Source organism: Corvus hawaiiensis, chromosome 1 (genome assembly GCF_020740725.1).
Source record: "Corvus hawaiiensis isolate bCorHaw1 chromosome 1, bCorHaw1.pri.cur, whole genome shotgun sequence".
In the NCBI taxonomy this organism is placed as follows: domain Eukaryota; kingdom Metazoa; phylum Chordata; class Aves; order Passeriformes; family Corvidae; genus Corvus; species Corvus hawaiiensis.
Genome location: NC_063213.1, coordinates 72,985,408 through 73,129,586, shown reverse-complemented (window position 1 = coordinate 73,129,586; position 144,179 = coordinate 72,985,408). Strand labels below are relative to the sequence as shown.

At 40.3% G+C, this 144,179-nt stretch overlaps 1 protein-coding gene across 4 annotated transcripts; it reads left to right on the top strand.

Annotated features, from left to right (window-relative positions):
• Positions 1–38,310: 38,310 nt before the first annotated feature.
• CDH6 (cadherin 6) lies at positions 38,311–142,586 on the top strand. 4 transcript variants are annotated; one of them, XM_048311036.1, is made up of 12 exons: positions 38,311–38,692; positions 90,924–91,279; positions 112,684–112,978; positions 114,407–114,526; positions 116,491–116,658; positions 118,183–118,370; positions 119,811–120,064; positions 125,775–125,911; positions 130,363–130,484; positions 131,287–131,404; positions 131,492–131,743; positions 135,386–142,586. In XM_048311036.1, the coding sequence occupies exons 2-12, from the start codon at positions 91,052–91,054 to the stop codon at positions 135,874–135,876; spliced, it is 2,373 nt and encodes a 790-aa protein (XP_048166993.1). In that variant the 5' UTR covers positions 38,311–38,692; positions 90,924–91,051; the 3' UTR covers positions 135,877–142,586. The 4 variants fall into 4 exon arrangements, with proteins under 4 accessions (XP_048166993.1, XP_048167002.1, XP_048167010.1 ...); XM_048311045.1 differs by lacking the exon at positions 38,311–38,692 and adding an exon at positions 38,906–38,979; XM_048311053.1 differs by lacking the exon at positions 38,311–38,692 and adding an exon at positions 39,002–39,054.
• The last annotated feature ends 1,593 nt before the right edge of the window (positions 142,587–144,179 follow it).

Below are 144,179 nucleotides of genomic sequence, written 5' to 3'. Positions count from 1 at the left end.
GGGGGATTCTTCCTATCTACTTTGGACATCAATGTCTGCCTACTAACTGAGCTGTTGGACACACTCCTCTGACTTGCAGAGCATGCCTAAATGGGATGTTTAGATTAGACACCTAATTTCCAGACAAGTGAAGCTAGCAAACCTAACCCCATGCTGCAGCCTATCTGCACCATAGCTAAAGTCAACTTCAAGGTTGTTTTTTTATGGAAGCCTGAGCTGGGAACTGAACTGAGCTGGGGTACATTTGGGATCTGGAGCCACTGCAGCAGAGGTTTCATTGTGCATTTCTTGCCTGGGGACCTCTGTGGGGATCCTGGCCAGCCTGCATGGGGATTGCAGCTACAGTCCCTGTGCTGATCCAACAGCTGGGAAGATGCAGGCTCCCTCCTCAGCCTCTGCTCCCAGCTGCTTCAGCACGATCCTTCTCACTGCTCCTCAGGATGAGAGAGCATGCTAAATATTTTTTTTTCTTTTTTTTTTAATTAAGGAAGAAAGGGAAGAGAAAGAGGAAGGAATATTTTTCAAGTTACTAGGGAAGTTACTTGGGAATTGAGGAAGAAGACGCAGCACAGGGAGGGCACAGGACCCCAGGGGAAGGAGTAAAGAAAAGAAAAGAAGAAAGGGGTGAAGAAGGAGTTCCTTGGCAGTGCTGAGACATTCAACTGGCTTGGCTACATGACCTGAGCACACCTGAGTTCTCCACTACCCTGCAAGGCCTGTTACTGGTACTGAAACAAGCTGGTTCCAAAGGAAACTCAAGTATGCCTCAACGCAATGCAGTTAGTCCTGTCAGGTATGGATAGATACCAAGAAGACTGGGTTGATCTAAGATACCTAATGGAAACCTTAAATTTTGGTATTGGACCAATGTTTGGCACACTGCTCTAACCCCCTGTTCTCTCTTGGCAGTGCTACTGAGCAGCCAGGACACAGTTCTGCCTTAGGAATGGGCTGGGGAACAGGATAGGTCAAGCAAGTTAAAGCACTGTTGAGCCTCATGTGTTGCAATGTGCACAGGATAACTCTGAGGATGGAATCAGGATGTTCCATCTCTTAATAATGAGAAGGAAAATCACTGGGCACTGCCTCATCCAGTCAGCTAATTATCATATCCAAGTTTATTCAGCATCCTTGGTCTACCCATAGCTAGGGATTTTGAAAAAGAATGCCTCTCATGAACTGTGTATACAAGAAACCAGTGTGACAGACAGATAAATCCAGAGCAAAGTATGTTTGCTGCCTGTAGGGCACAATGACAGGAGAAAATTATAGCCTGTATTGGGTTTTGCTGGAATATAAAATGCACATAAAATCTTTTTATGCCCTCATGCTCCAGTTTGCTCTGCCTGACTGACAAGGTGCACCAACATATTGGTATCAGTTTACACATCTTTTTGCAGAGAGGAATCCAATGCCACATGGCGTGTGTTCCCTGCCAAGGCACTTTCCCACCACACCTGCAGTGCTGCAGCCCAGATAGCAACCACTGACTGACTACCTCTAAAAGGCTGTTCTGTGATCATTCCTTCCCCTTCATTGACACACTGACACGTGCTGCAGCGACTATTACCTAGCATTGTACAAAACCACAGTGCAAAAGGTTACATATACTGCACTGCAGGCACAATTTGCATCCAGCCTTTGAAACTTCCCTTCTTTCCTCTTGCTTGAGGTAGAAAACAGGGCATTACAGTGCTGAATGAACAAAGGCTGAGAGTCTGTTATGAGCTTCAGGGAAGTCAGGGTGCCAAACTTACCACCTTGGCAAAGTGGCAGTAAGTCAGAATATTTATGATAAGAATAATGAGGGAGAAGAGAGGAAAAACTGCTAAGGAATCACTTTTGTTCAATCCTGGTTCCTGAAGTTTGCAGTTCTCCTGGTATAAGCCACATGGGCAAGTGGGGAGTCATGGTCTCACTGGAGGCTGTATTGCATGGTCTCCCTCAGTGTTACTGCTCAGGACCCACTGCTCCACATCCTGAACTTAAGGGGACAGTGTGGGACACAAGCTCAAAAACCATCCAGGGCAAATTCTTCAGGGACTGGTATAGGAGTTCTTACAAACCCTGAAAACTTTTTCTGCAGCAGCAGTCAGAGGCCATGGTGGAGCACCTTGGATAGCTTGAGGCAGGGAACATCCCACCCCATTATAAGTACTTGGTCCACCTTCCTCCTGTGCGACATTTGGCCATACTTTCCAGGGCAATCCACATGGGAACCAGCGAGCAGGTTATTTTCTGGCAGAGCTCCCAAGTTCTGTGTAACTCAAATGACATTTTTCAAGGATACTAGTGAGCAGATCAGGCTGGGTTTTTTTTGGTTTGACCTGTCCCCTTGTCTAGTAATAATATATTAGTGATTATACATGACACTTACATAACATTCTCCATCTGAACTGCTTCACTGCCCTGCAGAAAAAAAGGAATAATCTCTGTCCCTACATTACTAAGGGGGAAAGTATGGCACTCTTAGGAAAGATGTGCTGACTGTGGTGACAGAGCACAGCTCGTGAGTACACCAAGCAACAGGACTCACACCCAGTCCTGAGACTCAACTCTGCGCTTCTCCCCTTCCATCTTGCATCCAAAATCCTCCTCACAATCAGCCTTTCCTCAACTCCTCTCTTATTTTGTCTTCCCAGTAAAATTTTCCCACATTTATATTACTGTTACTTAGTTATCTAATGCTTTCTTCCTGAATCACACAGTTCCCAGCCAGTACACATCAACCCTTCATTAACTTTTCTCCACAGGATTGAGGCAGTCATTCGCTGATGCTCAAGACAGAGAAAAAAATGACTGACAATGCACAAGGCAGCAGGGGCTGGATGTACCTACCTGCCTGGCTGGACCTTCCTCACTTTAAGCTGCTCTGAAAAACACAGACAGAAAAAATGAGTATGGGGAGCAGTAAAAAAAAAAAAAAGAGAGAGAGAGAAAAATAAGAATCATTTAACATGTCCCTGATTGACCCACCGTGGAAACCTTGCAGTCCTGCACATGAATAAAATTTCTGTTTGGTAGAATGACAGGATGACAGAAGTCCCAACATGCAAGTTCACAGGGCAGTGAAGAAAGTATGAGTTTCCCCACTAACAAAGGTCAGCATGCAGCATATTTCCATAGCATATGACCGAAGCCCAGCTGTACAATGTTCCTTCTACAAAAATAGTTCACAAGTCAAAGCATAGTAACATCTTAGTACAGATCCCACTGAAACAAGCACTGACTTGGGTGCCTGAAGTATGAATATTACTCTCGGCAGCCAAATAATTTCGCTTATTACCAGGCATAGTGAAAGCTGTCAGAATTTCACCTTTTCTTTTCTTATACTGGAGAAAAATAAGTACCAGACATACTCTCTGCAGGTTCTTTTGCAAAGAATCCTTTAAGTATAGCTTCAGATTTTGTTTGGATATAGACAGAACTGTGCTTTGGAAAATCAGCACAGAAAAGACTTTTTAGGTGTTTTCTTCATCTCAGAATAGTCTGCACGATGAGATTTCTGTCAAAGGGGCTGTCTTGGGGAGACAACTGTACAGTTCAGGTTCCCTTGAACTCACAGCAGATCAGCCAGTGTGTTCAGCTAACTTGTTATTCAGTTTTTATTTGCAAAGGACAGCATCTGGTACTTAATCTCCAGAGTAGAAGGAACCATTTACACAGATCTGAGATCACTTTGTGACAGGTGCCAAAGAGTCATTTCCAAAGTCTTTTGAGCTGACCATATGCTACATCTTTCCCAAGCTGGAATAAAGGCATTCAGCCACCATAATATTCATTAGCATCATAGGATAAATAGATAAATTAGTGATGAAATCACACTAAATATATGGTCTGTATATTTATGTCTCAAACAAACTAAGCAAAAACTGCATGCAATCTAATTACAATGACAAAACGATGGTTCAGGGTTTGATTCCAGAAACGTGTAAAGATCAAGCTGAATATTTAGTTTTGCAGTGCAATACATCAAAAATAAATGGTGCACCACCATACCCCTTCTTTACCACAGCCTGTGTTCAATATATTACCACTCAAACAAGCCTGAAACCATATTTATAGAAAATTCTTTACCAAGATGTGACTAAAACATGGGAAGAGAATGGGAATAATTCTCTGAATAATCAGTGTAAATAATAATAAGATCAGCAAATTATTCAATAATCAAAGTGTTTTTCAGTCTGATTTCAACTAAGTTCATGTCCCAAGACTGAACTACCAGAAGGAGAGGAACAGGAGTCTGGTTGCTAAAGTTTTACTTGTGGGAAGTGATGAGTAGGATCATAAAAAACCAGTAATGAGATTTTCCTCATCATCATTTTTGTGGAAAAATTCTGAACTGAGCTGAGGGACAGAAATTTTGCAGGCCTCCATTTTCCCTAAGTCTGACCTCAGAAATCCGTATTCCTTAATAGAGGGAGAAAAAAAGGAAAACATCCACATGTTGTTCTCCTGGTTGTGAAAATCCCTCAATGCTATACATCTGGGCAGTTGTTTCTATCACTTTTTCAGAGCCACTGCTTGGGATAGGAAACTTTTGTACATTTCTCAGAGGATCTGGAGAAAAGGGGAAAGGATTGAGGGGTCTCCTGGGCAAGAAAGAAAAATATTGCGTCTCATGATTGATGCTACACAAATGCCATTTCACACACTTTGTAATCTCTAGTTCTTATTCCAAAGGCTCATGTAAACTTCAGGAATCCTTTCTACCACAGGTGGCCAGTGACAATGGGATGGAGAGGATAAGGAGTAGTTCAGAGTAACCAAGCAAGCAATTTATCCAGAGTCATTCCCTGCAAAAAGGCTTTTCAGGATCTGGACTGTGTAACTAGCATAAGCCTAGCACTGATGGGTTCATCCATCGTTAATTTCCAGCCATTTGGGAATAGGTGATTATTTGGCAGTAAGATGTGATCTGAGAGAGGTGGTATTAAAATGTGGAGAGAGCTGCTATTCTTGCACTGCAGCAGTGATCTAATACAATGGCAGAGCAGTGTGACTGGTAAAATTCACAGGGGAACAGACTTCTTCCCAGGGCTCAAATTATCAGCACATTTTCATTGCTGCCTCCAGAGAGAGACATGTAATGCTGTCAGGTGCTCTTTGAGTTGGGAGTTCTTAAAAAGAGATGGAAGTGCATGCATTAAGGAAACCAATATTTACACAAGGACATTTCTCCCATGAAATACAAATGCTGGAATTCTGCTGGTTACAATCCTTATTTTGAGATTTTACATGAGGGCAATAAACTGAAGAGGATGCAATGCTCCCTTCCCACTCACCATTTTGATTATCATATATGAATTTTAAAGGGGTTGGGTAAAATCCAATCAAAGCTGCATTTATAGATGTTTGTACTTTATACTACTGTCCTTGGTACACACTCATCCTTAGTCCAAGCAAAATAACTCCAATTCAAGCTACAGTTCCTGAAAAGGAATGTGACTTTAATGAAATAAAAGGCTCATCATGACAAGTCCAGGTTGAGAATAACACCCTATCCTGTTGCTATTACAGACAGAGACAGAAATATATCAAAGTCGCCTCGGCACTTGAAAGAGAATGGCAAATAAAAGGGACATGTCCAAGCAGTGCTGATGGCAGGTGTCGGAAAGCGAACATCAGCAGGATCAAATAGGAGATCTTTTCTCTGTTGCTTCTTGAAAAGGAATAAAAACCCCAAGACCCACAGAATTTTATTAAATAGAAAGGAAAATTAGATTAAGGCTACACTAAAGGAAGAGCCTGGGGTTCCTACAGCATGGGCTTGCAGAGCTTGGCTTACTCGCCTCCCAGGACACAGAACAAAGGCAGAGTATTTGGCATCATGTCTTTGCTACCATGTCCTCATGGACTGCCTGAACCAGCTTCTGGGTGGGCTGAGAGAGATGTGAAAGCAGTTCAAGGTGCGTGAGGAACTTTTTACTCCCCTCACCTCAATACAAGCCTTTTGTGATGCCTCACTGAAGAGGAGCAGATATACGTACCAAGGACAGTAAGAGCTCCCATCAGCTGCACCAGATTGGGCTCTCAGAACACTCACATGCTGTGATGTCAGGCACAGTGCTCCAGCCTCTGTTCTGGAGGGAGACGATTCAGCTTCCATAGTTAATGAGCTAAACCAGGGCTCAGGAAAACTGTTTTCATCTGTCATCTCTCCTGCATGTGTCCCACCTGACTTCAGTCACATCCCTGATGTCGCACGTATGTCACAGGATAACTGGGCTGGCACCACCTGCAGCTGAAACCCTCGGTGTGCTCACTGCATTGAGCCAGGACCAGAAGCAATTAATTCACACAGCGCTAGGTGAAATGACCAGCTTGGTTCTGAGCCAGCTTGGAAATCCCTGCACTGTTCTCCACTGATCCATAGAGATATGCCTGCACTTCTCTGACGGGTCATCAAGCCGGTACCATTTATTATACTCATTAATATTGCCAAGTTGCGTATCCTCCTATGAGTCCCTGGACTCAGCTGCTTCCTAACTTTAGCCTGTTTAACTTGTTTGGCAGAAATTTTACTTGCCCAGTATCTGTGCAGTTATTTATATCTTTTCCTGCAAGACTCCAGGCAATGCTTTTCAGTCATTTCCAAGAAAAAAAGCTAATGAGAAAATGCATTATCCTCTTCATGACAATCCTTTCTTTGGAATTCTCTCCTGAAACTGAGCATTAGGCAAAGACCAGAAATTTGTCTTGGGAGAAAAAGGAATAAATCAGGGTTGTGCCTATATGAAAATTAGTCCAAATGTAGCCAAGTTAAAAGTCTTTGAATAATTGGTGTTTGTGCACATCTATGATAGGCTGCTTTGATTTTAGCAGTTGAATTCCCCAAAGAATCCTCACAGGATATGCTGGAGATTTTCACAACTTCTGTGCTTGAAGGAAGCATTGCCTGTACTACTAAGGAGAGAAAAAGGGAGTGTGTTCAAGCCAAGGGTCATAGATACCTATGACCCTGTAATGACTGCTTTGATTCAGATACACAGGATTGTCTTTCCTGTGCTGTTGGTGCCCCTACTGCTGGCATCCAAGCAGCCTGGGGAATAGAGCTGACCTATCAGGAGGTGTGGGAAAAGAGAGAGAAAGGATACAGATCTGACACAGAGTTTGTACGGGATGCAAGGGAATACAGAAGTGAAGAAAGGTGCTAGGAAGAGATCAAATAAGAGGAGGACTTTATGGTGAGTGGTACAAAGGACACCTAATTGCATATGGTATTACCATGTTCATTTTATAAGCATAGAAATGATACAAATGCTTACCCCATATATAGAAGGTTTAAATCCTTAAAATAAATTTAAAATTTATTTAAAAGTTTAAATCCTTAAAATAAATTTAAATCCATTAAATTTCTTAATGTTTGAAAAACATGGGTTTAATTAAAAAAAAAATGTATATATATAGTATCATTTTGTGTATACATTGTCCCAAATTTATCTAAAAATAACTAAACAAAAGAAAAGACAATAAAACTTGCACAGACATAACTTTCATTATTTGGTGCCTTCCTAAAACACATGCAGGTCATCAGCAGAGTTGAAAGCTTTCCTGCCAGCACACAGATTTTGCCACTGAGCTAATGGAGTGCTGTTTGCATTAATAGATTGCTGTCCTCTTTGAGGGCACATGCTGAAGGGGATGTGACACCCCATTCTGGCAGATGGTTCCAGGCAGAGCAGCAACATTCAGGGATCAAGATATCTGCTCAGATCTGTTCATGAGCTACCTGGCTCAGAAAGTGCCAATGCATCTCAGACACATCTACTGCTACTCATAAGCCTGGGGTTTTTCCTCATTAAGCCAATCCACAGAAGCCCGATCTTGCCTTTTTCCTGCCCTTGGCTCCTAGGCCAATCAGGTACTTGAGTGGGTTCTCACGCCCCCTTACACCTGCTTGCCCACCAATCTTCATCTCACTGGATGCACAGCCTCTGATTTCTAGACCCAGATCTGTTGTTCTTATATCCATATATCTCATATCCAGCCTCCCCATTCCCAGTCTATTCACAATTCTTCATCCCCCAGCACCATATGCGCTCTCTATGAGGCCTCCCAGTTCTATCCCCCTTGTCTTGATCTTGTAAATCACCCGTTTCCTTCACTCTCTCAGTTAGATCTGTCCCCTCTTCTGTCTCACCTTCTTATCTCAGCCCCACCAGGACAGTGTCCTGCCCTCCCAACCCATGCAGTTTTGTCTTCTTCCCACATGCCCAGGCCTTGTTCACTATCCCCAGTCATCACCCCTTCACAGCAAGGACAGATTTCAGTGTCCTGCCAAAAAGAAGGTGATGTCATGCCTGACACAAAGGCTAAAATACCCTTAGGGAATTTCAGAGCTTTGAGACTTTGAGCCTCCTAAAACTGCTTTAGCACAGTCTAAACAAAAGGTTTCTAGCAAGTTCCTTTCTCCAAAGGAGTATCTTCAAAGACATTTCAATGCTACAAAAATTTGGCCTCTTATTAAAGGACGATAAACAGAAATCATTGCAATGTTCAGTCACTGTTGCTAAATGACAGACATGGGACAGGGTTGGTCAACCCTAAAATCAACTAATGTCATCAAACACACATTCACTAAAAGCAACTGCAAATAGAGTTATAGACTGTAAGATAAACTGTACTGAAGTCAATATGAAAAACAAGCAACTAGTTTTTCATTTTAAATGCCTTTTGAATTTCCTAGGTCAAGGAGCTTGAAGTCCAGACATTTATGTACAGCTAATCCATTCAGTGAACTGCAATAGTTATTAACTCGGTGTGATTCATGTAATTCATGTAATTTAGCTGACCAGTCATCATTTAGCACCATCATAACACTGCAAATAGCTGTATATTAAAATCATCATCAACAACAAAATAAACAAACAAAAAAACCTTACCAAAAAACCCCTTCAATTCAGGGCTGGATGAAAAACTGCAGCTGGAAAATTATAATCTTGCAACAAAAAAACCTTTTCACAAAAGAAAAAAAATGACTAAATATGCAATTTCTTACAAATGAGTCACTCAGATCCATTATTAATTCGACTAACTTTGGCTACTTAGTGGTTTTGATTGCTTTTGATATTGTTTATTTTATGATGTCTTAATTATTGTTGTTTATTTATTACAGTAATTGCATTTTAATTGTCTTTAGAGCAGCACCCTGACTATCTTGGCAGGGAGTCACTAAATAAATAAAAAGCATTATTATTATAAACATAATTGATGGTAATAGTTTTTCACTGTTATTGTTAGCAATGCATAAAGGAAAAAAAATATATATATAGTCTGTAAGAGAGAAACAGTAATCAGAACCTCAAGGTTATATATCCAACTCTGCTACTGATTGTATCTGTGACTTTGAAAAGTCACTTAGACTCCCTCTTATCTCAATTTATTCATCTGTGAAAGGATTATCATAACACTGTCCAATCTCCCAGGATTAGCGTAAGAATTAGCTAATGTCTTTAAAGCATTTTGATCTCCTCAAATGAAAAGTGAAAAAAAGCTTTAGTCTTTAGATTGTTAGTGGTAGAACAGAAAAACGGGTATAATCTACTGAACTGGAAAGTTACTCTAGTATTAATATTTTTAATGTATAATTGGTGCATTATATTGTCCATACACTTAGAAATAAATCATTCTACTATTATCTACTACTAATAAAGGCAAGAACGCATTCCAGAAGGAAAACAAAAATGGCTTCCAAAGTTTCTAATCTGAAAAAAAAGAGGGAAGCAGTGCTTTGTGATACATAAAATGGTTTTTCCTCACTATTTCTACAACCAGAGCCTTTTATTTAAAAAAGAAAAAAAAAAAAAGAAGACAATCCAAACCAAAACACACAATACTTTTTTTCTTAGGATATCCAAAGACAAAAGTTGTTTATATTGATTCACAGAAGCAGAATGAGAAAAAAAATAAAGGGCAAATGCTGCACACCATACCTCAGAGATCAAATCTAAGCTCTAAAAACAGAGCCACGCTCAAACTTATTAGAAAACTTTGACAAGTTGCGCGGGAGATGGAGATGTAAAGTTTTTATTGAAATTTTTTTAAGTTTGAGATATTTGGATTTCATTTAAACCAAGTAATATTGTTCTAGGCTCTGAATCATTACGCTTGGCTTTCACTGAATTAACCGGCTTGGGTTTTTTCAAGTAGCTTGTTAGAAACTTCTAAAATTTAGTGAAAGGAGCAGAAAGAAACACTTCAGGCAACAGTAGCCTACCCACTTGCTGGGTCTCTTGCCTGAGATGACCAGTCTACTTTCTCCATATTCTCACCCAAATTCTTACGTGCCTTTTTACTATTGTAATTAACAGACAGTTCTGCGGAAATGCAGTAAAATGTCAAACAAAATGTATTCACTTTTGCTATGAAAAGGTTCACTTGACTTCACCAAGCTCCATTTTTCTTCTCGCTGTAGAGGGCTATACCCAAAGATGTGATTTGTCCATGAGGGGTTTCTTGGTCCAGAAAGTGCTGACCTGTCTTTCACAGCTGCATGGTTTGAGTTATCCTCCCCGCAATGATCTTTGCCTTGCCATGCTTCACTCGCACACATCAATACTGATGCCTGTTGACAGTCAAATCCCTGTTCATACTCCTATTAATTAAAAATTTATACAGCTGATAATTTGTTAACACTGAGAATATTGCAGCTATTATTAATGATATTTGGTTTCCCATCCTTTTCTCCCACCAGTGCTATTTGCAATGTTATTGATGACTGCAACAGGACGTCATCGAAACACTTACCAAATGAAATTCTGTTTTTTAGTAGACTGTCTTACTTGTGGCAAAAAATTACCTAAAATCTGTAAAGAATAAATTTATACTTAGACTGGGAACAAGAAATGAATACACATACAGCATCTCCAGTGCAAAGATTTAATGTTATTTATGTTTCATGTTGGGACACCTGTGTTTGGCAGATATCACAATCACAGTCAATTTTGTACAGCGAGCTTAGTCACTGTAAGATCATGACAAAATTTTTAGAGAGGGTTCAGAATACCTCAGGTGAGCCAGATAAGCCTTATATGCCAGATGTGTCAAGCCCTAGGTACCTGTCAGGGTCAATCAAAACTGCAGCAGCAAAGCACCTCTGAAAGTCAGACCCCAGATTATTTGAGCTGGGTGTTCAAAAACCCAGGGACCCAAAATCGATGACAGTTTTCAGCAACTTGCCTGAGGTAATGGAGCAAAACCTTGGCAGAGGTAGGACTGCATCCCAGTCCATTGCTGCTTGAATTGCTGCTGTAGGTACTGTGACATCTTCTCTCCTAAGAAAAGCCATGCTCAATGTGTCAAGCTTCTCCACCAAATCCAGTGTCAGAACACTCTGCACACACAGGAACAGGGATCTCACCTCACCTAATCCCTGCATTTGACTCCTATTAATTTTCAACAACAGCTTGAATGTGTTAGGATTCAGGGCCAGCCAAAGGGATGTGCTACATGCAGCTGCCTAGGGTCTCATGACCACCTTGGTTTCAATCTGTCAGCATCCTTTCTGGACAGCATCCATGGACCTCTGGCTCACCTCTCATTGCAAGATGAAATGAAAAACTCAGTTCTCCAAGATCCTAAAATCATAGCATCCACATCAGCTTTCTTAATGTTTTCATGATGCGAGTGCACTTATTTTCCAGGCACAGTCTGTAACCACATCTTGATATCCATGAGCTGCTGAAACTTCATACCCTCAAAAAATGGGCCTCCCAGTCAACCCCTTCACCAAAACCTCCTTCCATCTCAGTTGCTTACCTAAGTCTCCCCAGGTCTTTTCTCAGTCTATAGACACCCAAAGAGTTCTGCAGGGCAAGTTAAATTTGCAGTACATTGACCTCCTTTCTCCACATTCTTAAACTTATGATTAATTCATTGTGTTTTATACTTTCTCTTCTTTCACAGAAGGATGAAATACCTCAGGTTACTTTACAATTACCATGGCACAAGGGTATACATACAAAAATGTTACCATGGAGCTGCTGAAACACTGCAAATTCACAGCTTCACTTCCTCTGTAGAAACTTATTTGGGTGTCCCTACCCACAGCTTATTTGCACAAGTTCTCAGAGAGACCTGAGTCTGGCACCAAGAGAATCAAACCTCCCTATGGTGAATGGGAGTTGCATATGTTGGAGTCTGTGGGGCTCTTCTTGTCTGTGAATAGCTGCCATTAACATTTATGGGGGGTATGCATATTGAGGAAAGAAGAGAATGGGCACCCACTGAGAAGAGAGCAGACTCCAGCAATTCTATTCTTATCACATTGTGTGCTTTAGTCTTCACTAATCTCAGCAAAGTATCCTCATGCAAGTCTTCTGAAGTTTGTTTTTTTCTTTTTATCTCCATAGAAATTGTATTTTTTTTTTAATAAGAAAGGTGACGAACAGTTAGCTTATGCTCCAGTAAATCCACAGAGTGAAATTATCTCATTTAAATATCTATTCAACTCTCAAAACAAATATCAAAGTTCAGACTTTGCAGATACATTCTTTGCCAGAATAAGTAGGAAACTCTCCTTTATACCTGTTCAGGCTACTTCAGGGTCTGCCTATTCCCTCATATATACACCTGTGTTCTCTTGTAAACATTTTAACTTGTCAAACGAAGGTTTCTTCCTTTGTCATAGGGCCAAGAGACTTTCACAATATGAGCAGTTTCTCAAAACCTCCGCAGCACTACAGCCAACAGCAGAGTTTCACCACAGGGAGGATAAGCACAGGCTAGGCAGTGACAGGATTTTTACTCTTGCCTGCTCTGAGCAAGATTAAAATGCCAGCAGCTAGTCCCAGTTAGCCCCTCTAACTGTTGTTATCACCCAGAGAGGTGAATCAGTGCTGTGCAAACGCTAGGAAATCTAATGAAAAATGTTAGTGCCAGCAGAAGCACAGAGGCTTAACTGAAGTACTGATAGAGAATACTTTGGACAGCAAAAACTGATAGTTGCGTACAGAGAGAAAAAGACTTCAGAGCTTGCCTTTTCTTCTTCAAAAGCATGCATGAAAATTTTCATTTAGCTAAGACTTAAATTAAGGTTTTGATTTTTAAAAGTTTTACAGTTCTCTCTAGTCTGCAACCAAGGAATGCTGGTGTGACTACATCAACATCAAATGAAAAAGCAAATAGTTTCTTCTCTCTACTTCACATTCACAATGATGAAAAAAACCCTGCCTGAACTAGAGCAGACTTTTTCCCTTTTAATTCAGAAATCCCATGTTCCTTCCCTATAATACCAACTATCAAATGGAAAAACATTAGTATCTCCTCAGATTTAGCTGACATTTGAATTCTTACAAACTTGGGAAACGTGTAAATGCGCAAGATTACTGTCTGCTAGAAGTCTGCTTCCTATGAGGTTACACCAGAAGGTCTCAGCACCACAGAACAAGCAGTGACTGATGTAGGACAAAGGACAAGCTTGGACTTCAGACACTCTGCTTGCATATTCTTCCCCCAAAATAAGTTACTGAAAATGAGGTCCAGGAGCTTACTGTAAGTAACAGAGATTCAATCTGGCAGGACAATACCAGTTTCTCATTTGTGTGGCCCCTTGGAAGAAGCCTTCGGAAGAAGATGCAGGAGAGCATTCCCTGCCAAAGAACAGCTCCATAAAGATCATTTTGAGCAACGACTTGCAACTCAAACACACACAGTTTGGTTAGGTGGCTTATTTAATGAGAAGACATCCAGCACACAGAAATGCTTCTGATGATGCAGGTGTTGCAAGGTATTGTGGATAAGTTAACTACACTTGTGCTATTGGGTCATTAAATCTTATTCGTTCTTCAGAGATCCTTTCAGCCTACCAGTCAGTGCTACGGAAATGAGAATGAAAAGCTCTTAGGGCACAGCACTACCCTGCTCAGCAGAACAGGTGATGATGCCTAAAGCTATGACTGAGCAAAAGAGAACTAAGTTTTGGAAGGAACATTTGGTACAGTCTCCTCATTAGCAATATTTAGTCTCTTGACAGAGTTGAGAGATAAATATATTTTCTTGTATTTTAGAATGTTAAGTGTATCACAAAACACAGAACTTTAGCTTTATAGGTGAAAATCCGTAACTGCTAGTTCCCTGACCTGCTGTTCCCTCTAGATGAGGAAAAGTTCAAAAGGGTCTTTGTATCCAGGTAATAGGAATATTGCAACCAATTAGGGACATAAACAACTTGATCAAGCAACTTTCTCCAGCCTGTGATAAACAATGATTTTGTGTCACCATAAGTGTTCTCTATTGTCCTGGTGCTTTGCCTGTTTCTCTTTTTATGAGTGCTGTCAGTGGCTGCTGTAATCTTGCAAACCAACCAGGTGCCTATGCCAAATGACACCACCTTTCTTCCAAGTGTCTCATTTCCCTTCAAAATGCAGGCTTTTCCCCCAACCTACCACAGTCCTGATAGATGCTTTTCTTTATGAAGTTCCCACAAGGATTGTAGGTTACTGCATTTTCCCGTTTCTGTACTACGCAGTTTAGCATGCAGAGCAGCACAAAACTGGCACCTCACTGTAACTGAGAACAGCTCCAGGACCTTTTTTTCAGCAACCAAGGCCTTAACCAGTAAGTGGCAAATAGAAGTTGCCATGCAGAGGGAACTGTAATTAGACCCAAAACAGACTGGTAGCACTGACAGAGACAGATGACCTTGAGATGGATAGGTGATCAATAGATAGATAGTCTGGTTCTTTTGTTTTTAAATCATTATTGATAGTACATCTTAAATTAATCCATCATTCTGTAAATCTTCAACTCTTTTAGAACAAAAGCATTCTGGAAGTTTTTTGGTTTGTGTTTTTTTTTTTTTTTTTACTAACACATACACTAAGCAGCAACTGAAAGGCAGGAAAAATCAAGTTCAGAGCAAACTACTTGTACTCAAACATTTGTAATTAAGCATGATAACTAATTACAGAAATACCTGGAATAGCTCCTGATTCACTCTCACATCAGAGGTTTCCTAATCAATTTGAAATAACTAGACACTGCTACAGAAAATAAGCAAGATCACAGCACTTGCTAATGAGTCTCAAAAATGGATTTCACTGCATGAAAATCTTCATTGTCAGGAGAAAGCCTGTGTTCCCTGAATCTTTAGGGTCATTTCCATTTGCATGCAACTGGAGAAAAGTCCTTTGTTCTTTTCTTCCTTCTCATATCCTCTACAACTCCACAGTTTTTTTCCCCCTCTCCCTCTGTGAGTTGGTGTTTTGTATCAGTGTGCTACACTAACTGCTAAAAATACACCAGAATAAGACCCTTTGTGCTGAAATAGCTTCAATCCACTTCAATTATTACCTAATTTCTCTATGTTGCTCTGATTACCATGAATATAAATTGGAAGATGTGTGATTTCTGGAAAATTATATGGCAGAAGATGCAATAGCATAACTCTGAAGCACATGCCAGGGTAGCGTATTATGTTATGAACAATATCACTTAAACATTTGTAAAACGTAAAGCTTTTCTGAGCTCTTCTCCTTCCCCTGAGACTTGAACTCTTGTTGAACAAGCTGTTCAAAGCTCACCACTCTGATAAAAACCTACCCCAACAAAAGAGTGACAGTGACTCTTTTTTTCATTATTTTTATTATTATTATTAAATCACTGTTTCAGTTTGCCAGTTGCTTGGTCTTCCTGCAATAAAAAATCCCAACAGGTATCCATTTGACCTACTTGTCCCTAACCCAGCAATGTTTGGAGCAAGATGAAATCTGATGATAATGAACTTTTCTTGAAAAAGGAATTGCAAACTATGTCCCAGACCCTGCAATCAATTATTCATGTGAGCAACTTTGAACTCAGCAGGAGTACCCACAGGCATAAACCTTCTTACAGGGGAACAGTTGGCAGGATCAAGACCCACCTCAGGAGGAAGACACACAACACAACATATGAACCCTTTGTGACTCTTTTTATTTTATTATTTTTTCCCCTTTTTGTCCTTGTTATTGTTCAATTTCATTTGCTAGTATATTTCCCACTTCCAGCTGGGAGTAGAAGTGAAGATGCCAAAATAAGAAGACAAAAGCTGTTGTTATGCTCAGCTGGAAGAGAAAGTTCTAGAAATCTCTCAAAAAAAAAAAATAGGCATAGAGATTTTTCAGACCAATTTTTAACTCCCCAAGGGCACCATGATAGTTCAAAGAAATATTGTAAAATTTGTAATGGAAAGCAAGGGAGGAAAGGCAAGTTACTGGTGCATTACAATTATCCTGCCTAACTTCCCTCACCATAATCTTTCTTCATCAAGACCCAGATGCTGCTGCAGAGCCCTCTAGATGCAGAAAGACCCAAGTCCATGTGCCATGTAGCCCTTAGGCCTACACCAACAAGAGGAAAGACATCTCTTATGGTCCTTCTCCCAAAGAAAAGGGGCTCAAACATCCCTGGGCACTGAAGATGCCTTAGAAAAACTCTCTGCTTTAAAACAAGCACTTCCTTGTCTTGGAGCTCAAGGGACTCAGAGAGGGGATGAGATGACTGGCTGTCAACAAAACAAAGCTTAAATGCATAAGAGCTGTTTCTCTACACCTGAATCTCTTACTCCCAAATGCAGAAACTTGGACTTAAAAAGTAAATTACTGAGTCAGAGGAATTAATAGCTCACTTTCAGGTTGAAGCTAATAAGGGGGAAAATCCAAAGAAATGAAGACTTTGTAGGACAAGGTTACAGAACAAATGAAGAACAGGTAATATTAGGATTGTAGGTGTTCGGGAGCAGTAGCAAGCATAAGACATCTCAAGCTTGAAGCCCTTGAAGCAGACATTGCAATTAATGCCACTGAAGGGGAGGCAGGAAAGCACCAGTAAGCCTCTGTAACATGATTAATCCAGGATAACTATTACTAACATACTTAAGTGCATGACTGTATAAGAATTGCTCAGAAGAGCTGGAGTATGTGGAAAACTAGAAAGGGAAGACATACTCCTGTACAGAAGTGTTCTAAGGGTGTTGAAAAGCAAATACACACTATTCATGGCACTAGCCACATGTTTTTACAAGCTATGAAATGCCTCATGAAATGCCTAAGTACTCTATTGAAGCTGTGTGATAGCCACTAACAGTTTCCAGTATTCAGCTCTGTCAAAATCCTCTGCTAAACAAATTCTGTTCTTCATGCTGTCTTTGGGTAAATAAGCAAGAGGATTCCAGCTGAGATTAAGGTACGGGATACAGGTGTTTTGCATGGTCTGAGACTACAGCCAGGATACCATCCTGTTCAAATGTCCACACTACAGGGGGATGACAACAAATTGACAAAAGCTATGAGAAGAGCTGCTTGGATGTTTATATTCACTGAAACACATGCCCTATGGTGCCTTATGACAAGGGCATGGGGATATGGGTTGGTCAAAAGCAGGGGAGAACTATCTTGAGTTCTCTTTATAAATGTCTCTTCATTACCTAAGCTAAGCAAACAAAAGCAGAAGAAAAGTCAAAGTCTGAAAGTCAGAACTAGACAAAATTCAAGCAAGCCATAAGGCAGAAATTTTTAACAATAAGGATAATTAACTACCAAAGTGTTAGAAGTATTATGGAGTGGAATTTCCATCACTGGAAGTGTTTCATAGTAAGGGTGGGATGCCTCTTTTTTCTGACAAGCTCAGATGACAAGTCAATTAGGAGATTCCTGTGGCCTGCATGATTACTGAGGTCAGAAGAAGGGGCTCACAATAGTGTTTCTTGTGGCTGTGCATTTTGCATGCTGAATGCAAGAAAAAACTCCTCCTGTAAAAGTCCACAGTGTATAGCTGAATGCAATCTGTAACTCTGGGTTTGTTTTCCTTTCATCCATTGTTTTCCTTTCATCTGCTGAGCATGTCCTAAAGACTGCCAGTGGTTAGGCTTTATATGGTGTTTAACAGCACCATTCCCACCATGTCCTAATTATCAGAGCTTTAGAAAATATGAAGGAGATCAGTCATTCCCACCAGTATATAGAAGCTTTGAACAGAAGAGTACTCACACCTGCACATTATTCTCATTTTAGCTCTTGTGCTGGATCGAAGTAAAAAGAAACACTCCAAATTGCTCTGCGTCTTTGGGGCTGCAGTATCAACGGGTGTCTTTGGGATCACAAATCGTTCCTTGGTCACAGAGAAATTAACTCAAAAATTAGCTCAAAGATTTTTGGCCCTATATGAGCCAAATAGAGCCATAGTCCTGACAAGCAAACCCTGTAGACACAAGGAGACTTACACATTCCACTAGCAGAAAGAAAACCTTTATACTTTGGGGTCTCATTTCAACCTCTGAGAAGAGGTTATCTTCTGACATATGACTAGGTAACTGAAATTGCAAATGATGCAGCAATGAAGGTAAGTTCAAAATCAAACTTTGAGAACAACATTGTGACTATCTCATATTTGGGAGGTGAGTCTCCCAGGCAGTCAGGGGAGCTAAAGTCCTGCTGGTCATGGCCTTTGTGACTTTCAGCATTGATAAATGAGGGACTATTGAAATAAATAATTTTGCATCCCTGAAAACTGTAGTATCCTAAGATATTGCAAATGCTTATATGACAGAAATATAGCATACTCTCCAGTAGCAGGAAAAAAAAAATCTTCATAAAGGCTAATAAAAAGTTGGCATCTGTATGTGAAACATTTAAATTTATACCAAGATCAGGCCAAAACAGTATGAACAGAAAACCCTGAATCAAATGAGGTAATAGCTTAGAAAGCATGCTAGAAAATTAATATATTACATTTCATTTTGCCTCAGCCAAAAATTATAGAAAGCATGGAAAAGCAGATACATAAACTCATAGTACATAGACTAAAACAAAAACCTATGTTCAGCTTTGGTTAAGTCCTTCATGGTGATCCATATAAAAAGCCCGAAAGGAACACCTGAGAGCATGACTGCATTTCACAGAAACAGACCTAACTGTGAGAAAAATGGTAAGTCCCAAAGCAGCAATGGCTTTCCAGTGGAGTTTTATTTAAAGTCTAAGTAAATAACCCACAGGCTCTCCGATGAGCTCAATGAGGCCAAATGAGCAGTATCTCACCTCTGACCAAGCAAGAGGTAACAATAAGTGTTACTCAGGCTAAGGAAAAGATCCTGCTGATTCTGCATGCTGGAAGCCCATTTCATTGATAAATTATGACATGATCACTCTTGCCAGAGCCTCAGTCATCAGTTAGAAGAAGTTATGACTCAAATTATTCACGTAAATCAGGTCAGATTCATTTCATGTCAGGTTTGGACAGACCATCCCAGGCCATTCATTGAAACAAGTACAATTTCAGAGCTCTCACAAGAGCCTTTGGGAGCGTTTTTTGCTAGATTCTTTCCTTAGATTTGGCTGTGATGTTCCCATAATTTCTTAACGGCATACAGTTTGGTGACTAGTGTCGATTAAAGTGGATTAGGCTGCTTCACACCCGGTCCTCCTGCCTGTGTGCTTCCTTGCCTCATTACAAAGGCAGGACCACTTCATCCCAGCTGGCTGAGTCAGCACTGGTACCACTAAAATGAGCAGCTGTGGGGATTGGAGAGTGCAATGTAGAGTTAAAACTGACCATATAAAATGACAGCAGCAACAGACTGCTTATTTGGACCCAGCACAGACTCAATTCTTGAGCTCAAAAAGCTCAGTGCCCAAACTGTTGAACAGTTTGGCTTCTTGCCTGGATATGGGATTAAAAACAACAAGACTTTGGTGGGATTTCTAATAGTTGTTTTGACTGCCAGGTGAATTTATATATCTAGGAATTACGATTTCTGGAAATTTAAAACAAATGCTTCAGTTATCATACCAATCACAGATAAATGAGCTCTATCTCCATAAAATTTCATAAAATCCTACTTCAGTGAAATTGTTGCCCAGACAGATCACATATTCAAGCAACTCCATTGCTATGCTCCACAAACCACACAAACCAAAGCAGCTTTTTCTATTATAGTGTGGTACTGTTTTCAAATCTGTTTTCCAAAGTGCTCCTGCTCTGTGGATATTCATCTCTCCAAGAGCTTGTTCTTAGCATGACTTTTGAACTCATTGGCCAAATTTAGACAAGCTGAACAAAAGGGCAGAGGCTGTAACAGTCTTACATTCCTGTGAGTTTGATGAAAAGAGATGACAGAGTAAGAAGATCCTACTACTGAATGGATCACTGAAAGGCTGACGTAATCATAAGATACAATTCTCCAACCTCAAATCACCCACTTCTAAGGAAGAAGGTTTGCCTCCAATGCTCATGGGCTACCTTCCTTCTAGAAGAGGGAAATGTCCATATATCTGTTTTAAAGAGACTGTACCTACCAGATGAGAAACAGTAGCAAAGATTCTCAGATCTGAGGTAGCATTATGATGCCTTCGTAACTAGCTCAAAACATAGCCTTCTGAACTACTTTTAATAAAAGAAAAAAACCCTACAAGGCAAAAGCTTTGGAATTTTGTAGATGCCAAACATTATGGTGAGTGTTGGGCCCTGACACTGCTCACTGCACGACAAGGACTTGGTCCACTGAAGTCCTTCCCACTGGCATTAGCAGGTCTCCAGGTATGGCTTGACACTGCAGCTTCACCCATGGCTTCAGCACAGTGTGGAGATACTTAATCGAGTTTCCACCCAATTAGCGTGAGTACCAGGCACAATAAACTTAACACAGCAACATGGAGGTCAGTGTAGGTTATTCATCCACACTGAATTGACTCCAACCCACACGAGTACTTTCATGATAATTTGTCAGAGGTAGTCAGTGCAGCAGAACCAGTAGACTAGAAGTCCTGAATAAACTCTGAATATAAACCCACATGCTTTCATTCTCTCTCTCTCTCATCCATTATCTCTAATCCCAGAGTTTGTCAATACTGAGGTGCACGACTGCAGCACATGTACCCCCACATGGGCCAGCCTGCACATAATGAGCTAGGATAATCTAGACCAGCTTCAGCAAAGCATGCTTCCCACCTGCTCTGGGACTGGAATACTCGGGTGGAAACACTCTGTATCAAACATATCTGCAAACACTCAAAACCTGTACACCTGTAGCAGTGTTGCAGACACACCAGTGGTGCATCCTAACCTCCAGCGTCACCGCCAGACTACCCACTGCATCCTTCTATCTGTGTCACCTGCTCTTTTTCCCTTTCCCTTTCAACTGCTAACTGGTTCTGCATTTGAAATCACTGGGAACAATGAGAATCCAAGCACAATATGAACATATTTCACCTTTTCTCCTTTTTAATATATTAGTAGCATAATATTTTAGTACCCAATATCTGCTTGTTTTGCAGTACTTGAACACACAATGTAGGGAAAAAGCACAAAACCAGAAAGGAAATTGCTCCTTGGCTGAAAGTCCAGCAGTTTGTGAATCACTAAAAACTGACAGAAGTATTGAAGCAGCACAGTTTGCATGGAATAATTTCACAGAATCACAGAATGGGTCAAGTTGGAAGGGACCACAGGAGGTCATCTGGTCCATCCTCTCTGCTCAAGCAGGGTCATCCCAGAGCACATGGCACAGGATTGTGTCATGATGTGTCTTGAATATCTCCAGTGAGGGAGACACCAAAACGTCTCTGCGCAATCTGTTCAGTGCACGGTCACCCACACATTAAAGAAGTTCTGCTTATGTTCAGGTGGAATTTCCTGTGCATCCGTTTTCAGTCACCCCATTGACTGTTTGCCTGTGGCTGGGCACCCCTAAGAAGAACCTGAACACCGTCCCTTCCGATACTAATAGACATTGATGAGATTTCTTCTCACTTGTTTCTTCTCAAGACTGAACAGGTGCAGCTCTCCCAGCCTTCCCTCATAAGAGAGATGGTCCAGCCCCTTAATCATCTTTGTCACCCTTCACTGGACCTGCTCCAAGAGCTCCACGTCTCTCCTGTCCTGAGGAGCCCAGAACTGCACACAGCTCTCCAGATGTGGCCTCACCAGGGCTGAGAAGAGGGGCAGGATCACCTCCCTCGACCTTCTGGCAATGCCCTTCATAATGCACCCCAGGATACCTTTGGCCTTCTTGGCCACAAGGACACACTGCTGGCTCATGGACAGCTTGTTGCCCACCAGGACCCCCAGGTCCTTCTCTGCACAGCTGCTTTCCAGCAGGTCAGCCCCCAGCCTGTCCTGGTGCTTGGGGTTATTCTTCCCCAGGTGTAGGACCCTGCATTTGCCTTTGTTGAATTTCAGAAGGTTCCACTCACTCATATCCATCTCTCCAACCTGTCAAGGTCCTTCTGAAGGGCTGCATAGCCCTCTGGGGTATCAGCCATTCTTCCCAGCTTTGTGTCATCATTGAACTTGCTTATGTGGAAGCAGCTTCTCTCATTAGAGGAGTGCTCGCAAACTTGTATCACACCTATACAATTTCCTTTAACTTTTTCTTTTCTTCTGATTTTGTCCCTACTACTGTAGCTTATGGAAGAGTTTGTTTTAAATACCTCTAGTGTGAAAAAATGGGAGGGAATCCATATGAGCAAGACATTTCAAGATGCTCTACCTACATCTTTTACTGAAGAAGTCACTCTAAAATCAAAATGCTCTGTAGGCTTTAAACCTAATTCTGATTAGAACATAAACTAAGACAAACAACTTTCTAAAACAGAGGAAAACTGGTAACAATTTGAACCTTTCTAGGGGCAGTTACTAAAATAAATAGTTCCGTGGCAGAAGTGTTGCACACCTTCAGTAAGTCCCACTTCAAAGCAGAATATGAACTTTTTCTGATGAAGTTATAGTGAACTGAGAAAATTCATAATACCTCTAAAGTGCTCAGATATTATGATGATATTACCCATGCAAATAATTAAATATATAGATTAATTTTCTTTTTCGCAATTGAGATCCCTGTTTAACTCACAATTCTTTTTACTTCAGTCAACAACTTTTAAACCACTTCACTTTCAGTAGTCTCTTATCCTTAAAATTTCCAATTAAATTTATGGTTGGAAATTATAGAGCGGTATAAAAAAGAAAAGATTGTATTTTTCAGCTCACTCTATGGTAAAATTCAACTGGCAGCCTACAGCCTGATTCCTCAGAGATCCTTGGACAGGGGAACAGGGGAAGCATTTCTCTATTTCTTGTGAATAGGCGAAAGCAGAAAGATAATGGCATATGCTGGAGTACTTTGCTCTGCACTCTTTGGGCAGATGCCACTCCTGCCACAGAGGCATTACTCATTCATTTTCCTACTGTGGAGCAGCACAGTCAGCTGGAAAGGGATCTGGTGGACCTTGCTGCCACTCCACGTCTCTGCAGGAGTATGCAAAACTGCATATTCTTGACAATAAATATAGCTGTTTAAATGTGCAACTTCACCCTTTGTTCATACACCTTGACTACTGATAATGGCCTGAACTGGAACTCATAAGGGCCCATGGAACTGGAGAAGTCTTGGCATTTGTTTAAACTTTGTTGCAAGACCAAAAAGCCATTGATACGCAAGCAGTGGCAGGGCAGGAGTGAAAACATAGAGTTGTCCTGGCAAATGACAGAAACATTTCTTAAGTGATCGTCTTTCAGGGGCAGTGTTTTGGAATAGGTTATGTTGCATAACTGCAGACTGTTTGTGCTTGGTTAAATAGGAGAGTAACCAAATCAAACAATCACAGAATGATAGAATGGTGGAAGCTGAAGGGACCTCTGGAGGTCATCTGCTCCAAGTCTCCTCCTGAAGCAGGATCACCTAGAGACAGTTGTCCAGGGCCATGTCCACAGTACTACTGGTGTGGTCTCACAAGCACTGAATAAATGGGAAGGATCACATCCCTCTACACGCTGGCAATACTTAGCTGACTGTAGCCCAGGATAACATTAGCCTTCTTAGCTACTAGGACAAGTTGCTGGATCACGCTCAACTTGGTCTTCAGCAAAACCTCCACGTCTTTTTCTGCAAAGCTGCCTGCCAGCTGGGTGGCACCCAGCGTATATTGGTGCATGGACTTGTTCCTCCCCAGGTCCAGGAATTTAAACTTCCCCTTGTTGAACTCCGTGAGATTTCTGTCAGCCCATTTTTCCAGCCTGTCAAGGTCCCTCTGGCTGGCAGCATGACCCCCTGACCTATCAGTCACTCTTGCACTCATTCATACCAATATCAGAAAAACACATTGGTACACTTGAACTTTGTTTTAATTCATAGGTGGAGATAAGAGAAAGCAAACTGAAACACTGTACAGGTAGACTCTCCTGAGCATATTATGGGGCAGAGTCAAAAATGGGATTGGTGGTAACTGATGCAAGTGATAATCTTTCAAACTATAATAAAAACTGGTAATAAAGGAAGGAGGGTGATTATTTTTCAAAGCAAGTTAGGGTTTGGGTTGCGTTTTCTTGTTTGTTTGTTTTTTGGGTTTTTTTAGATTTAAAGACATCTATATAATATCAGTGGGAATTAATGGATACATAGCAGGGAGATGGATTTGCACCTTATTAGTGAGTCTGTTCCGGAAAATGCACATATTTCTGCAAGCAGAATGTGGTAAGGTAATACGGAAAGACAGAAGGAAAAGGATTTTATTCTTCACTACAAAGTAGTCATGACAAGCTTTTGTTTACTGTGATTACAAAGCCAATAATATAAAAAAGTGCCTTGCAGCCCAAGAACACCTTGGTGACAACAATAGATCATGGGCATGGATAGGTAGCAATGTACATAGTAACAGGGGATAAAGCACTGAGAAGGAAAGAAAAAGGATGTTGTCTACTTCCCAACTTTCTAGTCATCCAAATAAACAATTAGAAAATATCACATTTGTGTTTCTCAGCTTTTGCCTGCTCCACACCATTTCTTTCATCCCACTTCTTGGATAACTCAGTGTTTGAAAATGAAGTCTAAAAACTCAATGAGTTTCTCCTGATTAAAGGACCATGAGGATCCAACTTCAAACCTTCACGCAAACAAAATAAACGGAGTCACTGTGTGAGGCAACTGCCACCATACTGGGCTTATGATTCTGGCAGCTACTTTCAATATTAAGGAGCAGGAAACAGGATGACAGAGGCCTTTCTCTACATACCAGACAGATACTTTGAGCATTTTGTTAACATTCAGAAGAGTTTCTCTGTGGTCTCAGAGGAGAGAACAAACAAGAATAATACCATTTCTGTTTCAACTTCATCAGTTGATGATGATGACAGGGAAACAGGAAAGGAAGAGTGACCTTACCTGCTCTGCCTTCTGCTCATCAGCAGTACAAAGGCCTGGAAAGGCAGAGGGAAGTATAACACGAGAAATTCACATAACTACAGTCAGATCTAAAGAAAAAAAGAGGTATCTTTTTAGCCTGTGTCTCATCAGGCAAACTTTTATTAAGTACTATTCATACACTGTATCTGAATTGTAGTATGCTAAAACACATCAGCAAATATGAGTACAGTTATTATTCCAATTAATTTCTGTGCCTCCCCTGAAAGATATTAATTTGAGATCTAATTAAAAAAATGGATAAACAATTCTTTTGTTGAAAGGATGATGAACAAGACTGGTACAAAGTTGATTAAAATAAGTAGAAATTGCTGCTTTCTAATGTGGGATTTTGGCTAATTCAGTGGGACACTGAACACCCATTTTAAAATCTTTTTAGCCTCAAGCAGGAGACATGAGAGGGAAAATCCCCTGCAGGGGGTAATGCAATGTGACCTCATTGGGACATTCCTACAGAGATGATAACAGAACATTTTGATCATGACAGGGCACCCTGCAAATGTACTAGTTAGCTAGGATTTGCTAAAAATTTTATGTGTGTGGCTTTTTTTGTTACAGAAGTGCCAATATTACATGCAGTTGTTATTGCAATACTAGTGTGAGAATCATATATTTACCTGATCTCTATAATATGAGAACCAGTCACAAAATTAAAGGGGATAAAAGCCTACCTGGAATCCTGGCATTGATTTTAAATGAAGAAGTAAGAGTTTACCACCCAAATGCCACTGAAAAGTACAAGCAGTTTGGCATCCAAATCTAAATGTTGTCTAAATCTGACTAGGCTAAATGTTTACGTGCAGTTACATGCTCTTTTAATTGAAGAGAAACTGGAAGAGTCATAGATGAGCCTGAATCACAAATTAAATACCACAGGGCTAATTAGCTCCATCTAGAGCTTTTGTTTTACTGTAAACAAACATCTTTTAGCCTGCTCTATTTTAAGATGAAGACTGTACAGTGAGAAGTGGCTGTTCCTAAGATACTCATACCTCTGGGAGCAGTACTGCAAAATATGCTCTGTATTCTTCAACTCTGACACAGAGGGATTGCCAGAGAGCTCAAACAGAGTGGCTGGGGCAGCACAGTTACCCGCTCTGCCTCTCACTTCATGCTGCAGCCTTACCCTCCCTGATGAGCCACAGCAATTGTTTATCTGACTGCCCTGTAAACCAGATCACTCAAATGCTTGGGGTTAAAACTAACCCTGAGAAGTCACAGGAAAATAACTTCAGTGACCTAGCTCACTGGTTCAGCTCTCATTGAGCTGCGTCAGCAGAGCTGGGGGAGTTGGGACGGTGAACTGCAATGCAGTCTTCAGCATTTCCCAAGCATCCTTCCCAAATATAACATGTAATTACACCCTCCTCAGCCTCTGCAGCCCTAGAAGCTGGACTTTTCTTACTAAAAATCCCAAAAATAACAAGGCCATGCTTTGGCAATATAGTACATTTGGCTTCAGAGTTCTTCACAGATCGTGGATGTAATGTATTAATTCACTTTGCCAGTGGTGACAGGTGAATTTTTACCAGTTGGCTGTATCAGCAGTTGTCTGTTGCCCTATAGCCAGCATGAAGCCACTGTACCAACACATCATCATTCATTACTGCGAATCTATGCTCTGTTCAACGACCAAAGAAAAAGCAACTGTGAGCCTGTTCTTGATCCAGGCCAGATGCCTGTTTTGCAGCAACCCAGTCCACAGATCCACTGCTTGGGAGTGCGGAATTACAGGCTAGGCAGGGCTGGTGTGAAGCCTGTGCCTTACACCTGGCTTGCCTCAGCTCTGTGCCAGCAGGATGGGCCCACGCGAGGAAGCCCAGCAGCTCTCACCCAGTACCACGTCAGCTCGGCCGCAGGAGCTCTCAGTACTGCTGTGGCAATAGATACGGTGTCGTGCAAGCTTGGGAAATTGTTTTCATCCAGCTCTAAGAGAGTTTTCCTTTAAAAATTTGCCCGCTGTGTAAGAGAGTGAAAGCAGTGATGGATTGCTTTCTACCTGGCAGCTGACACAGTCGGCAAAGGCCAACTGGAAAGGCCTTCTCGAGGAGGGAGAGCTGATGTGCCATTCCAAAAGCTGTACTGGAAGGGGAACTTTTCCATAAAAGGTAATGCCGCAACTCAGAGATTTTGCAGGGAGATGTTGCAATGTGTCTAGGGCAGCTTCTGCAACAATCAGTTCCCAGTTCCAAATCAATCCTGGTAACAAGCACAGCTTAGGTTCAGATAACTGGTGCAGAAATAGCAGGACAAACCCCCACCTCACCCTTTGGTCATCTTGTGACACAAATACACTTGGTGAGATTACTTTGCACTTTCAGAAGCAATATTCACCTCCTTAACAGGTATGGAGCCTTTGTACATCCGTTGTACAGCCTTTGTCACTTTGCATGTCAAGATTTTGGATCCTTGAATAGAGCTCACCTATCTTTTCACTATAATATTTCTGATCTTTTTTTTTTTCCTGTTGATTATGCCCCTATTCCTTTGCAGATTCCAGAGAGGAGAAATGTCTAGCCAGGTTTTCTCTTGCAAACTACCCAAGAAAAGAAATGGAAGTATCTTGTAAATTCCAAACCAAGCCAGCATAAGCTAGTGAGTGCAAAGGACGGAAAGAACCATAATGTTCTGGAGATAAAATGCAAGGGTAAGAAAGGATTCTCTGTGTGTTCTTGCCTCCTTATGTGCATTAGAGATTCATTGCAGCCTTTAATTGCTGGTGCGGGTAGATAAAACAGAAGGGTTGAAGAAGAGAGCCAAGGAAAAAAATAATGGAAACCTGACCAGTGACAGGAGCTGATTACTGTTGGCAGACTGTATAGGTTTCAAATTCATGCTGTGACTTAGGAAATAAGTCCTGGCTGGGATGCATTTTTCTGGAATATCCCTAAGGAATATCTATCAGTGATTCATCTAAGCAGCCACTGGATATCATTACCACTCTACCAAAAATGAGGATAAAATAACAATCTGGAAGAAATGAAAGAAACAAGTGCCCCAGATTTTCTCTCCAGCTGTAGCAAAGAGATCACAAGGGTGGGTAAAGAAAGGAGGGGGGAGGGAGGAAAGGGCTGAACTTTTCATCTGCATGTCCTCAGTTTGCCTTTAAGCTGTGCACATCTAGTTTACTCTTGTCAGAAGCTACCACCACTGTACTTTGTAGCTCTCAAAGAAAGAGATAATTGCCTTTTTTACCAGTCACATGCTTACTAATACAGAACTTTATTTCTTTTTCCCCAGCCCTACACAGTAGGACCTCCATCATTCAAAATAGCATAAGCTTCACTAGAGATGTTAATGCACCATCCAGAGCAAATACAATGCACAGGCTTTGACAGGTTCACATTTTGAAGTCCCTTTTGAACTCACAGTTTCTCTCTTTTTTGTCAGATGTACAGTGGCCAATTATAAATTATGGCTCTTTCCTAAGGCCCCATCCCAACAGCTCCTATGGGTTATGTTCCTACTGGGTGTGCGTTACATTAGGCTGATTTTATGTCTCCAAATCGTTCTTCGGCATTTTCCCTGATGTGGTGTTTACCTAATACATAACTAATCATATGGGAGAAAATAAAAGGGGAAATTAATGCTAGTAAGAAAGAGCCTTATAAACTCTTCTTTCTTTTTCCTTTTTTTTTTTTTTTTTCATCAAGGACATGCCAAGAAACCTATTTTTATCCAGAGCATCAGATACTCAGCTGGACCTCTAACAACAGTTCACTAATTTACATCAGATTCCCCATAGGGTCTATTTGATTTGCAAGTTTAAGTAGAAGATTGTTACTGAAATCACTGTTCTTATATATAAATACATAGTTGATCCAAAGAGAATGTAAATATCTATCACGAACCAAATTCACCCTAGATTCTCTGAAACTTGCAGGAATTAACTGCAAGAATTACACTTTAGAGCTTTTAAAACAAGAGATAATTGCCTCTTTTTTCTGTCATGGGTTTACTAATACAGAACTTTAGTTTTTCCCAATCCTCCACAGTGGGACTTCCATAAGTCAAAGTAATGTAAACTGTGTGAGAGATGCTAATGTTAAGCACTACAAAAATATTCAGATAGGCTATACAGTATTTCAAGTGTGAAACAAAGCCTGTGGGTTCAGGAAATATTTCCTCATCCAGTTCAAGGAGAACACGTAAACAGGATTTTTTAACTCTTCAGAGTCTGCAGCGGAGCTTTACTGTAGTGCTAATCCCCATAGTACCTCAAGCCCTGGTTCAACAAAGATGTAAGGTGAACACTCCAGATTTGGGTGGACTACTCAGGTGCCCAAAGTTTAGTCTGTTTCTATTAACTTGCAGAGCTACAACCTAGGTCAATAAACTAGGATTTCCAACAGGAATCCCAAAGCAGCTTCTGTCTTCCCCTGCATTACCATGGGTCCTTGCTAGTATACTTATTTTCATTCAGCTACGACATGGTCTTTTCCTACAGAACTCCACCTACTTCACTCTAATTCCTGCTAAAATTTTTTCTTCCCTAATAGAAGGCCAGTTGAACAAAAGAGGATCTATATTAGAAATATGGATCTATATTAGATCTATATTTCTATCTAAATAGAAAGAGGATCTAGTAGAGGATGTTTAGCTTTTTCCTTTTCAGTATACTACCTATTAACGGGATCTAGGTGTATCCCACAGTGTTGCAGTTCCTGAAATAGCTACAGGAAAAAGAGACAGTGAAATGCAGAAGGCAGTGTGTTAATTCTCTTGTGAATTACTATCACAGTTTGCTACTAATTGAGAAAGTAAATAAAAAAAGTCCTGACAATATGTTCTTTCCTAGTGGGGACTATTCTCATTAAATGCAAAATAAAAGGTTGCCGCTTCTCTTTCTGACTGGAAATCCTTAACAGAGGAGAGAATGCTTCTCTTCATTCGAGGAAAAATGACCCAAAATTATATTAATACCAGGCTGAGTAGCCAGCTGCATTATGCAGTTTCAATATTTCCTTTGCCTTTCATAGCAATTATTAGGGAGCTGCCTCATCCTTAGGGACATTACTTCTAATGTCATACACAGGGTAGTTGTGCAACTCCATTTGAAGGGAATATAAAAAATTCTGCCAAGAGTTTGGCTCCTGGTTTCTACAAGTTCCTTGAAAGTGCCAGGGCTTGAGGATGCAGGCTGCAGGATGAGTGAGAAACCAAGTAAGCAGTCCTGGAGGATTAGGATGAGGGGTTACAAGTTACCAGCATGGAAGCAGATGAGGTGGAAATCTTAAAAACGTTGCAGCCTTCTAAGAAAAGTATATGAATTTACAGACACTGCATGGGCATTTGTACATTTTCAGCTGCTATCACACCTTCATTTGAAATTTAGAGATCTGCTTAAATTCAAAATACCCCTGCCTTCTTAAGATGCAGACTGAGATTAGTGTCACTGTCCTACAGTAACAAAAGTTTTACAGCCACAAGAGATAGGGACAAGAAAGTTATGAAAATGTTCTGGTCACTGGACTTCATAAACTGGAATCACAAAGTTCACTTGGTGGCTTCAAAGAAAGGCATAAAGAGCTGCAATTTCCACTGTTTAGATGAAGGCTTTTGTGATGAAGCAGATAAGAGGAATTCCAAAAAGAAGGAAGTGGGAAAAAAAGACCTGTTGTAGAGAAGAATAAAGTAGCCCATGTGAAACATCATCAAAAACTTTGCTAGGCCCCTGCCTTCAGCCAAACATCAGGAGCAGCAAATTATGTTCTTAGATAAAGGAAGTAGAATACAAAGAACTCACGAAGATGTGGTGCAAAGGGTGTTTGTTTCTTCTGGGATGACAATATCAGTTGTCAAGTAGAAAGGCAGCAGCAGATTCACTGATTAGCTCAAGTAAATGCTAATAAGAAACTCTAGGTCACTTCAAATTCTGTATATAGCTAGAGAACGATCTTTCACAAGTGTCCTGGGGATTTTTCATCATTTTTATTACTATGCTGCTACACAATTTCTGCTGAAAAGGGAATGTATCTCTTAATGTGTAATATGACACTACATTTTTTCCAGTGACACAGTCATTTGAAAAGTTTCCCCCAACCACCACCCTCCTGCACACACAGAGAGGTGCAGTGGTTCACAATACTCTCAGATTTACCACTGTAACAGGTGACTCAAACGGTCCAAGTTAAAAAACTAACTTTGTCAAGAGTAATTTGTGACCATATTGATTTCTGTGACCAGGTTACAGCACATACCATTGATGGTTTGATGACAAAACTGGAGAGGGGTGAGCAGGGGCAGAGGCAGGAATGACGAGCCCATAGGTAGAGGGAGAAATGACTTAAACTGCTTTTTTAAGAAAAATGCCATATGCATGTGCAGCCTTAGTGTAAGGGAGGTTTGTGCGTGTGTGCGTGGCTGGGCGTGTGTGCGTTGCAGAATTCAGCACTGGTGTAACCCCACAGGTCACCGCAGCCACGCAAGGAACATACTTGGGACGATATGAATCAAAAAGTGGAGGAGAGGGGGGAAAGCAAAGCACCACTTTTTAGAAAACTACTCGAAAATTATCTACTATTAATTGTGTAAATAACCTAGCCTAACAGTGTATGTGTCAACATTGGTATCAGGAAAGATGAAGATTTGGAATAAGTCCTAAGCCTGAAAAGGAGGAACTGATCAGCCTGGGGGGAGTGACCTGTGGTTCTCAGCAATACTTATCTGAGAACTGAAAAAGATATGTCTGCATATCTTTCTTTAAAACCTTTGGTAGGAACCAGCCATGACAGGCACTCTGAATAAGGGGATAAAAGAGTGGTGTGAGCTGGAGCAGAGTAGGAGCCAGGTATGGATTTTATCCCCAGATTTAACTGAACCACTGCATGAAACTTAACTCACTTCATCTATTCATTTACCTTTTCAGCATTTGCCTTTCATCTCTATTTAGGTGACAAATCCTTTGGGCCAGGAAATCTGCAAACGGATGTGTGCATGTGTGCACTACTGAAAAATACACTGTGATTTTGATGTATTAATTATTTGCATGACTTTTTTAGTGTTTTTTCTCCCATTGCACTAGATATGTGCAAGCTGAGGTAGAAAAGAGAGTTATTTCTCCACAGGTTATTAAAATACAAAGTATGTTCATGTCAGACTCACAAGCAAGTTATTACTGCACAGTGAGTAGCCTACATCATCTGAGGCATAGTACCTGTTCACAGAGGCACTCTTAGTCATGAACAAATGGAAGATAATTCTTTTAACCCAGTCCACACTGAAAAGGGATTGAGAAAATCAAATTACATGGTGTTCTCTACCATCTGCGAGTACATACAGACAGTCACTGTGGCTCAGGCAGTGACAAGGAACTGGTTAAACCATGGTAACTTACACAGAAAGTCTGAGCCCTTAGAGAAGAGAGAATCAATGGATGCAAACAGACAGGGGACTGGTAGGAACATTAGCTTCACACAAATAAGGAATAGGTTTCGTGGCCAAAGTGGGGCTTTGTGACAACAAATGCAATCATGTAGAAGAGCTCTACAGGTTACACAATAAATTAAAAGGATTTTTTAACAGAAAATTAAGTACTTCTTGAAAAATGTGTATATGTATCTTGTAAAATATTCCCAAAGCATCCAAAGCTTTGACAGATATGGAAAAATGCATTGCCTTCTAATTTTGCTACAATAACATTGCATGTGGAAAGAGGTAGTAGCTCCAGATTCTGACTAGTGCCCTGACTAACAACTCCTACAACAGCAGCATCAGATTATCACTGATAACCTTTCTTATTGGTTCCAGGGAAGTTATCAAGATTCTGACTGCAGCTGGATGACAGAGTGAAATTTGATCGTGAACTGATTTTATTGTATAATGATTATTCAGCTAGAGGCATAGAATGTGATTTTTCATTTGCTGCAGTCCCATGCATGCAGATGTGTGCTGGCTCCTCATTTATCCTAATGATGTAAGCTTTAGTTTTTAAAGACCATACTGGTTGAAGTGTAGTTGATCTTCATGGTGTGTTGCATGGAAGCAGCCTCTGTCCTTTCAGGCCTTTTCTAGGGCAAGTTGAAGTGCTGGTTGCTTGCAGGAATGCTGATTAGTGCAATTATAACTTCAGGTACCTGTTGAGGCAATGAAACTCCCGAGGCATTAGCTGCTATTTACCCATCTTATTTGTTACGCTGACATTTTTATGCTTCTGTCAGGAATGATCAATCCAACATATTGGGAATGCAAAAGGTGAAGGATGCTGTTATATTATTTTTAACAGCAGAGTTTCTTGGTAGTTTGCCATGAGTGAGGGGTGAAGCCTGAAATACAAAGGTTTGGTTCAGCTGAACATATTTAAACTATCTGTGTGTGAAACTTACCTGCCATCCTTCAGCTTGTTACTTTCACAAAACAATTCTGTAATTACTGACTCCAAAAGCAACATAACAACAGCTGTTCTTGCGATATTTTAATACCACTGGAATTAGGAGAGCTAAGAAATTCAGGAGTATATGACAGTTTTGAAAATATCTATTTCAGTATGAGTTCAATCCAAAATGAGATTGTTTTTGCTATCCCTAGGCAAAAAAGGCATGGACTAAACACTGAAGGAAAAACTGGTGAGGAACCATGATGGTCAGGATTATTCACCTCAGATCTAAAGCTATTTCTTAAAGAAAATCTGTGTTTCTTTGAAACAGTTTACATGTACCCAGAGAAGCAGAGGAATAGATAGCATGGTAGTTGACTGGAAAATCAAATTTACAGAATAGTTTTGAAAATAAATTTTCATCTTCAACCTAGACAAGAAGACCGAAGTTCCAGTTTGCTCAGAGGAACTGCATGATTAATGAATAATTACAACTATTTCAAGATAAACCAAAAATGTTATTACTATTTTCTAATTACCATCATTCCCTGGCTTTCACCACTGAAATGGGGAAAGACAGACATTCAAGAAACCATGAAACCTCAGGAATTTGCAGTACCAGGTTCCCTACTTGGGAATCAGCTGAGAGGTTCAGGCAGCAAGCTAAGAAAAAACAGGAAAGTTTCATTATGTTTCCACAAAATCAGCAAGCTCTGATTCACATTTTGTTTTCTTTGTTAATGTAACATTATCTCGCAGTGGGAATCTTTTTCATCCGAAAATATCTACGGGATAGGCAGAAATGGAGTAGTTCCTCATGTGGCTTATGAAGGAACAAATCAAACCATCTGCTGCTTTTCTTCATCACTTCTAGAAGGGGCTAAAACATGTAACAAACTCCAATTAGAACAAGGTATTCAGGTTCATTAGAATAATCTCCTTCTACAGTTTTGGAGGCCTCACTGGAAGAAGAACATTGACAAAAAACAAAACTATTCAGAGACTGAGAACAAATATGCTACGCAGGGCTGCATGCAATCACTGGGATCCATTGGGCAAACCATCACTCTTCCAGTGGCCAAGCAGACCAGGAGGAACTGACAGAAGATGGGAAACTGGTTTGTGCTACGTTTCTTAGCTATTTGCATCAAACTAGGACTAGGAAAACACCAGGGCTGTTTCAGTGCTATGAGAAGCACATCTTGCTTGAAGAATGCTAAAATGTAACGTTATGTCAGTCCTTAAAATCACCTGGCTAATCCTTGATCACTGCACATAGATTTACAGGACTGGGCTTAAAGACTTGAAAGATGTGGCATTCAATCTTGAGAAAGCAAGGCTCCCTGCCCCTAGGAAAAAAAAAACAGAAAAGAGTGAAGAGAAATTCTCTTAGACTGAGGTTTCCCCTTTATAAATTCAGAGTAAGGTCCCTCTTCATTTTTTTGAAGAGGCTCGGCAAACTGAAGTGTGGAGTTACGAAGTGAGACATTCAGATTGTTTCATAGATACTGCAGCTTGTAGTGAACCATAAGTGGCTGTTTAGTCTTTAAACCCCACATAGACATCTTCTATTGTATTTCACCTAAATAGCTTAGAGAACATCATCATATATTCCTAGCTCACACTGTATTTCATTTTTGTGCTGGTGACTGAGATTCATGGGCATTTTGGTCACAGTCTGCAGGGTTTGGATATTCCACAGAGACTGCAGAGGCAGAAGTTGCCACTTGGGATCTTCATTCTGGCTAATTCATTGTCAGTTCACGGGCAGGAATGCTTGCTTAAGAGAAGAGCCACAGACAAGATAGGTGTCAGATGGTATGTTTTACCTGGAGTACCCATTCTCATTTCTAAATATGAGATTGGTTCAAGAGCTGCAAAAAATGTTTGTCCCCTTTTCAGTCTTGGAGTCTTAGATTTGCAAACATTGAGTTGTTCTTTGAACCTTCTTATATTCTCCACCTCATGGCAGGGAAGTTGTTTTCAGCCAAAGCTGATCTTGATCAATTTTCACAATCCTAGCTGAGCCTCACTCAGCTAATGTATCAGGTATACAAGACTCCTCATTGGTTAATGATGTGATCTAATCTGGTAATTCTATTATCATTATAGCTGTCAATAGAAGAGGGCTGAGGAAGAAAGGCACCATCCTGACAATATCTCTCAAAAATGAAAGAAGTTTTCTTCACACAGCTATGGACTTCAATTTGTGAACCACAAATTCATATAATTGATTAGAAGATAAATATCTTACACACATGTTATGGAGAACACAACAGTTCCTGCACTAACATTTCCTTTTTAACAAAAACACAGAAGTCCTCCTTCGATATTAATCTGAATAATAACTCTGGCTGAAAAAATAAAATAAAATAAAATAAAATAAAATAAATAACTAAAGCAGCCTTATTAAAGCTAACCAGAATATGACACATCTAGGAATGAATAATGCCCAAGGAGACCTCAGGGTTAGAGTGGGCAGTGAATCGACAATGCAATATGGCAGGGAATAAGAAAGCCTGCAAATGTGGTCTGTCATAAAGAGAGATAGACTGTGTCCACAAAGCTCCCATGGGAATGCTCTGCAAATACTCACTGAGTTCCTGACCTGTCATTGCTGAAAAAAAAAAGAAAATAATGAGGGAACTAGGGGAAGTTCAAAGAAGAGCAACCAGAATGATCTGCAGGCTGGAAAAACTCAGCTGTGGAAAGACTAAAATGGCCAGATAATGGCAGTGGTACATCTCTAAGTGGGTTTTCCAGGTGATTTGCTTAAGTAGAGTTCACAAATATATGCAAAGCAGAATCCAGCTTCTTTACACTGCTTTGCCTTTTGTAGGTATCATACAGAGTCCTTAAAAGAAGAATTCTGCCAACACAGTGACTGTGCGGAATAGCTTGAAGGCTTTCTTAAGGAGCCTGTTGTCCACAAAAATCTGATTTGTTACCTGGTGTACAACAAGACAATAATTACACACTCAAGAGAGACATTGATTCTTTATTTCACAGTTGTACAAGCCTGGGTGCTTGGTGGTATTCCACAAATCAAGCACACCAACAATCAAATTTTTACTATTTATACATTTCAGCAAACAAATGAATTCGTGTTCATTGGCTACAAGTTACATAGTTCTCTATTAATTAGTATCCTATCTTCTGTTGGTTAATGATTCTCTTGGTTCTCATGCCAATTAATCTGCATGCTCAATCTTTCTTTTCTTTTGAGTTGTTGGATTTCTTGGGTCGATGGTCCGTGAGTCGGCACTCATGATCTCTCCCTGCCAGAATTACCTTTTACCCAGTTGGAGCTGATTTCAGCACAATTGCTGAGTTAGCTTTATTAGTTTATTCCTTACCTTGTCTCCCAGTTGTCCTTGTGGCCTACAAATTCTGCATTCTTTGTGTCCACTATCAATGGATATCCTTTTTCCCAAGCTCTGGTAACCTTCCCCTAGGTCAGAGATCACTGTAGCACGTCAGGCCCTAAACCTTAACAAGGCAATTCTACCAACAAGTAATTTGTTTTTCTAACACCTGGACATCACTTAGAGAGTGCTTGTTAGATGTGTTTCATGGATTAAATCTCCCTTCTTGTTGATTAGTCTTGAGAGCACACAAAGATCAAACTTTAAAGAACAACCTTCCTTAAGAAAATTTTACATTGTCCACATTTTACAAGCCCAGCACCAGTTTCAGCTATGCTTGGACATGGTGCTGCAGCACTGTAGAAATTACAGCACAAGCAGCAAGATTGCTACCTGAATTCCTGGTGCTCAGGGTATTTAAATCATACTAAAGCCTTGAAATAGTTCAGAAACAGGACACAAAGATGGCTTAGAGCCAGCACAGACCCATCCTTAAGACATACAGCATGCAAAAATTGTGAAATTGTGGGTAGGAGCAAGGGAAGAAAAAGGAATAGAAGAAGAAAGAAAAACAAGATGACTTTAGATTTACTAGCAGTGAAAAAAATCATAAAGGTCAAACATAAGACTGTGGAGATGTGAGAGGCAAACGGCAGAAAGCTTCACTTCTTGCAACATTTGCCATGAATCTTAAGGGGACACACTGTGCAGCTGGAGTGGACTCTTGTCAGGTAAATAATAAACTGGCAGGCAATTTCCATCTTGTGATTTAATATTTAGGTTAAGAAAACCTAAAGCCTTATTTCAGGCTGTATTTAGGGGCTTGTGGAGGGGAGAGGTTGTACAAAATGCATGCGTGCAGAGAGGCTCCACGAGTCCCACAGCAAAAGCTGAGATTTCAGACCGTTCTGCATTAACATTACGGAGAACCTCCTCAGTGGGGAGCCTTCTGGGAGCAGAGGGACCAAGCAAAGGCAGGCACCTGGAAAATCCCCCTCCGCTGCTTTCCATTCACATAGAAACCACCACATGCGATCACCCCCACGAAGTGCCATCTCCATTAAAAATTCACCGAAATATCTTGATTCATCAAGTCCAGGAACTTCCTGGGAAGTGTGGGAAAAGACCAGCAGGGCATCTCAGGCGTCGAGAGAAGGACTTAAGACCAGCTCGGAGGATGAGAAGCCGCACAGCACAAACACACAATTCAAACAGAGGAACATGCTTCTGCCTCCTCTTTATCCCCCCTCCCCCGATTTTATTCCGCTTTAGCTATCGCTACCAAACGATTGGGAAGAAGCTGGCTCCTCTCCACCTCAAGCACGGAGCTGCTCTCTCGGGGGGAAGGGGGGCTCCCTGGCACAGCCCTCCCCCTCTGCCCTCCCACCGCATTCAGTTGCAAATCCCTGCCCGCCCGGAGGAATCGGCTCCGCGCCCGCTCCGCGCCCCCCCGGCCCCAGTGCGGCAGCTCCGGCGGCCCCGGCAGCCGCAGCGCCGGCGCCAAGGGTGCGGGTGCGCGTATGTGCGGGTGTGTGTGCGCGCCTGCCAGGGAGCCAAGCGGAGAGGGAGGAGGAGTTTGGCTTTTTTTTTTTTTTTTTCCCCCCCCCTCCCCCTCCTCCTTTTTTTTTTTTTTTTTTTATTAATCAGGAGCAGTGAATGGAAACCAATCAGATAGAGAGCCCCCTCGGCTCGGGCTGCCTGCATGCCGGAGTTAAAAAGTGCTGCTGGCCGAGCGGGAGCCCTAGTGCGAGGCGGGGAGGCTGAGCGGCGGGAGAAGGGGCCGGGGAGCTGCGCTGCCGCGCCGCCGACCCGGGCGAGGCTCGGCCGCGTCGTCCCTGCGTGCCGGTAAGGAGATGCGGCTCTGCACCTCTGGAGGGGCAAGTTGTAGCTCTCGTCAGCCAGCTGCCTTCTGCCTTTTTTTTTTTTCTCTCTTATTCTTTTTGCCGTGTTTATTGGGAATGCTAATTAAGGGGGGCGGGGGGCGGACGGACGGGGGGGACAGCACTTATTTTGCAAAGTTGGCAGCTGTCTTGCGGAGGGCTCTGCCCCCGCCGCCGCGCCGGGGTGACCCCCCCGGGGCTCCGCGCCCTGCCCGATGCTCAGGGACGTGTGGGACCACGTTTGCTGGCGCTGTAAGTCAGGCGAAGGGATGCGGCGTTTTCCTGGGATTGTCATAGCCAGCAAGACATTTCGGGCGAGGAGAGGTGGTGAGAGCGGGCGAAGGGTCGTGTGTGCTTGGAAGAGAATAACAGTAATAATAAGTTATAACAACAACAAAATGATGAATAACTAGAAAATAATAATTTTAAAAGTCTGTCTCGGTTTCTTGATACTGCCTAGCTGCTGTGAAATGAATACAGGGCAAAACCCTTCGGATCATGAGCGAAATCCGAGGCAAAGTGCAGAACTGAATGTAGAGCACAGTTGAAATGAGGCGCTCCCTCAGTGAAAAGAAGGGGGCAGAGCGGGCAGATCTGGGGACGTTACAGGAATTGACAAATGTGAAGTCTTTTATTTGATAAAAGAACGGGCTGGGGAGTGCTGGAGGAGGTGGAAATAAGAGGGTAGGCGTACAGGCATTTTTACAGGAAAGAAGTTGGATAATTGCAGAAAGCAAGCACTGAATTTGGTGGTGTAGTAAATGTTTTAAGGAGCTGGTAACATACTTTCTGTGTCAGCTAGGTTGAACTATTTATGTATTCATATGTATATAACACCTACTTAGATGCACACGCGAGGAAGACAGTTTGCATACTACATCTCTGTATTCTTATGCAAAAGGTTGAGTCAAGAGGTAAGCAATAGCAGTAGAGGTCAGTGGCTGTGGAAAGGAGTCCTGTCACTGCTGCAATAAAATCCATATTTTACGGAGAGTTAAATGCAGTACTTTTTAAGTGCAAGTGGATGGTCACCTAAGTAACTCCTGATGACATTCAAGGTTCGAGAAGTTTAACGACCGAAATTACTCCCAGCACGATGGCACAGCTACTACTTTTATACAAATCAAGAAGATAGGGCACCTTTTTCCTTTTACTTGTGTGTGGTGTGGGATTTTAAAGTTCTGTTAGCACTGCATGAGAGATTGAGTAGTACAAGTTACTTACGGAGTGTAAGGTCAGTCCTTTCTCCAAATTTACTCTTCTTCTAGAACAGCTGGAATAGAGTATGGTTGTTGTCTGTTCAGGAATCTGTGAGGATGGAATGTACATCCTACGTGGGTACCTCATGAGCTACACGCATGAACATTTGTGCAAGGAGAACATTACAATCAAGAGCAAGGTTATTTCCATTCCCTTTTGTCACAGGACTGTGTGTAGTAGCATTCTGGAAATGACATAATTCCAAGGGAATAAAATTGCTTGATCGTGGAGACCTCTTTGGTTTTAATCAAAATAGGCATAGCTCTCCCAGTCAAGATAAAGGCTTATCTCATGTATTTGCTGGGCTGAAATGTCTGTTATGCAGACAGTTCTGTGCAAAAGTACTTGCATGTTACTTAAAACATTCCATAAAATTGATTAACATCTGTTCCTGAGCAATATAATGCTATGGGTAATGGTGCATCCCTATTCATTTCTTTTTTTCTAATTCCTGTTTAAAGGCAATAAGTTTGCATGTCACAGGAGAGTCGGGTAGGGCTTGGAGGCTTGTGATCACGATTAAGTAGATTCCTTTATCATGGATATATACAGTTTTAAAGGCCTGGCAGCAATGACACAATTGGATAGCTCCTTTAAAGAGCCCAAACATGCTAATAAAGACTGCAAGGCTGAATCTCTTTTTCCTCTTCTCTCAGATGTTATCTGACACAGCACCAGTAAATATATAATCTCATATGCTTCTGGCTTTCAGCTGCACCATAATCTTTCTGGACATATTTCTAGTGGTTTGCAGTTGACTTTTGAGCTGGGGGAGGGAAGAGGAAAGCAGCCAGTCTTTTCAGAATAACGTAATCAGAGCAGCAATACTTTTTTTTCCCTTTTTTATTTCCCAGAGAAAATGGCATTGATTCAGTCCTGTTGTAGCTCTCTGCAATTATCCTTTGCAGCCATTTAAGTAACTGGGGTCCCCGTAGGGACTTATTAGTCCCTCTAGGTATTTTAGTTTTCACACCAGTTCACAGCTCTTGCATATCTCCATGCCAGCACTCTAAAGATTACATTTATAGACATGGTCATCATTTTCTAACCAAGTTGTTCAGCTAGAAATGTGCATCTTTACTTCTGACTCTTCTCTCCCTCCCTCCCTCCCTCCCTCCCTCTGTCCCTTCTTTCCTTGCACAGCTCTTCCATGCACACAGTAACCTGCCGCTCAAGGCAGCCTTCCCTTTCATAAAGTTTGCATTTTGCCATCTGCTGTTTCAATAATATTTAGTTGAGAGACTTCCTTCAAAGCAAAACATACACATGTTAAAAAATGTGGGGTTTTTTTTCCCTTGCTTTCTGCAGAAGATCTCAAAAGTAATGTGAACTTGATAGAAGTTATGAATATGCCTGTACTCTCACCAGCTGAGATCTTTCACTAAATGAGCAACCCTCTTCTCAAGGGCACACTGGGTTTCTCTGGGCAGGAGCCTTCCTCCAGACCACTGTCCCCTCAAGTGTGCTACATCGTCTTTTCTTTGACTGAAGAAGTTTTCAGCATGCTGATATGCTGCTTATTAATAGAATCCTGCAGTATTTTGGGGTTTGGAAGGAACCACCATTGGGTTTTCTGGTGGATGCCTGTGTGCTATGTGGTGGTCAAGCAACATTTATCTGTTGTTAAATGAAATGGTGGTCCCTGTCTCATGCTTAACTGAATTTTTCAGTGTGTCACCTGCCCTTTGCTGACTACTTCTAAATTATGTTACCTTTCTAGTGCAGTCTTGCACTAGATGGCTCAAGATGTGCAGGAAATTACTTATGGATCTCCTTGGAAATGGTGGCTAATTACTAAAATGAAAGGTAGCTGAAATCTATAAAAAAGAGTGGGTAGAATGCACTGGAAACAGCAGGCCCCACTGTGATGGTGCCTCATCTTACATAATGGTTGCAATTCCTCTAGTGGCTCTGCTGCAATTATACCAGAATGAAGTAGAATTGGTTTTCAGTATCTTTTGATTATCATAAGTGTGCGGGAAGGGCTTTGCCTTGGAAGCTGGGTGTTAGGGAGACTTCTTCATTAACCCTTTGAAGACTTAGATAGCTGCAGTAACTGTTCCTATGTCTTCAAAAGCTTTGCGTCATTTGGAGTTTACTTATTTTTTCCTTTTTCTTTTTCCTGTATAATTTCTTGGGTTCATAGCTCTTAGAAACAGGGCTGATAAACTCAGTTGTGGTTATCCTGACTGCCATGGTGGGGCCAAATTCAGGATCTTTTCAGCATAAATCTTTAAAGTGAGTGCCCCATCCTGGGCACAAAGCAAAGAGTTCTGCAGCACACAGAGCGAATCTCTTCTGCTGACTCTGTGCAGGATTCAGTTTGCAGTATAAACACGATTCTCCAGTTTAAATGTGTTCTGCTTGAGATAAAAATCCAGTAGCAGCTGGTTTGCTCATGCTGCATGCTTAGTCATGGCAGACCTTTTCAAGGGGTCTGAAAAAACTATGCTGAGTGAGGAGAAAGGTATGGCATCTTGCATTGTTTCGTTTGGAATGGGGAGAGATGAGATGTAGACTGAACATTTAGTATTAAATCCAGCTGTTAGTTGTTTTTATTGTGTAACAAAAGGTACAGGGCAGATTATTAGTCCCTGTTTTAAAAAACACCCTTGGAGAATGCATAATTAATGCAAAACATCAGCAGAAAAAGTCATCCTCTCTGAGTTATGCTGTGAGTGATGCCGCAGTGGAATTAGGTGGGGAAAGGCTGTATAAAAGCATTTTTAAAGTTTGAATGTGAGTACTTCACACCCAGTTGGGCTTTCTATGCTGTAAATCTCAGCCTAAGAGTTGCTTTTTGGTTCTTCCCCAATGACTGGTTGTTATTGGCATCCATCCAGGCTCAGGTTCCTAAGTTTCTCTAGGGCACTGCTGTCTGTCCTAATCCTGATCACCCATCACCTACTTCCCCTCCCCATTTCAGGCAGGCTTATCCCTCTTTGTACCCACGACCATCTCCTTATTCCAGGTGGGGATGATTGCCACCGCTGTCTTCCACTTTATTTATTTTCCTGCCTGTGCATTTGGCACTGAAAGGCCCAAACAAGGACTGTAAATATTTGAGTTTATGCTTTTGTTTGTTTGTTAGAAAGACCATTACCAGAAGAAAATTAAGATAACTGAAGTTCAGGAGTGTTTATAGAGTGGTGTGAATTAATGTTACCGGTTGGTACATCCAGTCTTGTGGAGCTGCCTGCTCCTTGAGTATTTTTCTCTCTCAAAACAAACCATAAAGGATAGTTTCTTCTGCAGCTGCAACCCTCTTAGCAGCAGTGAGGAGCAATGCTGATGGGGAAGGGTGAGGGGAGCCTGTAAGCCCAGTCAGGATGGAAAAGGCTCATCTGGCATGGTGTCCTTCCTGAGTTAGTATGGTGGACCTCCAAAAAGAAGCTTTAAGCAAAGAAGTGATTGCTTAACTGTGATAGTGCCAGAGCACTTGATAGCACCATGCTGAAACATCCAAGATGCAGTGATACTGCATTATCTTTCCTCACACCCAGCCACAAGACACACTCTCCATACTCTCCTCTGCGCCCGGCTCATAGACAAAAGTGCATATACATTTCCGTCTGGTCTCATTCAGGAACACTGCCAGCCTTGCTATGTTTTAAGTAACCTGTTCAATAATGGCTTTATTCTGGCATTGTGGGCAAATATTTTATGGATTAATTAGCCTGCTTTGTCAGGATATGCATATATATTTATATATAGTCAGAAAATGCTTAATTCTAGCCAGCGTGACTATCAGATTTGATTTGCAACATAAATACCCATTGTAACCCCCCAGCTCTTCCCTAGTGACACACCGCAATGCACAGAAGAGAGCACTTTATGAATGAGATTCGTCCTGTACTATCTGGGTACCGTAATTCCTTTCAGCTAAACTAATTTCATTATCTTGCTGTAATGTTTACAGCTGCCTCTGAGATAATAGGTAGTGTATCTTTCCAGCATTCCCCCTTCTGCATCTAATCGCAGAGCCAGAGCAGGAGGACCTAGGAGAAGGGTCAGCAGGAATTGAAAATCAGCTCGGAAATTAAACACTAGTCAGGTTTCCCCAGGTAATGCAGGTGCGTGCCTGTCTGGTGGAAAGCAGAACCTCCTGCTCCCTCATTACAATTGGCAGCTAATAGCTTCTATAAGCACAAAGGCTGCTTGATCAACACAATCATTAGCATGTAGCTCTGCTTTGTTGTGAGGGTAACACCAAACTCAAAGAGAATACTTGCCTCTGATGGTAACTCCACTCAGCATTGAAGGTCATGGTGATCCAGACTTGCATGAGAGGCCATGGAGTGGTGAGAGAACCACTTGTGCCTGTGGGTCCCAGCTGGGGTGCTGACACTGTGTTGCACTGGGGCCAGACTTTGTACTGACAGTCTCACTGCAGGGAAAGCCCTGTCGCTTAGGAAGATATCCATGTGTCCTCCTCCCTCATCCCCTTAGATCCAATACCATAGCAAAAATAATTAAAAGTATGGTTGCTTTTAGTTTTGCCCTAAGGACTCAGGTAAAATCTGTTTCCTCACTGAATTGATTCTCTTTGAGTGCCTGGTGGTTTGTAACTTTAGGGTGTCATTAGTCTGGCAATCATTATTTGACAAAAGTATCTTCACAGACAAAAAGAAAATGATATAGCTTGAAGTAGTCTGAAAAAAAAAAAAAAAACCAAACCAACCAAGAACCCACAGATACTCAGTGGACATTTGGGAGTCTCGCTTCAAGTAAGGGACAAGGTATTGTTCATCGACATGAGGCCTTCATGCAAGACCTGTTCAAGTACTCCACAACTCCGCGTCTTCACTACACAGCCCCACTGTGAGGCTGGCCTGGATAATTGGCCATGTTTTACAGCAGGGGAAGTGAATCACCACGGAGGTGAGTGACTTGCCCAAGGTCACAGGAGGAGATCGTAACACAGCAGGGATGCTGAACCAGGATCTTACAGCAGGTACAGCTTGCAGTCAACCCTCCTGCCTCCCTCCTGCTCTCTTTAGTTGTTGGAACTGATCCAATAATGGATGGGGGGAAAAAGTCAGATTTGGGTCCCTTTTTTTCATCCAAAAGAAAGCCAATTATTTTTCTCAAGGACTCCTTGCATCTGCTTTGACACTCTCTCCCCAAAGGATTTTCTGGGTGTTTTTTGCTTGTTTGTTCAGCCATGTTTTCTGTGGAGGGGAAGGGGGAGGCTGGGTAGCTCCAGAGCTGTCTGAAACATGACTGAATGTCTTATTCCCAGGAGAAAGTAATCTGAGCTGTCCCCAAGCAAGGTGGCAGTGACCTTACTCTCTGCATTGGCCGAGTTGGACTGGCCACAGAATTTCTTTACCATTCCCTGCCTCATACATTCCCACCTACTTATGCCTGTGTGAGAGAAGGGGATAAAAAAAATCTCATAAAAGGCTGCCTATTCTGCATGCTGCTCCCTGTGGTTTGGGGCAGCCAGAGGTCATACCACACTATCTCTTGTTCACGTCCATGCCTGTATGAGTTCATTTCAAAGCACCCCTGCTTTGTAAACATCTAAGGAGTAGTGTTCCTAGCACATAGATATGAAGGTGAGTCAAAGGGAAGTTACTTGAATAAGGACATGGTGTACACCAATACCCCTGACACAGGTATTGATCTTAGTGTAAATAAAATAGAGGGAGAAGTAGAAAAAGATGCATAAAAAAGACACAGTAAATTTACAATTTATGTGGCCAGTTTAGATCGAAGTAGTACCAGGTCCTGAGCTCTGTGCCACCTAATATGACCTAATGCTTTTGGAGCTGGCCTGACAAACTGATCAAGCTCTACAAGAATTCAAGAGAACCTATTTCCTCACTTTCATAGTGTGAAGAGTGTTCTGGCAGATCACAGAGCAGGAATATATAGAGGTAGAATCTCTTTCAGGGAGCAAATTTCTTTTGTGAAATTCGTGCTCAATTTAGCTGCCAGGGCTGAAAGGGAAAAAGATGCAGAAGCAACTCTTAAGTCCACCAGCCAGATCCCTTTAAGCAATTCATGCTGTGCCAACCAGTTTTATAAAACCCTGTATTTCATCTAAACTCCATTTAAGTCTAAATAATATGAATGCCCTGCTATGGTATTTCCCTTCTCACTGCTGATAATTACCAAGTTATTTCTGCCATAAACAAAGCATGTTCTTCTCTCTCTCTGACTTATCTTGTCATACCTGGTCCCAGAGCAGTCTTTTAAAAGTACCAATAAACTGCACTGAAGTCCACAAGGCTGTTTGAATACTTAAGTACCATTCTGGATCAAGATGTCAGGATTTGTAATCCTGAAAGTGCTTACAACTTTGCAATTATTTTCACAGTGATCACAACATGACCACCAAATATTTGTATAATTTATATACCTAAATAATAGACTACGCAAAATGGGGATGGAAGGAAAACTTGTGTAAGGAAGAATCATCATTTCCCATTGAAGCCCCTTCAGCAATATAGCCCTGGATCATTTGTACAGCATGGGGAAGGATTCTCTGCTGTCTGACAGCTCCCATCAGCAGTTGCAGAGGGGATAGAGAGGACTGGACTGAGATTTTCACTTCCTGGCTCTTTCTGCTGGCATGTAATGGGAAGATCCTTCCTTTGTGCAAGTGTCACTGTGCATTGTATCTCTAAAATCAGTTCTTAGCTCAGATTCTTTCTCCTGGTGCCTGTGTCTTCAGGTCATCTGCACTTAAGAGGAAGCAGGGCATAAGCATCTGAAGAAAAAAGCTGGCCTGGTGTATCATATTTATTAATATTTACAGCCATCAGCACAATTCTGCAGACAATCTAATCTCAAGCATCTTTGAAATTCAGTGATTTTCAGAGCAGTGTTTCCCATCAGAAACAGAAGTGTGCACTCTGATTTATAGGAAGGATTTCTCTTCCTCTTAGGAAAAAAAAACAAATGCAACAAAACAACACAAAAACAGGCTCCCACTTTTCTCAGCAAATAATTTATATTGCTATTAAATGAAGTGTATTACCATATTGTAACATGTTAGAGTCTCTTGCAGGATTTCTGAAGCAGCTACTCATTAATCCACTGTAATTCATTTTGGATATCTCGGATATCTCAAAGCTACTTGATATCGGAGTTACTTTAAAGTATGACAGAGTTTTCCTTAGCAGCAGGTTGTAATTTCAACCAGGCTGGTAAATGTGAGGTCAGAGGCTGATTGCTGCAAATCTAGAAGGTTAAAATATGCTGCACATCCTTCTTCCCTGTTGCAATAACATCCTGAGTCCTGGATGAGCAAAAGTAAATGCTGGGATTATTCAGGAAGAACAGGTTTCATCCTCTTGGGCTGGTCATTTAATACTGTGTGTTTTGTGTTTATCACAAAAGTATTTATATTTGTCAAGCTGGCATTAAAACCAGCCTTCATGTGATGCAGACACCTCCGGCTCAGATTTAGTTTCGAGCCCTGACCCGAGCAAGTATCTGTTACGTCTCGTAGGCTGTGGGTCTCTACGGAGGGAGCTGCTGGAGCCATGGTGGTGCATGGGGGGGTTGCAGTGTTAACAACAGGCATCCTGACGTGGGCAGGCATCCCAGCACTAGAAGCAGCCAGAAAACTTACTCTGGAAGCTGAATTGAGCAAGGCAAGCACAGAGACTAGTGCATACAAATGACAGCAGCTTCAGTAGGTGTTTCACTGGGGCCAACTTGGTGCAATCCAAAACACCAGAGGTCTTTTGTTAAGTCCCAGAGTTAGTGTGGTTTGCTGCTGGTGATAGAAAAGTACCAGATTATGGCAGCTCTGGGAATGGTGGGGTCAGCATAAGGAGGACATGCTCAACCAGATGGTGTTCAAGTCCTATTCTTTACTTCCTTCAAAGGTGACATAGTGGAATGTTTGATACTTTTTTATATACACTACTGATGCTAGTGCAGAACTCATGGTTATCACAGCTTTATTTCCACGATATGTTGCATAAAGGGTAGTGAGGACATGCTTTCAGGTACCACCCAACTTTCCATATTCTCCTTCCCTTGCAGATTTCTCTTCTTCCATGGGAATGTTTCATGCTCATCTGTTGTTTTTTAAGGTAACAATTCTTTGCTCAGCCCCGTGCATATTTGAGTCATAGAATGTTTTAGGTTGGAAAAGACCACTAAGACCACCAAGTCCAAGAGTGAACCCAGCACTGTCAAGTCCATCACTGAACCATATCTCTAGGTGCCAAATTGCCTCAGGGAGGCCAAGGCACACCAGGAAGCCAAAAGTTCAGTAGACTTCAGTGTGTTTGAAGGAGGTCCTTGTCCTCACATGGTGGGTTCATCATAGGGCTGGATGACCTTGTTCCTGCAATTGCTGTTTTACAATTGACTTCCAGCTGCCCAAAACAAAGCAAAGAGACCAAGCAGGATTCATCTGCAAACTGGGATAGGATAAATTATCCCAGAATATTCTGAGTTGGAAGGAATCCATAAGGATCTTCAAGTCTAGCTCTTAAGTGAATGGCCCGTACAGGAATTGAACCCACAACCTTGGTGTTATTAGCACCGTGCTCCAACCAAATAATTGAACTGAGCCATTAGAAATAAGTTGCTAATGTAAGCAAGATTAACTTGATGAGCTGCCTGAAATGAGATATTAGAGATGATAGGGAAGAGAGAAAACTTTTCATTTAGATGGAAACAGGACTGATTAATTAAGCAGTAACGAACAGGGAACCTTGCCTTGAATTGATATGAGGCTTGCAGTGCTAATTTAACACAAAGTACAGCTCCCAATTTGTTATTAAATTAAAATGGCTTTTAAAATTGTTTACTTTTTTTTCCTTTTCTGCTTCTGTGTGGCAAAATGATTATTCTGGCTAGTTAGAGAAACCAATCAGAGCAGCAGAAAGTGTAGGTTGAAAGAGGGAAGATTGTTCTGTTGTGTAATTAAGAAATATACACTAATATCCATGACATCATGAATAAGCACTTCAAAGTAGTAAGTATGCTCTGCATAGCATATTAAATGAAACAATTAGTATGCTAGCAAGCTGCTCTGGACATACACTAAAAAGACATCACACTTCAGGAAATGACTGTTTCTTATTCTTTAGTCTAAAGATGTGCTCACCTGACTGACAAATAGTATTAAGAAATAATGAGGAAGAAACATTCTTCCTTTTTGTCCTTTCCCCTTTTCTCGCAATTTTCAAAGCAGTTTGAATTTGAGAGACTTTGCAGTTGCTCCATACAAGGGAACTTTTTCTACCCCAATCAAATTATATGATAGAAGTGTGAGACGTTGTGTGTGATAGACAAATCCTATGGAACAAGAGGGAAAACAACCTTGAAGAGACATTGCTTTTTTTAGTCTTAAACAAAATACATTCTTGACAGGAATGATTCCTTGTAATTTATTGTAGGATAGCTCAACAGTAGCAATTTGTCATGCGTAGTTATGTAATTTGATGGGTTCATTTCTTAAATGAATTATGGATTATGGATTACCTCTGTATATCAACAACAGAGCTGTATCTTTTATGTAAATATTCCCTCAACTTTTCCTTCCTCTTCCAATCCATTTTCCGTCATACAGAGATGACTTTTTTCCATCTAATCTTTCAACTAATAAGGTGTTTAATAATTTAGCAACCTAAAAAATGAGCATATTTCAAAGGAGTTAGTATCAATGGTAGTGTAAGAGCCTCAGGCTACAAAAAAGTGGATGAGGTTACCAAAGTTTTAGAGTCAGGATCCCAACTGTCTTTCTGCTTCAGGCAGCTATTTTATTAAAGTTGGTATTAAACAACACTGCCTAAGGTCTGATTAACAATTTATGACTTCCTAAGAAGGATTAACAGAAGCCTATCATTTTTATATTTAAATCTTGATTTGCATCTAAGTGAAACCATAGCCAGGTTTATATTTTCATTATTTATTATTTTTATTATTGCTGCCTATGAAATATTGCTTATGTGAATATTGCAGGCACCAATTTGTTGTGCTGATCTGTTGGTACCTCATCCCCTCACATGTGTCAGAGGGACAACTTGCTTCTTGCATCCTGTGATGGGCTTGATCCTGCAAAATGATGGCTTTTGTCTCATGCTGGACTCAGTTGTTCTTCACTATCCCTGAAGTCCACTGGGACAGAGGGTGATCTGCAGTTGGCAGTCAGGCTGAGATCTGCAAGACCAGGAGCTGAATGTTGTCCAGCTAACATTACTTTGGGGAGTAAAATCCAGATGTACAGGACCAAGGCTCGCCTGACATACCTTCCCAGAGGGGAATTTTCCTGTTTGACATTTACTTTGTGCAGCAAGTAGCAACCCTGTCCCAGTCTTTTATAAGCCTCCCAGTCCTGCTTATGAGGTTGCTTCTAGGCCACCTCTGCTAGGAGAGAAGCACAGGGTGATTCTGCTGCTGTGTTCTGGGATACAACAGAGCAGGAGCTGTTGCTTTTTGCTCTTACTGAGGCAGCCCATAAAGGAGCATGCTACCAGGTGGGAAAGGGGTGGGGAGTAGATACCAGTAAATCTGCTGGCCAAACATTGCTCACTCTCCTGTGTAAGAAATCAGGCCAAATACATGCAGCTTAGTGGAACAGAGTAGAATTTATTCTACTTCTAGCAAGGCTATTTTTGATTGCTTTTGTTTAAATGTTCAAACAGACAGTAATAACAATGGCCTGTTCTGTTACCTATTTTCAAGCTGTCCTAATTCCCCCCTTGACTATCCCCCCCAAGTTCAGCTGCTCTAGAAATTTGTGTGGCTTTTTTTCCCTTGTGTATTTCCATTCCTGATACTTGTCAGTGGATTTAACACTCATTTCACTAAGGGCTGAATGTGGTGGTCATAGTGTGTAGAGCTAAGGGAAAAGATTGCCAGAGAGGGGCTATGAGCTCCACTGACTCACAACAAGGGAGACATTATTTTGGTCTTCCTGCGATCCTCTCGTCACTAAGACAGTAAGGTTCTAAAGAAATGTTGATATTTAAGGATCTTCATTGCTTTATTTCAACTCTAAACATGTCTATGGCTTTCCTTTTAATCAATAGCATGGGTTTTGTCTTGGTCTTGAGGGCTTTTAAGTTTTAAAAGACTAGAGCCGTAATCTGAAAGCTGCTGGTTCTTCAAAGCAAAAGCTAGCATTACGACATTCAGAGAAAGATTTCTCATTTTCCTGGCTTTTCAGGATGTGCTAAACTGAGTTTTAGTTTTAGGGCTGCATTCACATTTCAATAATCTGCTGTTACAAAGACTCCAAGAACTGCAATCAGAGTATTTTCTGGTGATGCTTGCCTTCAGCCTGTGCTTGTGGGTCGTTATTGACTGGGATTTAAACAAGTGCTCAAAAGATTGTGCTGAATCAGGGAGCAGTACCTGTGAGGAATAAGCCCCTTCGATGCTGTATTAACAACATTCAAGGTTTCTAGCTTATTCTTCAGTTCTGACTAAAATTTTATCCAGTCATATTCTCAGTCAAAAGAGGACAAACGAGTATTATTCCATTGACTTCCAAGGAGCTGTAATGATAAATATGAGCTGAAAAGCCAGACCAAGGAAGCAGAAGAAAATGCATGAATAAATTATCAATAGTGGACATGCCCAGGAACTTAGAGCAGTCAGCTCCCCTCACTCTCTCTTCTTTCTCTCCTGTTAAAAAATCCTCAGCCATGTAGCCAGAGAGCAGGAGCAATATCATGGGACTTCTGTGGCCAGAGACACAGAAATCAACAGTGCAAGTGGATGGTTCATACCTAATCTGTGTGGTGAATTAGTTATCAAAACTATTCTACAGCAACACGTTTATTTGTATGACATTATTGTCCACGGGTCCTAATTGTGTGAAGCAGTGCTCTAACCTAATAGAGTCCCAGCTGGCAAGTATGTTCAGTGAAATCAGTCTTAGCTGCAGGATTATTTCACCAAAATATGGCTAACTTCACTGGAACTCATATTAGAAGACAGTGGTTAGAGTTCCACCCTGTAATAGATGTGTAAGTTAAATTCCATCAGCTACACTTCTGTCCAATTAAAGCACACTTATTAAAAAGGTATCTGAATACCTGCTGTATTATGATTCATTCTGTAGCCACTGGAATGGTTTTTAAGTCTTCTGTGCACAGAATTTTCAGGTGAGGTCAGTGTGATTTTTCATTCACAAAAATGGCTTCCTGGGTCCCTTAAATGAATCAGAAATGGAAACAAAAAACAGGTCTGACCATAACACACAAGAATGTCTTGTGTGTAGGAACAGCATGGTATCAGGCATAACACAGGATATCACAACTCTTTAAAGAAAATAACAGAAAGAAGTAAGAAATAAAAAGTGAGGTACAAAACATTTGCTGGGAGTCACGGGAGACCATACTGTGTGACTTCAGTTGTCCTCAGGATAAATTTTGCTCTGAGAGCAACACATCTTTCCACTGTATTTGTGGGTAGGACTGTTGCCAGGAAAATGACCTCTTCTTTGGGCTTTGATTTTCCTATTCTGTGACTGCACGGTCAGTTCCACCTTGGTCAATAGCTATTTTGTGGTTATCCCAGGTTGCTTTCTGCATCAAGGTTAACAGAGTTTTGAGGGAAAGGTTGTCTGTGTCATCACAGTTTGCAGATACGGAGCATCCATCAAAAGAACTGCTAAATGAAAACAATCTGTCAGCACCCGGTTTGTAAACATCTCTCAACCTCTGCTTTTGGATGCTCATTACTAGTTGATTTCTACCACACAACAGTGCTCTAAAATGTTCTCAGGTGGACATCCTTTCCAGGAGAATGTGTGGATATCAGCTTGCAGTGGAGTGTCAGCTAGCCCAACTCCAAACATAAAGCTAAATACCTTCCTGTTTTGAAGGTTTTACAAATGATCTCATCTTGACATGACTGAATGAGAGAAATACACAAAGTTGTGATCTCTTGTCATCTGCTCCTGCCTAATTTTCTGAATCTCTTCAGGACGATCAGACACCCAACCCTGCATTCACACACCTGGCTTTAAATGGGGTCCTGGTATTCTGCACGTTGCTGCTTGAGTCTTTCTGCTGCTTCAACCCAGCTCTGAAATGTGTCCCTCCAGGTTAGCTTGCATAAACATAAAGCCCCAAATTAGCATTGCAAGCAACCATTGCCCTCAAAAACCAGTAGTTTTTCTGTGCTCAGTGCATATTTGCCATCTGCTAATGCATTAAAAAAAAAAGAAAAAAATCTCGGCCAAGTGCTTAATTTGGAGTAAATCCATGTCTAACTCTAGTAACTTTAAGGAACTGTCATTGCCTTTACCAGCTAATGAAAAGGCCTCTGCGACTGCAAAGCAGAGAATGCTTCGGAGCATTTGGGCTGTGCATTGTTTCTGCCTGTCTGAAAAGATGCCAAAAGGAAGGAATACCTTTTCATGGAGGCAGCCTTCTGGTTGTTGTCCACTGTGCAGAATGGGGTGTGTACCTATGCACTGCAAGTCTTCTGTACTGCTTGGCTCTAGCACAGCTCACATACCTATGTGATATAAATACTCAGCTTTGCTTTCTCAGCTCTAACCCTTCCCATGCAAAGTCAGAAGCGTGGACACTGTGCCAAAAATAGGATGCTGAATCCTAGCTCCTTGCAGAAATGATCTCTTTAAAAGCCACAAGCAAAGAGGGAAAAGGATCTGGAACCATCTCACACTGTAAAGGATATTTTAGTTGTCTAGTGGATATTTTTCTTCTATCAGGAAAAAAAGCCCCAAACACAATTAAAAGATTAAAATTATAACACCAGTTCTTGTAGTCACAGGAATAAGTGTTTTACCCAGAGTCCTGCTCAGGACAAGTAGCATGTGACTGCCTGGCTTGTGCTACACCATTACTATTCAGGCCACTGGCACTGGAAAATAATACAGAATGTCAACACAAGAAATGTCAAATGGTAAGAATTTGTAAAGAATATGTTTGTATTTTACATCTAAAATTCTGTCTATTTTCAAAAAGAAAAAGAGAGACTCCTAGAATTTATCTTTTTCCCCCCACAATATGATGGATTGATAAATCACTTTGGAGGGAGTGATATTTTTGGACAGAATAAAATACTCTCCAGAAGTTTTTAAATGGTACTACTTGGACAAGGTAGTTCAGTAAGAGTGTTTCAAAAGGCCTCACAAGAAATTCTGATCTTTATTTCACAGCTTGCCCTCACGTGCCTGTCTCTTTCAATAAAGTGTTATTCGGCCATTGAGAACACCTGGCTTGCTGGCTGGTATCACACGTCTTTCAGTATGTTGATACCAATGTAGTTGTTATTCTTCAGGGGATTGGCAAGCAAACGGGTGTTTGAAAGCCCTCTACCTTCAAGGCCCCTACTCAAACCCCATCTGGAACAGATGCCAGCAGTCAAAAGCACCATTAGTACCACCTTAATGGCTCTTCACAGGACTATGTAAGCAAAACAAGTATTTATTCCCTTTCATACAGAAAAAAAAGATGAATAGTAGTGGGTTGTACCGATAGCATCATCTATTGAGAACTTCAGTGGCACTGGCCCATGAACCAGAAGCAGAAGTGGTGTGGAGGATGGCACTGCCAAGTGATCTCTAGGCTCCTTGATGAGGTGGGCTGAATAAACTCTCATTGCTGCTGTTTATGCATTATCTGTTCTGTGGACAAATAAACCTTCAGCCTCTGAAGCTGACAGTGTCTACACTGCAGAAACATTGCACTCATAAAAAGATTTAAAAGGGGGGGGAAAAAGCACATTCTAAGGTAGCTGATTTACGATGGAGACAGGCATAGGAACATGTCCTATACTTTTGGGCCCCTGAATTGCTGAAAGAGCATGTGGTCTGTGTTTTCGCATATCTGCAGAGAACTACAGGGGAGTCTCTAATCTCAGGGTGGAATTTACTTGTCTCACATTCTAGGCATACAGTGAAAGACCTGCAGTATATATATACCTGATGCATTTAGGCTACATTTTTAAATTGTAAAACTTTGACTTGAGATATCTCCTCTGACGGAGGAGGAACAGGAAAGGAGCACTAAAGATACAGGTTTGCAACCACCCATTAGACACCAGTTTTTAAAAAGGAATCTGATAACTTGAGGTTTGAGTGTCAGTGCCTTTCCTTTCATGAGTGATCTCATGTTGAGTTCAATTTTTTTTCTCAAAGTACGTTTTATCACTTCCTTTTAAGGTCTTTATACCCCAAAGCAGATCACTTGCAAGTTTACAATGGAAAATTATTTCATGAAGCTAGCAATGACTCACTGGAATAGGTATTTGCAGACCTGGACACTGGGCTTTGAAGATTGTCTGAGTGTGCAAGCTTTGTAGATATACACCCTAACAGAAGCACAGGCATGTAAAAAAAAGCCCATGGCATGTAATTGTAAGTAAAACTGATTCTTGCCCTCACAGAAATAGATGCATCTGCATCTAGAATGCATTTATCTGTTCATGCCATACAGACATCTTTTTCTTCTACTAAAATCCAAGTCAGATCTAAAACTCAGCCTTGAGTTTCAGTTCATCAGATGTGCACATCAGTATTCTTCCAAGGAAAAGGCAAAGCCAAACCCAATGAAATTTATAACAGTACATGATCCTATTTTCTGTCATTTAGATTGTCTGGCCAAATGACAGGACCTACAATCACTCTTAGTTAAATTGAATTATTGGTCCTCCCTCTCCACTGGAGATCCTGGTGACATTTTCAGTGGACTTCTATGAGTTTGCAAGGTTGAGATTTTAACTCATAGAATTTAATGAAATTGTCAGCTTATGTGACTAGAATTAATGAGTATTTTACATTTTAGGCTTTTGGTGGTGTTTGTTTCTTTTGAAAATTTACTGTGTATGTCAATCCTTGTTGTCCACTCAGCATTGATTTCCTTAAATCTCTGATCTGTCAAAGCAAAGATGTTTTTATACATGGATTTTACTAAAAAAGTAAAATCTGTAGCTCTTGCATGTGAAGAAAGCCTTGAAAACATGAAGTCTACCAAAGGAAAGAATAGAAAAGAACAATCTTAGGTTATTTTTAAGTCAGTCCAGTTTACAACTAACTTGGAGACTTGGAGGTGGCAATGCAGTAAAGTTAATTGCAATCATTTATAAATGCCTTGCTAACTAGTTGCCTATTCATTACCAGCAAAATTATCTCTCAGCTTTCTGGAGCAGGGCATATTTCAGGACTGCACTTGTCCATTCCTGTGGTCTCACTAGTTCACCCGTGTGCAGCCTGGCCAAAGACACACAGATGCCTTGGTCACAAGTAGCTAAATAAAACAGAAAAGTATCACGTAAAGGTGAATGGTCATGATTGCAACACTTAACACTTGCGTGTTCCTCTGTGTCAGAGTGCTTCACAAGGCGGGAATTAATTACAATACATTCAGTCATAATGGGATGTTCAAAGAGGTGCTAAATTGTGCTCTTCTTGAAATAAACTGCTGTGCTGGGATAGGAAATCACTAGATTACAAGATAGAAGGCAGCAACTTTAGGATAATCCGTCTGTAACCTCATGCACCCAGGTCCCTCCCATGAGATGGCACACATCCACGTTTCCCCAGAAACATCTGCTTGGGAGAGGTTTGTCCCTTGACTGCATTGCTTCTGCTTCGGCTTTGCTGGTGCAAAGGGGCTACAGGAACTTCTGCCCTTGTCTGTTTGTGATAGGACACAGAAGAAGGGTTGGGAAAACATTATTTAATGGCCACAGCTCTAAAGAAAGCTGACTAACCCCTAAAGCATTTTCAGTTACATATTGCAGAGCAAGACAAAAAAAGTCTCTTTGCTGCTCTGCTGTACTGCTGTAGCAGAGTCATCCTCTGTTTTCTCCTTGAAGTATGTGATGTCACAAAAAATTGATTACTTGGGCAAAAAGAAATAGGATTGCAGGGAAAAAACAGATTTGTTATATTAACCTGATTATAGCTTCAGGTAATAGATAACCTTATGCTTTATCTTGTGGGAAAAAAAAGATAGCTTTTTTAAACACTTAAAAAATTTCCCATTTTTAATGAGGTGTCTAGAAACAAAGGAAAAAGCATCATCCTTTTTTTTTGCATTTGCTTACTTGTAGAAAAACCTTGAAGGAACAATTCACATTTCAATATAATCTTTTTTTAACTTTAGCCAATAACCCTTTCCAGGAATTAAGTCGACTGCATGGGAGAGGTGGTAGCAGATACTTCCTAAGAGGTAACTAAATTGTGCATGTTGTGCTTGCTCAGTACTGAACTCCAGGCTCTGTGCCGCTGCCCTGGAGCTGCTCCTTCGGGGTGCCAGGACATGGTGATGCAATTGCTGTGGCCCCTCAGGGACCAAAGTCATGCTGGATAAGAGGGACCCTACAAAGTTTTAGGCATTAAATGAACTTTAGAAATGAACAGGAGTTTCTCTTGTCTTGGCCAAGCTCCCGAGCAACATCTTCATGGCATTTCGGAGCTGGCCCAGCACACATCGCTGCGGGCAAATTTGCCTTTCCTTGTAAGGGATGGTGTGGAGATGAGCTTCCCTATCCATGGATGCTTCAGGCATGGATGTTCTTAAAAATATATGCAGCCACTAAACAGCAGTGGTGGATATCGTAGTTACTGGAAATGTTCAGGGTTATGGAAGAACACCTACCCCCAACTTTAGTTTCTTGACATTAAAAATTGATCTTGAAATACCGGCCCTGTAAAATCCATTGATCACTGCTTCTAATGCAAGAGATAAGGCATTCCTGAACCTCTTCAGTGTTTGTTGTATAGATTTAATGAAGGTGGATGTTGCAAGTTTCATGGGTGGTAACAGCTTAGGTTGTATTCTTTCTGCTTGTCATTGCTTAAAGCAGCATTCGAAGGCAGTTTCCCTGGGCTAAGATGCTGAATGTCTTTTTCTCCTCTCAGCTTTCTAAAAATTAAGTGTAATTCAACTCCTGTGAATGATAGCCTGCAGATAACAACCTAGCCCAAATTCCAACTGGAGCTCATTTAAAGAGGTCATTATTCCTTTTAATTAAATAAAAAATAGGAAGTTGGTCCTTTCTTATTGGCAAGGAGTATTAATACTTTTCTCATCAACCCGTGTTCAGTAAATCCTATAACTTAGGTGAATTCTAAAAGGCATTTTAAAGGTATTACTGCACAATCTTTCCACAAATAACATACATGCTGAAACCTTATCCTTTTTTTTTATTTTTTTTTCCAAAAGCTTCCTAAACCAATATCTATTTGACCTAAGTTTTCACGGTTATCAAAGCACTAAAAACATGGAAGTTATTAGATTATTGCCAGACCTAGCATAGCTCATGATCTATTTGACTAGAAGTTAATTTTCTAAAATGCTGTTTTAAGAAAACAATAGCAAACAGAAGGTATTTACACTCAGACTAGGGTAATACATTAAAAAGAAAAAAACAACCAACAAGACAGGGTCAAAAACAAACAAATGAAAAAATCCCCAGCTACCCAAATAGACTGTGGGAAATGAAAATGATTAAAAAAAAAATCTCTGATCAAAAAAACATCTGCATGCTAATCCTGGTGTTTTCAAGTGGAACAACAGAGTAAGAGGAAAAAACCCACACATTTGAAAAGAAATGTGAGAAGCAAACAAAAATATAATGATGAATGGAAAAATAAGACCAAGTCAGAAAAATTCAGAGAAAGAAACAGATTGAATCTGCGCGTTCTTTCACAATAGAGCTTCTGCTGGTGTGACTGCATATTCAGCAGTGTGAATATTATAATTAAAGAATGTCAGCTCAAGCAAAATGTTTTAAAACCTTTCTATTAATAAGCAGATAAACTGCTTAAAAATACTGATTACATTAAGAAAAAAGGGAAGTGTTTGGGTTTTATGTTTCCATTCCTTTCATCTGCTGGAATACATTTAAATAGCAGATGTCTCTCCCAGGCAGTGTTTGATAGCAGTAGTGTTGATTTTGATGCCGAGGTGGTAAGATCATCTTTATGGAGGGGGTCAGTGCTGTGCTGCAGTTCCCAGCGCTGGCTGGTACCTGTGCAAGGGCCAAGTCCTACGCCAGGCAGAGATCCCACAGCAGCAGCCCATCAGCAGGATGGATGAGGTGCTGGTCCGGCGGGGCTGCTGACAGCGCCGGGGAGGGCTGGGGGCTCTGCGCAGCGCACTTGGCTGCGGAGCCCCGCGGGCTTGCCCTTACAAGTGCTGCAGACAAAGAGCACGGCTCCGTAGGATGGCAGGCAGCAAGTGCTGCGCTGCACAGCATCTTATCCCGGTTTGGGAACCAGAGCAGGAACGCGTGACAGTGAGCTCCCCGGCGCTGGGAAGCGTGGATGCGAGGTCAATGCAAATCTCGCTCATCTCAGGAGTTTGGAATTTTTCTCACACTGCATTGCAATTAAAGTCGCTGCTTTTTTTTTTTTTTTTTTTGTACTGGCAAGGCAAAGCTATCAAGGTACCAGACAAGTGCAAAAAAAAATTAATTTAAGCTAAAATGAGAATTAGCTCTGCTGCCCACAAGTTAGCCTAGACAAGCCCAATCTTGCAAATACTTACGCACATAGATAATTTTAGAGACACAGATAATCTCAGGCCCTTATATGTATAGCCAATTGCTTATCATTCAGAGATTTAGGGAAGATCTAATCATTACATGCAATGATCTTAAGGAAGATCATCATGACAATCAATGTAGCTTAAACCCACACCTTTTTACATCTCTTTAAGATGCTGTTCCAACACAAATAATTCAAAGTTGGCTAAACTGTGAAAAAGTGGCAGTTGAAAAATAGCTGCTGATGTATATATTCATCCTAGGCTTGCAGGAAAACATTTGTCCTTTGGAAAGACACTCTGAGCTTGCTTTTTTAGCACCCAAAAGTGTCAGAGTATCTTAAGATTTTTGTCAGGCTCTACATGTGAGGCTGCAATGCACTTTTTTTCCCCATTGTGGCCAAGCTCTGTGTTGTGAGCAAGACAGTTTACCTGAGGTGTCATTACAAAGCGTGAGAAAATTGTCATCATAAATCACCAATGTGAAAATAAAGACAGCCTCTGGGACTGCAGGATTTCTTCCAAAATTTTCTCCTAGCTACGAGAACTGTAAGCTAGCACTAGGTTTGTCTTTTTTAGTTGCTAAAGTGCTGTTCTGCATTTCTAGGTTTCCAGAGAGTCACCATTGCAGTTACACTGTTAACCCAACCTTGAAGAGCAAACAACAGCACCAGCAACAGCCTGGTTATGAATCTGTAAACATTACCTCATCCATTTCAGAGAAATTGTTAACTCTCTTTCCCATTCCAGACCATGACATACAAACTGCCCACTCCAGTGCCAACTGTTTAGAGACCAAAAACTTTAAACATTACAAAAAATAATTTTAAAAAATCCAGAGTAATAAAAAGGCACATAATCACAGTCTGGTGACACCCTGATTAGGCAATTTTCGAGTCATTCAAAGACAAAACGAAATACATGTTTCTTACTGTATACATTTAACTTTCTTTTGTATAGAAATCTCAACAAAAATGATGAAAGTTTGGAGTTTGGCAGATGAGTAGAAAGAAACGCATTCCATTACACATTTGTGTAGGAGAGCCATGCCATGCAATATGATGCACATCCAGATGAACAAAAGCTTCACATTTAACGGGCAGGATTTGGAGAGGACTCTGTTTAGTAATGTCAGTTCTGAGTATAATTTCTTCATCCTCATTCTTCCATCCAGTTGTTGCCTTTCCATGCTGTAGTAGTTTTACAGTTTTGTATTAGAAATTTATTTACCTCACGTTCACAGCCAGTCTCCCTTCCTTCCACAGTTTGGTCATCACTTTTTGGCTACCATTTCTTGTTGTCTGCTATTCTGTTTTAGGCTACTTAGTTAGAAATGGTTAATTGGCCCTGGTGTCTTATGTCAGGGAAAATAACAATCTTTTAACTGTATTAAGCGCCCACAAATATTTCACTTCATGCTAATTTCTCTGCTTTCCAGCTGAGCTGTTTAAAATGCTAAAAAAGTCCACCCTTTTTTTAACTACAGTTAAGTAGTTTACTAGGAAACAAGTGTAAGGGTTAGCTGTTTGTGGTTTAAAATGTGTATCAGTGAAGGAGATTGGGGGGGGGGGGGGGTTTGTTTGTTTCTTCTGGGGTTTTTTTAACACTGGCGGCCCTTTCCCTTTCACTCTTAAATTATTTGCCGATATCCCATCAAAGCGCCGATTTAATTATTTTTTTTCAAAGTGTCGGCGGGCCGGGCCTGAGGCCGAGTTCAGTCCGGGGCCGCTGCAAGGCCTGGAGCTCCCCCCCGTGGCGGCTGCGGCCGGAGCTGGGGCCGGGAGCGGGGCCGGATCCCGCGTCTCCCTCCTTGGGAATTCTGCACAAGTCGACCGGAATTTCAGCCCTGCCATCAAATGCCAACATGCGTTGTTAAGACTGCACTGAGGCTCCGCTTTTGATTTTTTTTCCTTTTTTCTTCCAAAAAACCTCTTTTTTCCTCGTTTTTGCTGTGCCTCGTTTTGCAAGGTTTTCTCCTAGAGCAGTGAGGAGGGGGAACATTCCGGAGCGCGGTGCAGTCACCCTTCAGAGGCCTGAGCATCCCCTTGTGCTGTGCCTTGTCTCCAGCCCCAGGGGCCCTGGGTACCACAGCCCTTAGGTGTGACCCAGGGGACGTGGGGTGCCATGGCAATTGTAAGGTCACACTCCCTAACAGAAGAGGAGCCTCCATACAGGAGAGCTGATGATGGACCAAACACAGCACAGTCAGGTAGTGGGGGGCTGAAAAATACCCCATCTTCCCCTTGAGCAGGAACAGGGGGGGCACTCAGCCATGGGACGGCACCGTGGAAATGGCTTAAAAGGTTTCGACACCAGCTGAATGTTGCCATGCTGCTGTCAGCAATTGGTATTGATAGAGCACAGTATTAAGTTCAGTGCCTGGATTTATTCAAACTGTTCTCCACTGACGTGTAAATGAAGTGTGCTTTGTGTCTCAGTGGCACCTGTGTGGACCTCTCTGTGTTTGAGTGTGGGGACAAAGACTTTTCCATCTGAGGTGCTGTGGCTGGCCAGGTCTGAGCCCTGCAGAGATGCCTCCATCATTTGACTACAGCCCTTGCCTGAGCGAGCTCCAGAGCCTGTGTATTAGGTCAGCCTATGTGCACCTTGAGTAGTGAAGAGGGTGGTTTTTGCCCTTCTTTGCCACTTATATTAGCAATGTGCAGGCCACAGAGGATAAATTTTATTTTCTTTTTGATCAAGCACAAAAAATAACCAAGTTAACAAGCACAAGTAGTCACAAGAGCTGATAGCATCAAACTCTTCCTCAAGTTTTTTGGTGTTCTTTTTTCAATACATATAACAAGGCAGCATACTTTAACTTGGACACACTGCTGCTTCTCGCAGCTTCAATTTACAACCGGCTAGCATCATTTCAAAATCTTGGCTTTTGAATCACACATAAAGCTCAGGGCTTAGAGATTTTCCCTCAAACATCCCAGCCTTTCTTTACTTTTTACTACCCCCAGTGAGAGTACTGAAGGAGTACTGTATCATGCTCAGTACATTATGCCCATGTTCAGAGTCAAAGTGCAGTAATATGGACACAGTTTTGCCCATCCATTTTTATATGATGGTTCCTTTAACAGCTTGTTAAAGCACTGATGCAATTGAGTTGCATTAACAGGGACAGAAAATGGGTTAACAGTTTAATGAATGAAAAATCAAATGCCAAAAAAAGCCCAGCCTCCAGCTAGCTAGGTCTGAAATACCAATCTTTGGCTTTAAGTGATTCTTCTATTGTTATTCCCTTTCCACATTCAGACCCTGTTTGCATTACTGTAGATTTGCACCATTCATCTGGTATAAATCTGCCCTCACTCAGCCCTGGAAGGCTTATCCCAAAATAGGTGAATTCTCAGACTGAGCAGAGCTTTCCTAGCAATTTCTGTATTACCTCCCTGCAGAGAGCGTAAGTCAGGACTTGGTCTGAAATGTCCTTTATCACCCTGTTGAATCCCTGCTGTGTTTAGCAGCTGGCACAACTTTAAATAGCCTTCAGACTACGCTAAATATTGCTGAATTTCTAGTGTACTTTCTGGTGCTATGTTCCCACAGCACTAGAAGGAATCATTTGGGACACTGAGTCCAGCTCTTCCACAATCACAGGTCTCCACACAATACACATCTAGTTTGTGGGAACTTCACTACATCCTGTAATCCACCTGAGACCTGAAGTATGAGATGCAGGAGCAGCTTAAAAATGGCAAAAACATTGCAGTAAAGGAAAGGAAGTGATCAAGGGTATGACCTGGAAGAAACTGACAGAGAACTAGTAGTATATAAGGACGTAGTAAAGCCACCTTTAACCTTACCTTTGCTCCCCAAGCTGCTCTTAAGCCACAGTTTGGCATGAGTCAGGCTCCCCTATGCTGCTTTTGTGCAGTGCTAACTTCGTAATCCTTTCTAGAGGTCTGAGGCATTGACAGATAGATTTGTGGGACTCATTTTAAAGCCAGAGTGCCTTGCAACCGTGTAGGAGTTTGCACTGTGTGGTTTCTGCTGAATCATGTAATGTCATACTGGTGAGCTGAAAAATGCATCATAAAATAGGTTGGTTTGATACTGGCCAAAAGCAAGATCTTCCTCACCATGGTGATGTACTGCCCCAAGTCTTACATCCCTGTCAAGATATCCCCTTCTGAAATACAGGAAATACACCATTCTAAAGTCTTTGATGTGACAATAATGGCTTAGGAGTGCATTCCCTCAAGCTGTACCTATACTTTTCCTACTTTCTTGCTGCATTTCCACTAAAAAAAATGCCACAGGCATAGTTAGTATCTTGATTAATTTTTAGGGCCCACTGAGAAGGATTGTGTTCCTGTCAGTCATTCTGGTTTATTTTAATGAATAATTAAGTATGTGAATGTGAAATAGATTCAGAAATTATTTTCAGGAGCTTGAATTTTACTTGCCAGCTTTTCCGTTGCTTATTAGTTCAATTGACAATGACATGTTATTGCTCACCCAATAAACTTCTATGCAATACTGGCACAGTGGCAGAGTTTCATTTTTCCCAAGAAAGGAGCAGTGCAAAAGCAATAACAATTTATCTTCTTCAGAAGTCTAGTTGTTTGCAAAAGTCTGGAAAAGTTTACGTCCTCATTTAGCAGTATGCCTAAAGCTTTGTATTGCAGTTGAGCCAAAAGAGGCAAATGGAGAGACATGTTTAAGAGCACTAATAGGAATATGCCCAAGAAAATAGTCTCATCAGGGCACACATAGCTGTTAGAACCAGTGATAACAAAGGAAGGATCTTGAAATTTTCTCCTATATGAAATACAGCAACCAGAAGGTCTTAAGCAAAGGCTAAAAAAAAACCTGTTAGCAGTATCTGTAACATGCAGGAATCCTGCCCCCGCTCCCGTTTCCTCCTCTCCCTCATGTGCTTGCAATATGTTGTAAGGGTGCAAGTGTGAAAAAGAACACATACAGAGTTACTCGTAGGCAGTGCAGACACTTGTGATTTTTCTTGGTGTGCGTATTTATTTTTGATGGCCAAATTTCATAATTTGGCCATTTTCATGGAGTTAATTGGGCAGTAGGTTTTGCATCTGACACAATTTTTTTCCCCCTGAAATCTTGCAAAGGTATTAGAAGTTATGGTCTCACTTGAGGTGGATCACTGGGACCTAATTTTCCCTGTTATCTGAATATACTTTACACTGAAAGCCGTCCTTGTACACATACTAATGTACCCATATACTGACAGTCACCATTCGCTCAAATAAAACCTTGTAAAAATCAGTTTTATTTAAGAATATGGATAATTTCTGACTTGTTGACTTTTATAATAAAGCAAAAGGTCTTAAACTGCTTTGTTTGGTGGACAGGGAGTGAGCAGTCTGGTAGGGTTTTGTTTGGAATGCTCTGACAAGTGCATATTGTTTCACATGTTGTATGGGCTCGACTTGTCTTGCATGTTTGTGCAACCCTGTGGGATTAGCAGAGACAAACATAGTTTGTCAGGTACCTGTGTTTCACTGGTTCTCATTCACATCTCTGTTGTAATTCCTGCTGCATTCGACTCTTACAGCTGCTTTGCAGAACCTTCCGCTGCTCTAAGCTTTATGGCCCCATCCCTAAATGTATAAATATAGAGTATAGGAAACATGGGGTTTTTTGTCTAACAGGAATATGTATTGCAGGAACCACCGCTACACATTATCCTGCTAAACCCAACTTTGCTGGTGTCCAAAAAGGCATGTGTGTGGACAAACAGTAAACTGGGAATGAGAGTGCCTTGGGCTCCCCCTGACTTCTTTTGGAAAGTCCACAATACGTCAGATTTTTGGAGCTGAAAGAAGTCTGTAACTCTACCAGATGAGGCTGGCTCCCCATGTGGAAAGCAAATTATCCCCATAACAGCCTATTACTGGGGTCTTTGACCATTCCTCTAAATGCAGATCATCCACCAGATGCTGGCCACCTTCAGAGAAGAGACACCAGACTCCATCTGCCATGTATTCACTCTCACACTGCACAACAGCTCTAGTCCTACATTCCATATATCTTTTTCAGTGCTTCAAGAGTTCAAATTCTGACTCAGGTTGAACTCTAACAAAATAGCCGTGGCCTGGAAGTGTTATGATAATCAATCTTTTAACAAACCAGGTAGAAGAGACAGAAGAGCACAGATGTAGCAAATGCCACTGCACAGTGTGCTCTCCCGTTACCTGGAGGCATTAGGCTGTACAGAGGCATAATGTCATCAAGCACTTGGTTAATTCAGCTCCTCCTCATCCTCAGTACTACCTTGCTAAGAGGTATAATTGAGCTCTTACTGCTGTTCTTTTCAGATTTTGTTGCTATGTGTTTTTGTAAAGTCAAGCAAATAGAAAAATTAATGACAGCATGTGAATATACCACAGAATAGTGCTACTTAGGGACTGCTGTGCCCTTGTTGCCAATTAACCTTCATGTTCATCACAGGCTGCAGCCAGCTGCATCTATCACAGTTACTTGGGTTGGGGGAAAACATCCATCATTATTACACAGAGATATATATGTTATTTTCCTAAAGCAGCATAATCCTCCACTTATCAAAGAGGGCCTGGGATGGCTGGGAGGAAATGAAACTCAATTTTCCCTCACATCTGCTTCTTCCTTTGGTATAATCAGCACAACATGCACTAGGCAAGGTCACAAACTTTGACAATGTTCATCACAACATGCAATTTCTCCATTCTAGTGCCATTAACTGCTCAGCAACCTCTCTTTCACCATCCCACTGTTTTTAATCTGCTAGAGCACTTCAGAGCAGGAATGGGAAAGCTCGCCTCACAGACCTCTTTCCAAGATCACTGCCACACACCACACTTTGAGAAAGAGTCAGCAGTGAACCACTACCCCATTTGTTTCAGTGGAATAGGGAAAAGAACATCACAGTGGGATGCAATTTCAAGTTTGCTGGCCAGCACCTGAATCTGGAAAGAGATTCTGATACCTTACCAGCAGCAGCATTACAGGCATTGTAGTGTCTCCTCTGAGTAACATCCTGATAATTTGTAGAGACCTGTAGCTGACATGTAGAGACAATGGGACCAAAAGCATATTTTTTTCCTTTTATTTTTAAAAGGGTAGAGAGTCAGTGATGCTATTGCCCTCTGTTACAAAGCTGGTTATTTGCAGGATGGTATGGTCAATGATGCACTATTTCTGAAAGCCTCTTTGCTTAACCTGCATTGTTTTGGCTGAATTTTTGTTCAAAGACTGTAGTTTGTTTGAAACAGAAATGAAAGCGAGGCATGCATATCTTGAGACAAGGGCAGGAGGTTCTTGTGAATCGTGCCTAATATTATTTCATGTGGTGCTTTTTGTGCTGCAGTTGCTTCCTTCATAAAAACAAACATTTCCCAAGCTACCTCCCTGTAGATCCGACGGGTTAGATGCACTCCCACTGGCTTTGCTGACTACCTCTCTCCCAGATATTCATTGACTCTCTTTCCATGTAGGGCCCTTCCTCCCTATCTCACAAGGAAGCACCTCCACTCCCCACTGCCTCACTGCCCCTGGGTAAAGGTTTGCCATGCCCAAGGATCAGAGCACCCAAACATCAGCCACTTGCTTTAAAGTTGCCCTTAGCTCAAACAAGGCGATGTAAAAGTGAGTAGAAGCATTATGAAATAGGCAAGACAGGCCACAGGTGCACAGAAGTAAAAAGATAAGCAAGTCCCTGTCTTCCAAGCAGCAACATCAGCTCTAAATAGCTCTCTCTGTATGTATCCAGCTGACGAGCTGACAGATACTTCACAGCCCTCTGGCTGAGGATTTGGTTCTTATGCAAACCTATGACTTCAGATTGCATTCATGCAAGAGGATCTGGGATTTTTTATAGAACCAGATGCATCTTTTGGCAGGAGGTGTATATGCATGTGTGTGGAGTGGGGGCACATTCAAATTCAAATTCTCCTCTCCCTTCTCTTTCTCTGTAAGGGAAATTGTTAACCAGGGAAGACATTTATGTTCCCAGAACATTGTTTGCTTTTCCTAGTTTCAGAAATGCTTCTGTACTTAGCAAATGGTGTGCTGGTCTCCAGCACAGAGGATAAAGAGACATCCTACCCCTGGTTTGCCAACATGTAAAACAAAATGTGTCACTGGAGAAAAACTAAGGCTGCTCTGAACTTGCAGGACAATCAGAAGAGTTCATTCTCCTTTGCTCCTACCTGAATAAAAAACAAAATGCCTGTTTGGAATGAATAAGTTAAATAAACTTGCTGGAAACATAAAACCATTTGTTTCAATGAGTCAGAGATAAGGTGCAGAAACCCATTCCTCACCTGTAATCCCTACTGTTTTTATGTGCACTGAAAAAGTACTTCTATCAGCATGATGCCAGCCCATCATTTCTTAGATAATGATCAACATTTTCTCTGTTATGCTCTCCTTTTTAGGCCTCGATTCAGCAAAGCATTCAGGTACATCTTTACGTCCTCTAGCAGCCTTCAGTAAAAGCATACAGTTTGAAAGTAAAGTGCTCTGCTAAATTGGGTCTTTCACAGAACTAAAGAGAAAGCTCACACAAGAGCAAAGCAGCTTTGCTTTCCTTCCAGTCACACTTGGTTTATTCACTTGCTCTTGCTGTGTACAGCTGTGGATTGCTGGCAGTATGCTTGGATGGAATTTGCAGGATTCACAGCTTCAAAGATGAGATGTGCCAGGCTTTAGAACAAGCTTGTATAAACACAGGAAACCAAAGCATCCATGTAAACAAAGGGAGGTAATACATATATTCACACCTGAGCAAACAGACACACTCGTACATGCAGCAGCAATGCTCCAGCAGGTTCTACAGCATTCACTGTATCAGCAGACACAGCTCTCATTTCTGCTGTTGCTTTTCTCTTGGCTTTGTAATCAGAGAAGCACTGGGGCCAAGCCTGCTAGTTTTGCAGCACACTGTAAAATGTATGAAGAGGTCTCAAAAGCTCTGACAGGGTCTCATCTATACTGAGCTATCTTTATAGTTGTGCTCAGGGAGTGCAGTATACTGCATTGAATTCCTGCCTTGTTTTTTGTTGTCCATGTACTTTTTGTGTTTTCTGTAATTTTTGCCTGTAAGCGTGGATTTGCCAGCTGTCTTGCTGAGATCTTGGGGGAAAGGAAATGTTTGATTTTTGAGGAGACAATGAAATTTAAAAATACATCTTGTAATTTGAACGACCTGTTTAGAGACTATCTATAATCATAGAGACCAGAAGAAGAAAAAAACTTAGCATCACAAATACTGAACATTTCTGAACTCGGGCACAAAAGAGCTGCCAGGTATCTCGAGTCTTCAGAGGAAGCAGGTTGCTTCATTGTAGTCTTCTCTGCCTCAGTGCCTTCCCTACCCTGCCATTAACTACACCAAGAAGTAGCACTACCTCCATTGCTGGTGTAAGATGAGCTAGATTGTATTTCCTGCTCAATTACAGACTGGCATGTGCAAGTCACCCCAAAGGTGACTTAGTCTTTTGGGGGCCACCCTCAGTACCAAGTAAATACTGATTCTGAACACACAGTCAGAACACGTGGAGCCTTTCATGTCTGAGCACACTTGGCCAGCTAATGTGGCAGGCTTCTGGATTACCCAGGCTCACCGTCATCTCCTTAGAGTTGGATAGGCTGACCTCTTGTATAGCCACAAGTCCCATTTACTACAGTGAAAGGTAGAAACATTCCGCCATAATCACAGTTGGCTCAGACTTGACATACCCTTCTGTATGAGATTTACAAAGATTTAATGTTACTTCAAGAGACTTGCAAAAGTCCCTGAGGGAGTTCATCCACAGGAGTTAGATTCCTTCACAGGATGCATTGAAGTCAGATGGGTGCCTAATTCCCATTAAGTTAACTCGCACAAGTATTTTTATAAGTCCCTCTCCGCACTATTCCCTCTTGGCTTCCCTTCCCTCATCTCCGTCCTCCTTCAATCTTTTAAATAAAGACAGCACTTAACATAAAGGTGTGTTGCAAGGCTCTTCTCAGTGCCTATAAAGTGCTTTTCAACTCTGGCAGAAGTGCGTAAGTGTACAGAGTTCAATGAAACTGGAAACAGGGGATTTTTATGGAGATGATGTGCAAGCTCTGTTCTATCCGATACATTCATCTCAAATTTCCCAGGTGTCAACGTCAGAAGGCTAAAAGATGGTGCTGATTCCCCACGGCTCTCCCTGCCTTTTGGCACTGCAGTTAAATCCCCTGAGTCTGATTCCCATTTCATCCATTTCTGCATGACTGAAGCAGGAGATGTGGTTTTAGCAACAACATGAGATATTTTAGCTAAAGCTGTGTAGCTAAGTCTTAGTTATACTTTGTTATCTTCAAAGAAAAGACAGATAATATGCGAGCAACTGCATTATAAACAAAAAAACCCAGAAAGAAAGTAGGGAAGGGCGGAAGCAGGCAACTGACAAACCAGTAATTTGTTAACAGGGAGATGAAATGCAACAACAGATTTGTTTATCAGACCATTCTATTAACCTCTAATGGAACATTTCATCATTTATAATTAAGCTTTCCATTTTGTTATTAGACCTTAATAGCTAAATTGGCATCTTGCAGACTAGGCCAAGAAATACAAGCAAGCACAGGAGTTCAGGCACAATTCAGTCCCTTCATCAATTTTCCACAGAAGCTGCATCAGCCCCCATTTTTTGATGTGGCTGAAGTCTTGTTCCTACATCCTTTTCTGGCTGTGCTGTGCTGGTGAAGGAGGCCTCCTCCCTCCTCCACCTGCAGGCTACCTCCCCAGAACTGTTCACACAGACTCCTTCCTGGGAGCCCTCCCCACCTCCTTTGTGTCAGCTGTATAGGTTTGCTTTGAGATCTGCAAGCTACAATGAGTTTATTTAGACTGAGATAGGTTAAGGTATAGTACAGCTTAACAACCTTCCCTCTTGGCAGGGTGTGCAGATGAGCATTTGGTGACAAAAACTAAGCCAACACAGCTGCAGCTGAGAGAGAACATGTGGACAAGACTTTGCTCCTCCGTCTGAGCCCATTCAGTTGTGTAAGGTAGAGCTGCAGTGCTCTTTATGCTCCATCCATTTAGGCGGGAGCCTGGAAAAGGAAAACAGGAGAAAGAACTTGAGCCAAAACTTTCCCTTTGCTACCACGCCAAAGAAAGGCTGGAGAAGGGTCTCAGATGCGGTGGTTGTGCAGTCAGATGGGCAGCCTGGGCACTGTAAATATTAGAGTGTGGTACTCAGCTTTAGCACAAGCGGTTGGAGGGGATTTCGCTCCGAGAGCCCCACCAGATCACAGTGGCTGGAGGTGGGAAATGGACTTGCATGCTGTTCCAATATGGTAGACGCATTTTGATGTCCCAGCTGAGGCTCCTGAGGGGAAATAGGAAAATGAGGGTCTAGCCTGTGAATCATGCCAAGTGTTAGCTGCCACATTGCCTGCCTGCATCAGATTTGCATAATTTTGCCCTTTCTCAATAGCAGAAGTGCACGCACCTGGAGGGCTTTGATGACAGAAGTACAAGTGCCTGGGGAATTTTGGCACCACCAGGGTCAGCTGGCAGCTGAGAAGAGGTTCTAAATACTGAGCCTCAGGGTCCAAATTCTCTGTCCAGGAACACTGATCATATTGGCTATTTTATTTCAATGGTTGGACAAATATTACTTCCATAATCTGAAAGGTGCTTTTGCACTTCGAGGAACCCACTTCCTCAAATGTCACTAATCCATTAAAAATCCCTCATAATAGCCACTCTTACTTCATTCCTTTATCCCATTCTTCCTAATGTACTCGTCCTTTTAAAAGCAGACAAATTAATAAAGCTTGTTCCCAAAACTCTGCCAATTATGTAAGTGGAGACTCTTACCAGCCACGTTTGGGAGAAGAAGAGGCATCAAATTCCCTAATGCCAGAGCAGATACTATGTAAAATTGGTGTGTTTTCACCACTGATTCGATCCAACAAACTACGTCACTCGATGACCATCTTCCATGGGTTTGTGACAGGTTTCATGGGGTAGGGGAAGGAAGAAAGTACAATTTGCCAATTGGAAACAGATTCCATCCTACTCCTCTTGGAAGTGCATGTAAGAAATCCTCTGAATTTGAGTAGGCATAAGAAAAAGGCAAAATCCAATGAGTAATAAAGTACTATTTTCTCATAAATAAGAGGCTCTTATTAAAATGTTATTGAGTAGTAACAAACAAACATGAAAGCTACAGAGCTGCATTTGACATGAATGTCTTTTTAAAAATAAACAGACACGTTTGATTATTTGTAATCCAGTATAATCCACTGTGTAATATTAAATATTTTAGGAGAATTTTTATTCCACTTGTTCTCAGCATGGTTGGCCTGAAGCCAAAATGTTGTTATTTTTAAAGACAACATTCCACTAAGGGTTTTGAATTTCTTTCATGTTGGCTCTTTTTATGGCATTTTGAAATTGATTATGCATAACAAATTCATAGGAGAGGATAAAAAAAACAAAACCCACAAACAAACTATGGCAGCATAATTTCTCTTGTGTAGGTAAACTCCTGGTCTTGTTTCCCAGGTTTCTGCAGCAGGAGAGACTCTACAAAGTAGCTGCTAGGAGAAATAAAACAAACCTGTACATATGGAAAATGGTTAAAATCCTGCTTCCACAAAGCCAAAATATAATCAGTTCCTTTCTGTGCCACTACCGGAGAAAGAGAAGCAGATGAATTTCTTAAAACCCTGCAGAGCTGAGGGTGCCAGTGGTGAAAGAACTTGCCTGAGCCTCAGCCAGGTATAGAAGCCTGGAGAGAATACAGCTTGTCTGTGGACTGAAACCAGGGCCTAGTTCATTTCATACAATTTTGAAGACACTGTTTAATGGCATTTTGGTGCCAAAAGATCAAGTAAATCAGTCTCTGCAAGAAACTGGATTCAGCAGTAAAAGCAAAGCAATTTTTCTCTGATAGCATTTCACTCCCTGGCAGAGAGCATGCTTTTGCTCCTCCTGGATGTACACCTAGCACATCGAGTTTGCTACGACTGCTCTGTTCCTCCTGGTCACAAACAGGTATTTTGCACCCTTACCATATCCTCCTTCCCACGACAGACTGCCACAGCCTCTTCCATCTGCCATTCTCAATCTCAGCACATTTCAGGTCTTGAATTTAAACATCCAGAATTAACCATGCCACATTTGAAAGTCTGGTGCCCAGCCCCAACATGCATTAGTTTGGCTTTCCACTCAAGAGGTGTTTTGTCTCAAATAATGAAAATGCATTGTACATTCAGATCAGCTTTCATTGCATTTGAGCCCAGCTAGCAGGCTAGAACACAGGTTATATTTCCAAATGTTGTTTGACAAACTTATCAGACTAGAAACATGCTTTCCTTAAAGAAAATGGAATTTCTCCAACATTAACCCATCTCCAAGAGCTGGGACTTTAATTAAAATAACAATTACTGCAACATTTGTAATGAAATTGCTAGTCTGATCATCTCACATTCCTGCCCTACTCAGGCTTCTAAGGTGACATCCCTTTCTTCCTAAAACTTTCTGCAATGTAAAAAACAACCTGCATGAGCAGCCCAATTCTCTTGTAAGATATTGGTATAGGCCTATAACCTCTTTCGGGGATTTCTTCTTAACTTGGATTCATTCACAGCCAGCAGAGAGAATGAAAAGTGTGGCAGGGAGAAACTCATTCCAGCAGTTCTGCAGCACCCTGCAGCTTAGCAAAGGTAATTTGTGTAGTTACAGCTCTGCTTTTATTGAACACATCTGCAGCAGTCATTGGATTGGGATGTTTCCTTAAGAGCTCCTTGAGAGCTAGTACATGTCCTGGGTGGAAGGTTGAATTTGAAAAATGTTCACATAGCCTGTGACCAGCTATGAGAATACAGAAGTCAGATTACTTTGATCCCATTGAACCACAGAAATACTATAACTCGCACACACACACAAAAGAGAAACAATAGAAAGGGCTCATGGCTAACAGCTATTTATTTGTTATGATCTCACCCTAAAGATTTTCACGTTAAGGCTTAATGTGGTTTGGTACAGAGGTGAGCTGGGGCATGGGGTTGGAGATCAAGCCTATAAATAACAGTAAGTATAAAAAACAGCCTGAAATTTTGTTCAGATCATTTTTCCTTGTCTAAAATAGAATTTATGGATTTTGCCCTTCTACTATTAGGATGAAAATAAAGTAAGATAAAACAGCCTTAAAGTGCAATTAGAAGCAATTCAGGATAAAATGCTAATCATGACTAAACAAGTGCAGCTGCAAAAGGCAGAAGAGGACTGACCCACAGCAACAAGGTTGATTTTACCCAGCCAAGTGGATGAGGAATAGGGTCAGATACCTGGAGTGTTCATGGGGTACTGTCCCCTCACAGTGGCTGAAAGACATGCAATGGAAGCACACGGTCCCTTTTAAACCCAGAAGGAAGTTCTGTTTGACCAAGCCAAAGTTGTCTGCCATTCTTTTCCCATTCCTCCCAGGCTCTGAAATGTTCAGAAGCAAAATAGTGACCCATTCTACTCTGATCTTCTTCGTGCAGTTTTGTATCTTAACACCATTCCTGCTACACCTAGCACTACAAGTATTATGTTCACATATACTCAGGGAAAGAAAAAGATATTTAAAAAGTGTAGATTCCACACTACACTACATACAAGTTTGTCAAAATCTGGCACAATAGACCAGTTGACAATTAATCTTCCTTTCTCCCCCAGCCACAAGCTGTGCTTACATCCCTCCACATCAGAAAAAGCACATTCATCCATTATCTGTCTCTTTCCCATCCCATTCACCAAACAGCTGTAATAAAAAATCCCACCTTATAAATTACTTCAGAACACAAAGGGGAATCTCTCCATTTTGTAACAACTTGGCTAATTTAAAATGGAATGAGGATTCTTTTTCCCTCATGTTTTATGCTAGCATGTACTTTCTAGGACATCGTATCTTGTTACCAATTTACAGCAAGTATTCATCCAGATTACTACAGGGTCCTCCAGCAAATGCAGAAACAAATTGACATTAAGAAGCCACACGTTCTCTGTAGGGAGTCACCTTCTGCAAACCTTGCCTGCCCATAAGTATGCATATAAATGCGGCTTCTGGGAAAAAAAAAGATTGAATTCTTATCTTGGGGGAATAGAGGAGGGAAGTTGTACTATTAATAAATCCAAATGTTAGGCTTAACAAAATATGCAGTTTAAGCAGGGGTGATATATTGCACTCCCCCTTTTGAGAAGGAATGGCAAGGCAGGCCAGACATTGCTATTTTTTCCTTGAAGACAACTCATTTTCCTTCATATGCTTATTCAGGACACATGACTTGAGTGCATTTTAAGTGGGAGCCCCCACAGGAATGCATCCTGGCCCTTTCCCCACCATGTCAGTTCAATGGGTATGCAACTGCGCTGAAGTGAAACGCTCTCTTTCCCTGTTTAGCTTTCAAGAGCAGTGAGGCGTGTTGCTTTTTAGGTTTTTTATGACGGAGAAAACCATCTTGTCTGTCACACCTTGTGCTGCAACTGGATGAATAGGGACCCAGCCATCACTCCCAAATTTTCCGTATTTGCCAAAGGGTCTGTTTAAGGAGCTGATAAAGGAACTTTAGAAGCCCCAGACGCCACCAGGAAGGACACACTCCCTCAGACTTCATTGCACAGGAACTGAATTTCAGCAGCTCTGCTCACGTACTTTATCAGCCATGGGCGCATGTCCGAGGATGATCTTGGATTTGGAGAGATAGAGGCTAAACTGCAAAACCCAGGTTGGTGTGGTGACTACAGAGCTCCTCAGGACTGCCTAGGCTTTGTCAGAGGCCACTTCAGGCTCTAGAGCACAGCTGAAAGCAAGGCTGCTTAAAGTCACCCTCATCCACGTTTCCCTCAGGCATCCGTACAGGCTGCACCTCTGAGATGCGGCTCCGAATTTCAGTCAGCCTTGACTAATGAATTGACGCTGTCTGTTTTGGCATGGGGCACGTCCCTGCGGTGCAAAACTGCTGAGAATAGGGGCTGCTTCCAGAGCAAAAATTATCTTGTGACCAAGAGAGCAATCACAGCCCTCATGACTGCACACAGTGCCCTGCCTTCAATGCTGCTCTGAGAGGATGGCACAGGGGAGGGACACCCACTTGAATCCCCTGCTGGGCTGGAACCCAACCCCTGCATTGACGGTTGGTATGTCAGAGTGCTGCTGGCATGAGATTAATATAAATGCATGAAAAGGTACATCTGAGGGGTGTGCCCTGAGTCTTCCTTGTCTGGCTGCATCCCAGGATCACAGCTGGATAACCAGCTGTGTCCCAGCTCTGAAGCACTGCCAAGCTAGAAGCCTCTTTGCTGCCACTCCTCTTTCTCCTTGCTGCTACTTATTATTTTCCCCTTTTCCACACTTCTGCTGCATAAAAATTGCCCATCTGACAAAGAGTCAAAATCTCATTATGGGCACCTGAGGACACACCTTTTATGCAGAGCTGACAATTGGAGTTTATTGTTAGTCTAATTATTATTTCAGCAGTAAAACCAAAATTAATCAAACAGTTATTCCAAGTCCAGCTACAATGATGCTAACATTTATAGTCCATATTATCTAATTATTGCTAATTCCCATTAATAGTACCCAGTTTGTTAGTCACCAACCTCCTATTATCTACCTCCTTTTGCTACATCACACTCACTTTTCTTATGAGTAGCAAAAGCAAATAATTAGCACCTTAAATTCTTCACTGGGAGGAATATCTTTAGTTCTGGGTCGGCTTGGGGTTTTTACGCAGCCTGTTAATATCACTTTTTTAATTAGTGCCCAACTTTAGTTACTGGTTATTCACTTAAGAGGTGTTGGAACAACACACATGCTGTAATTTCTTTAGGGTAAAACCACGCAATTTTACAGAGTGAAGGTAACACCAAATATAAGTTGGATATTAGTCATCTGTTGGGCAATTGCTGATTCAGCCAAAACAAGCTAATGTAAGCTCAGGACCAGGCAAAGCCCAAAGTGACCTGTGTTAAGGTAAAACAAAATCTGCAAGATTTTGGTAGCAATGGTAACATTTCCTAAGGTTCTATAAAAGCTGTGCTCACACTGGTACTGCTGATGCAGTCTTGTACATGCCCATAACATCAATGCTTATGTCAGTAAAACTCTTCTTACTTGTTTTTTCCAGTTACAGCCAAATAAACTGCAGTCAAAGTGTTCCATGTTGTTCCCCCAAACACCTGAGGTTTTCTTTCAAGCTGTTCACATCTGATAGAGTCACACTTCCATTTTGAGGAACAGTGACTTGTGGTTTTAAGCCTCCATCCTATTCTGGATACTAACATCAAGGAAACACATGAGCTATTCAGCACTGAAATTAAAGTGCATTTTCTACTGACAATAGTAGCATTACAATAGCCATGATCAGTTTAGGTAGTAGTGTACAGCACAAAGGTACAGACTTAAATATATATATATTTTTAAATACATATATGTACACATGTAAGCTCAACACTTGGAATATGGGACTAAATGACGTATCACATTTGTGACAAACTTCAGGCATTTATAAACAATGGAATGAAAATCTAAAACCATACATCTTAGACTGAAGTAGGTCGAATCTTGTATTTCCATAGACAGACTGAATCTTGGGTAATCCCTACTGCTTTACAAGTGCCCATGCTTGAAAAACAGTCATCTTACCACCTACAATCTAAACCAGCTTGCAGTAAATCAGAAGAATAGGGTATTGGTTAGCGATTATGAGAAGGTAGAAGAAGCAGATAATTCTGGGGAAGACTTCCCCTCAGATTACCTGTGTGTACCCAACACCTGTGTGGTGGCTAAGTTGGAAGGGCTTTAAATAGGAGAAAGAATCTAATTTCTGGTATAAAACAGATAAATTATGGATTTCTCATGTAACTGAAGAAACAACATTTCATCACAAGACAATTCAATAGATAATGTGTAGATAGGGCTAACAAACGGCTGGTATAGCCTCAATTTTGTTTTTAAGCTTGTCTTCATCCAGCAGGCAAGAAACATCATAAAACTGTAAATGTTTTACAGCTTCTTTAAGAAGAGATCAATAAAAGCAAAGTTGTCAAGACTTGTGTAGAAACACATTAAATCTTAGAGAGTAATGACAAAGAAACTTGTATGTATTTATAAAGTTTATCCATGTTCAGTTCATAATAATTTCTCAGACTTTCTGGTGTCCCTATAGCCTTCTGTTTCTGCATTAGGTCTAAAATGTCAGGGTGTAAGAGGCTTAAATGCCATTGACTTGATTGCAGTAAGAGTGAGGTTTCTAAATGCCTTTGAAGGTCTGGTCTTTATATTCACTTTCCGTGTTCAGGAATGGTAGCTTCGCAGTTCTCACAGAATTACGCTGAGGATAAATACAGTAAAGATTATTAAGTGATCAAACTCTTTGGTAATGGAGACTATGTGGGTACCTTAGGTGAATAAACACTCATGTTTGCAGGACACTTTGACAATTTTCAGCTTACATCAGTTGCCCATAATGAGAGGTGAGAAGGAAACAGGAAAGCAGAAACTGGGAGGACTTTAGGATCAAAGCTAAGTGACCTTGACGAGAAGAAGTCTTTTATCTCTCCAGAAGGAAGCAGCCCAAGCCCATGAGAGTCACAACACGCTAGAAATGCATGCAATATTTAAGATACTGAAGTAGAACATACTATGAGTGCAAATAAGTGCAATTTTTAGAAATGTTTGAGATTTAACTAATTGCATTCTTTATTGCGAAAGCATGGATTTCTCTGGATATAGTCAGCAAACATTTGATCACTTCAAGTCATACTTAAGTTCCAGTCATTTAAGCCCTTGTCATTAAAATCAGGCTAACAGAAATTTTGCCAGTAAGAGTAGCAAAAATTGAAAGAAGCAATAGTAGAACTAAGAAACATTTTTAAAAAATTAAGAGTGACATGCTGGCTCTACTGACACAAAATTCTTAACAGTTTCGACAAGATTGCGGCTGGTTGTTTCTGTTCACTGCTTTCCATAAGAGCATCAGAGAAGTTTAGTTTTGGCTCAAGAAAATACTTAAAATACATGGAGTCTTTACATTAATGGAAGAATAGATGATTTACCCCTCTCTGATGTGAAGGGAAGCATCAGAGATTGTACTGGCACCTCAGTTGGTCATGTTTCTTTTCTTACTGGGAATAATTTTCTTTAGCATTAACTACTCAGGGGAATGCCTGATGAAAAGGATTTTCTGAAACAGAAGTCTCTCTTGTCCAGATTAGTATCTCTTTGTTTTTTAAACAGGGACATCTGTTTACAGGCATAAAAGCTCAAATCATACAGAAATGGTTTCTTTTAATTCTGCTTCTCCCAAGCTACTTCTCCAGTGTTTTTGATCTTGGCTATCAATCCTGGCAGCTCCATGGAATTAATTCAGAATCAAAATCAAAAACTCCAGTGAGCAAAGGCCAATTTTGCTGTCTTCATTGGCTTGCACAGAGCAATGTTCTACTGAATCCTGGACTGAGAACAACCACTTGAATCACATGTTCTGTATTTTTAGGATTAGCTCCTTCAGTTGTCTGAAACATAAAAGCAGAGCTGTCCTAGAAGCTTCTAATCCCCAATTTGCTGCATATGATGATCACAGTTATTTAGCATTAACAATATAGTTAAGAGTTGCAGCATGGCTTCAGCTCCCTTACATGGAAAACAATAGAAAAGAGTCTGTCTGGAACAGATTTTAAAAATAAAGCACCATATTCAAGTGTCCATTACACAAGGGGAAGATTTCAGTAATTCCATTGTAGACTCCACTTGCAAAAAATACAAACTCTCTATATCCCAAAGAGATCCCACACATAATTGCAAAGAATTTAACGATACCAGAAACACCAATTGTTTTAAGTCAGATTGCAGTCTTTCCTGTCTTTGTTGATGTTGTTTTCTTTTTTTCCCATTCCTAAGAAGAAACATTTTTACAGGCATTTGATCGCATACATTTTATTGGTTTCAATGCCCAGAGAAAACTCCTCACCAGAGGTATATTCTTTAACAATACAAGCAAAGGAGTTAGTCACCTCTATAGTATTTGATTTTCACAATGTATGTATGCAGACCTGTATGAACCAAGAGAAAAAAAGGAAAAAATCTGCCATTCAAATTTCCTCAGTATTTCTAATTAAGCAACTCATTAAGGTTTTTCAAAGAACTAGTGACATAAGTGGCATTATTAAATACTTCAGAAGCTATTCAGTCATAAGTAACATTATTCTTTTATACATTTTCATATTCTGAGAAACATAAAATTACTAGCAAAAACATATTAAAAGGCCCTTCTCAAAGAAGAAAGCCACCTCTCAGATGAGTGATTTGAAAAGCAAGTATGTGTGTTTCCTATTCATGAAACTTCAAGAGTTTCAGAAACATCACTCACTATTCACAAAACCTCAGTTAAGTAATGAGTCATCGTGGCTGGAAATATACACTGAAGTGGTAAAGTTTATTGCCTCACCTGAAGTCGCAGGTTGAGTGTAGCTGCTTCTGCCATGCACTTGAACAATGAATAAATATCATCCTACTGGAAACAGAATGTCCTACTTGTCAAATTGCTAGAACATCCCTGCCAGCATGGCATGGTGTTTATTCACCTGAATGAACCACAAGCATGCCTTATTCCCATTTTAGTACTCATTATTCTGTCCTAGTAACTCTGAAGTGACTCAGAAATGGTCAGTCCCTCTCGCCGCTGCAGCTGCTTCCTCATGCTAGGCCTCCTGGGGCTGTCCCCGTGGGTATCTCCACCCTCTGCCATCCAGTCTAGCCCTGCTTGAGAAGGTCTCCTAGATCCTTAACAGGATCACAAGTAGGATCAAAAGATCTAAGAAGGGAGGCCAGCCTATCTTCATTAGTTCTCCTCTCTTTTGCTACAGCTTCTTAAGCTGTGTAGTTAATAAGGGTAACATTAAGAAGCTTTTAGAGAATCTAGAGTGTTTTAGTGTAGCCAGTTACTATCACGATCAAAGAAAAAACAGACCTTTTCATCAAAAAAGAGACATGACCTCCTAATCTACAGTTCTTTTAATAGCACATTCAAAATGAAATCAGTCTTAATGGGCATCTCTTTATTTGCTAGTTGATTTCTCCTGTTGGAGCATATTTGCACAAGTGGAGTTCATTTGCCCACACTGAGCTGAGCATTGCAGGTATTTCTGATTTGGTAGCACTCTGCACCCATTTCACATTGGTAAATGGCCATGAAAGTCTAAGAGAGATAAGAAAGCTCCTGACAATCAAATGTGAAGTCAAAGTTTAGCTATTTCTATCGTGCCCAGGTTCCAGTACCTTATGTCCCACCTCGTTTGTTTTTGCCTAACTTCAGAGTGGGAAATTAGCATATGTTTCTGTCAAGAAGTCAAGAAAAATGTACTGAGCACTGAGCCTCTAGCAGAGAGGAAAATGCAAGCAGCAGCTGGTGAATAGAAAACTGCTTAAGAAAGACAACTGCTTTGCTCTACCACAGATGAAATGGGGCACACTGGGAACAGGGTAGCGAGGAGAGTCACTGTAGTGGAGAACTGCAAAACGTAGGCAGAAAAGATTAAGGTCACTAAAAGAAAAAAAAAAAGAGACAGCAGCCATACCATTTGGGATTGTGGCTATCCTAGAAATGTGAAGTTACAGACAGTTGTAAATAAAAAGTAGAAAAGAATAATCTCTTTTGTACCTAGGAAAAGTGCATATGTTCTAACATGCTTAAATTAGAATTGTGGGAAATCTGCTTACCTGTTTGCCCTCACTTGCTAAAATGGTTCTGTTGTTACAGTATCTGAGTTTCTTCTGAAGGAAATAAATCAGGATTTTAGCAATTAATATCATATTTCACAACAATATACACTGCCCAAAGCACATCCAAAACACTCCTGTCAAAGAATTTTCTTTTACTTGTGTCTGTTATTGAACTGCCTAATTGCTACTGTCAAAAATAGTCAGTCTTTGATGAGAAGATATGCCTGTGCTTATTGAAAAGACACCTTACCTCCTCCTTTCTTTTATTCCTGGCTATGCATGTGGCAGTATCATTATCACTCTACAATACTTGAGGGAGAACTGCAATGCCACTGAAGCATCTGCAAGCCCAGATTTTTCTCCTGTGTTTGGAGAGTATCGCTGACACTTTGGCCTTGAATAATTGCTATTCAGCACAGAAAGGATCTGTTGCCTATGGTTCTGTCTTATTTATGGGAATTCGTGGATAATTTTCCTCAGATGGCATGAAGGTAGATACCTAATAAATGGTAGGCTGAGTGTGCATGGAATAAAGCAAAACAGGGTATCTCCCCTAGAGCAAGAAAAACAGTTTTAAGGGAGAAGCTGACCAGGTTTTTCTTTAATGTGTCCAAAGGTTTTTAGTAGTTTCCTTACCTGATATTGTTGAGTGGTGGCATCCCATACGTTCCTCAGACTGGAGTCTTGTTTAAAATAGCTCTATTTTTGCTTTACAACAGAAAGCCTAAAATGTCACTGATCACTTCTAAGAGCCTGTCTAGGAGACTTCCAAATTCCAGTGTCTAAACAGAAATATAACAACAGGTATTCAGACCATGTAGCTTTTTCAGTGGGAGACAAAGCACTTTAAATTAGGCACTTGATGGTCACCTAAGAGTCTTTCTATTGTCTGGATAGGGAAGCTAGGCTCCTTTTCAGACAACAAATTTTGATGCGTAGTGTAGACTGAATTTCTTTTTGCCGACATGCCTGTTTTGAAGAGCCTGCTAGTTCTGTATTCTAACATACCTAAACAGATAAATAAAAAGGGTTAGGGGAAAGCACAACCTTATAATTTGATGGTAGCTTATTGCATGTCTGAGAACAACAGTAACTTGGACAACAAGATGACAACACTGCAGACTTCTATCAAGTACTGCAACAAGAAATAAGATTTTCCTACAAGCATTTTCATGGCTTCAGGGTTGCTTTGGGTACTGCTGAAAACTCCGGCTCTAGTTCCATGCACATCTGCTACTCTCTGCCATTAAGGTATTCATCAGGAATAAAAAATATGCATATCAGATATGCATAGCAGTAGGAGCACTACTGATTTCAACTACTAAACGTAGTTGATTGCTTGGCTGTTTTAGTCTTCTCTCTGTCAAGGAACAACTTAATATAATTTACAGTATTAGTCTGTATTATCTGCTAGTCACATACCTGTCCCTGGTTTAGATTAGAAAGCAGCATTAGCAGGGTGCTTCCTGCTGCAGGGGGACATTGAAATGCTGTGGAGGCCTGTCCCCACATCACCTGGAAAAGGCAGAAGCTGGAAGCATTTTGCAAGACCAGCTCCTGCTCCCTGTTAGTGCCACACAAAGGTAGCTCACAAAGAGGACAGGATCAGCTAGAGCTGTGTCTGTCCTTCCTCTCCCATATCACTCCTTGCAGAGGTGACCAGCCTGTGATACCTGCGTAACGTTGCTGCTCTTGCCTTCACACCCAGAGAACATCAGATCCTTTTCCAGGTGCTCCAGCTACAGTGTCCACATATCCTCCAGCTCACACCAATGTCCAGCCAGTACATGCAGCAAAGGTGCTTGTGGTGCTTAAAGCACAGGTAGGATGACTTGGACTTCCATCAGAAAGGAAGAATAATATCCTGGTGATTAGAATACTGCTGTATGCCTCAAGAATCTAGGTCCAGGTTCCAGCCCTTCCATAGATATTCTTGAATGACCACAGAAATGTCACTTAATGCAGCCATACAGTGAAAACAAGATTTCCTTTTCCGTGTCGTTCCTCTGTCTTGTGTGTTGAGACTGTTTTTGCACAGTGGATAAAAGATACACGCCCAGTGTGGCTAACTACAGAGACTGAGATGGGGCATCTCTGGAACAGTATGACATTAAGGCTCTTTTCAAATGCCAAGTGATAAAAAAATCAAAATCTCTGAGAACAGACAAATATCATCATCAGTTCACTCACCAGCTATTGAATAAATCCATACAGTCATCTTTTGCCATGGCCATTCACGAATCAAAGAAGGAGATACATTTCTCACTTTCCCTCTTTTGTCAGTGTGTGCTTTTGTGAGGCCTGGTGCTCTCACTAGGTCCACTAGGATTAAATCAGTTGTATTGTACAAAACCACCATGTTAATAGTCCCCAGTGCAGGATGGAGGTAGTAGTTATCTTAGTATTTCTGCTGCATTTAGTTATTTTTATAGTTCTGCACCTTTTTTTTCCTGCTGAGAGAACTGAATAAAAAAATGACTTTGAAAGACATTATAATCAACGGCTGCTGGCTGCAATTACATTGTGTACTTGATGTCTTCATAAAGTACCTCTAGTTTAAACCCACAAATCTTTCAGTTTGAATTCTCTCTTGGCTCTGTTCTGTTTTGTTATTTCAGTGGTGTATTTACAGGAATGATCGCTAGAGTATATGGGTTTATATAACAAAGAGATAAAAAAAAAAAGCTATCAGAAGATTAAAATTTCATCAGCTATCTTTGCACTGGAAAAGTGACATTTTGTTCCATTTATGACTGATATTTACAAAGGCAAGCCTCATGGACAATAAAGAAAAAAAGCATTTGGGTTTCAGTGCTGTAAAAGCTTATTCACACTTGAGAAAATTATTAGATGGAGACTTTCAGATTTAAATGGTCATAAGAGAGACATAATTGTAAAGTGAGCTCAAACTCAACAACTGTGTTTTAAGTCCAAGTCAATTATGGACAAGTCTGCAGTGTTACAGCTTCTGAGCACATGAAACTCAGCTATTACTGAAAATATCCAGCAAGAAATTCTTTGCTATATATGAAAATGTACTAATATGATTTATTAAAATATATTAATATGACACGGAAAAGAAGTGAATATGCTAAATTTGGAAGCTTCTATTTTTTGAAGTTAGATGGAATACTTTTTTTTTCTTTGTGCAACTAATGTCACTTTAACCTTTCCCCCTCCATGGTAAGAAAGTAATTTTTTTGCAGATTTTCCTTAAAGACTTAATCATTTCCCTGCAGTCTTGCCTCCAGGCTAGAGGAATCACATCCTTCACGTTAGAGAGGATGGCCCCAAGGACACCCTAGGGTCCTGGCTTCTCTGACTCAAATTCTCCTAGGGACTTGTGAATTGCTCCTTTGGCTTGGCTTTGCAATAAGGTAAAATCCAAACAACAGATGACCAGATCCTTACCTAGAATGTCTCATTCCATACCACAGACTCTCATATCTGACACAGTAAATGCAGAAGTCACTATTTAGCCATTTTTCTCCTCCCCTATTAAGGCTTTCCTCACCTTTGGTTCCTCAGGCTTTGACAAAGATGTTGATGTGTTCCCCTCTATGCAGACCTGACAGATTTAACACTAGCACGTGACGGTTGAGCCAGGGGAGAGTCCTCCTAGCAAGGACTGAGTAGAGAGAGTTCCTCTTGCTGCAGGGTCTTGCTGGGGGACTAGAAAGTGACTCTCCTGCATAGGGAAGCTGTGAATCCACAGCCTGCAGTCCCGTTACTGTCACTGCTAGTTGGCTCTGTAGAATTGTTTGGGATTTAAGCAGGCTCAGTTTGCCTGACAGACTTAACTGGTGCTGGCTGGGTAAGCATCTAGAAAATGTCAGAATACTGTCAATGCGTTCCCACATCATCTACAAAATTAAATATAAATTAGAGCTTCCAGGGTAGAACCCTCCTTTTCCTCCAAAGATACTGGTGGTAAACACTTCATACAATGATGAAGCCAGGGACTAGTTTGTATCTTTCCACCAAGAACTCTGAATTAGAACTGTTTCGGGGGCAGTAAAGGCACGTATACTTGTGCATTCATAGTGTAATCTGCTAGAATGAGAGAGTAGGGTCTATTCTCTGTCTTGGTGCATCTTTCTCTAAGAACCTAAGTGTCGCGTTCCACTGTGGGGAACTGCGGAGAGTTCTTTTAAAAATTGATGGGAACGGAATTAAGCCTAACGGGGCGAACCTTGTATCTGAGAACCGTTTATTGATAACAAGAACGGAAAGTAAAAGGACTTGCCCAAACGAAAGAGGGCTAGAAGAGACAAGAAAGGAAAACGGGAAAAGAATGGGGGAGAGGAGAGCGAGAAGCAGGGCGTTAGCAGCAGCGAGGAAGGGCAGTGCTGGCGCTGTCCCGGCAAGGCTGTGCCGCGGCCGGGCCGGCTCTCACCGAGCCTGCGCGGCTCCCGCCGGGCGCGGCTCCCGCGGCGACGGCCCCGGACACGCGGTGACAGGGCGCTCGGACGGGAGGAGCAGGAGCCTGGATAGGGTGGCGGTGACCGGCTGGATCGGGGCGGCAGGGAAGGAAGCAGCCCAGGTAGGAACACGGGGCGAAGTGGCAAGGCGGCGGCCAGGGGCTCAGAAAGGCAGGACAGGTGCGAGGGCCAGCCAGCGAGGGCAGGAGAGCCAGAAGGCAGGCTGGGACCAGGGCAAAGGGGGGAGCAGGCAATAAACAGCAGTGAGCCCCAGCGAGCCCTGACACAGTTGGTTTTTCTAGCCGTCTGGCCCCTCCCAAAGTCCGCCCAAGGACAGGGGACCATTGGTCCCGCTCCATCTTTGTGTGCCGTCCATTGGAGGAGACTCTCCGCGGCCTGGTTGGAGCAGCCCCTCCGCAGTGTCTCCCGCTGCCTGCCTCGGGGGGGGGTGTTGCCAGGCGAAGCCTACCCAGAGCCGAGGCTTCCCCCACTCCTGGCTGCCTCCTGCAAGTGGCCGGTGTACGCTCCCTCACCCCACATGCCTCTGACAACCCTGACAGCCAGGTTGAGGCAAACTAAAATGGCTGAATTCAAACTGAAGTGGCTTCTCACACCAAGCAAACTCCATAAGGATTGATGCAATTTGTTGTGTCACAGAAATAATAAATAAATAAATAGTCACACCTCAAGCTCCAAAACATTTCCCGTGCTCAGTTTCCTATATATTATGCCAAAGCGTATATTAACTTTCACTTCCTCATTCAGTTGCTGTGTGAGAATAGCAGTGCATTATCAGTTCTTCAAAACACAATTGATGTTCATTCCAGTTTACTAATGGACCTTAATCCAAATCTGCAAAGCTTTGTATCCAATGCTCAAACAATGAAGCTGTACCTCTCTGACTAGAGAATAAAGGATCTATTAAACTGGCACTTCTGTTTGAGTAAAGGTTGTATCAGAAACTTTAGAGACACCGATGGTTGCTAGCCTATTTAGAAGCTATTTAAAATCTAATTATCAGCAGCCCATAACATCCAGGATGTATAAATTCATAAAGAAACATAATTGTTTCTGTAAAAAGCATAAGAGTCCAGAGTCTAGTCTGCTTTATAAAGCATATTCCTTTGAGAGTCTGCCGATGGAGTGAGTACTGTGGGGCTGAACAGAAAGGAATGAAGAAAATTGCTTTTCCCTCTCCTTGCTGATGCCTCTCAGGCTCTTTGCTAGTCTGGTTTATTTAACAACCAGCTGGGAAGAGCATTACAACCCACAGTGCTGAGCAGGAACAGAGTTGGAACCTCTTTGGGGCTCCTCATGTCAAGAATCTATACCTGATGCCTGTCACTGCGCCAGAAAGGCATCTCCAGGGCAGGGCTCCCTCATTCATAGGAGTGACTCCAATGGATGCATTTCTTTTTTGATTTATAGTTGAAATACTTGGATATTGCTCTGGAAGGATGTAAATTTGCACTGAGTTCTCACATTAAGACATTACATTAATGAAGTATTGGAGGAGAGGGTGAATATGACTATGACTACTATCGCCTGGGGGAAGTAATTTTGAAGTTGATACTCAGTGATTAAGCAATTGTCTGAGCTGTTAATCCTTCAAAGAGGCATGGACATAAACTTTAGATCTGCAACTCATCACACTGAAGAAAGTTCTGTAGCTGCAAGTTACATTGCTTTTATGTTAACAGTGATCATAGCTAAAGTTAGACTGGGATTTTTTTTTAAGTCTGGATGTGCACATTTCTTCTTTTCTCGTAAAAAGCCAAGATTCGCTATATATTTGAGCTGACAGAGCTAAGCCAGTTGTCTGAGGCTGTTGTACACTAAAATTGTTTTTCACTCTTGACAGTTGATTAACACAGCAAGTTCCCCAGCCAGCTGACCAGCTGATGTTTGAGAGAAATGCCATGTTTAAAGTGCCTCCTTTTACCTGTCTTTGTGCAATGTGAAGAAAACAAATTTTAGCTCCCATCCCCAGGTCCCATCAGTTATATTTGCACATCTACCCTTAAAGAATCTCCCTGGTAAATGACTTGTTTTCAAAATAAAGAGAGATTGCAGAGACCTCTCTGGAGCATGAGACACTGGGACTGGAGCACAAAATGGCATTTAAGAGCCACAAGAGCTCGCTCTGCTAAATCCTCAGCTCAGAGTGTAGTGCTCTGTCCTTTTTATTCACTCAACTGAATTTATCACTATGCCCCATGAAAGAGTAATCAGCACCCATAGGGCAGAGACACCGTGGGTTCAGTTGGTACTTACCCCGATTGCACGCTTGAGCCAGGGTCTGTAAAGGTGTGTCTCCTTTCTTGCCACTCACAGGGAAGCTGCTGGGGCTTAGCTGCTCTGCTGCATCATGCAGGCTATGCAGTCAAGAAGGACGTTACGGGATCATGCCCTTATTTCAGCATTTTGGACACATCTCTGCAGGGAAGAGTAAAAGGCTGTATTTCACAGCTATGATATCATTCTTGTAAGCTATAATTCAGCATGAGCCACTATAAAACCTTTCCCATGACATCAGAGCTGTGAAATATAGCTGACTTCAACTGCAGAAAATTCCCCCACAGGAATAATTGTTTCCTGGCAATTGGCGTTTGAAGGACTGATCCTTTAAAAGGCTGGCACAAATCCCGTCTAGGTAATGCTGCTCCAGGCAGCACTTCTCAGGAAATGTTAAGTGCAGGAGCAGAGGTATGGAGCCCCACCACAGGATCTGGCCATAGGGGTGGTGGGATGAGCACTAGAGGAGCCTGTCAGGTGATGATTTTCACTCACTTATGCCTCAAAAATCCAGACCTTACTAATAGCAAAGTTGTAGGTTTGCTCACTCCCTACCTCAGACCCTGCCTGCCCAGTAAGGTAAGACACATGTACCCAGCCAGAACCACTGTCTAATCCATCTTTCCATATCTGCCCTCCAAACACAGATCATCCTGATGATACATGCATCTTGATACATGGTAGATCACTGGGTCTGCCCCTACTTGGGGCAGTACTTACCTCCCCTGGGCAGGCCCCAATCTCTCCCCAAAGCAACCTGGCAAGAAAATGGAAGTCAAAATGTTGTATGAGACGTAATTTTCTCTTCCATATCACATGAAGGAAGATGTCCACTTGAATACAGTCCAATGAGAGGCAGGGTTAGAATGGATGTTGGCAGAGTGATAAAGGACAAGACCCTACACAGATTGGAAGGGTACAGGAGGAGGAGAAGAGAGACTATAGGTATGGAGAAAGTTAAAGCCGCCTCATCTCTCCCTGTCCTGGTGCCTGAATCTGCTGAACCTGCTGTCTGTGCCCTGCTGTAGCAACCTGCACGCTAGTTTGCCACTGTTCCATCAGTTGCAATGAAAGCAATTGTTAAACACATTGAGCTTAGTCATGCCAGCTTTTCCTGTTCCTCCTCTGGGAAGGCCTTGTTGTGAGCAGCAGCTCTGTTCTTGCTGTTCTGTCTCTGTGTGTATAGATACGTGTATGTGTGAATACACCCAGGGTCTGTGTCTCTCACAACACTCAAAGCTGTGTGTGGACACAACTCCCATGACCTGCAGGACAGAGTTGTCTTTTCCTATAGAAAGCTCCCTGGCTAACAGGAGGTAACTACAAATCTTCCCTCTTCTCCAGAAGAAAGTAAACTGCTTCAGAATTAATTGTACTATTTACATTCTTCCTCTTAAGGCTAAAAATCTTTTTCCTTCTCACACAGATGTTACCTCTTAACAGAATTTTACCTTTTGAAGCAGTAAAATAATATTGTTTGAACAGTCCTGTTCCATTACCTACTACTCATATAAAAGCTAAGTGGTATTTCTTTATAGAAAATGATTTATTAACAGGAACTCTGAGAGACTTAGGGTTATTTTATACAATTTATTACCAAGAACAACGACAGCCGGAAGAGTAGCTAACCCGAGGGATTGTAGGTACTGTAACTCCTTCAGCATAGCTCAAGGGCTAAATTCTGTCTAATGTACGCCTTTAAATAGGTAAACACGTAATATAGGAGAAAAAATGGTCGTTGATAAAGAATATGATCCAAGTAGTGTTGCGTGAAATGCAGTGAAACAAACAAACAAAAATTTTCTCTTCCATTTCGTATAGTCAGATTGTCATTCCACAGTCTTTCTTTACAAATACTGAGAGATGCTGTATTGAATTTTGAGCTGGTTCAGAATGATTTATTGGGTTTTGATCAGAATACTGAAAAAAAACCCCAAAACTTTTTTTCAAAGAGCATCAATGAGAAAGCAAATGAAAGTTAATCACATTATCCTTATCTGAGATTATAGATCTGTTTGAACTAAAAATATAATGAAGTGTTTACAACAAAAACATATGTTGTGGAATGTTTCTGTCAACTAATCCTGATTTCTTCACATTATAAAATGTTCCAAAGCTGTTCGTTAGGCATTCTGTAGGACTGGTTACCTGAGACACATAGTATATTTTCTTCCTTCTGAATAGAAGCTTTCAGCTTTTTTAAAAACAGAAGAACCGTCAACACTACACTGAGGTACTGTATCTGTAGCTTTTTGCATGTTGAAAATTACGCAGTATTCAAAGATAGAGATAATTTTCATAATTATTTTGTAGGTGCACCAATATTTTATATTAATAATAGTAGGAAGAAGTAGCTAGTAAAAACCCACAGGTAGCAATGTACTAGCTGGGGTTTGTTTTCTATTTTTAGAACTTATTAGTGAGACAATTTGCATATATAACTATGTATGTAAAGATTCAAAACTCAGTACAAAACTCTGGCAGCAGATAATAAGAAAACCAAGGTGTCCATTTCGTATGCCATAGCAAGCAGGTCTGTTATGTATGAGATAACGACAAATACACACATTTATTTCCCTAACCTGTTAAGCCAGGCCTTTCTAAATGAAGTCAAAGGCAAAACTCCTTCAATGTGAGAAGAAAATCCTGGAGTTAAGTCTAGTCTCTTCAGTCCATAACTATAGCAACAGAATGCATCCTGGGAAGACAGTGTGCAGTTTTGCTAGCATTTCTTTAATGCAATAAGGTAACCTCATCAAGATCCCCAATCAGAAAGGAATCAGTTCAGGCAGTAAAAGAGAAATATCTGGCTTGCCTTTATTGATGAAGGGAAGTAAATGGAGTTAAAGGGGACCCACACATACCCTAAATCCAAACATCGTGACTCCTTCTGCCTACTCAGATCATTTGAAGGACCATTTGCGACATTTTGATTCAGAAACAGCCCAGGTTTTCAACAATCGTTATTACTCGTCTGCTTTGTGGACTTACTTGCTGCGGTGATGACACTTAAGTACCTTTGGAAATGCTAAAAAAGTCGTTATTTTTCTTTTCAGAGTTCCTTTGAGACTGCAAAGACTATTCAAAGAAGGAGGACGGCATGAGATTGGATTCAGTGCAGTAAAGTAGGTTAGTTTGAGGACAAGACAAAAAATCATTATTCAGACCATCTTGTATTGCCGTGATGAGAACTTACCATTGCTTCTGGCTGCTGTTTTGGGCTGGTCAGCCCCACCAAAGTTTCTTAACTCCGTTATCCAAGAGGACTAGTGGCTTTCCAGAAAAGGAAAAGGTTTTGGTGTTGTCTGGAAACAGCAGGCAAGACCTCCATCGTTCCAAAAGGAGTTGGATGTGGAATCAGTTCTTTTTATTGGAGGAATACACAGGAACTGACTACCAGTATGTTGGCAAGGTAAGTTTCTTTCATATGCATCTGAGTTTTGATTTTAGAAGCACTGGAAAGCCAGCAGTAGCAAGTAGGGAAGAACAGTGCCTGCTACAACTTCTAGTTCGTGTTCCTGTTTGCCCAGCTTCTGCTGAGGAGTAATTCAGCGGAAAGGTTAGTATGTTTCAACTTCAAATTGTCATCAACAAGAAGTTCTTCATTTAACCAGGAAGTCCCATGGCAAATCATTGGCAATTCTGTTAAAGATTTTCCAATTTATTTTGTGTCTGGAAATAATGCAGCTTAATTATAGGCCAGATTTTTAGCTTCAAAATGGAATATGTGTTTTCCCTCATGCTCATTAATTTTGCTACAGTCAAACTACATAAACCAGAAGAGGTTTAGGTATAAGTTAGGATTCACAGTACCTGAATTTTTGGTTAGGATGGTCTCTACCCAGCAAAAGGCAATTATTTCCATTTTTATTCCCCACTGCACACAACAATGATGCAGCCATTTTCTGAGGAGGTTTCGTGGTGCCACTGAGGACTGCGTGACGTGACTTTCACACCACCAGCCATGCTCCTACAAAGCCTGGTTGAAGGACACTCTGCATATTTACTAAGAGGCACCAGGCAGCTGAAGACTTCTAATCTCAAAGCATGCTGACAGTTGGGAAGGGGTTCAAAAAAAGTTTAAAAAAGAAAAGTCACAGCTTAACTCTGAGAACAACATCCGCCTCCCTGAGCAGCAGACCCCCATGTAGGTAACAACCATTATGTGAGCTGTAGAGCTAATGCATCTGTGTTAAGAGCCTAAAGAGAGTCTATACTGCCCAAGGTGGCATAGTCTGTAGGAATATGTCTTGCAGAACACAGAAATTGTGCTATTGATGATGACATTCAAAGCAGAAACAATACAGCTTAGTTTTCCAAACTAAAATGGGGTTGTGTCTGATCCTAGTTTGATCTCTCAAGCCTTTTAGGAAAGGTTGCAGATCACAGTGGTTTGACATTTTATCTCCCTCTGCAAGCTTCTGAGCATTCCCATGAGAGATGGTGGCTGCTTTTCTTTCCTGCCAGTCAGCTGTCAGTCAAAGTTGGATGTGACACTCCTTTCCTGCTAAATGGCTGCAAGGCATGATTCAAATGAAGAGCTACTCAGAGCTGGTGTAATACTCATAGAACTCCAGCCAGGATAATGAGCATTCATGAAAGGAACCACTGAGCCCAATCTACAGGAAAAGGCCAAAGGCAGAGAGTCCTCAGAGAGGAGAGTTAGAGAAGGAAGATAAGAGGGTAAGAAAAAAAAAAACAGAAAAGAGTAAGAGAAAAGAACTAGAAAGACAGAGGTGGAAGGAATGGAAGCTTTACAAAGAGGAATCAAGATGGAAAGGAGGGGGAAATGATACTAAATGGGAGTAGAGGATAAGAGCTGGGAGAAAGTTTCCCTAAAGAGAGCAAAAACAAAAACAGAAGATGAGACAGTGAAGGAAAAAAACCAACAGGTATGAAACATGGAGTCAAGGGAAAAAAAAAAAGGCAACAAATTGAAAGACAACAGTCCTCCACACACCCACACACTCTTGTGTTTCACAGTCTGCCGAGGGTGGCCAGGGTATTGGGGATCTTTTAGTTCAAAGATAGTTTGTGGTCCTGAGATGAGTCCTACAGTCTCTCATTTTCACTGGGAATTTTGACATTAAACCTGCTCAGCCCCACATTCTTTCCACTGCAGAATTAGAGTTCAAGCTATTGACTTCAGAGGGACTGATGGGGAAGTGAATATTCCTGCAGGATAAGTTTGCTGAGACACAGTTAAAAAATGGTCTAGTTGGACCAGAAAACCAAGACAGTTTCAACAGGAGTCGAGAGAGAGAAAAAAATGTACGTTATTTTTAAAAGTTGTTGTTCCGCCTATTTGTACTTTATTACACTTTCTGTTGTAAAGCACAGAAGGAACACATAATGTATAAATGTCATTGATTCTGTGTTCCTAAGCCGTTCACAAGTGGCCTTTCACACATCTTTCAAATGCCAGAACTGCTCACACTCTTGTAACTGAACAATTAGCCAAGAGGCATGGAAGAGCAGCCTTTTATTATTAAAGTTGAAGATTGGTGTGAGGGGAAATGATAGAAACATCTAAATGTCTCCAAATTGAGGTAACCAGGCAATTTAACTGAGCAATTAAACTTGATTGATGTGGGCAAATGAGGATAATGATCATTTTTATCAAGCTTTTTTTTTTTTTTTCCCTCAGAGGACTAAATGTTAACCTTAAATATGGACTTAAAAATGCTAGGAATATAAAAAAAGAAATGTGAACAACAAAATCTTTTAAAACAATAGCAATATATGTATATAAAGGGGAATTGTGCTTATTCCTTACTGTATAAACAGGCAGACATGAATCTTCTGGGGTTTTTTGTGTTCAGTGGTTAAAGCTAGTGGGCATTAACATAATAACTATTAAAAATAAAAAGATTCTATATAAGCTACAAAAAAAAATCTTTTACTCATGCTAGTTTCGCTTTTTTCTTTTCATTTTTTTAGCATCTGTTTAATCCAAATATCTACATCAAAATATGAGATTTAAGAAGTCCGTTGTGAAAGATTCTAAAAAACAGTGCTATTTCTATGAGCTACCCAAATTACAGTTGTAAAATTCTGTAACTGTTTATAGTACAAAAAACATATTTGCATCATAGTAGTTTTAGAGAGTAGGGAAAAAACAGTGAAAGGGAATGGATTCAGGTTTGAGATAATAAAAAAGAAAGACAATCTCTCTGAAAACAGAGCTCAAGGCAGTACTGAAGACAATGCTGCAGCATCATCTGAGTCACAGACCAGGGCACTGTCGTTCTCCATACCCTGTATGCTCTTTATTCATTGAACCCAGAGCTTTCTGTCCTTTAAGAGTTAGTTGTCCAAGCACATATGAAACTTTTTTTTGGTAGCCATGGGTACTGTCAGCTATTAAAAAGTGCTCCCCAGTTTTGTATGCTGCACACTTCATTGTCAGCCCAAACATGCAACTGTGTCTCACTGGACAAGGATGTGCAGCTGCCAGGGGGACACTCACAGTGTTACAAATACAAGTTTATGTTTGCTGACACCAGATCGATCGCTTTATTATCCATCCTTGTATTCCTCAATTGCATTCCTGTATATTTGTGAAATAAAGTCTTTTTTAAAAGAGTTGGTATTCATGCCTCCAGTCACTAGTCTCAGACCCAATAATAAGGAACTTGAAGAAAAGTTCTAGACCGGAATTATTCGTTGCACTGCTGAATAACTTGTGAACTATAGCTATGCATTGAAGTGTGACTGATGGACATAGTGACATTTTAACCTGAAGATATCTTTTCTTCTGGTTCAGAAATTATAGCACTTGGCAGGGACTCAATCCAAAAATAAAATACAGGAATTACATGAGCATCAAAGTAGAGAAGTGTCTAGCACTACTACCTAGCCAAAATTTGCAACATCTGGGTTAGGTTTTAAATGAGATCTAGTTGTACCAGTGACTGCTTAGTGCAATTTTAAAGGGCTGAGGTGAATACATCTTTAAATCACAGGTAAACAATGAAGTAGTAGTGCAGCTGCATATAAAAAAATACACTGTGTTTTCTAGATATTTTCAGATATTCAAGGAGTAAAAAAAAAATGAAAAATTCTGCCCTGTTCCAGATTATACTCACAGCTATAGTTACTATTTGTATACACTTGACAGCTTTGACGTGACTGTCCCACTGGCTATGTAAAATCCATGTACTGGCATCCATCACTGAGTTTAGAGCACAAACCTAGAATCATTGTTACATAAAGGGATAGGATTCCATTTTCTTTAGGACTAAAGAAAGATCTGAACAAGTCTTAAATCTTACTCATTAACCCAGGAACAGCTTCTGGCAGTCTGCAATGGAAAGGACCAACTTGCTTTCCTGGTAACAACAGGCACAACTGTGGAATGGTTTGTAACACTCTGTCTGTCTGGCACTAAAAGGAAACTTCCAGACATACTTTTCATTTTTGCTGCGTCTTATTGATGTTCATATAGTTCAAGCAGTATGCTCGCCTGGGAGCTATCTGATGTTACTACCTGTACAGCCCATCATAAACAATCAGCCTCTGCTGACAATTCCATTTTTCAAGGAAGATAAAGTCAAACTCCTGCTGGTATGTGGCTTGGCAAAGCAAAAAGGATACTGTGTTACTGTAGGCAAAACCAGAATCTTTTTGTTTGGTGTTGAAAGAACCACTTGGAAAGATAAATTTCCCTCTGTCAAGGAATGGTTTAAGGTACTGTTGACCGTGCTTTGAGGAGGGGATGAACTAAATGTTACCACAGTATAGTTTCAGCAGTGTTTTCTTTCTTTTGTCTGATTTTACTTCTGGCTACAACTATTCTGAAGGCAAGCACAGCAGTGTATTTCAGCAGAAGCAAATAAAACAAAAGGCAGAATCCCTCCAAGTCATTGCAAGTAGGGGGACTAAGCAATGTACTGAGGCAAAATTATCTGGCTGTGAGCACACACGAGGGGCTATTTAAACAAAGAAAATTACTGTCATGTAATACAGTCCATGCCTTTTCAGCATTTTAGGAGGTAATGAGTAACATTACTCCAATGCTTAAAAGGTATCGTATCTTAATTGTATGGCATGATAACTAGCAAGAGAAATCTTCCCTTTCAGCTTTTAGTGCACTAGTGTTCTGCACTTACCTTTAAAATTTTTCTTTCCCAAAAAAAACGAAATGTGAAAAGTCAAACTAAAATGACTCCCCCATCTGCACTTTTAACATCCTTTATGCAGCTTTACTGGCAGACACTTGCTCAGTATTTGTTTTCCTTGCCTTGTAACTTGCACTATGATATATGCCTAATGCCTTCAGTTTCCTGTTCCAAGTACAGTGACTATTCGGCATTTTTGCAAAGCCTAAAGTTAAAAGTTACCCTTGTATGTTCTGTTTATTCAGAGAGTATCTCAAAGCAATTTTCCATTCATTTTTGATGATCAGAATAGCCTCTCTCAGGGTCTACATTTTGCATTCTGCATCCAGAAGAACTGTAAGCATTAAGACCAGCCTTTTACATGTGACAAAACTTATGTACAGGGAGGTTAAGTGTCCTTCTGCACAGCTAAATAAAGTCAGAAATTTCAAAACAGAGATTGAAAACAAAAAAAAAATCAAGAGTTCCTAGCCCCTTCCCCGCCTCCCCAATTTATATAATTAGGTCACCTGCCTGACACGTCAATAGACTGAGTACTTGTCATTCTCTTAAAAAGTAGAACAAATGCTGTGGCACATCTGCGCTTCCATTATTCCTCATCCATCAGTCATATTTTATGTTCCAGCACTTGACTTTCCCAAGTGCCCTTCATTTCTATATTGAATTGCACACACATACACACACTTGTCTTATATTCCTCTTCGAAAGATTTACTGGTGCTGATAGAAGTTCTCTGTACTGCCGGTCTCTGCGGAATAGAGATAACTCCGTAATGAGGGACAGTTGAGAGGTCAGAGGCCCAGGGTGACAATCCAGAAACAGCTTGCAGGTTTTAAACCATCATATGGGGGCTAAGAAAGGAGATAATGAACAATGGGTGGGATGGGCAAGGATGTTATTCAGAAAATGAAAAGGCAGGAAATACAGCATGGTTAATGTTTACGATCATCATAATTGTGAATCTACTTGGCATCATCCTTGCATCCAAATATATTACACAACATAAGAGCCTTGCAACCATCTGTTTCAAACAAACCCATTTCCTACATGATGGCACATGATGGTACTTACAGTGTAACGATACATAACCTCCTCCCCTACTTCCCATTCCACCTACAAAGCAAGCAAATCCTGGGACCCTCAAGGCAATAGTTCTGTTAATTCTTATTTTTCACTTTTGTGTCCCAAACAAAATGATTTTATTTTCCTCATGCTAATTACGCACTCATACTAGTGCTTACATTTTGGATCACATCTTTCCACAGATTATCCTGTTCTACTCTTGTTAGCAGTCTGCACATAGTCCTGAATTGTGTGTCCCTAGACTTCTAGCTATAGAAAAACAGCTGAACATATTAATCTTCCTCTCTAGAGAGAGACTACATGTGAAGTTCATGCTTTATTATGGAGTATTTAGATCGCTGTTCTCTGGAGCTGCAATTATTATTTTCTTATTTGTTTTTGTAACACAGTAGCATTCTCACTATGAAGCTCCAACATCATGAATGTAAATTTTGAAGGCTAGCGATAGCTAAAAAATAAAATGCCTCTTTCAGGCTTAAGACAGCCGTTGTTACTTCACCATTTGTTGTTCACAGTTGGCTTACCAAATATAGTAAACCATAAAGCTTAGAGAAATCTCTTTATTAAATTCAACATATTGTCTGTGCCTCCCTTTTCTTTTGCTGCCATTTCCCTCACTGGTGAGCATCGGTTCACAGTGGGGCAGCAGTGGGTTGAGAGCTGTGGCCAGTCAGTGTAACATTTCAAAACACAAACTGAAAATGTGTTGTGATGTGAATGCCTACTGTCGATCCATATGCGCTAATGCAGACTGTGGCTTGCTTTCACCATTAATGGGGTGAAAGAAACCTCAACATGCACTTGCAAGTACTTCAGGATGCAGTGAAGCTTGTAGTTATCATGAAAGTCTGAGGTGGCAGATGAAGGAAAGAATTGCCCTCTAGAAGGAAAAGAAAAGGAAAAAATATCAGTCCTTTCTCTCTTGTCTTCTAATTTCATTAAAAAAAACCCACCCCAAAACAGCAAAACAAAGGTTGTAAAGAAATAAAATACTGAGTGAGCTGCTAGATGTAAAAAAATTACATTAATGGTGAAGGGGGAAACATTAGCAAATGTTTATGTTAGAACTATAATTCCGACTGTTTTCTTTACAGAGTTGTTTATTTTGGAGTCGTATCATTCGATAAAGTCCCTCTATCCCCAGCTTTCTTATGCTATGTGGTACAGGGCAGGGCTCCTGGAGAGCTCAGCTGAAGTGGCCTCTCTGTATAGGAATATTGTCCCTTTGGCATTATTTCATACTTTGTCTCTTTGTGAAACATCAAGTGGTGTTTCACATTCGATGTCTGCTGGAACAAAGAAGGTTTTAATGTGTTGCTCAGGCTCACATAATGATCATTCAGTCATCTTCAGCATATTTGTCATCTCTGCTCGTTCTATATCTTCATGTTGGAAGGCGACATCAAGTTCAGTCAAGTCATTTGCATACCTTTTGTGTTTGGCATCATCTTATCATTAATGAAAGGTCAAGTTCCCCCCAAAAGACAGAACCAAACAACACAGCTGTACTTTTGGCTCTATGACATACTTCCTTGTACCTAGCAGCCCTTGCAGTCAAGCTGATCGGGGCACTGGCAGAGGATTTAAAGGGCATGCAAACTGAGGTGTCAGAGCACCCATTCGTAGTTCCTTTCCACTTCATGTAGTTTTACACATTTCAGGTCAGTTGCTTAAAGCACAGTTAATGCTTCTTACAATTGCTAAAGTTACTGACTATGGGAATAGCATAATTCCCACATCTTGGGAATAACAACTGCCAGGGGGTTGCCGGCAAAGAGTTAATGCCTGTGGAAGAAAACTCTTGCATGTATATTCGTGGTAATTGTAGACTCATGTGAGCTTGAGCCTCATGCTACTTCCAGGCAGATCCTGTCAGGATCTACGCCATTCACCTTATAAATATCTGTTATTTTATGTATGGAAATATTTTCTGAACAATTTCCTTTAGAATTTTTAGGCTGATAGTATCACACCAATTACATGTGCTTCAGAGAGAATTCTTTTCTTTCATGAATAATAGATATTATATAATTGGGAGAGCATAGACACAAGTATTCTCATCAAAAGAATTCCAGGTTCTCCAGTCAAAATTAATACACATTCCTAGATAGGCTATGCTGGATCTTGAACCTGAATTGGTGTGACTTCCCCTATTTTCAGAATTTAAGTACTTTCCCCAAAGACTGTGGCTTTTCAGACATTATAGAAAGAAATATTTTATTACTGTCACCGTCCTTAGATGCATCTGATTTTTTCTTACAGAACTGTTTCAAATTTACTTAAAAGGCTTCTGATTTATTAGTTTTTGTCTACTGTGGATAGTGCTTCACTCTACCAGAATTTTCTGTCTGACTCAAGGCCCTTTGGGGCCTCTGGGCAAAGTGCTGTTCCATATCCCTGAGCAGTTCTCCTTTATTCATGACGAATGGGTCCAGCATAATACACCCACTGGTCAACTCATCAATCACCTGGGTGAAGAAGTTGTCTCAGGACATTCTGCAGAAACCTGGGCTGCTTGCACACAGACATATTGCCCTTCCAGCAAACATAAGAATGATTAAAGTCCCCCAAGAGTACTATGACCTGCGATCACAGGGTTTCCTCCCTAAAGAAGGCTGCATCTGCTTCATCTCTTTGAGCAGACAGTCTGTGGCAGATACCTAATGTGATGTCTTGTGTTGGTTTGTCCTCTTATCCTGAAGATCTCAACTGATTTGTCACCTGTTCCAAAGCAAAGCTCCACCTACATGTGCTGATTATTTGCTAATCCACCTCCTTGCCTTCCTGACCTGGCTTTTGTAAGGGTCTACATCATTCTGCTGCAACATTCAGGTCATGTGAGCTGTCCATTTACAGCTTCACTAATTGCACTTTGAGAAGTACTTATTTGGAAGAAGTATCTTCTCAATGCCAGACTTGGCTGAAGTTTCCCATGAACATTTTTCTAGTTGAAGAGTCTTCCTCAAGAGGGTCCTGTTGAGAGATAAATGTATGACCTTTTATATTGCATCTACTGTCTCACATATCCTTGATTATCTGGTTATATAACACAAACTTCTGTTTAGAAACAAAGTTGGGGAACATGAGAGAATGGAAATATTTTTCCTTTTCCCAGCTTCTGATGTATAGAACTAAATGACAGGGGCATGAAAACAGATTAAAGACTCAATTAAACCTGTGGATATGAATTAGTTTCCTTTTTGTTAAGTCTTCATTTAAATCTGAATGTGCGTTCTCATTTGTTTTAGCGTTTGTCTTTATCCTCCCTTCTTCATCCCCCTTCTTCCTCCCTGACACACACACTTTTATATAGCATATAAAATTCATACACACATTTCAGGGTTTGATTGTCAGCATCAAGCACTCAGAATATCAAAGGGTCACCTTTGTCAGTAAGCAAAGGATGAGCATTTGCTTTCAAGTGCATCCATCAGGGAGTAGTCAGAAGCTGTTACTTGCCAAAGAAGCCTGATGTTTTATTCAACTATATCCCAGTAAAAACATTTCTGGATATAAGGCCAAGGTTTTGTTTTGTTTTGTTTTGTAGTTCATCTTTCAGATAGATTCCTCCTACCCCCACAGGAGAATAGAGGTTTTCTTGGAATTAGAAATGTATGTGCTCATATACCTTGATTAAGATGCTGTATTTGCTTACAGTTTAATTATGAAGCATTTTTAAAAGTTCATGATTCCAAAGAAAACATCTTGTCAGTGATTAAATAGATAATTCTGACCAGTGATAAAGAGTAATCAACTGTCCCTGGGTGACTTCCCAGAGAAATCAAAGATAAATGAAGCTGGACATACAATACAGACTGATTTCACTAAATCTACACATCACACAATTTAAAGAATAAGGCAAATATACTAAAATTATTATTGCTGTGCATGTTTGCTGAATGTACTCTTTTCAAAAAAAAAATATTTTCTCCTAATCTCAGGAGAATACCTGCTGCCATTTTCTACTATATTATTCCCTTTTTAAATTGACTAATGCAGTACAGGACAGAGGTCCCATTATAGTCAGTGGAAGGATATTAGGCTATTGGAATTCACTTCCTCTGACTTGGAAAAAAGCTGTAAAGAAAGTTGGTGCTCTTGAATTGTAGGCAATTCAATTGTAGGTTCTAATTGAAAAATGGGGTTTAGGCATGCATCCCTTCGTGAACTCCATGTATTCCCGTGGAATGTCATTACAAGTCAGGCACTTAATTTTCTTTAACCTCACATATGAAAGCACATATACTACTTTCCAGGGAATTTTTAAGATACCTCAAAATGCTACTTTAGCTAATATAGCCAACCTTGGAATGCAGAAACTCCCCTGCCTGCCCATTCAAACCTTTGGTGACAGTAACCTTCATCTGGGGCATAATAACAAAAACCTGAGAACAATTAGATTTTCTACCATTGGATTAAGGATAGGCCATCCCCCCACAATCTAAATACAGCAAGCTGTGGCAAAGCCACAGTATTGCTAATCTTGATGCCAGTTAAATGATGCACAGTCTTTCCATGAACTAACACAGAACAAATTACACCCAAGGTTCTCAAATCATGTTATAATCATTGCATACAGAACTGGACATTGTTAACATTTTACTGCAGAGAGAATGTAGAAGCATCAAATGGTGATCTAAGATTAGGCAGGAGGACTGTGACAAACACAGTATTAAAACCTGACAGTGTGTTTGTGGTTACAAGCCTGTCTTTCCCTTACATAGCTCGTGTTTTTTTCAAAGAAATACTCTTAAAGGTACTTCACTGAGTGAACCTAGTTTGTATTTTTTTTATGTATACCAAGAAAATCATCAGTGATGTCTCAGACTAAGTTTCCCATTTAGTCTTTAAGTCTCACTGTTGAAGCCAATGACTGACTGCTCAGTTAGGGTGATAGATTGGCAGTGGTGCAATATCTGTCTCCTAATACGCCTCGTATAGCTCTTTCAAGCATTCAGAGGCTTGAATTTTCATTCCTGATCACTGAATTGTATACACTAGATAAAATAGTTTTTAAATCTATTCTAAACTTCTGCTCAGCTATTCAAGAGAGTTCTCCTAGTACTTGAGCTAGGTTGTGACAAGTCTAGAGTTGGCTAAGTCATTTCTACTTTTTAGTAAGTGAATGCTAATGTGTAAACTGAAGCAAATCCTCATGTCTATCAGGTCCTTTTGCTACTACACAGTTGGAAAACACTAGCAAAAATAAATAATGCTTGCTTTGACAAAGAAATCCAGGTGATTAAATAGATGGACCAAAAGCATAAAATGGATTTTAGACTGCCTTGGCCTTCCTTGAGAGAAGAACAAGATCTCCACGCTTTTGTGAGGGTAATTGCAGAAGTCTGTATGATGATCTATTGTTACCAACACTACTGTTTAGCTGAAGAGAGCTCTTTGATCTTTCAAAGGCATACTGAAGCCCAACTGCTCTAAGTAAAACTGGGAAAATTCATATATACAACCCATGGATTTTTTTTTTTTTTTTTTTTTTTAAGTGAGAGGTCAGTTATTACTCAGAGTCAGAATTGTTTTGAATTCCTTAGAGTCTGAAAGGAAGACTGCTTCTTTCTTAGTATTATACAGTAGTTCAAAGAATAGCAAGAAGTTTGATAAAAGGACATGAAACTCAAGGGCCCATATGTATAGGGATCAGACTTGACACCACGATCTCTTGTTCCTTACAAATTAAAGACCTATTTGTCTTTGTAAAGGCAAACTTTGTAAATTCCTGCTATATTTGGCTTAGAGATAAGAGGAAGAGGAACAAATAAAACTGCATTACCACAGAAATGCTAAGTAGCACTCAGCTCAGGAGAACATGGAGGTACCTTTACATGGTTTGTAGCTTTGCCAGATGCTCATTAAGATCTGATAATCAGTTGCCCCTAGAGAGAAGGGCCATCAGAATGAGGTACCTTGCTAGTTTGATGTACTGCAGCACAGGACAAAAGCTCTTGTGCCAGTATCCCTGTTTAATCACAATGAAGAGCAGAAGCAGCTGGGGAGCCCTAGAGGAAGAAGACTTGAGAGGCCCCAGGCAATGTGGAACGGATTGACATATTCCAACTGATTTTTTGCAAAGCTGATTAGCTGTGGCTGCATGTTTGCACTTCAGGTTAGAAAACCCATTTGTGATTTTGAAGGGTATGTAATAAAGGTGTGAGTCACCAGAGTATGGATGTTTATTCTTAGTTCCATGCATTTAAAAGAGAACAACAGGTTCCCAACCACACTTTGGGCAGCCTGTTCCTTAAACCAAGGATTCCAACATCAGCCAGACTGTAGTCCCTGTCTATCTCAGGCCATGTGGGCTCACATATGGCCCTCAAAGAAAGAGACTTCCAGCTGGCCTGAAGGGTGTGAGCCTGAGGTTCCAAAGTGAAAGAACACGTTACATCTTGTCTCTGGTCCAGTGACGAATTCTTATTCCTTTGCCCTTTATATCTCTTACTCTTTTTATTTTTTTTACTCCAACAGCCTATATTCTTATGGTAGTGACTTTTTTGTATTCTATTTGTTTTGAAATCAAATGCCTCTGTCTTTTATACTTAGTTTGCCTTTCGAGTACCTGGTTGCTTCTGAATCTTGAAATATGCTTAGTGGTTTTTATTCTGTTCATTTTCTGAATGTGTTCATCTCCACAAAACCAATTTTCGCCTCACTTAGTGTCATTCATTTATAGGGAACAGACTGGCACTGCTGCTTTTGAGAATGAACGTGAAAGTTCACTGACATTTTGATACTCTCAAGAAACAGAAAGACAACATCGCCGTGATATTTTTTTTAATTTCTCCTGTAATTCTTAATATCAGGACAATATGTTTTGCAGATGATACTGCTGTTACTGAACACTTACAGCTTTTTTCACTGTTTGTAGTGGGTGCAATTTTAGCTTTTTTTTTTGTTCTTCCATCTCATGGCTGCTTTCTTTTTTCTTTTTTTTTTTTTTTAAAGCCAATACTTCGGTTAAAGGGTACCCATAAAGAATATTGTTGTTTTACCCTTTGCATGTTATGCACTTGAGGTGGTTATCTTAATAAAGCATTTAACTTATGTTTTAATAGTTCAAGTATGGAATTCCCATATCCTGTGCTGTTTTTTATTAGTAATATTTCAATATTTACTGAGTTTTTCTGCTAATCTGCCTGTTTGCATGGAACCAGGGCTGATACGCATTTTGTAAACAAGGTGTCTTGCAGATATGTTCTTTCTATAAAATCACAGCCTGCTATGTATTATTATATTAATAGGATTCCACAGCAGAGTGAGCCAGGTTTTGAGGTATTCTTGGGTTTGCTATACTAACTCTTATGGATCAAAAAAGTAAGCACAATCAAATAGACATAGTATATATTTCAGTAACTCCAAAGAAACCAACACCCTAAAATGCAGGAACCTCCTATAATCTCAGTAACTCTTCATTCTTCATTAATTTTTATAAATTTAATATTTTCAATCAGGAGTTGGACTACTTGATCCTGATAAATCCGTTCCAACTCAACATATTCAGTAATTTTATGATTCTTGATTTCAGTCTTATCCTTTATTATGAGATTATATAATATTTTTCTCATAATATTTACTCAAATTATGAGAGTAGTAAAAGAGAGCTATTTAAAATGGAATAAAAACAGGAAAAAAAGGCAATATTCATGAAATAAGAGTTATTAAGAAAAAAATCTAATAGACAATGCATGGTCATAAAATGGAAAGAGAAGGAGCAGGAGAAAGAGAAAAATCCTGAGTGTTTTAGTCAGGAAGAACTAGTTTGATACTGCAATGAAAATAGCAAATCTTTGTACAATCTAACGCAGATTGTTCCAAGATCTATGTGTGTTGTTACAGACAGAAGGCCAATTGAAATGCAGCATTTACAGAAAACCAGCTAGGAGCATCAGCCCTTCTTATCTGGCCTTTTCTTCACTGGCTCTTTTTGGAATCCACTTGACTTGAAAACAAGATACTGATGTTTCCAGGTTTCCAGCTGAGGACTCAGAAGTGCCTATTTTGCAAGCAAAGGCTGTATGTAGGCTGGGAGTCTAGCAAAAAAAAAGAGAGCATATGGAATTGTTATCTATAAATGCAGGATGAGGAAGAATATATGTATGTGGGAGGAAGCTCTTAAAACAGAAAAATAATGCTGGCACAAAAACAGCACATCTAGTTCGGCAAACAAGATCTTTTCTGATCTCCATAGCAGCACTTTCTTCAAACTGGAACTGTGTACCTGTTGCACCTCTTTCTTTGCTAGGCATGGTGAGAGCCAAGCAAGATAAAACTACATTAAAAACCTCAAGCACTCAGGAATCAGTCACACTGAACCATATTCAGGTTTACTGTATTAACTATAGTACAGGAACTGTACTTACCATACTAAACTAATCACTTACTGTAGTTAGCCAATTCAATTATTCTGTAAACTGTGACATCTGTAAGGTCAAGAAAGTAATTAAAAATGAAGACTGCTGATTGTTTAGGATAGCAGATCTCAGGTTAGTGAGGAGATACAAAAGAGTGATAATCTACTTTAGGTACCTATGGTAACAGTTTAAATACAGCCCCTGTGTAAAAGCATTACTCCTGACAGCTGTACATCAGGAACCATGGTGCCGTGATCAGATAGCACTGGGTCTGTTCACATTTCTTTTTAATCTTGTCAAATATTTTTAATTGGTTTACTTTCTTTGAAAGTGGCAGTGTGAATCTTTCTTCAAAGTCTGTTGATTTTTGAGGCTACAGAGTATAAATCTTACTAAAATCTTCAAATTGCTTTATATAAGAGTGGAAAGGAATCATCTCTTCTAGTTTCTGTAAGCACCAAGATTTGGAATCACTGTAGCATCTTTCTCCCATTGTCTTCCAAACTACTTTTAAGCATCTAGCTATCTGATCATCAGCTTCAGCAGTCTAGCCTCTATCTCTGTCCACTGGCCTCCTCTAAATAGTTCTAAAGCCATTAACTTATTTCAGTTAATTTTATAGAGGAATAAATGTGTCAAAATCATTAATCTCATTTACAGTTTGAAGAACAGTTGCTACATCAGGCAAATAAACCTACTTTTTGCCTTGACTGTCTGGTCAGCTGGCTGTTCCATAGATACACACATAAACCACCACCAACTATGGTCCATGATGGTTCTTCTCCAGGAAGCATGTAGGGAACATGAATAGTACCATTTTGCAGTTTCTAGAGGAGAGGATTTAAAGACAAGGGCCAGAACAGGAAGTAGCCAGCACCATGCAGTGAGGTGAGTGATATGAGGGAGACAGGAGGCTTTGGCTTAGGGCTAAATTGGATAGGGAGGTTATGTGGTGTAGGGAAGGATCCAGAGCTTAGCTTAAAGGAGACCAAAACCACCATGGCTCACACATCCACAGGAAATCTGTCATTTCTGGTGATGCTGGATCTCTTCATGGACCTTCTGAAATATCTTTTGGAAGAAAGGATCTTTTATGTCTTGAAATAAATTATTTGTGTATGTGTTTGCCCATGATATATTTTGTGTATATGGAGGTATATGGAATCCATATGTAGTGTTGGGGGGGGGGGGGTTGTGCATTGGAAAGAAGTCTATACCTAAACTTCAGCAAAATACATATAAATATTACCTAATGCACAAAGCCACAGAGTCACCAAGTAGAGCAAAAAGGTTTGGTGCTGATTATTTGAGGATACTAAAGGAGTTGGTTATTATAGTAATTAAGGGGTTTTGTTGATGCTATAGGGGTAAAGAGCCCCAGGAGAGCCAAGGAAGAGTGTAAGGTTGTTATTACTCTTACTATTACAGTATTAGCAGTCTCTTTTTGCATGCTTTGTTTTTTCTGAATGCTTCGGTATTGTGCTGTGAAACCTCGCACAATACATGTAGTTGAATTTGTTCATTATTAGACAGTATTTTGGTGTTCGGATATATTAAATTTGGAGCAAAATCATGTGCTATGAATACTCACAGGAGTAAAAACATGATTCTCTATGTTAGCCACCTACCAACTGCTTGCTTACTATTTTAATAGTTGATCTCCATTAATGTGTTAGGAAACAAAAATGTGACCACACCAACTCCAGAATATCAAGTCCCTCGTAAAAATAGAAACAAATAATAAGATGCAACAGGCAGTTTATTTGTGGATAATTGTGGGTTGATGGTTCGGTGTGTACATCCCAAGGTCAGTTGACTTTGATCTTTGCAGAGATTCAGTAACTGCTCTGAAATTCAGTGACAAGCATGTTATATTCACAAAAGGAAAGGGAACTTGGTCTGTAGGGTGAATAGAAAACCATTTTACCCACTGAATTGCCAGGTATCGTAACCAGCAATATGACATTAGTGGGAGCTAAACTGCAATTTACAGCTGTCTTTCATAACCTAAAGCCACTTCATGAATGAGATTAACTATGCTGTTTAAATCAGCGTTGCAGAATGAGGTAGAGGAGGGGTGTTATTTAACTCTGGAGAATAGCCATGGCCTGCAATTTCAATTTCTTGGAATTTAATTACCACAGCAGTAGAAGTACATTTTCAGTAGAACCTTGTTACAAATATCCGTACTAGGAAGCCGCTTCTCTCTGGTGTATTCCATTTAAACACACAAGAAAGTTAGTGGTTAGTCTTAACCTATTAAAACATATGGGGTCTCACTTCAATTATTCCATTTTGGTCCTGACGTTTCATAAAGTTTCATATCAAGGTGAATTTAGCATGTTGAGAAAAGGGCCCAAAATTCAGGGCCCAGCCCTGACTGTCCCTGTCCCTCTGCCCAGAGCCCAGGACCCCAAGTCAGCCCCATGGCCCTGCCCCAGAAACACCGCAGCAGGACCAGTCTCCAGCTCCCCACAGCCCTGCCCAGGCATCACAGGAGGTGCCCAGTACCCAGCACTGGGGCTGTCCTGGTCACCTGTGGCTGCCCTGCTCCTGTCTGGGGTGGTGGGACAGGCCGTGGCTGCCAGGCCTTGCCATCGCCCACCTGGGGAGATGCTATTCCCTGCACCACAGCAGTTTATAGTCCTGTTGCAATAGCACTTGGAAGATGCCCTTAAATTCTTCCCACGTGCTTTGCTGAAGGAATTCCTGAGTGTGTAGAATGGGTCCAACTTAATTTTTTAAATCCTGGTAAAGTTTTCCTGGAGTATTACTTTAAAATGAAGCAATGCTACCTGTTGGAGATGAACATAAATGCTGTCAATATATTCAGTCCAGAAAAAAATAAAAAAAATAAAATGTTCATGTAAAAGTACTTTGAGCAGATATTTCATGTCCCTTTTTCTTGATGTCGTGCTGAAGACAGTCCATCTTCCCTTGGATATTCTGGAAGGGTCTGCCAGAGATACTGTGGAGAACAAGGCTACTCTGGATTGTGGCTAATTTTGAGAAAAAAAAACCCCAAACCAAAGAACAACCAGCTCTTACTTTAAAGTTAGTATGTATATGACAACAAGCAGAATGTCTGATACAAGGAGCTATTGCTGTAGTCCTGAGGGCTCTTAAAACACCTCTTCCTTCAGGAGGAATGAAGCCTTCCCCATGTCCAGGCATATGTATTTGAATGGTTTGGGCCAGGACATTTGGGAGGAACAGGAGAAAGATAGGGGCTGGAGAGTTTTCTCTGACTGTAAGTCATTAAAAGCAAACCAGATGGTTCACTTTACAGTGGTATTAAAGCAAAATGAGTAAAAGTGTGCCTAGGGCATAGTAAAATCTTTAATTTGTCATTTATCCTCAGCCTTAGCCAGTGATTGATGGACAGTGTCTCAAGATTGTCCAGATTAGATTCTGAATGAATCAATTTATTATAATATTAATACAGTGCAATTGCTGATGCATTTACTTTTTATTGCTCTTCACCATTTTGCTTACCTTTTGGGTATTGCTCAGTTCAGCCACCAGTTGAAATGAGCACCCTTCAGTAACACTTAGTTCCCACGGAAGTAAAAATTTTGTCTTAAAGTGGAGTCTTTAAAATATTGGCTGAAGTAACTTTGTCTTGAGGAATGGTAATATGATACAGCCCAGATTATGTGAGTGCTGTCTCCCAAACATTTTATTCTATCCTGTGACTATCTGTCATGGCCCTTTTATTTGACTAACTTTATGCAGAGCATAATGGACACTCTTTTGCAATATGGGTGAGTAAACAGAGTGAAGCTATAATATCTTGTATTGGCTAGCAACAGTCCTGCTAAAAGCATCTGCGGTATAATTTATGCACATACTTCATTACAGCAAACTTTCTTTGCAATGAGGTGTCTGGGTAGTGAAAAATAACTTCAACTTAAAAGGAAAATGGGGTTGTTATTACCATTCATTTCATCCTCATAGCCTCACAGTGGTGCTAAGTTTTATATACAAAACCCATCAACTGTATTTTTAACTACATCTCACCTCCAGGCCTTTCATCAAGACTCAATTTGCACTATTTTTTTTCCTTTAATTTTATTTGAATTTTTTTTTTTTAACCTGGTAACAGTAGCAATTTCCCTCTTCATACAGGTCACACAAAGAAAATATTACTTCCAAGATAAACTGATACTTAAGAAAAAGTAAAAGAGAAGATTGTCTTTACCTGGGTAGAACTTTTCTACCAAAGAAAGAGTCAAGGACAGATAAAGTAATCTAAAATAATAAATCTTTCTTCTTTTTTTTTTTTTTATATTTTCCTCACAAAGGAATGTTGCATATTTATTATCTTTGAGAAATGTTTCTAGAGATCTGCTTGGCTTTTTTTTTTTTTTTTCTGAATAGAAGGGAAAAAAATCCAAACTATTTTGGTAATATAGTCATTGTCCCAGGAATTAAGCAGGTGATACAGGTCTGTCCCACAAGTACTTTATGGTGACAACTATCCTCCTTTACTGTAATCAAATAAATTTCAGTCATACTTTTAGAGACCCTTTGTGAACCAGGTTCATGAGGCCACACGTGATGATACGCAGTAAGTTCATTGTTGGTTTGAAGAACAAGCATTCAGCCAACCTTAACTCTCTGTGACACACATGTAGGACATGACCTCCCCCAGGTCAAGTTCTCACAGTAAATTATCCATGTACAGGCTGGCTAACTGAGCACTTAGTTTGTAGGAAAGCTGTAAAACTAAAGATACCCAAGTTGGAAAGGTTTATGTCAGAGGGAGCTTTTTTTTTCAAAAGTTAGTGATTTAGATGGAGGTCTAAAGATTGAACCTTGGGTGAGGATCATCTCATTCTCAGTGTTGATGACACTGAGATATACTTTGTCTTGGTATCCAGAATCACAGTGGGTCTTACACAGGTGGGTTAATTTTGGAGGAGAAGTGGAAATTTAATAAACAATTGACATGAAAATACCAAGTTTCCATTTTTAGTTCTTTAAGTAGTCTAGGCTAGTTAAAGAATATTATGGAAAACTATTCCCAGTGGTTCCAACACCTTTTCTATCTTGACCTTTTTTTGCTGCTTTGTTCGTTGAAACCAAGTTTAATTAAAATGGTGACAAAAATGAGCTTGAGAGTTCAGCCTTTACCAAGTCTCAAAACAGCATACTATTCCATGACTCATATGAATTAATAATAGTCTGTTACTGAGGGCTGTTTTTGTGCCATTCTGATACAGACAAAGTTAAACAGGCTTTCAAGGCAGACAGAAGTTGAATTTTTGATGTGAAACAATCATAAAAATACACAGTTTTAAAATTATTTTCATGCCTTTTCTGTTGCAGGTTGCCTTTAAGGAAAGTTCTATTCAAACAACCTATTGAAATTGCATCCTGCAGTAGACTTCTAGTCTGACTTCTGAACAAGCTGGTCTGATAGATGTTTTTTAGAGTCTGAAGCTGTGTTCTAGTAAATAATGTAATTCCTCTAGGCCCCCCGGCCAAGGAAGTTGGCTAACTGAATAGGACTCAAGAGACCTGAACTCTATTCCAAATTTCAAGACTAGCCTTCTGGGAAACTTTGTTATCCAAAAACAGAGCAAATGGTATTGACTGGTTTTGTGAAGGGATGTGAAATCTGTTTATGAAAAATTCTGCACAGAACCTAGTTAGTGCTATTCTTATTATCAAGAGAAAGGGCTCTGTGCAAAATTACACAGAATACCCATCTTCTCCCTGAAGGAGAAAATTAAGAAGAGTGCTTCAGCCTGTCTGCTAATGATTAACCATGCCAAAGTTACAATATTTTGCATTATTGGACAGTCTTGGAATGTGTGGTGACAGAGAGTTTTACCCTTAAAGGCAGAGTTTTTGCATGGAGAATGCTTTCTCTAGGGATCATTGGCATATGCACACACAGTGGAGCTCTGTGCCACCAAGTGTGTTGTCTGTGGATTTCTGATCTGAGCAGAAAGTTGGAGGAATCCCAAAACATTGACCATATGGTCATGCTGGAGGCTGCCCTTCCAGCATGGTAGGGGCATAGCCAGGCACTGCTGGAGTCTATGCCAAGATTTTTAAATCTACAGATCTTTCTGTCCTCTGCATGCTATCCAGCAATGCTAAGTGCTTTGCAACACGCTCAACCAGGGGGGCTTTTTTCTAACTTTTATTCAGGAAAAGAGAAGCAAAGAGCTGGTTGAGAAAGTCCAGCTCTTCTGACTCATAAACATGTTTTCTCTATGAAAGAAATTATTTCCAGGAATCTGCTGCCTAACAGGTTTTTTTTTCCCATTAGTTTCAGTACCTATGCTCTTTGGAAGCCATTTTAATGTTTCATTTTGTTAAATTTTTATTTTCTGTAACAATAAAATAAATTGTAGTTGAGTAGCCTGCATTTTAAGGCCGGGGGAATAAATAAGGCTTTATCAAAGGAATGCCCATAGGGGTATGATTTAGTCAGTTACATGTTTTGTGCCACTCAACAGCATTTCAAGAGATGTGGAAATCATCTGGGGAAATAAAAGATGATGGTTTGGGCAGCTCATGCTTTGTATGCTAATTGCCATCATTCTCTTCTTTCCCTTTCCCCCACCATGTTTCAGCTTTGTCCATGCCCCTTTGGATAAGGCAACTGATCACTTCCAGTGCTGTAATGGTCTATTATACCTGCCTGCCTCTGCCCTTAGTTTGCCAGATCTGTGAATGCATGTATTTATCTGCTGTTTGTATATGTGTTTGATAGATTATTTTATTGTACACTATGTGATAAATTACATAATGTCCATGGGGCATAAGAGCCAAGCACCCGGAATTTAAACTCAAGAAATAGCTTGACTGGCCACTTTTTAATTCTTTGCTTACTTCAATTCCCAAATCCACTGGTTTTCCACTGTAGGATATCATTGCCCTATATAATATTCCTAGTATTCCACCTAAGCCACTAGCATTTGGATTTGATTGATGTATATTAAGCTTGGGAAATTGGTCTGCAGCTTCACTTTGTGGTTATCCTCAGGCAATTTCTTACAATATTGCAGACCATTTCAGTTCTGACATCAAGACACAACTCTATCTACTCACTGCTTCTACTATAGTATCATCTCATTTCCCAAAAGCAGTGTACAGCTTTCTGGCTGAGTATTACTGATAGGAAAGCATATATCATGATATCAGTTAAAGTATCTAGAATTGTGTCCCAAATATTTATTTATTTATTTTCCTTTCTTTTTTTTTTTTTTTTTTAATTCCCATTTCACCACCAGCTGCATTCAGACCAGGATAAAGGAGATGGATCACTTAAATACATCCTTTCTGGAGATGGAGCAGGAGACCTCTTCATTATCAATGAAAACACTGGTGACATCCAGGCCACAAAGAGACTAGACAGGGAAGAAAAGCCTGTATACATACTCCGTGCCCAGGCTATAAACAGAAGGACTGGAAGACCAGTGGAACCAGAATCTGAGTTCATCATTAAGATCCATGATATCAATGACAATGAGCCAATGTTTACAAAGGACGTTTACAATGCCAGCATTCCCGAAATGTCAGATGTTGGTAGGTGCTAACTAATAACTGATTTCAGTGTCTGGTCTGGCGTCTTTCTGTGGAGTTATTGAAGAGCCCAGAGTTTACAAGTGTTGAAGAGAGACATCTGCTGTTTGAGTCTGGAGTAATAGCACCTCAGACATTTAAAAAACATAAAAATCCAGGAAAATAGTGGCAACGATTTGCTGGAATAAGAGGTGTCAGCTGGGTATGCTCCCTCTGTTTTAGCACAAAAAATACATGTTGATACTGTCTGGTTTAACGTCAATGAAAGTGAGTCGAGCTCCTTTACACAACTCCAGAGTTTAACACACATTGTTAATATGGTTTAGTAGCAGTGTAGTAATACGGTATTCCATGGTCACCTGTGTCAATACCACTTCTAGATCTGTTCAGCAACCCTTCTTTAGTTCAGGAAAGTAAACAAAATGGAAAAGGGTAGGTAGAGAAGGGGTTGTACACATTTCTGTCACCCACTGGTTCTCAGATATGCCATTAACTTCTTATAACCTTTGTTGTTCTTTCCATTAAAAAAAAAAAAAGAGCTCCAGAGTCCCTTGAAGTCCACTGAAATATTTCTATTGATTTAAAATATACTGAGCTGTAAAAATCAATTAAGACAAGAAAAAGAACTTCCTTGGAAAATTATTTTAAGATGGGATCTTTTCCTGAGAAGTTGACAGGTTTTGATTCTTTGATTCTTAGGGAGATGATTTTGATTTCTTTGTCAGAGAGCAATGGATGGTTGAATTCCAAGAAGCACATTTCTAATTTAAATAATGTCCAGGGAGAGAAACATTAATTAATCATGATCAAGAATGAGATTAAAATAAAGCTCAAGCAATATGAAAATAAAGACTTTGGGGCATACTCTCTCCCCTCATTCATGGGACTTGTCATGTGGATGAAAACTCATCTGGTGAAGTGAGAACCTAGTATTCACATTTTAATATGTGAACACCGTATTCACAAATGGTTTTAAATGCGAAAATCTAAGCTAACTTTTTGTTTCTTAACACTTTGCCTAGGATTCAACACCATTTCTTTCTCTAGAAGACACATGAAAAACTGTATTTACATTCCTCTGTCAAATACATTACGAGCATGAGTAAATTTGCAAAAGTATATTCTAGACCTAGATTCAGATTCCGAATGCTTTCAATATCTGGAGAAGGGTGCATTTCTGTTTCCTTCATGAGAAACACGATGAAGGATCCACATATCAATAACTGTGTGTTTGAATGAGTTGAGAATAAGACAGGTATCATTTTGATTTTATGTCCTTCATGAACAGAGAAAATTCTACAAAATAAGATATTTCTAACTTCCTGCCACAAGTCTAACTTGAACATGAATTATTTTTTTCTCTACATCATAAACTGCCTTGGCCGTGAAAAAACCTAATAATTTTTATTTTTTTTTAATATTTCATTGCAGGTACCTTTGTTGTGCAAGTCACTGCAACTGATGCCGATGACCCTACTTATGGCAACAGTGCTAAAGTTGTCTACAGCATTCTCCAGGGACAACCATATTTCTCCGTTGAATCTGAGACAGGTCAGGGGACCTTATCTGTCATTCTCTGACAATGTCTGTAATTCAAAATGACATGCTAAGCCAAGCTAGGATATATTAGTAAAAAAACTTTGAAGAGATTACATCTTACTCAGTGCAAAATCTGACAAATTTAATAGAGTGATGCATCTGTAAACATGACAACTACAATATTTTAATCTTACCAGCAAAGTCTAATAAATACAATTAGTACTGGATGTGAATCAGTTTTCAATCATTTTTAACAAGCAGTGGGTACAGAGACTGCAGTGGATGCTTAAATTAAACCAAATAGGTTGGCTTTTAGATGAAAGAGGGCAACAGGTGGGTGTGGAAAAAAGTGCTTAATCCTCATAGATCTTGATAATGGCTAAATTAAGACTAAGGGTTTGTTCAGGTGAGGTTTTTTTCTCCGTCTGCTTCTTCAAAACTTGTTTAAAGTAATCATAATTTCTGTACATCTGCAACATATCACTTTAATGCTAATTTTATGAAAGAAATCTTAATTAAGAGTAATGATGGAAGAGGTAAAATTGACTGTTGCGCTAAACTAGAAGATCACAAATAGAATCCCAAAGTTCTGAGTTCTGTTTTTGGAAGATGTTTAAATTATACACAGTGACTCGAATTTTTAATGGTCTGACTAACAGACAGCTTTGGAACCTGTGAATGTACAACATACATATTCTGTCTGATTGAATCTGGTGTACCATTGACTACCTGAGAATATAGGTAGTCTCTTCCCAAGCTTTCTGACTAAGTTTTCCAAAAAGAAACAAATAATCTCAAGAAACTCCTTCAGTGGAAACATCCACTGTGTTAGGTCGCTGGAAGCTTGGGAAATTGGTTCTCCTCAGCATGCTTACAGGAAAGAAATAGATTATCCCAGGCAATCAGGTTTAGGATTGTTTCTTACATAAATCTTAGAAGCTCAGACAGGGAGAAGGAAAGAGAGACTGTATGTCTCAAACTGAAACCTGAGCTGAAAGGGTGTGCACAATTCTGAAAAGGGAGAGAGCCAAGTTCAAAGGGAGCTTCCCTTCAAGCACAAGGTATTGGATAACACAAGCCAGGATTTTTGCACTGATGCACTTTTTCTGACTTTGACAGTACAGTATGTGCTCTTCCAGACTTATAATAAGGATAAAGTAGCTGGGAGTTCACCACTAATAAACTTCTATCGAGAGGTTTTTATGGGGCACGGGAAGCTAAGTAAACCACAGTCTTGATCTTCCTGCCATGGAAATCAATTGCAGAACTCCTAGAGTGAAACATGTCTCTTTCAAAGCCACTGTGAATTTTGTCATGGATTTCCGTACTTGAATTTCACCCCTTTTGCCTACAAAGGAGTCAGTTCTCACCTTAAGAGACCCAGTGAGAAGGCAAGCATTTTGCTTCATGGTAAATCTGAATGATTGAATTTCAATAGGAGTTGGCTTTATAACTGATACTTGTGCCTTTGAAGAAGGAAGTGACTGGCAAATCGTTTCAATCGATGTATAAATAGAAATATATATACTCAGGCATGTTTGGATGCTCATAATGTTCTTAATTAATTTTGCTTCTTCCATTTAATGTTGTTGCACTCTTTAATGGTGTCTTGCTGAAGTTAGCTCTTCTTTTTTTTTACCACATCTGTCAAAATAATGAACAAACAGCTTTTTTCCAGTTCAATAAGAAATTTTAGCATGGAGCTGAAAGAGGGTAAATAGTGATGTAAAATAACACAGCTCACAAATAACTAGAACATCTTTCTGTGGGTACCACTAATACTGTGTCTGTCACATAGACAGTAGCCTGAGATGTGGCATGACAAGTCTGTAATTTAATGAACCATCTCATAACAGTAAATATTTGTACTGGACAAAGTTTACTTACTACACAGAGATTGTTTTGTTCTTTTAATAAGAATTTCCATCAAAGTCACTACCTGTGAACTCCCCACTCTTTAATTTTCATATTTACAGGCATTATTAAAACTGCTTTACTGAACATGGACCGTGAAAACAGGGAGCAATACCAAGTGGTCATCCAGGCTAAAGACATGGGAGGCCAGATGGGCGGATTATCAGGAACCACCACCGTGAACATCACATTGACTGACGTAAACGACAATCCACCTCGCTTCCCCCAGAGTATGGAATATTTACATTCCATGTTGTAACACTAAAATGGACAAAAAATGGTTCTTGTTTTGTTTTTTGTTCACCTTAGGTGTTGTTTTTCCATTGTGAATTTATTGAGTATCAAACTTCCTTTAGGAAAGCAAAAGAGAGCACATAACTAAGTAATAGCATCATGCCAAGGTTAATTGCTGTAACTGGGAAACAAATATTTAATATTTTTACTCCATTTGCAGTTGACAGTCTTGAGAGGTAAATTAATGTGCAGAAACAGCTTCCGTTTTTCCTACCTGTTAAGTAACTCTGATCACCGTGATCTGTATTTCTTGTTTGCTATTATTTCTTTCAGACTTTGTGATTGATTGCAGTTTAAGGTATCTGTTGTAATCGAATATATTTAAGTTTTGAAATAAATGTATTTAAGTATGCAGAAATACCCCAAGAGCAAATTCAGTAGAAATGAGTATTTGTAACCAGAAAGCATTTGCTTCAATGAATTTTCCTATATTCTTTGCATACAGAAAGAAAAGCACATACATAAATATATCAGGTATTTCTGCCTATTTACTTCCCCTGTCTCAAATAATTCGGTAGATACACGTGTGATACTTATGGGAATCAATTGAGCAAGCTCTCTTAGAAAGTAATTCCTACTAATGACCATTCATTGCCTTAAGGGATTCAAAGTGATTCAGCTTTCATCCTCTTCTCTTTCCCTCTCTTTACCTCCTTCTTTCTCACTCTATTTTTTTCCTTTTTTACTTTGTCTAACCACTGCTCTCTGTATGATGTGTGTGTATCACAGTGTCAGTGTGTGTCAAAGTCAAGAGCAGCTGTTACAGAAAATAATTGCAGATACTATCAGACAAATCAGTGAGCTTTGGCAGTTAAGTCGCTGGGAAAGTTATTGGAAGCAACTTGTCATTTAGGTTCAAAGTCTGTTCTTAGCTGTGGGCAAAGAGTTTCCATTTAAATTAGAGCAACTTAAGAAGAAATATAGCACTCTGCCCCCAATGAGTTAATTATACATCTCTGGGCATAAGCGTCTTCAATATAAAAGCCAAAGATACAGCTTCATAATGCCAACATTCCACAAGTAGCTTTTTTCAGACAAAAATTCAATGTAGTACATTTTTAATAGGCATTTGAGCTGGATTCAGCTTTAGTGTTACTAAGCTGCACTGGCTTCTGACAGTTCTTAATATTTGCCCTTTGGCCTCAAGACATTTTTCGGACACAATTCTGATATGGCCAGCAGAGACCATGAGAACGTCCAGAAAGGGACATCTGTTGCTAAAGTTACATGTTTGTAGCAAAGCAAAATGCCCATCCTCCATATGAGAAAACAGATAGGAAAATTAGTAACTTTTATCCACATGGAAGTACGGCAGAAGCTGAAAGCTTTTGCCCCAGGAAGGCCTGTGGACACAGTGATTCACAAACTCACGTACACATGCCCACCCTGGCAGTGGACTGAGAGGTGGTGTCCAAAGCACGTTGAGACTGACTAACCAGATTTCCCTCTCTCTGCTGCAGGCACGTACCAGTTCAGAGCTCCTGAGTCTACGCCACTCGACTCCCCCGTTGGCAGGATAAAAGCTAACGATGCTGACGTGGATGAAAACGCAGAGATCGAATACAGCATCACTGAGGGGGATGGATATGACATGTTTGGAATTACCACAGACAAGGACACACAGGAAGGAATTATAACTGTGAAAAAGGTACACATCTTAATACGCTTAATCCCAGCCTCTGAAACACCGGTCAAACCTTTATCTAGCACATACTTGTTTTTCATTTTTAGTGCAACATGTCATTTTTGTTAATTTGAACTCTATCTGTTGGGAATCTCTACATTACCTATGTGAAGTTTCTTTTATACAAGCAATTGGTGTCCGTCCTCTTACACCTCCTGTACTAAACCAATGCACATACTTTGGAGGACCTGAGAGAGTAAATTACCTAAGGAGTGTGATGCAACTGAGAAAAAAATTCTACAGCCTGAACATACCCACAGAAAAACTCAAGGAAGCACCACCATCCAACTGTGATTTTCTCCCTATGATGCTTAAAGGATTTGCTCGCTTAGTAGAAAATACTGTGTTAAGACCACAGAAACAATGAGTATCACATGGCCTATTTTGCATTATCAGAGGATGTTGAATAGTGCAGCTATAATATATTAAAGTATATAGACAAATTTCTTTTGACTCACATTTTGTAAAAATTTAATAAATCTATCAGCATGCTTTAGAAAAAAAAATCACAGTGCCTTGCGAGATCACAGTGGACATCATCTACTAGGTTGCACATTGGTTGTCAGAAAAGGTTTGAGAAATATTGTTTACAGTGGGTTATCAGGCAAACTTGATAAGGTTACAGATATCATCCTTCATCAGTTCAAGTTCAGTCATCACTAGATAGACATTGTGTAGATTTTCCGAGCATGCACTTGCTTGTTGATATCAGTACGACACCTGTCATTGCTTGTTTTTTAGGAGATGCCTTCCAGGGGCTGATTATGATATCAGTCTAACTCCGTTTGTATTTCTGTCTGTTGCTGACAGAAGCTGTGAATCTTCTAAAATGGAATGGAAAAGCAGGGTGACTACTCTGTCCCCACATTTCTCCCAAGTAGTGACAAAGAGTCTCTGAATACTGTTTCTTCATAGTTTTAACAGAGTGTGCTATAGTCATAGCCTATCATAAAATCATGTTTGGCTTTGGCTGTAGGTGGTCTTGGATATCCAGACACTAGATGTCACAGTGTTTCATTTCAGTGATGGAATGCCAGTATCTAAACAAGCAATACCTAGAAAATCTTCCCTCCTTTAGTGTGTGGTGCTTCTGGGCACAAAACAGATAAGAAATCATCAAAATGCCAAAAATGACAGAACAACAGACATGAAGAGTTAAGGCTATATGAGAAAACTACTTGGTGTTTAGGAGTTCCTGGCATAGAATTCCTTGAAAAAGTAGTTTCTTCTTAATGTATTAGCTGGGCACACTTTCTCCTTTCTTTTAGCATTTTAATTCCAGTTCAGGCTCCTGTTACCTAGTAGAGGCCTCTCCACGACTTCCCACCATTCATCCTGCTCATCTGGCTGAGAATCACAGCAATCCCCACAGACTTCTCAAACTCTGTTTTTTTTTCTTCCGAGGCACTGGATTTCGAAAACAAAAACTTGTATATTCTCAAAGTGGAAGCTACCAATACTCATGTGGACCCTCGATTCCTGTACTTGGGGCCATTCAAAGACTCAGCTACTGTCAGAATTCAGGTGGAGGATGTAGATGAACCCCCCATGTTCAGCAGACCAGCTTACGTAATGGAAGTGAAAGAAGATGTTCCATTAAACAGTGTAATAGGAACAGTAACTGCTCAGGATCCAGATGCTGCCAAGAACCCTGTCAAGTAAGCATATACTAGTTCAGCTTGTCTGTAAATTTTTTACAGCTTTAATTTTGCTTTTATCATGTCAGCACACACAAAAAAATCCTCACTTGTAACAATGTGAATTGTAGGGCATGCTTGAATATGGAGTATTTTACATAGTAAATGATCTCTCATGCTTGGGCATGTTTAGGTATGTGTGAATGTTTTTGCATGGCTTTTGCAGTTTGAATTATATCCTAATCTCTTCAATAACTAATGTATGGGGTTATTTCTACCATGAAAAATTTACTGCAAAAAGAGCACTAAGAAAATCTTAGTATTTTCCTTCCACTTTTAACATTTTCCAGTGCAGCACAGTGCATCCTCTTGGCTATATGACAGGGTGGTGATTCAGCAGCCTTTTCTTCTTCCATCTGTCCAGACCTGCTTAACAGAGGCCACATTTATCTTCTCTAAATTGCAAGTAGAAATGCCTCAAAATCAGCTCATGTGCACACACAGGCTCTGATCTCACCTATATCAGTGCAAGGCTTGTAAGATAAGAGTCAGTCTCATGAGCTTCATAAATTAAACTTGCCATGAATCAATAAACTGTTCTTAGAGGAAGTGGAGGAAATGTTAAGGTTGGAGTAGCTATACCTAAGACTTCTTTTTTTGTAAATTGTGTATTGTTTCAGTGCATGCTTAATGTGCTTAAGTCATACTGGATAGAGTGCTAAAGAACTTTTAAATAGTTGTGTGCTTTAATTAAAGTTCATTGCTACTGACAAGGCAGCAAGAGGAGGAATTGAAAAGTGCAGCAATATTAAATCCAGGTCAATTTTCAGCAGGTTTCTGAGTTGGGCACCTTGGAAATTCAACAGTAGCCTTTGATCATAATAGAACAGTGCAGGTTTAATAAAAATCTAGTCCATCAATACTTTACACTTCTGCAAACTACTGTCTTTCATCAAGATATCTTACAATGATGAGTAAGTTTTAAGCTCTTAGCTCATCTTGTGAAAGTGGTAAATATTATAATTTTAATTTCCTAGATAAAGATGCTAATTCTAAAATGTTTCTGGCAGAAACTTCCCTCTATCTTCAGTTTGCATAGCATGCCCTACACATGAATTCTAGTTCAAGACTATACCTTCTACCGGTAATCAAGGTTTTTTTAAATTTGTATTGTGTCACGCAACAATTACATGCCATTCTGGGCCAGCAGAGCTCAGTCACTTAAAGAACAGCATAATGTTTTGCCAACTTTGGTGAAGCCCCGGGACAGAATGTACATCTTTTGTAGCACATTTTCGTGGACATGCTAGCATGAAGGTGAAAAATTAGTTGGGGTGACACGCTGGCCCCTTGCAGTCTTCACTGGAACCTGCTTTTTTGTATCTAATGGTGCTGGAGAGTAAGGGGAGTGCTTCCCTCCTTCCCTGTGGTGATAACTACAACCATTTGCATTTCACATCAGCACCAGCTCCTAATTATAAGTGATTTACAGTGGATAGGGACTATGCTGTTCATTGTTGAGTACTGCCTGCCGGCTCTTTGCTATTAATTGAATGTGTGTGCTGAAACTTACCTAACTTTCAAAGGGCAGTTCTTAAATACAGTATAAGTACTTTGCATATTTAAGTACCGGATAGTTACTGAGCAAAAATTAGTAGAAGTGTCAAAACTGATGCAGTGCAGCGGAAAGCTTGTCTACTTTTTACCTTAATAGCATGCCACAGCCAAATGCAAGGAGAAGAAAAATAAAAATGAGAAAGAGGTTAGAGTAATAGAAATAAACATAGCAAGAAAAAACATGAAAATCAGTAAGAAAGGAAATCAGCAGAGAGCAGTAGCCTGAGAGATGTTAACTTGCAATAAATGTAATTTTATGGTGCTAATATCTTGGGCATCTGCTAGAATTTAGGGGCATGGGTTGAGTCTGCATCTTTTTGACAGGGTAATTTTTTTTTTTCTATCATGCAATAGAGATGCGAAATCTGATTTTCACTCTGAGCTTCGGAGAAGATGCAATTAGACTGTATATATATGACTTGTCGCTTGTCAATTTTTCTTGACAGTTAAAAATAAAATCTTTAGACACTTGATATTACATTGAAAACCTTCCATTTTCTCCTCTACTCGAGTGAAGATTTCTCTTCTTAAACAAACTGAGCCCTAACTCTGTTAGATGAAAGCCCCTTTGATCTTCCATTAAAGGAAACCTTCACAATATCATTATGAAAATGCATTATGAAAAATTCACACACATTCCTTCCTGACCCACAAATCTTCCTGACTTGTGGTTACATTAGACAGCAAGCTGCTGAACATCACAAGACAATGAAGGGATAGCAAAATGAAGCGGATATCTGCCCTGGCTGTAAGACTGCATAACCATTTGTGACCTGTGTACTGGTAGAGCTAAATTGCCTCAGCCTAAGTCTTATAAGTAAGTTTTGCTCTGACATGACATTGAGAAAACACAAAAAAGCACCAGTACATGTTTTGCTATATTTGAATGTGTCCATGTGTAGTAACATTAGCACACTCCCGAGTAGCACTCTACTGTCCAGCTGTGTTATAAAACAAAAGTTTTGCGTTCTACTTGTGTTTGATCTACACAGAAATAATATGAACCACTGCATACTGATGAAAAAATAATGCTGAAACTGGCACTGCTGTATTGTACGTCAGATCTTTTAAAATTGTTAGCTGAGTTTTTTTGCTATAGTAACTCCTCAGAGGCATAATGAAGTTCATCAGTCACTGGAACTGTCTTCCTGCTGTGATTTGATTTACTAAAGTACCCCAGATGAAAATGATCTGCAAACAAATGTAAGGCTAAATTTTGTTTGTGTATTTTACTGACAACATATTTGCATGTGTTAGATTCTTTTACCCTTCCCTTCTTCCTGTTATGTACAAGGAGAGACTGGAGTCTGCATAGATACTTTTTAACTTCCTAGCTTGTCAATTCTTCAAAGCTTGAAAGAGATGAAGTCCTGAAATCTGACAAATACACACCAGTAATTTCATTAAATAAATGTAAAAATTAGTTTGATGTTGTCTACTTAATTCCTGCTAGGTTGTGATCCAGAAGTCAGAATCACCACCAGTTCAACATAATTAAAAATCCTTGATCAAAAGAGACTGGATTATGCAAACTGAGAAACAGAAGTGACAGTCTACCTTATTAAAATCATCCTTCTAGACCAGATTTAATGTTATAATTAGAATATACTTTACATGCACTGGCCTTGTATGTATTTTCCTTGGCATATGAAGAAATAAAATTAACATTCCATTAAGAAACTGTCTCTGCTGGTTTTATTTTTATGAGTTTGAGTTTCTGCTGTACAAATGACTGAATATACATACGGCTTTACAAATACTTTAAAATTTGTAATATCTTGAAGAAAAACTCTTCAATGTTACAACCCTGGTAATCTTAGAAAAAGTCCAGAACTTTTTTTTTTTTTTTCCCTTCCAGATACTGTACCAGAGATTGAATTTGGGAAATCTTACAAAGATAGCGATTGCAATACACCAAGGCATTAAAATGTGCTAAGACAGTGAGATATTTTAAGTCCATTCAAAATATGAAGCTGGAGTGAAAGTAAAATTGAAGAAAAAACCCCCAATGAACAGACAACTCATGCCTAAAGCTAGTTGCTTATTTAAATGTCTTGCTGAATAAGAGTCTGAAACATAGTATTACAGTTAGCAGGAACAGCTAATCTGTGGAAAATCCTGATATTTCATTTCAAAGAAGAATACAGAATCTAGATTTAACTGCAAAATGGAAATGCCAAAGTATTACAGCTGAAAGATATGGAAATGAGCTACAGAATATCTGAAAATAATTGAATTCAGAAGATACCAACATAATATCATATAAAAGCCTGAATGAATGAAAGTTAAAATGAAATGTTTACCATACCAAATACTTACTTTGTCAATATATAAAAGAGTCAGACCAGTTTGTATAAACTTGTTCCCATTAAACATTTCAGCCAAGTCAACAGATTCACACCTGGTATTTAGATTTGGACAAAGCAACACTTTTCAAGCTGATGGTAGTGTCACACTGCTGCATAAAGGAACTAAGTTAGGTATACCACAGCTGACTTCTGCAGCCAAAATTGCAGTACTGTCAGTGAAGTGACAGCAATGAATGAGAACTAAATCTGGACTCCTGAAGACCTAGCAAGCTATGCCTATGCAAGTCCTACCAAAAAATGTTAGCTTTTTGTGCTAGTACCTTTGAATGTCATTTGGGTGCTTCTCTAGGAATTTAACATGGAAGAAGGAAAACAGTTTAGTACAAATAATTAATACTTGCCATTGTTTTGTTTTGAAAGGTAGGCTACACTTAAATTCTTATTTTGGAATAAGACCTAATAAGTCTAATTTGCTGTAGGCATTATATCCCACTTTTTTATTTGCAAAGAAGGAAAAAAAAATCAGAAGATAATTAGCAAGTTAGTTTTAAAGCTTGTCAGAATCACAGTTCAGCTGGTTTCTTCTATTCCCTTCTTCTTTCATGCAAGATCTTTCTCAGAATTTAAGAGACACTGCACAAGCACTAGGAGGTCTGTGCAGAATAAAGGACGTGTCTTGCAGCTGCTTCTAGGGCAGAGCAGGGGAGAGAAATTTTTCTTCAGCCTCTGAGTTCCCCTGAATTCTGTAGTGGCAGTAAACTCTGCCAGTCATTCTCCTGGCCCAGTTTTCATCTGACTGCTTACCAGCTCAGCCATTATCTTTACCCTTGTTTGGACACAAGGCACAGCAGTAGCTGCCTTGTCTCCATTGACGTGGCCTGCAAGGAGAGCAAGGGAGCACACTGGGCTTCCTATGTCCTGGATTGTACATGAGTTGGGCTTGAAACACGAGCAGAATAATGCAATTGCATTCTTGCTTTGGCAACATCAGAGACATATTTCTGTCAAAAGTTCCATAATTTATGCAAGAATTTTCCCTTCAGGAGAGATGAAACCAAGTCACAGCATTTGGATCAAGGTGGTAGCACCCTCTCCCGGGAACTGGAGAGTTCTACTTTTAAACTTGGATTTAGTTCAGGGGAAAAAGCAAAAGATCAGATTGAAAATTTGAATCTGTATTTAAACTCTGAGCTCATCCAGAGCTTGTTAGCATTCATTTTCACATACAGATACCATCAAGCAGGGCTGAGAATGTTCGTTTTAATGAGTTACAACAAACCTTTGTGTGATATGTACCATGGAATAATGAATCTCTGTTCCGTGCTGACTTGGTTTGGGCGGGCAGCCTTTTTAAATGCTGGGAAGTGAAAGGTACAAATGCACCCCAGCTGTCAAATTTTATATCAGAAATTATTTGGAACAGTTGAGATATCAAACCATAAAAAGAAGGCTTTATAAAGGAAAAGCCAACTCAGCCTTAAAATAAACTTCGTATCTTTCAGGACACAGACTTCACATTTTTCACTAAAAACAAAGCTTTGATGATTCTCAGAGGTATGTAAATTCTGCAGCAATTCATTTATTCAGTGACAATACTCCACCTTCTAAATCAAACCTCCAATGTGTCATTATCCAGTAGCTCAGAACTAGCTCTTTGTGTGAATACATAAAGACTCTGAAGCCTGTGCTGAAAACAAAAGGAAACCCCATTTACTCGCTGTTTGATGTCTAGTCTTAGAAAATGGTTTTAGAACATAGATGTTGAAAGGAAAGCATGCCTCTAACCCCTGTCTCTGTGTTTGCAGGTACTCTGTAGATCGTCACACTGATATGGACAGAGTATTCAACATCAATTCAGGAAATGGTTCGATATTCACTTCAAAACCCCTTGACCGGGAAACGCTGCTGTGGCACAACATTACAGTAATAGCAGCAGAGATCAGTAAGTTAAACCTAAATACGACTCCTGTCCCTGATGTAATGAATTTAGCCTTCTGGCTGAGTGTGTGGAAAGCACAGCTGGACACATGTCAGGTTTATGGATAGCCCACTCAATACTAATGAAGAAGCAGTAACTCTGCAAGAGGTCATCTGCAGTTTTGGGTTTATTAGGGACACAGTTCATGAAGAGGTGACCTAGCAGGGAGAAAATGTGACAGTTCTGTGTTCTCTGATCAGTTACAGCCACTTCAAATTTCGAACATGGTTGCTGAGTTTTGAAACTGACATGCAGCAAAACAGATGGTTTAAAGCCAAACTGCATTCCTTGGCTGAATTCAATCTCATTCAGACTGGATGTTGTCAAATAAGGCTAAGGTGGCTGGGCTGAGCTAGGTGCCCAGATCTTAATCAGTTTTATGCATCTCCATTTTTTACTTTGTGTGCATCCTTTGAGATTACAAGGTGTAGTTACAAATCAGTCTGTCACTTAGTTTAGGATTGTTCCAGAGTAGTAATCTTGTGATAATCCTAGACCTGTTGATTTTAGAAGTCGAAATGCCAGGGATCTAAGATAAGGGCATGTATTCAAGATGGCCTTAATAAACAATCCACTTTGTTTTAATACATTATCTGTAAGTACATCACGTGCTCAAATAGCAGGGAATGCAATTCTGTTTGCTTTTGCAGAGTCGCCGTACCTATGTTTATGATGGAATGGTAGATAAGTTTTAAAATAAACACCAGTTCTGTTGAGTGTCACAATGTCTCTCTGTACCTCAGAGGCTAAAAAACTTTTGATTTTTCTGAGACAACGTAAGCTCTACTTTCTTTAGTTGTATTTGTATATGGCTCAATTACCTGCTTGACAGTGAGAAGAGTGTAAAGAACTCAACTTTCTTTATTGTGTAAGTCTTCTTTAAAACTGAAAACCAGCGTAAAACAATGCTACTGAGGCAAGTAAATGGGGTTGTATGGTGGAGTAGTGGGTATGAGCCTATAGGAATGACAGGACATTAATAGTTTTCTCCCTCCCATGAAAGTTTGCACCTTTTAATGCTAGGTACAGGATTTCAGCACGCCAAACACTGAATGTTAGTCACATGGTTGTGTTTCTATGAAGTTCTTGAAGGAGGGTTCTAGGGTCAAAAATTGTACACTATAGGCAGCTCCTGGGTAGAGCAGAAGGGAAAAATAAATGCCTAAAAATGAAAGAATAGCAAGAACATTTAGTATTGGGAATAGCAAGAACACTTGCATTGACCCCAGCTGGGCTGAAATAACTTGCAGTACAGAAGACTGTATTCTTTCTGAAATCCAGCTTAGCATCTATAGGAAGTTCTCATTTGGTTTCTCCCGTAAGCACAGACCTTCTACTGCGCCAAACCCTCTCAGCTTAACCTCTTGTGTCTGACACAGGCTTCTGTCTTAATTACCATTTCTCTTTAGTCAGAATCCTTTCAGGCTGCTTCCCAGGGTGTGCTTTACTAAGCCTAGACAAAATTTGTCCTAACTAGGGTAGATGTCTTCCAAAGGCAATTTTTTTGGTTGAAGTGTAGTTACTGTTCTTGATCCAGGACACTTCACTAATTTTAGTCTCAAGGGACTAGACTGGAAAATACCACTGCTTATTGTTCCTGGCTAAACCCAGAAATTTCTAGCAAGGCTACTTAAAGTCCCATTGCACTAAATTCCATAGAATCACTTATTACTCTCAGTGACATTATCTCACCAAGCTCCAAGTATATTTCACTGAAATAATCTAAAAGAAATACCCAGTCAGGTTATAGGCAGGATATGCCTTCAAATGTGTTCCCTTTGATATAGAAAAAAAAAAAATTATAAAGGCATAAAGAGAAACACCTTCCAGTGATGACTGCTCTTGATTTCATTTTATAGTTAAAAAAAAAAAAAGATACAGAAGTTGTTTTGCCTTTGTCTAGAATTGTCAGTAAGTTTAGATTGCTCCATTTCTAAACGTTCTCCTTTTTCACCAGTATGAGCTGCAATTGCTCAGCAGCCCAGAGAATCAGTCATGCTGTGACTGCTGCAAATAAATAGTTGGTGAAACACAGGGTCAGTACATCTGCCACAGTCAGACAGCAAACTGGCATTAAAACTGGGGACACAGGTCTAGTGAGTCACAGCTGCAGAATTACGGCTGATTTACCAGAGACAATTCCCAGAGTGTTTTTAAATATTTGTTACTTAACACTTAGGGGCAAGTCAAACACTGGCAGGACTTTGAGGCTGTATTCTGAAAAAAAAAACCCACTTTAACATTTTGGTTGCTGGCTCAGCAGAAAACATATCCCTATAGAGAGAAATAGATTTAAGCAGTTTGTTGAGTCAATGGAGATGGACCCCAGCATTAATTAAAGGATAATGCAAACAAATGAACCTACATAAATTAATTTGCACAAATAACTTGAAAGATGATGACACAATATATCAAAAAGAAAAGACTTGAAGATGTATATTAATTTCCATTAAACCAGAGAAGAGGCATACGTTCGAAGAGCCTAGAGTTTATATGAAGCCTCTGTTTATTACAGTATGATTTTAAATTGTGAGAACCTTAAGCACCTAGAAGTAAAATGAAAATATGTAGGTTTAGGTTTAAAAAGCGGGAAAGAAAACAATTCTCCTTCTTGGGAGGAGAAGAAACATGTTTGTGAATATATTTGAATGTATTTGTTAGAAAAGTATGCCCTACAAAATAGCCTTGCCAATAGTCCTGTGACTTCAAATGAGTGCCTTTGATTTCTACCTGTTATAAAAATTCAACTCTTTTATTGATGTGTTTTAGCACAGAATTCAGCCTAGTCTGTATTATACATAAACTGTTATTTTATACATTGAATGAATTTAGCCCAATGGCTCATATTAGAGGTTTATGCCTAATGGAATCATATTAACTTCAGTGGGACTGTGGAGCCTTAAAGCACAATATTTTGTCCAAATGACTGAGCTCTGTAATACAAATAAGCAGTGCCAATTTTGGAGAAAGCATTTTCACATTTATAAAAGGATGATAAACACATTAATAGGACTTTTATTAAAGTCAACAAGCTACTATAATGAATAAATAGAAGCTACTATAATGAATAAATATAATAATAAAACCAACCAGCTACTATAATGAATGCTTGCAGAGGAATATAGAGTCTTAGATCCGCTATATTTTATTGCACTATTTTTTCACTTGAATGATAGGTTAAAATGTATTAATAAACTATATTAACATGGGTAGGAAATCAACATAGGAAAATTCAGTGTGAGCCCTCATATAAGAGAGGTGAAGGTGTTTGTTTTAAATGAAACTTATTTCAATCACACTCTTTCACTCAGATTTCACTCTCTGACATTCCCATACCCACATACTCCTAGGTGGATATTGTGTGATACGGAGCACAAAGGAGACAGATCAATGGCGATATCTCTTGGGTTTCTTTTGATTAGTGATGAAAAATTTGTTTGGGACCAGATCTTGTACCGATCTTTTAGGAGTCAGTGGTTGTTACGGTGTGACTTTTTGACTCAGAATCTTGCCTATTTCACCATGCCTGGCTCTAGGCAGGGTTGCTGCCACTGCTTTTCTTCCTTATTCTGTGCATCTTTTTGACTAAGGTCTGTCTCCTCCCAACAGGAAAAGGAATGGTCTATACAGTATGGTGCATTTCCAGATGTTTTCATTTTTATCCAGAACAATAACAGTATTTTCATTAGTATTCTATGCTCAGGAATATCCTTGTCAAGTTCAACCTCTTGGCACTATGCAGTCCTTACAGGGAAAAAAATATTGTTTACATAGGGGGATTTGCAGGTTTTATATAGTGCTTATGTTTCTCAGCTGATACACTTTGGTATTTACCCTAGAACACCAGGCAAAACAATTCACAACAGGTTAGAAAGTATCTGTGATCACAGCTGCAATTACTATTTCTATAACATAATGATAATCATGGTATCTTAAGGAACTGTGCCACAAGATTTGTACAGCACCGAGTATTACATTTAACAAATGGAGAAGAAAAAACCCACTCAATCTCATCCTCATGACTCTTCAGTCTTCCTGTTTGAGAGCTAAGGAAGGGAATATGTTCTAGATACTTCACTGCCACTAAACAGTATCAGTCAGGCTAATAAATAGATCTAATTTAGTTCCAGTATTATATTTACATATAGCACACGTACATTCATAATCACACTTGGAATGGTCAAAGGAATTTGTAAATCCTGGACTCCTAATCTATCTTAACTCTATAGTTTATGCAGAATTAATGATACTACGTTCATCCCATAACACATTCACCAGAAATAAACAGAATGTAAGTGAAGTGCTCTGAGTGAGAAGAATTAAGGCAACGAGCCTCCAAGTCTGTCCTTTTCTTCCATTGCACTGAGTCAGTAACTGGGCTAAATAAAATCTCCATTCTGGTTTTGTCATTTCAGACAACCCAAAACAAAGCAGCCGTGTCCCAGTGTTCATTAAGGTTTTGGATGTAAATGACAACGCTCCAGAGTTTGCCATGTTTTATGAGACCTTCGTCTGTGAAAACGCAAAGGCAGAACAGGTGTGTTGTCTGCTTGTACTAAGAAAATATTCCAAATGAAATGAATTTTGCTACTACTCTTGCATTACCTCATCAAGAGGTGCACTTTGCATTGCATCAAACTTAATTGCAAAATTTAACAGTGGCTGCACAGTATCTATTTCACTTAGTATTCTTCCAGCTAACATGATGGTATGTTTTTGAATGTTATTTTCTGTACTGCACCTTGTTACCCCTGATTTATTTTCATTATTTCATCCTCTGCTTTATTCAGGCACCTCCACTGTCTCCTTCAGAAACAATTTCAGGTCTATAAGTGTTACAGGTCCTGTCTGTGATACAACTATTTTCCTGCTAGATAACTCTCAGTCTACCACTCCTGTTGTGAAGTAGTTCAAAGCAGCAGATAATTTGGAAGATTCAGCCAAACTATTTCTGTGACATGAGATTTGGGTAGACAAATATAAAGTCATCCTGGACTGTCTCACCTTTCATCTCCATTGCTTGTCACATGCAAAGGTTTCCTGCCAATCTGGAGTGGCATTAACACAAGCCTTCTGTTGAAATCAACACGATTTTCCTGCCAGCTTTCAAATTCCTTACGTTACTCACCAATGGTATAGCATGGTGATAGTATGGTGATCCTAAACAGCATCAGCAGCATGCGGATCACTTTTCTTTAGCTCATTATAGCAACATCATCTGCCTGGAAGCAGAAGGAAAAAAAAAATACAAAAGATTGCTTTTACAAGATTTTTTTAGAGTACATAAATAAACATAAAATTCACTGACTTAGGAGATAATTTTGTTCTTATTGTTTCAGCTGATACAAACATTAAGTGCTGTTGATAAAGATGACTCTTACAATGGCCATCAGTTTTCATTCTCCATAGCTCCCGAGGCAGCCAGCAGCTCAAACTTTACACTACAGGACAACAGAGGTGAATTTCTAGGAAGATTTTTCTTTATTATCTTATCCTTGTTTTCAGTCTTCAGATGAAGTCTTAATGCATGCTTTATGTTTCCAGACAACACAGCAGGGATTTTCACCCGAAAAACCAGATATAACCGGCATGAAACAAGTACCTACTTCTTGCCAGTGGTGATATCAGACAATGATTACCCCATCCAGAGCAGCACTGAAACGGTGACTATTCGAGTGTGTGCTTGTGACCATCGAGGGAAGATGCTGTCCTGTAATGCAGAAGCCTTGATTCATCCTACTGGTCTTAGCACTGGGGCTCTTATTGCCATTCTTCTCTGCATCATTATATTACTTGGTAAGTAGTTCGGGGACTTTTTGTTCCTTTTGTGGTTATTTTGCATTGGTATAATGATTATTCCCAGACTAGGACAATGGCAAAGTAAAGACATCATTGTTTCATCCTGTACATATTTTATTGTATTTCCTCTGAGGGCTGCTACAGATGGGGTGTGTAGGGCACAACCTACCTAACCTTAGTTATCTAAAAGTTAGCGATATATGAGGAAGAGGAGACAGCTGGGCTCCACCCTCTGGTCAATGGAAAGAAACACCTGTAGAGAGACATTCATCCCATCTCTTATTGGTATCTAAGGAGGACCAGACACATTACTCATAACCCTCTGCAGGTGTCCATCCCTTTCTGTTGACCACAGAAGGAGGGCAGATAACTTAGTTTTGAAGAATTAACTTCTCATTTCTAAACTGAGGAGAAACAAGTCTCAGTGCTTCTGTTCTGTTGGAAAAGGATGCTGAATGATACTAAAGGACTCTCTCAAACGCTGCAGGGTCCTCCATTTCACCCACCTGTGATTAGAAAGAGGTTGGATCCTGAGTGTGGAGGATGTGCAGAGCTCTGGCTACAGCACTTACAGGTGGTCAACATTTTTTTTTAATATATATAAAAATAAGGACACTTTGCACCATCTCTCACATTCCTCTCAGGTTCCACCCCTCTTGTACTGCAAACAGAGATAGTTGGTCACTCGGCCATTAGCTGTACCTGTTCATCTGGGGACAACTGTACAATACAACGTAGGCTGTTCTCTGGGAGTTGTTATTAGGATGCTTGGAGGAAAGAAGGGAGTCGGACCAATTTTACAGCAGTAGGGTCAGGCAGGGAAGAAAATGTTTCCTTCATGATTCTACTTCTTTTTACCATACTCCTATCTTCCTTGGACATGCTTATCACCACTGCAGAGTCATCCTGATCTTTACTTTTAACAAAATTTCCCTATCCAGTAATGAGTCAAAGATGATGTTGTGGTTCTCAGACTTTTAACAGTATAGTCATGACTTCCTCAAATGAGCACTATCCCATTTTCAGAAAAGATTCCCACAATAACAATCTGATCTTTAATTCACCATTAAATTCATTTTTCAAAACATGGTATCATTGCCCCTAAGGGCTGAGCTCACTTTGTATTAAGTTCCTTACCAGAAAAAGTAATGTAATGCTGCAGGTAGTCTTGCACTCATTAGTAAAACTGTGCTCATTAATACCAATCTGACATTAAACGATTTCCTGTTTTATGTCAATCGAAAATAATTGATTCTGTGTGCTAAGCAGCACTTTATGTCAATTACTGCTCATGCCACCATGCACCATAAGCAGATTTTCAATTAACTCAACTATATAATTTTCTATTTTCAGGTTGGTTGCAGGGTTTGAATGTGCAACCACTACTGAGTGAAAAACAATACTCTGAGCAGACCTGAACCACAACTCAAAGTTTAGCAGCAACAAAAATTGCCTGTAAATTGCTAGGTTTATATGCAGTTTGAGTAAGTTTAGCATCTTATCAGGAGGCTTCAGATATGCTGAACACAGACATGCAAATAAAGGTGATGAACTTCAACATGTAGCTTATGGTGGGGTCTTTTTCCTGCAAGTTCAGCACAAAACAGTAAAATCCACATATCAGACGTGATGTAATTATCAAAGTCTCATCCTTGCATGTTCTGTGTAACACTGTTTTTGGAATGAGATACTTCAGCAACTCTTTGCTGTAAAATCTGTCATTCCTGTGCTTTATCAGACCATTCTGCCACTCACTGTTCCAGAAGCCCATTCCAAACTGACACTGGGTTTTTCAAGTTCTCCAAAATGTTCTCCAGCTACCTCTCTTCTTTCATACACACCTTTCACCAGTCCTTCCACACAGCGCCACAGCTTTTTGATCTTGAGGAAGACAATTGTCTCTTACTGCATTTTTGCACAGCAGCATGAAGAAGCATCGCTCAGATTAGGACCCTTCTGTGACACCATAAGTAAATCCTCATCATTAGGCTGAGATTCTAATGCCATCTGAACCACCTCTCCTAATTCTTCAACTTCACTATCTATTTCCTTTCAGCTCATATTGACAGATGTTCTTCCTTATTCGCAGTATTCCTGTGGTAAGACACAGCATTTTCCTACTTTATCCTGTCTTCTTGGTGACCTTCCATAGTCAACCTACAAGGTACCTGGGCACAGCTACAGACAGTATTTTGCTCTAAGCAATCCCGCAGGGGAACTCATTATTTAAAAAAACAACCAACCAAATCAAACAAAAAGCCCCAAAAAAACTGAACCAAAACGAACAAACAAACAAAAAAACCCAACCACCCCCCTGACCAAAAGAAAAAAGCCCACCAGAATTTGTCTGTCAAAGGAAGTTAAGAATGATCAGGTTCAATGGAATAAAGTTTTGTGTTGGGGACACCCTTAGTCCTTGCCATTGGCCTTAAAAGGTTACAACGGAGGAAGGGACTGAAAAAAAATTCTTTAACAGTTACTGTGCTTTGACTCACACGCCGTTTTAGAAACAAAGCTGACATGAAAGATCATTTTGATCCACCTTATCATCTCACATCAATGAGTTTAGGCATTTCTGCTTTGCTTTGCTATGAAAAAACCGTAAAGACAGCAAGATGTGTCTTTCCTTGGAGTTTGCACGGCAGAGCTGAAATGCTGGGCATTGCAGACTTCAGACTACCAAAGCAATAATGACAGCAGAAATACATCCCTGTTCCTTGTTGCTGTTCATTTGTCAATATTCAGCCATTTACATCTTAATGTAGTATTCAGCTAAGAAATCTGAAATTAGCTTCTGTAGGAAAGTGTTGTCCATATCCCTTTCCTCCCTCTGTGTCCACTTTTCCATCAGTAATGAGAATCATTATTGAGTAAAAATATTAAAATTCGGATTGGAGTCATGGAAAGAGCTCCTCCCCTCCAAATAAATGAAAAATATGTGTATGAACATGCACACTTTAAAACAAAGGACATAAAATATGTTTTAGAAATCTGCCTTTGTCAGAATAAAAAATAACTTTATCATAACTCATCAGCCCATGATTTAATTTGTGTACTTTTTAAGGTGATGTACATTGTAAAAGCATTCCAGGGAAGTTAATAAAACTCAGACTTTGTGCTAGCTGAAAATCCACTCCATATTCCAAGCTTTTTTCCCAGAAGAGGATAGATTTAGTTATCTTGAAATTCAGCTTTGCTAAGCTCAGTAGATACCATCCTTGTCCATGGCAGAAGTTGCATATTGTCCAAGGGGTTCAACCTAAATAACATCTGGTGTTATTTATTGTGGAGAAGGTGGTTCTTCCTTCCTAACTCTCATTAAACTAGTTCTGCTCTCAAGGTGACAGAATTACTGTATGGCTCTGGGTAACAAAGTGCCTACTGGCAAGAAGACATTCTGCTTGGCTTCCTGCAGGCTTGACATCCCCTTTCTTCTGTGCATCCATGCCATTTCATCTCCCAAGGAACTCACAGGCACAGCAAGCGCAGCCTGAAAATCTGACATGCACATCTTCAGTTTTGCAAAACATCCTCTGAAACTTCAAATTCAAGCAGAGGCGCAGCATTTCTTCTGGGCTTTAGTGGAGCTGGCGATTAACCTGCTCTCCCTTTCTCTTTCGCTGTTGTTTTTGTTTGTAGTTACCGTGGTGCTGTTTGCAGCACTGAGACGGCAGCGGAAAAAAGAGCCTTTGATAATTTCCAAAGAAGACATCAGAGACAACATTGTCAGTTACAACGATGAAGGTGGTGGAGAGGAAGACACGCAGGCGTTTGATATTGGCACGCTGAGGAATCCCGAAGCCATAGATGACAATAAATTACGCAGAGACATTGTGCCGGAAACACTTTTTATGCCACGGCGGACTGCAACAGCGCGGGATAACACGGATGTCAGAGATTTCATTAACCAGCGGCTAAAGGAAAATGATACAGATCCAACAGCACCCCCGTATGACTCGTTAGCAACCTACGCGTACGAAGGTAATGGTTCTGTGGCCGAGTCCCTCAGCTCCTTGGAGTCGGTGACTACGGACGGAGATCAGGACTACGATTACCTCAGTGACTGGGGACCTCGGTTTAAAAAGCTGGCAGATATGTATGGCTCCATGGACAGTGACAAAGACTCTTAATATGTTGTCTTTTTTTTTCTTTCTCTTTTTTTTTTTCTCTTCCTCATTCCCAGAAACAGCACTGGGATATGTGAAGTGGCTATTTCTTTCTGTTTCTCCACAGCTGTGTGAAAGGGTTCTCTATTCTATCCATTTGAATTGTCTAATGACTGCAGTCTGTGTGGGTTAGCCATCAGAAAACTTTTTCTAGTATCATTTTATGAGCTTCCAAGAGGCAAAATCCTTATTTTTTTGAGTGCATCCAGTTTACCAAGCCAATCTTACAGGCACAGCAGTAGTGGAGGGAAAAAAAAGATCAGATGGGGAGCAATATTTTTACTTGTTCTGCTTATATTGTAAATTGGAGTATATTACTGTTTAAGCTCACTTGCTTTTTACTTGTATTCAGACTATTCAGCTCAGACGACTGCTCTGTCGACTGTGTATTGCACATCCCAATGTAATGAGGTACCCTAGTTTACCCTATGTATTATAGTCAAAAGTAGTGGTGATGGAATGAAGGTTTATTATACGAGTAGAGTAAGCTGAGAAAAGAACATCAAACACATTTTACTCATGAAGAGGGTAGAGAGGCTTAATGGTCATTTAAACCTGAGTGTTTCTCTAGAACTCACCATTGCCCCATTGCGCTGAATCATACTAACACACACATATATATATAGTTCATTGACTGCTGTGTATATATTCGTTGGACCTAGCATCGCTGGAGAGATGTGTGTGTGTGCACATGTGTGTGGTCAGTAGCCCCAATACCTAATTCTTAGATGGTTTCCCAGTTCTAACACAGGCTTGCTTTGCGATACAGGGAAAGTCATCAAATGCAGCTCCAGATTAGGTCATGACTTGGAGGAAGGAACCGATCATAACTGTGCTTTTGTTTGCGCTTCCTCAGTCAGCCCCCACCTGCACATCAGTGATGGCCACTGTCCTGGGGAGCTTGGCGTCAGGGTGTTCATATCCAGCTACTCCTGCCTGTTCTCATGTGCAGGTGGGGAGGAGTGGCCTAAAGGTGACTGCCACCCTCTGGGGCAAAAGGAGCAACTGCTGAGGAGGAAAGTGGTTTTTTTTGTCCTGACCTTCCCTGCCTGGATGTCCAGGGTGGATTCCTAACTGACTCTCTGCCCAGTTTTGCTATCTATAAAATGGGGAAATAATGCCTACCTCATCAAGATGTTGCAAGAACTATATAAGTCATTTGGAAAATGCTTTAGAAATGGAAAACACTGGCAGTCTGCCAGAGGAAGTAACTTTCCATGCTTTTGGGTAGATTTTTCCTTTTTTTTTCTTCCAGACTCAAGTCCTGAATGAACAAATAAGTGAGAATTAATGGTCATTCCAGCAGCTTGAAAAGTAGGGTTTATAATTATCACTCATTTTTTAAAATAAACTACTCAGCCAGGGTTGTTAAAGATTTCACCAAATGTTAAAATTTTAACCACAAGTTTCTCTGTGTGTGTTTATCTGCTTTGCCAAGCTAAGTAATTTTTGTCCAGGCGTGGATTGGGGGAAAATGCCATAATCTTGGGCCAAAACAGTTTTCTTTATAGCTTGCACACCACTCAGTATTTCAGTCGGTTTGTCAAACGTAGTGGCTGCTCTTCAAATCCAGCCATCTAGGAGAGGCTATCTGGAGGAAACCCTAAGGGACTGCCATGGGGCATATCCAGTTCCAGGAGTTAAATGCCACCCTGTGTCCCAAAGTAGGGAACCAGCCCATGGGACTGTGCCAAGGAGAGAAGGATTTTTTTTTTTTTTAAATACCTCACGTGTAACTATTCTCATTTATTTCATGAAACAGTATTTAGTAGCAGCATTACAGGAATGGATCTATTTTCCTCCTCCCCCAAATTTTAAGTAAATCATTTTGAAAATTAAACAGCTCCAATTTACTCCAGAAATAAAGAGAGATGAGAAAAAAGTTAATGAACAGAAAACTAAGAGGAATTAAAAATTAGTCCCTGGAATTCATTACTCCTAGTGAGTTAAAGAGAGCTGTAAGAGTCCCAGATATTAGACTTTTACAACCACAATGACAGAATTTTAGGTTTTGTGGACCAGCTCAGAGGGAAGAGGATGAGCCAGCCATGCTGTGGCCCTGGCTGGGCAGGAAAGGACTCATTCACAGGGAGGAGCACTGCACGCCTGTAGGTGTAGGGCACAGAAGCTACTGGCTTGCAGATGCCCAGCATTATAGATTGGATGCTTCCAGAGCAGAGGAGCCCAGGGTTTCCAAGGGTCCAGAGCCCTCGGCATCCCTGTTGGAGGCCTCTCAGAGTGTTTAAGTCGAACAGAGTGTGGTTCCCAACTCCGTCACTTAGTGGGGGGCTGAGCTGTTGCACCCATCATAATGGCAATGGCATGGTTAGAGCTTTATTATGTCCTCGTGAGGGCCCCTAAGTAATTTAAGATGATAAAAGCCTAGCTCTTCATGGCTTCCTTGAAATCAGAACTTCTAGGAAGCAATCTGTCCAAAGCTGGCTCTGGCAGACAGGAGAGACCATCTGGATTTCAGATATGTGGAGGAGCAGCAGATGCTCAGCACCACCTGCCACAGGTCCCTCACTTCAGGCTGCTCCCTTCACACAGTCAGTGGGGCCAGCATATCCCTCCAGGGGCTCTCCCAGTGACTTCCTAACACAGGCCTCTCTCACCCTGCACTCTGGGGTTGCCTCCAGCAAATAGCCTCAAGCTCAGAATCCAGCTGGATGCCCGATGTGAGCCAGTGAGCTGTCCCTTCCCCTCCTTAAGCCCGTAGGAAACAGAGGTGGCCGTGAAGCCACGCAGGTATTTGGCCCTGCGAGCCACCCCCAGCTCACTGGGAAGAGGGAATCAGTGGCACTTGGCTGAAGACAGCCCTGGTGCCCTGAAGGGGCTGGGCCCCCTGCAAGTCAGCCTGCATTAGTCACTTCTTGGGGTGGGGTAACGAGACAGGAGGATCACTGAACTCCTTGTAACTATTTTCCTATGTTTGTACAGTGATTTTGTCTGATTTAGTGATTGTTAGTAGCAGTCCAGACGCAAGTTTTGGGTTGGCTTGGGTTTTTTTCCTTTTAATTCAAAGATGGTTTTATATTGTCCATTGAGTGACACAGTAAATAATAGAGAGTGGCTACTCGTGCCTGTTATGTAAATACATTATATATATAAAATTATGTTATGTCACCACAAATATGGTGCCTGAATAGCAAATGCATTCTTCTAAGAAAATTTGAGGCAACCTTGCATCCAAATTATCATTTATGCATTTTAAGGTCTATTTTTTCCTGCAAATTAAACAGATTTAGCACCTCTCACACAGCAAGGAGAGTTCAATTCTTTCTGTTCTTCTTGCTTGGCAGTACCACAAAGTGCAATTTATAAAATCATTACTGCATATTAAATATTGAAAGTGCCATATTGCAGTGAATACAAACCTTTGCAGTAGTATATTTCTTTGCACTTTGTTGCATGGTGGCGTGCTAGATGATAGAAATGAGTATTTAACAATGCTTTCACACAGTGCTACAATTGTCATTTGTAGATAAACAAGTGTTGGACTATGGGCTATGAAGTGGCTTTCAAGGCTGTTTTAAGCCTGCTCTTCTTACAACCACGCCTTTTTCAGAAGAAGAAATATTATTAGGCAGTTTAGCTAAGCCAGGTAGAGAGATAAAAATGCAGTTGGGTTTTAATTTGGGAAAGCATCTGGCCTAACAACAGGAAACATATTAAAAGATGCCAAGGAATTCTGTGGAGTCAACATGAAACAGGGACCTGGGAGTCCATGCCAGCCATGCTGCTGCAGAACAGTAACATTTCTACACTTGAAATGGAATAAGGTTTCTACAGTAACTATTTCATCTCAACTCCCAACAGAAGTCACTTTACCCCAGAAAACTGGTGGGGAGTTGTTTTTGCTTTGTGTTTGCTGGGGGTTTTTTACCCCAGGTGAACTACTTCAGGTTAAACCCAGTTCCATCCCACAGCAGCACCAGTATGGGGAGATGTGGCAGCCCATGCCTCCAGTGCAGCTGTGCCAGGACACCTCCATGTAGACAGGTGCTTGGAAGAGAGCTGAGGCAAAGACTTGCAGAGAGCTCTGCACAAGGCTCTGCCAGCAGTATCACAGGACTGAGATGTGTTCCCAAACCTGACATAGATGGAGTTGTGTCTAACCATGAGAAAACCAAATTGTCTGTATTTTTCAGTTATTTCTGTTAATAAAGGGCTGGAAAAGATACATAGTAGAAGAACATGTCACCTGTACCAATATTTTCTAAATTTTTCCTAAGAAACAGATATATTTTTCTGGCCTTACTTCATTCTATGGATGGGTGTTTTGTCACTGTTAAATGTGAATGGAAGAGGCAACCTTGAAATAACCCACTTTAGGAAGTAGCAGTCTACATTACAAGTTACAACTTTTCCATTTCCCTGTTATGAAAACAAAACAAAAAATAATCCCGCAAGACCAAAAAACTGAACATCTGCAGTACCATAAAAACCAGAACAGTCATGAAAAAGTATAGCAGAGAGAAATGGCTCTAGAAATGTGTGTCTACATATGTACAGTATGACTAAAAGGAAGGGAAATAATGAACACTGGAAGCTGGCCATGTTTCAAAACCAGAGTTATCTGGTTGAGCAGAACCAACAGTGGACTTCTAACACGTTCAGATTTCCTGGCACACCAGAGGGAGATCTACATGGATAGGGAGAAAGGCATCTTTTTTGACCAAGCAGCTTGAATCCAGGCAATTTCCATGTAGATCTTTCAGAAGGAAAGCAAGTAAATTTCTGCAGCATAATTGTCTTGGTGGTTTTCTGCAGAGAGAATTCCTCACAGTGGTTCTGAGCAGGTAACTCTCTGCAAGCACCCCTGTCTGTTAGAAAGGTCTCTCCATGTTTCCTTTGGCTATGAGTAGTATTGAAGTGGTTCAGAAGACCACTGTCCCAAATGGATGCTGCCATCCCCCTGCCTATTTGCATTTCAATTAACTCTGCAGTCTGAGCTTCCTCATCAAATGAAAGCTGACAAAGTAACAGTCATTGTGCTACTTCCAGTGAGTATGAGCTATGTCATAAGCTCTGAAGGGCAGGATTTTTCCAACCCATCTACACCTGTGAAACAGCAGCCTCGTCCAGTAAATGTCAAAGCTGCAATATTTTTTGCTTTCAATTCAGTCTTTAGGAAGAGTTCTTTTCTCAGAGATCATTTCCATTCTTAAAGAGAAACAAAAGCATATTTAATGTCTACAGACTCATGCATTGCTCCAGGAAGAGAGAAAAACACAGAACACCAACACAATCCTTTAATACCAGTCTCTGCCCTCAGCAGTTTTATTTAAGCCAGCTGAAACAATCTCGATCCTGCCCATCATTTTGCAATATTACACTGTTGAGCCCAGACCTGTGTTTGTCATACACTAAACAGTTTCCTGAACAGTTCATAAAATTCAATGGTAGGTATCCAAAAGCTGTGGCTGGGGTTACAGGAAGTACAAGTGTCAGAGAACTGAGCATTTTAAGAAGAAGAGAGGTGAATTGCGTGGGGGGTGAGGGGAGGTAATCAGTCATAGGCAAGGCAGGCCTGTGGCACTCAAAAGCCACAAAACTGTCATCTTGTGTTTAGAGTTACTGTATTTCAAAGGAGTTTTTACAGAACCTGCCCTTATCTTTTTTTTCTTCATGCATCTTTTGCTTTCTTTAAAAATAAATTTGAAAAAAAAAAAACAAATAAAAAAGGAGCTGCTATGTTTAAATTTCTCCTACCACAAAGTCGATTCGACAAATAAGTTCAGCATATAGAGAAATCCTTTCCATTCCCATGGGCTTTTGACTTTTCCTATGAGACTGCACTATTTATGTAAATATACTTGGAGACACTTTCTATAAGCTTTTAGTTTTCTATGATCTATTACTTTAGTGTTTATTAAAGATACAAACTTATAGAATTATTAAGCATTCAGGTGAAGACAACAAAGAAAGAACACTGCAAACACAAAATTGTTCTGGATTTTGACACAAAAAACTCTTCAGAATCACTGTACTGTTTTAATTCTGTGATTACTTTCATTGCTCTGAAAAATTAAAAGAAAGGCCTTATAATAAATGCTATGTGCATCTTAACTGTGTTACTGAGCGAAATCGATCTGGCAAACTCCTATTGTGATTTGTGATTTTTTAAACCCTTTAAAATAAATGCTTTTGGTATTGATTTTTTTTTTAATTAAAAATACTCCCAAGCATAAATTGAAAATGATGCCTCCACCTGGGAAGATTTACTTGCTGGCATACTCCAGCCACACAGTCTCTCATGATGTTATCCCCTGGTTGTGCCAAAGGAGCCTCAGCATTGGATGGATCTGGTCATTGCTCAGCAGAGAGGGACATTTGTGGGTGACAATTTTGTCACCCAAGAGGCTTACACCTAGAACTTCCCTGTGTTGCAAAGGGACCCATGCTGGAATGATTATCTCTTCTGCAGCGTGGATGGGCAATTCGTTTTTGTCAGATGGAAAGTGTGCACTCTCTCCCTTCTATTTCCTGTTCACTGTACTGGCTTCTTTTTGGGGGGTTGGGGGCAGGGGGAAATAAAATTTAAGGATTTGATGAGAAACCAATTTGAACAACAATTTCTCACAGACAGAGTGAATTTGCCTTTTTGCAAATTGATTTTTGTAACAAGTTATTTATATGATATTACTTAATAAATTGTTTTTTCTAACTTGTTTTTTTTTTTTTTCTAATTCTCTCAATCTGTGTTATGGATTTACAACACTATCATAAAGATAAACCTTTGAAAAGATTCTCCAATCCCTTTGAGACAAAGGGCTAAATTGACTCAGTCTTTGAAATTCCATTCTTAAGTGTCTGGCTTGCACCATTCTGTAAAGGCAGTAGGATCACTGTTCTGTGATCATTGAGGCCTCCTTAGACTGGTGTAATTCCAGAAGGCACCATTTAGTGATGCTTACTATGAGGAGGATATTAGTCTATGATCACAAGCCAAGGTTCCCCAGGAAGGCAGCAGAAGCTTTGTCAAGGTAAAGCATGCAGAATGCCTTTCTTTAAGCATATAAAGATCACATAATTTATAATAGCACTGTTCAGTTATTTGTCTTTCATCATATGAGAATCAAAAAAAAAATTAGTCTCATTGCACTTATGGAGAATCCAAATGTCATTTGCAGTATCTTTTTACATAAGGAGAAAAACCTGCCAGGAAAATTCTTCGTTTTAATACTTCCTTAATAAAAGAGCTGTCTGTATCTCCAGAAATTCCATCATATTTAAAGAACAAGGATAAAGAAAAGAGTGAGAAAGGTCACAGCAAAATAATACTTCATTAAAAGCATTAGAATGAATCACAAACAGTTTAACGCTGAAACCCATATGGGGTTTTTGAAAGGACTGAGGAAGTTCTGTAACTGATGAGAAATCAGCCCAAATATCCACCTGCAATCTTTGGTGGACCTCCAGAAGAAAACCTCTGTATGAACAGCCAAAAAACCCCAGCTTTTAAAAACAATAGGAGATCACAAGGATATAAATACATAAGTCTACACGGTTTTTATTTACCTCATCATCTGAACCCCGAGTCAGAGAAACTGAGCACTGCCCTGCACATGGGGGATGTATCTACTGCCCCCACACCCTTCCCTGGGGACACACACACACTTGCAGGTGCAAGCACAGAGAGGCTGCAGTGACCCCATCTCTCGGCTCTGTTACTTCGTGCATCAGAGCAGCCCTACAGGATTTCACAAAACATCAGAATGAGCTTTTTGTCTTCTAAACAATGGCAATAGCAGGAGAAGAAATCCTGGATGTCCACCTGGTGAAAGGTGCTCCAGACTCTGCAACCCTCCACGTGTGCTGAGGCTCTGAAAGCAGAACCACTTTTATTTATGTGATAGAGGAATCTGTCATATTTCTTGTCTTCTCATTTGATTTACTATATCAAAGAGCACTTCAATCATAAAGAAAAGTCAGCTAAAGGCTAGCATTTCAGCCAGAAAATGTATTTGGTTTCCAACATTAATTTACCAGGTTTATCGATGCAAAATTACTCCCCCCCACAAAAAGCAACACACCAACCACAATCCCCTGCAAATAAGCATTTCATTAATATTACCAAAGTCACCACAGAGATAAGTCAGCTACACAAGCCATTAAAGCCAAAAACGTTTTTGGGGTTTTTTTTAAGTTCTTGTTGAGTTTGTCTCCCCCTCCTCTGCCCCTCATCTCCAGTCTTGTGAGACCCCACCTGGAGTGCTGCATCCAGCTCTGGGGTCCCCAGCACAGGAAGGACATGGAGCTGT

What these genes read in the sequence shown, in the direction of transcription:
- CDH6 (XM_048311036.1), top strand. Translation starts at nt 91,052, where the DNA reads ATGAGAACTTACCATTGCTTCTGGCTGCTGTTTTGGGCTGGTCAGCCC. An exon ending in GCTGCCAAGAACCCTGTCAA is followed by an intron (nt 120,065 to 125,774) that starts GTAAGCATATAC and finishes CTGTGTTTGCAG; the next exon opens with GTACTCTGTAGATCGTCACA. An exon ending in AGTAATAGCAGCAGAGATCA is followed by an intron (nt 125,912 to 130,362) that starts GTAAGTTAAACC and finishes TTGTCATTTCAG; the next exon opens with ACAACCCAAAACAAAGCAGC.